The sequence below is a fragment of the Cupressus sempervirens genome, chromosome 10, assembly GCF_028749045.1.
Source record: "Cupressus sempervirens isolate cs-2001-9-10 chromosome 10, ASM2874904v1, whole genome shotgun sequence".
In the NCBI taxonomy this organism is placed as follows: domain Eukaryota; kingdom Viridiplantae; phylum Streptophyta; class Pinopsida; order Cupressales; family Cupressaceae; genus Cupressus; species Cupressus sempervirens.
Window position 1 is genome coordinate 287,402,945 of NC_143127.1, and position 144,179 is coordinate 287,547,123.

General features: G+C 35.9%; 2 protein-coding genes across 6 annotated transcripts; one reads left to right on the forward strand and one right to left on the reverse strand.

The window, feature by feature from the left end:
• Nucleotides 1-28,691: 28,691 nt before the first annotated feature.
• On the reverse strand, nucleotides 28,692-115,714 carry LOC149533775 (Plasma-membrane choline transporter family protein). 5 transcript variants are annotated; one of them, XM_089803636.1, is made up of 8 exons: nucleotides 115,498-115,714; nucleotides 115,071-115,260; nucleotides 80,236-80,711; nucleotides 63,598-63,781; nucleotides 63,192-63,416; nucleotides 62,904-63,020; nucleotides 44,203-44,436; nucleotides 28,692-29,286 (listed from the first exon to the last, which is right to left on the reverse strand). In XM_089803636.1, the coding sequence occupies exons 2-8, from the start codon at nucleotides 115,146-115,148 to the stop codon at nucleotides 29,071-29,073; spliced, it is 1,530 nt and encodes a 509-aa protein (XP_089659762.1). In that variant the 5' UTR covers nucleotides 115,149-115,260; nucleotides 115,498-115,714; the 3' UTR covers nucleotides 28,692-29,070. The 5 variants fall into 5 exon arrangements, with proteins under 5 accessions (XP_089659762.1, XP_089659766.1, XP_089659764.1 ...); XM_089803640.1 differs by having other exon boundaries at nucleotides 28,692-29,353; XM_089803638.1 differs by having other exon boundaries at nucleotides 115,629-115,702.
• Nucleotides 33,108-34,128, forward strand: LOC149533776 (uncharacterized). Its single transcript, XM_089805413.1, has 3 exons — nucleotides 33,108-33,221; nucleotides 33,317-33,593; nucleotides 33,701-34,128. Exons 1-3 carry the CDS (start codon nucleotides 33,178-33,180, stop codon nucleotides 34,085-34,087), a joined length of 708 nt encoding a protein of 235 aa, XP_089661539.1. The 5' UTR covers nucleotides 33,108-33,177; the 3' UTR covers nucleotides 34,088-34,128.
• Nucleotides 115,715-144,179: the final 28,465 nt, after the last annotated feature.

The following is a 144,179-nucleotide window of genomic DNA, read 5'->3' on the forward strand; positions in this document are numbered from 1 at the left end:
CATATACATGTGAGATCCAAAATTTTGGATGAATGTCTCAAAATACATATATACATCAAAATGTGTCTCAAGGACATTATCCTAGACCTATTCCTATACCTAAGACTAACTCCCTCTCTCATAAGTAGGTTGTGAATGAAGGGGAGCCGTCAACATCCTCTCTAGTGGCTGATTAGATCTACTCGCACTCTCTGAGTCAAGAGGCACTCGCTGACCTATTAGAACTACGACTATATAGACACCATGATAGTACATTTCTCTTGCTTTGTGTCTCTCCACCTTACATCAAGCCTCCACTAGATCATCCCACAAGGCTCTCTCTCATCGGTCATCCTTTGCTCTCTTATATACATCAAAATGTGTCTCAAGGACATTATCCTAGACCTAAGATTGACTCCCTCCCTCATGAGTAGGTTTTGAATGAGGGGGAGTCACCAACATCCTTTCTAGTGGCTAATTAGATCTACTTGCACTCTTCGAGTAGAGAAGCACTCACTGACCTTTTGGAACTACAACTATATAGACACCATGATAGTACATTTCTCTTTGTGTCTCTCCACCTCGCATCAAGCCTCCACTAGATCATCCCACAAGGCTCTCTCTCATCAGTCATCCTTTACTCTTGCATCAACCAAATGCTAATCCCTAACTGCGATGGTCATCCTTAGCTCTTGTACCTCTACCTCCAATGCCCAAATCTAAGCATCCCTTAGATCCTCCCCATCTCTCCCCACAAGTTTCTCTTGTTGACATTACAGTCAAATTTTTTTATTAGTGACACACACTTATTTAGATAGCTAGCAATTACTGAGCTTATTATATAGTTAATAGTGATAACCAAGTACTTCAAGCTCTATCGAGCTCTACAATTTCTATTGAGTACCATGAACATCATTCAATTTGTGTCAAGTAGTTTATACCAAGTTGGTAATTATCAATGTAGATCAAGCTTCATAATTCTTACTGAGTCTCTCAATGCAAACCGAGTTCTACGGTGGTTACCGAGTTCATAGTTTTAGTGATGTGAATCCAGTGTTGACCAAGCTATGCAATGTCAACCAAGTGATTCAATTTATATTGAGGTCATAGTAATAGTGTTGACTGAGCTATGTAGTCTGAATCAAGTGATTTAGTTTATATGTTGAGTTTCATAGTGTTCACCAAGTCACTAGTGCAGACCAAGTTTAGGATACTTAGAAGTGATCAATATGAGTTGAGCTTCTACATCTATCGAGTGCATGATGATGTCGAGCATTGACAATGGTTTTTGAGCATCAGAACCTCATCGAGTTTGTCTTTAGAACCCGAGTAACTATAGTTGGGTCAACTTTGTGTATTTTGGTAAAACTTGTATTCTAGCCAACTTCGATGAATTGTAAATTGGATTGGTATATATGTAATGTATTGTATCACATACAAAAAGGTATGTAACAAGAATGTAACAACCAGTAAGAAGCAGAAGTGCAAAGTACAAGGCTACAAGCAATATAAGGAGCAGCAAAGATTTATCCATCATAGCAAGGTGATCATTACACTCAAAGGGTATCTCATTCAGCAAATCATAGTTGTAGATCAGAGATCAACCACTGGTTCATCCTAACAGGTGGAATAGTTAAATCCTTTCACAAGGTAGACTTAAAAATCTTTTGTAAATCTCTTTATCAAGTGCATACTTCATTGTATGTTTGTAAATCCTTTCACAAGGTGGACCTAGTAGTCATTATTGCTCCTAATAGGGTAGATCATCAGAAGTGATCATTGTAAGCCTTAACTCACCAACTTTATACTATAGTACTAAAGCTTGTGGGTATCATCCCCACCCCAGTTTTATTTTCTATTTGGAAGGTTTCTAGGTCACCATATTGTGTCAAAGTGTTATGAATGTTTTAATGCTTTCAGTTTTTCATGCATACAAATAGATCAGAATATTCATAAAGGATTAATTGGTATATAAAGATTAAGTTTTAATGGTTACTGGTTCACCCCTCCCCTCTCAGTAACATAGCCTGTCATGTATTTCCAACAATTAGTTAGAGAGATTTTGTGGTTCTCAGATAAAAAATTAGAGGCTATGGAGCTATTTAGAATTGATAAGGCTATTGACAATGAAAAGCTAGATTTGTATTTGGCTATTGGGAAACTTAAGAAAGCAAAGGAGCAACTCTCTCAATCCTCGAAAAGAAGAAAAGATCTTGCAGTACCTGGATGAATAAAAAACTCTACATTGAAGAAATAATTAAAGACATCCATTCAAAAAGTACTTCAGATGAAACTAATGAAGCAATCAAAAAACTATTAGAAAAGAATGGCACACTTCAAGAAGAAGTAAGGAAACTAAAAAAAGCACCAGGAATTCAGTCAATAAGATTGTGTGAAGTCATGGAAGAAAAAAATAAATAAAAGAAGAGTTAGAAGGAAAGAATAAAGAAATTCAGCATTTATCCCTTCAACTGGTAGACTTCATTGATCAGCTTACTAATGCAAATGAAGAAATCATGAATCTAAGATCAGAGAATGAAAGATTGTAGAATGATCTAAACACTGAAAGGAAAACCAATGAGAGGGTGATGAAATCTCAAGAAGACATGAATAAATTGAATGAGAAAATCCAATATAGATAGAAAGGAAAATCAGGAATTGGATATACAAAAGAAGGTGAATCATCCAAGCAAGGAGCTCAAAAGAATCAAAGACCTACTTGTAATCATTGTGGTAAGCTAGGTCATACATCAAACAAATGTTAGAGCAGTGGTAAAGCTAAATTCAATGGAAAATCCTACAATTGCAATATGCATGGTCATAGAGCTAATGAATCCAAAGAGAAACTTAAATTTGAGGGAAAATGTCCCAAATGCAAGAAGTATGTGCACAAATCTTTTGAGTGCAAAACCAAGAGATTGAATCCAACAGAATGGATTGTAAAAGCTATATTTGGTTGGGACTACAACACATGATGCAGATGTCATTACTATGGAGAATTTGGACACATTGGAATAAATTGTGTAAAACATCACATGAGGACAAGAGACACCACTAGAACTATTTTATTTGTACAGAACTTGATCATCTTGCCAAGAACTGTATGAACACTAGGAGAATTGAAGATGAAAAGAAGGTCGAGGATGATAACATCAAAAAGAAAATGAGATAGGAGTGGATTCCAAAATCTTCTAAGAATGCAAGTTCGAGCAATGAAGCAAATATCACTCAAGAATTGGGTGACTCGAGCATTTCTACTTGATCTCCCACAAGGGTAACTAGAACTAAGATTATGAAGTAGACATCCTACATCAGTTCTAGTCAACAAAAAAAGAAAGATCCATATCAGCATTCAAGATGCAAAGGGATCATTGAGTGTCTAAAGGAATTCTAAATATTACTGAGCAAAGTCGAGTTGTAGGCCCTACTGAGCAAGGTCGGGAATAACTAAGGTTGTTATGTGGATACTGAGTCATGAATGTTCCTACTAAGAAATTAATTCAAGCCAAGTGGAAGAAAGTCTATCATCAACCAAGTGAATGTACCAAGAATGTATGACGATTGGAAGGCAAAGTTTGATAAAAAGAGAGAAATCAAATTCATTTATCACCATGAATTTTCAAGAGCTATTTGTAAAGAGCCATTTATGTGCATGTGAGTGATCTATTTGAATTTTAGTTGAAATTTTTAGCATTTTCTCAAACCCTACTGAGCAATGGAATCCTCCAGTAGCAAGACAAAGAAAGGGTCTGAAATATTGGTTCAAGACATTGAATGGAAGCCACCTAATTTTAATTTGAGTCTGGCTGTTACAGAAACCCTTGATCCCACTGGAGCACAATCTCATATTCCATCAAAGGTACCTCTAATAAATGATATTCACTCACATTTTTTATGTTTTATTCAAGATATAGGAACCCTACAAATGGATGAAACTTTGGAGAAGTTGTGTGTGAATGGTGTGTTGAAACCGGAGCATCAACACCTAGAAGTAAAGGGTTTGACCCACATTCCACACATGCCCCAAGATTTTTTGATTAAGTGGATAAGGTTTATCCTTAGCCGATTGTACAATGGAAAGTTATGGTTGGAATAGCTTATTATGATAACAAAGAAAATACTTCCAATGCTAGCCAAGGCTAAACCCACCAAAACCCTAAGTCGAGTGGAACTAGAGAAGAAAACCCTTGCCGAATGGGATGGAAGAGGTATGAAGATTAGTTGTGTTACTGGTATGGAGCTAAATTTTGGAATACATATAATTGCACACAAGATATACATCTCCAATAGAATTAATAGTGTATCATGTGAAGCAATGGATCTCACTTTCAAAGTGGTCAAGAACAACTTGTCCTTTGACCTTGCCGAGTTGATGTTGAACTAGTTTAACAAAAATATGGAAAGCATTGGGACATCAAAGAATAACCTTTGTAAGTTCAGACCACTCTTAACCTACTTATTTTTCTTTGTGTAAAATTTTTTCCCTGTACATGTTCTTTATCAAATCAATGAGTATATAGCAGAAATGGGAGAAAATTATGTCAGTATCATGGACAACTATTTTGATGCATTCAAGGATAAAATGAATAATAGATTCAAGATACTAAAGAAACTTTTAGAAGACTACAAGGATGATTTTTTTTATGGTAGATTGTGATAAAGTGTATATACAAGTAGTCAAATCGAGAATTGTATGGGTCAAGCCTCTAGGTCATGAGGTCAATATTGATGACACCAGGGATATTATTAAAGCATTATTGAATGAACCTATTGATCCAAAGGCTAAATATTTTGGAACATATGAGGAAGCCAAAGCCAAAAATGAACAAAAAATAAAACTCCCTCAAGCTATCAACAAAGGTAAGAAAAGGATAGCTAAACTGAAACAATCCAGCTCTACTATCCTATTGATAGAAGGTAAAGGAGATGAAATAGAAGAAGATGATGTAGAAGATGAAGAAAAATCAAAAGAAGAAGAGCCAGTCAAGAAAAAAGGTAAGGTTATTATAACCAAACCTACCAAGACATCTACTACAGTGTTTACAAGGAGGGCATCTAGAAAGAAACTTGGTGAAGAAGGAGGAGATGTGATTTTCAAACAACCTCCACCCACATTCCAAGAGAAACTAAAAGAAATTGATATTGGAGTTGGCATGGAAAACTTTAAATTATTGAAATAAGAACTGCAAAAGAGAAAAAGAAAGTTGAAGACATGGTTATGTCTAAGATGGGTAAATGGAAATATTCTCTTGACCACCTTGCATAGTAGATTCCCAATGAATTGATGGAGAAAATCAAGCCAAGATGGGAACATGCCAAGAAAACTGCTAAGGACATATATGAGCAGAATTTGAGGCAACTCATGCCAAGTCTAAGTGATAAAGAAGTGAAAGAATCCATCAAGAAAAATGAACATAAACTTACCTTGAAATTTAACACTTGCTTAATATTGATCAATGACATTGAACATGTAGTGAAGAATGCTACTAACACACAGAAGAATATCTATAATCTTCATAAGAAGAGTGATTTTGTTGTTAATGTTAGTGATAAGGATGATGATGGTGAAGATGACAAGGAAGAAGAAGACAAAGATGATGAAGAAGAAACCAATGATGGGAACAAAGATGATGAGGAAAAAGAACAAGAAGCTTATGAGGAGAATCTTCCTGAGATTCAGAGCATTGAGGAGATTGACCCTGAAAAGATAGTGGCAACAATTATAGCCTCATTTCCTCACTCTCTAAGAAAAGCTTCAAAGCCATCTAGCTCAAAGAAAGCTACTGCTGAGTTGGTTGTGTCAAACACTACAAATCAAAGCACTCAACCAATTTTTGCACCTATTCAGCTCTGTACTTCATTGACTAAAGTGACCAACACTTCTTATACCGAGAAATCAGTGATTCCTCCCTCATCAATTTTGGTTACTCAGTAACAATGTATTTCTTCAATCAATGCAATACCTACTTTTACTGCCAGTCCTTCAATTTCTACTATTGTTTCTATTCCAACCATGCAATATAAGTACAAAGACAGTTGAGAGCAAGCCTCAATCGAGTACAAAATTCTCTAGCAAAAGCAAAGATAAGGAAGAAGACATTGACTGTGATGAGGATATAGTTATCCTAAATTGGGATATCTCTAATCTAAATCTTGATCAAATGCATATAATAGGAGAACTTCTACAGAAGAAAGCTAAGTAGCAGAGGCTTAGAGAAGAAAGAAACAAAGAATTTCAAGTGCTTGAAGATGCAAAGAACATTATTGCAGAGGCACTAAACACTGAGATTGACACTTCTCAACCTATTTTGGTTCAGCTAGTAGAAGTGGTCTAGAAATTCGATGAAGATTTGAATGGACAAGAGAAATTGTCGTAGAGAGTAGAGAAGAAATTTGAAAATAAATTATTGGAGCTAGTAGCACAAAAGATTTCCAAATACCAAGTAGACTTGTCTACTATTCTAAGCTCATTGGAAACCTCTACCAACAATGTGACTTCTCTATTCGGAAAACTCTATGATACATCCATTTTTATGTAGGAAATCAAAGAAAAACTCTCCAAGATAGATGAAGATCTAAAGGCAACTACACATCAGTTGTCACTTGACCCAAGCTATAGTTCTACTCATTGTACAAAGATCAAATTTCTAACTAATATGTAGGTAGAATTGCTAAGGGAAGAAGTCAGGATAAGAGCTACACTTGTAAATATACAAGGCATGATTCTCCCAAACATGGATGCATTGTATAAACATATTGCACATACTAAAACTCTCATCCATGATAACAACTTCTCCATTGTTGATCATGTGATGGAATTATTATTAAAAGTACAGATTGCATTGCATGCAAGAAAGGTGTTGCAAAAAAATTGGGACAAGACATTGTCATTAATTCTAAAGGTACATTCTAACTTCTTGTCACATTTTGGAATAACCATGTAGCATACACTTTTGACATTTATGTCAAAAAGGGGGAGAAGATGTATATAACATGTAAAGAATACTGTAAAAAGGGAAAAGATGTAATATAAAATGATACAATAAAAGGGGAGAAGATGAGAAAATGTATATAATGTATATGTATGGGGGAGCATTATTCAAATAAACATCTCTTACAAAAGAAATTTTGAAAAATCTCAAAAACAGAGTATGTTACCAAGTTGAAGACATAAGATGGAGACTAAAGATTGTTTTTAAAACTTTTTGAGAATTTAGTTTTGATTGATAAGTGTTTTTGTCACTAATGCCAAAGGGGGAGATTGTTGACATTACAGTCAAGTTTGTTTATTAGTGATACACACTTATTTAGACAACTAGCAGTTACTGAGCTTATTATACAGTTAATAGATTTAACTGAGTAATTCAAGCTCTACCGAGTTCTACAGTTACTACTGAGTACCAAGAACATCATTTAGTTTGTGTCGAGCAGTTTGTACCAATTTGGTAATTATCAATGTAGACTAAGCTTCATAATGCTTATTAAGTCTCTCAGTGAAAATTGAGTTCTACAATGGTTATCGAGTTTTTAGTTTCAATGTGAATCCAGTGTTGACCAAGCTAAGCAATGTCAACCAAGTGATTCAGTTTATACCGAGCTCATAGTAATAGTGTTGATCAAGCTATGTAGTGTGAATCAAGTGATTCAGTTTATATGCCAAGTTTCGTAGTGTTTATTAAGTCACCAGTACAAACAGAGTTCAAACTACTTGGAAGTGATCAGTATGATTTGAGCTTCTACGTCTATTGAGTGCATGACGATGCCGAGTGTTGACAATGGTTTCTGAGCATTAGAACCTCACTGAGTTTGTCTTCAGAACCCGATTACCTATTATTGGGCCGACTTTGTGTATTTTGGTGAAACTTGTATTGTAGCTAACTTTGATGAAGTGTAAATTGGATTGGTATATATTTAATGTATTGTATCACATCCAAAAAGGTATGTAACAAGAATGTAACAAGCAGTAAGAAGCAGAAGTGTGAAGTACAAGGCTACAAGCAGTATAAGGAGCAACAAAGATTTATCCATCATAGCAAGGTAATCATTACACTTAAAGGGTATCTCATTCAGTAAATCATAGTTGCAAATCAGAGATCAACCATTGGTTCATCCTAATAGGTGGAATAGTTAAATCCTTTCACAAGGTAGACTTAACACTTTTTTGTAAATCTCTTTACCGAGTGCATACTTCACTGTATGTTTGTAAATCCTTTTACAAGGTGGACCTAGCAGTCCTTATTGTTCCTAACAGAGTAGATCATCAGAAGTGATCATTGTAAGCCTTAATTGGCCAACTTTATATTGTAGTACTAAAGCTTTTGGGTATCATCCCTACCCTAGTTTTACTTTCTATTTGGAAGGTTTTTGGGTCACCATATTGTGTGTCAAAGTGTTATGAATGTTTTAATGCTTCTAGTTTTTCATGCATGCAATTAGATCAGAATATTCATGAAGGATTAATTGGTATATAAAGATTAAGTTTTAATGGTTACTGATTCACCCCTCCCCTCTCATTAACTTAGCCTATCATATATTTCCAATAGCTCCCACCTAGGATTTTCCCTCTCCATCTACCTTCATCTAAAAATTCTCTCATCCTCCTCATCACCCTCCTCCTCCTCAACCTCCTCCCTCTTGCCCTAACTCCAAGATCATGTTTGACTACCTGAAGCCCCCTATAGTTGCTCTCCACCTCCATCTACCTAGTTCCTCTTCCCCTACCTCTTCCACCTCTGCCATCTCTATTGTTCCCTCCATGTCCTATCACTTGAGCTAATGCATCTGATATAGTAAATTGGGGAAATGGGTGTCTTTTCATCTCATGAAGGTATGTTAGCTTTGCCCTTGTATCTTCAACATTAGGATGATAGTCCCATGCGTCCCATTGTACTATTTCGACATCCCTCAAAGCTACTTGATAATATAACATGGGTAGCCACCCCTAAATCTCCTCCTCTGTGAAGCAAGCATATGTCATGGTCTTTGTAGATATGCCCTATCGGCACCCCAACTATCACCATACCTAGTTGATAAAAAACCACTCAATAATCTCTAAGCACCTACCCATGAGTGCTCTTCTATAGAACATGTACTCTAGCTCCCAAGCATCAAACCATCTCGCACACTATCAGTAGGGTCTCCACTCAAAAGAGGACAACTCATCGAATAGTATCCAATAATATGTGAAATTGCCTCTATGAGTCTGTAGGATAAAACTAGTGTATCTATAAATGAATGGATACCTCCACTCTCATGGTTGTACTTTTGGTTGTACCACTTCTACGTGCTCCAATGCCTAGATCTAGGCCAAAACTATGTCGCGGGCCCATGTCCTCCCATCTTGATACATGATTTTGTAGAGCTCATGATACATATCTAAGAGGATCGCAAGTCCCCACGCCATCCTCCTAGGATGGTCTTCCAGATCATCTACCAATCAACCTTAGCCCAAAGGGAAACCCTTTTGGCTCTTACCTGTCACCAAGGCCTAGGATACCAAAGAACACATGAGGAAGGATATGGGATACTAATCCATGTGCTCCTCTACCAATCACTCCCAACTGAGATGTCGGTCCTGGATTGTGACATCCTCAAACAACTCTTGTACTATTATCCTCCCCTCTATTGGGGTTTGATCATAATATACATGTGACACACAAATGCTCATTTAAGTACTCATCATATGGAAACCATAAGAAAGAAACTTGAAATATATCTATTACTCACCAAATCTCCATGGTATGGTACCCGAAGGATGCGACACACATCCTCGAGTGTGGTGGTAGCCTCTCCAATGGGAAAGTGAAATGTGTTATGCTCACTATGCCACCTCTCTACTAAGGTTGTAAATAGGCCATGGTTTTCCAAAATATGGGGCATCCACAACAACCAGCTAAAACCCATGGTCTCTAATACCTCTCTATCCTCATCATTGAGGCAATGTACAACTTGCAACCCCACCACTTTGGGGGCTCTAATGTGCAAAGTAGGAAAGACCATCTGCATAACCAAAACAAGAAGTAAAAGAGCATTAGTACCAATTATGATGGATCAAGTAAAGTGTTGGGTGATGCGACGCGCTCCCCTGCCCACAGGTGGTTAATTATGTGGTGTTCCATGTTCACTAATAGTCATGGCTTTTGGTGCAACGGCAAATGGGCCCTACAATTGGTATCAGAGCCTGGTTTTGGCTTGGTCATGGGTTCAAATCTCCCCGGTGCCTTCCCGACCCGCGTAAGCACCTGGTATGCGCATCAAGGGGGAGAGTGTTGGGTGATGCGACGCGCTCCCCTGCCCACAGGTGGTTAATTATGTGGTGTTCCATGTTCACTAATAGTCATGGCTTTTGGTGCAACGGAAAATGGGCCCTACATAAAGCCATAAGCCTCTAAACAAGTGAGAAATCAAAAGCCACATGATCAAAATTGCTTCTAAACATGTGAAATTGATCAAAAAATTAACTATGTGATACTTTTTACAATAGTCATACGATACTTTTGGTTGATAATGTATTGTGTGACACTTTTCATAACATGGGTGCAATACTTGTTTATCGTGTGATGCTTCGCACAATTTCATGTGACTAATGGGTGGATACAATTTTGTTGTCAAAAGTATCATGTGATAGTTTTCATAATAAGCATGTGATACTTTAAAAGTATCGCACAATATTTTGCACCAAACTAATAAAAATGGGCTAAAAAATGCTATAAATTACCAAAAAGCTCAAAAAATTTGATAACTTATCGGAGCACCAACTATGGAGGTCAGTTGTGCAACCAGTTGCACTCAAATCAATGTCAGTTAGTCGAAATAACTTCTTGAGCCATCACTATCTCTCTTGGATCACTCAAAGATCTCAAAATCATAAAAGAAAAAATGAGTTAAAAATGACCCTTGGACCCCCTTATATAGTCCTTTGACTTATTTTTGACCCATTTTTCAAACTCCTCAAAATTTCATGAAAATTACACCCATGGCTAATTTTGACATCCTAGATCCATCTGCAGAATTGATATCAAAATCTGAGTTCACCTTCATGGTCAAAGTCACATTTTAAAATTACGCCTTCTTCTATGCAGGTAGTTGATCTTTTTGAAGTCTAATGTTTGAATCTTTGATGGGGCATCATCCTTTCTTCATCATTCCCACATTCAATTGATTTCATTTCACTTTTATATCATCCATCTACTTTATTTGACTTAGTTTTTATGCTTTATCCTTTCAAGTCAAAACTAGTCAAACTAGGGCATTATATCACTCCTTAGTGGTCACTCTTTGGTTTTAATCTCTTATTTGTCATTATTGGCCTCACTTTATCTCAATTTGATCAATTCTTGCTCATTTTTGCATCCCTTATACCTCATTTTGATTTTGATCCTGAGGGGGTAGGAATATTATATCATTGCTTGCTTGTTATGGCTATCTATTTCTTAGGAGCATATGTTTGACCTTTCCATTTTCTCTTGATTCTTCCTTGCTTGATATTAGTACTCTTCTTGAGTCCTAATATCATCTCTTTCTCCTAGTGTCTGATATTTTTAGTACTAGGCTATGCATTCAAGACTTGCTATCTCACTTTGCATTTTTGTTCTTCAAAATATGATCTCTCTATCTGTTGATGCCTACTTGACTTCCTCATTCTTTGACATAATGTGTTCTCAGATCAATCACACATTAGTCAAAGAGGGGAAAATGTAATCACCTAAAAATGGTCACTTAGACTATTAGCCCCCTTCTCAACATTTTGGCTAAATTATTTAATCATTTGCCTAGATCAAATAATCAAAATCAATTTATTTTAAAATAACCTATGGTTTAACTATAATATCTTACATCCATAAAATAACATGTCCCCTTTTAAATAAATAAAAAAACCCATTCCCACATTCCTAAGTTGCACACATAATCACTTCTCCTATCTTCAAATTAAAAGAAAATGACTTTGTCTTGTTTGGAAAATTCAATTCATTTTGATTGGAGGAAACAAATTTGCCCATGGATCATGTCAAAATTCAACCCTGACCCTTGATCATTCATCTCTTGATCTTGATCTCAAGCATTCGTACATCTTTAAAAGGGAGAGCTCTCTCATCTAAGGATCTCGATTTTGAGCTATTGTTATGCTACATGTTTATGTATAGGTTTTCTTGGAGCATTTTGTGGAGAAATTCTGTTCTCTCATCTCATTCTTTCATGATCATGTTAGTTTAACTTTATGTGAATTAGCTTATTTTTCTATGCAATAACATAGTTCACTTAGATTAATTAGAATGGCTCTTCTAATACTCACATGTTGTTAGTGTAGTTGCATCTTTGCATTTCAATCTAAAATAGTCACATCTTGCATTGCACATTTTGGAAGATCTTTGACACTAGCACTCTTGCTCTTGTTTAAGAATCTATCATTTCATGGTTGACTAGCAAGGGTTGCATTTCTAAGGTTCAACTAAGAGAAATTTTCATGCTTGTGTATATGCTTTTCACTTCATGACTAGGAAGCTCTAAGCTATAATTCCAAGCTTTCCAATCCATGGGATTCCTTAGATAGAATGGTTTAGAGAAGTTTAGAATTCTAGTGTACAGACATTATTGGAAAAAATGGATTTACGCTTGATCAAGTATTTGAGTCATGTCATCTACATGAATGTTCTTTTTGAGATCTCATTTTTACATGTCATTGATGTGATAGTGGGTTTCCATGTTGAAATGATTAGATCTACAAGTCATGTAGTCATGTGGGGAGGCCACTCATTTAATTGTAGTGGGGTAATTTGGATGTGGATTGTCTATATAGGCCAATTTTGATTTAGTCTTAATATCAACTTATCAGTTGGCCTTGTCTTTGGTCAACATCTGTGTAGTTTCTTTAAGGTGAGAGGATGGATGATAAGTGATTACTTTGATAGTCAGTTATGGTATGCCATAGCATGGAATTTTTTTTTTAAGTTTGGAATTCTTAGTTTGACTTTGGGTAATGTGTGGGCTCGGATGATTTTTCAGGTTTGGGAGAGGGTGTGCTATATGTTTAGAGAGCTCAATATCTCAATTCAATGGGAGCTTTAGTAATGACTATATATTGTGATGGATGATCTTCTTTAGTGTTGAATATTTTGGAGGATTCCTTAGATCCTACCACTACATAAGGGTCTTTTACATTTTTTGGCTCACTCTAGTTGGATGTTATTTAGATCATGTTGTCATGTTTTTGTTCCTATTCCCATGTTTGGAGAGCTTTTACATTGATCTTGGTTTAATTTCTTGGTATTGATTACTTCAAGAATTTGTTTGATACTTTATGATATGTTTTGTTGCATTTAGATTTTGGCATGGATTGATTGATTACATGGATACTTGGAGACTTAAGTGAGGATAGAGTTCTCTCAATATGAAAGACATGTTGTTAAGATGGATACTCTTAATGAAATTTCAAGAAAAAAATTGAGGATCCTACACCTTGGTTGGACATGAGTTCATTAAAGACATATGAGGAGGTTGTTCTTGAATAAGTCATGATGACTTGCATATCTTGGAGGAGCACTTGCATTCCTTTCTCTTGGTCTACTCGGTAGTTTATAACATGAGAGATATTGCCCAATGTTACTTTCAAGTGCTTTATGTTTTCCTTTGTATACATGGATCTTGAGTTCCAATCAAATAGTTATAGAGGATTCATTGTGAGAGATGGATAGCATGGTTATCTCCTTCAGGTTTTATTATCATCTATGATGATATTAGGAGATGGTAGCTAAGGTTGATTTCCTAAAATGGGAAATTGAGTAGTTTGATCCTCTTTGAGAGGATTACATCCATGATGAAGATTTCATGATATTATGTTATGTTTTGATCTCTTGAGGTTGAACAATTCTATATGTGGTTGTGGCTTTTATCTTGGGCCTTTGAATGATATCATAGTTGGCATAGTTGACATTTCAAGGTGTTTGTGGAAGGACATGCTACACACTAATGATTTGAAGGTTCTTTCTTTAGTTTCAAATATCTTCTTTGATGTTTGGATTCACATAATATTATTTTTTGAGATCTTAGGTGGAGTTATGGCGATTATTCTTTTGCGGTCATATGTTATCACTTGTACTCTATTAGTTTTTTGTGATGACATGGTGGTTACATTATCTTTTATTGGTTGTGGAGAACATTGCATAGTTGTGGAGACTGTACAAACATAATCCTTTTTTAAACAATTTTGTTGAAATAATTGCATATCTTTGTGGATGGTCCTTGGTATTACATGTATACACTTTTCTATGTGATGTCATTCGTAGACTATGAATGCCTTTGGTCTTTCAAATTTGACATTATTCATGTAGTGGGAGTTCTTGTATATGTTTAGTCTTCATCAAATGGTTTGCACATGGAGCTTGGGGTTGTAGTTTATCAATTTGTTATGTTGTCAGCATGATTTTTATGATGATGAATACCTTTGAGGTATGGATGATTCAATGGATTAGTATTTTTTGTAGATGTTATTTTCAGCCTCATGAGTTTGTGAGTTGGATTGAAGTAATTAGTTTATTGTTGTTGATGTTTTATCTTCTTTTTTTGGAGGATTATTTCACAACTATGTTAAGCTAAGAAGTTGATGTCATTAATCCTTTAGTGTATCTCATAAGTGCAGTGGAGTGGTGAAAATAGTCTGCAACCTTTTTTTTATCATGTGAATCTTGTGCTTGTGTTGTTTAATCACATGTCTAGGTGGAACATGAAAGCAAGTGTCAATATTTGTGTGGTTTCATGGATGACTATGATGAGATAGTTTCATTGATTTGACTCCAAAAATTGTAGACTCTTGTTAGGTCTTCAAAAAATAGGAGAATTTTGGGATTAAGATGTCTCATCCTTAGAGTCAACATGCTGAACTATTCATTTAATTAATTTATCTTAAATTTTGTTAACTTCTTAAGATATGATTCAGTTTGTGGGACCTCTTGGTGAGGTGACATCCTAAATGTTAGGTGATGATGAGATGAAATTTTTATTATTTTCTAGGAATTTTTCACCCACTTGGAAGGTTCTAAGATTTTCAAAGATATGATTATCATATAGTTTCATTTGGTATTGAAATTGATTTGACAATTTCCAATATACATTAAAGAGTCTTTTGCATTTTCTAGAAAGATGCTTAATGAGATCAAATCTTCCACAAGGTAGGCTTGGAACCAAAATTAGAAAGATTATCTCTTGACATATTCTCTTGGATTTGTATTTTATGCAAGAGTTATGCATAAAAGAAGTTTCTAGAAATAGGTTGTAGATGCATTTAATGTAGACTCTTTACAAACAATTTCCTTTCACATGAAGAATATGTAAACACAATGTGTAGTTGATAAGAATTGTCAATGGGATAAAAGGAGTTCATTACATAGGGTTAAATGTTATTGGACATTCTTTAGGATGGAAAAAGATGTATATCTCCATATGAAGGATCAAAGCCTAAAAATGAATTATAACTTGTTGAGTAATACATTGGATCAATGTTTTGGAGGGTGGAATTTTTTTTTTAATACTTGGAAGGGTTTTGCCCATGTATATTTATCCTTTTTTATGCAGGAATTTGTTAGATTTGTAAATTGAAATCACTTTTATTTTAGGTTTTAATTGTGGAAATCAACTATGTATGTATCCCCTTTTATGGCATAGAATTGTGTACTTGTATTTTCTTATTCAAATCTATTGAAGAAACCATTGGTTACTATATGTACATAATGATCTTAGATAGCTTTTTAGGATGTTCTTATTTCTTTTGAAGTGAAAATCTAGCATCATAGATAAATAAATGTACAAATTGAAACGACGCATTCAACATATACCTTCACATGGTATATGATGATTCGTGGATTTACACAAATTCATTAGTTGATATGATCTTAGAAAGTTTCAACAAAATGTGATCTACAAGCATAGAATACAAAGTTTGTTTCCTTGGTGTACATAGAACATATATGGATGTGGGCATTGATGTTTGAACTTTGTTAGAAAATTTTCTACCACTCATACATATAATGTTTTCCAAATAAGGGAATATAAGCAAAGTAGCTTGAGATTAAAATGAACTTTTACGGTGAAAAGGTTTACAAAAGTGCATATCAAAGATATGGGACTAATGTCATCGTTGTGTTGTGATACACATCATAGTATAAAATAGAGGAAAGTATACTGAAGTTCTAATGAAATAGAGGAAAGTTAGAGGAATATATAGTAATTGAAATGTCACTTCTTTTAACAAGAGGAGGTGCAAATATTATTTTTTTAGTTTGAAACATTTTGTTTACAACCACTAACTAAATTTTGTAGTATGATGAAATACAACTATCAAGTGCATGACTATTACTCCATCTTGATGTTTCTCAAGATGATAGATATATTATTGGAAATTCTAGCTGTCAAGATTTTTGGAATTCAATGTAGAATGAAGGAAAAAATCTTATAGCATCTAAAATCTTGGATAACTTAACACATGTAGAGGTCATCTAGTGTCTGTTTAGTGTCTATAATTTGTGTTAGAGTGCACATTATCATACAGTTATGATCTATGTTACCAAATTCTTCTCTGGAAACCCTAAAGTCATGTCCTTGTCATATTCTTGCAAAATCCTACCCAAACAATGTCAAATGAACTTAATACGAAATTAGTCAATTTTATGAATTTGCAAATCTACGAAGGACCTAGCCTGAATTTGGCCAAAAAATGATTTTTTTAAATTTTAATTTTTAAAAAAAAAAAAAAAAAATTGGTCTATTTTGGTCAACCCAACCCTCCATCCCTATAATAGACCACTAAAAGGGCCAAAAACATAAAACATATGTCATTTGGACTAAAATATTAATATTTATGATGTCATACTTTTCTATGTTTCTTTACTATTAGCATAGTGGTGTATGAACTTATTTGTTGTTGTATATATATACATATACATATACATAGACATAGACACTTTTTTTTTCTTTTTTAAACATGTTTTTGTACAGACAAACCCAACACAAATTCAACCCCCCCACCCCCCTCCAAAAAAATTCAACGAATTTTGAGCTTGAATTTTGAACCCACCTCTAAATCGACAACTTAGATGTGATGGCAATTGACGTTGGAGCCGTAGCAAGGCTTGATCTAGTGTCTATTACAATTGTGTATTGATTGTTGATCAAAGACCAATTCATAGATGCAAATAAGGAATATGCAAAGGAATACTTTGTTAATAATAGAAACCAATGCCTTAACATACCAAAGCTAAAAGTTGGCTCATGGTACTTAAGGAAATCAAAATTATCACATGTAATTCCTAGGTCCTTATTAACATAAGACATTGCTAACATAATAATTAATTTTTAGGATGATAATGGGAATAAAGATTCTCGTGAATTTGAAAGTTGGATGTTCTTTTATCATCATCATTGTAAGTGAAGGGATTTAATTTATCGGCTTGATAGAGATTATTAGTGACAATCTATATAGGAAACTAATGGAACTCGAAACAACTCACTATTTTTTATGACTTTGTACCTCTTCTACGTCACTACCAAAATGAAAGTTGGTCACAAATGAATAAGTAAGGTGTCTATAATGATAAAACATTGATTTATGACTATCACCCATTGTTATAGGTGGTATAAATATTCCATCATTTGAGAAGGGTAAATGATGTCTTCACTTAAATGATCACTACCAAAGACATCCAAGCAAATATAGGGCTCAAAATATTACCAAAGGTGACAATAATAATCCAACAATATAGGATTTATTTCATATAATTATTTAAGTTGGCAAGCTATGATGGATACACTTTCATGCTACCGAGGTTCACAGATGATAAAATGATACTGGTTAAGATTTACAAGCAAGTCAATCAAATGAACAAAATTTGCAGGAACAAACAAGTTTCTGACATTCAGTTCCCAATAGGCATTGGTCACTAGCAGTGTAAGTCTAGTTTCAATGCTAAGAACATTGAGAGATCAATTGTCAAAATTAATTTGTATCCCTACATTATAAGATTCCCATTTGACGGTAAATGATATGCTGCAAAAGTGGTGGGATATAACCTTGGTCTCAATCACTTTCCAATTATCAAGAACTTTTGGGAGGACTACAAAGATGATTTTGAGGTCCAAAGAAGGGTCTAGATGAGGTTTATAGTGAAAGAAGCCATTGATTTCAAATTGAGATTATATGTAACTGACATAGAAGATGATGAATTGACTTTGACTGGTCATATCTAGTGTGAAAAGATACAATTTCTTCCACTCTAACCCGTAGATTGGTCAATTATGGAGCCAAAGAACTTTGATGAAAGAAAAATTTTGGTTACCAAAAGGACCAAGGAGTGGGTAGATAATAGAATGCTTGAAAATGCAACCACTCGACCTCCAAGTAAAGATGGTCATTTAGTAAATAAAAATGATAGTTGTGAAGCTTCCCCCTCTCTTTCTAGTCCTAGAAATGCTCACATTAAGTAAAAATTCACAATGAATGGATTTTAGAAATAATGAAAATGTAAAAGACCCAAATCAAACTAAGTCATGTGAAGGTGACTTCATAGTCAGAAAAATAAGGTAGATAACAAAAGGAGGGTAATAAACATTATTCAAGGAGATGAGGAAGAAAGTATACCTGTTAGGAACCTCCTAGTAACAATGAGGAGCACATTTCTTACATTTCACCATTTTTTGTCATGACATCTCCTCATAATAACTTCACTCAACCAGAGATACCCATGGCAGATATTACTTAAGATGGAAATTAGTTGTCACCCAAAATCTCAGAGTCCTTGAACTCATTATTCATTAACATTCGAGAACCTTTGTACACTTCTCCTTCATCATGGTTACATAAAAAATAGAAAAGAAGAAAAGGGAAATCTAGTTGGTGACTCCTGGATTAGATGTTGCAAACTTTCTTCAGGAAACAACCAAGACAAATAAAACCAAGGTGATGTCAAGATTGGTCCTTAATCTATATTGAGGAAACTTGAGTTTTGAGGAAACTTGAGTTTGAGGTGGTTGGGCCTACTATAAAAATGAGTATTGAAGAAGATAGCAAAGGTGATTTCTACATTAACCGGATAGATTTTGGCCCCGCATCAACTAAGGGAGATGTACATAATTTTGGAATATTCGAAGCCCAACTGGTATACAGAATAAGAAAGGAAAAACAATCAAAAGATCAGTTTAAAGACCAAGTGAAAATCCTTGCGTCCAATATGAAATCTATTGCAGATCCTTCTAATGGACCTTCAACAACAAGTTTTGCATCAACACTCACAAAGGCATAATTGAAAAGGTGTTGAGGATACACACAAGTATCAATCTTATGGTAAAAAGATCGAGCGATGGATATGCAAAATATAGAATGAAGCTTTCGATTTTGTAGTAAAAGCAAATGATATTTAGGAGAAGCTTGATCTTTAAGAACATGAAATAGCTAAGAGCTGAAAATTTATTAAGATACTTTGATTACTGAAAAAAATCCTTGCCATTGCAGAACACAATCAATCAAACGTATAATGCTTGATCATAAATTGGAAATTATAAATAAATATTAGTCAAAACTTGACTAAAGGTGAAGATTTGTTAACAACTTGTAAACAAATAATGAAGATGTTGGAAGAACTCACCACAAGTATTGTAGATACATAAGCGGTGAATGTTTCTTAGTAGATTTATTGCCAAGCTCTTTTAAGAAACTTCACCAATAGAATCAACACTAAGATAGCAAAAAGAGGGTTTGATACAGATGCAGTGAATAGTATCATTACTAAGCTCCGGAGACTGATAGATAATTGACTTGAGATGTCTTCCAAAATTCAAGACAAGATCGAATATACTTCTTCCTAAAAGACAACCTTGAAGAGTGAAATAAACATAGAATTTTGACCAGCAGAAAATAACATGTATAGGTCTTTATCAGATGCGTACTTCCTTGTTCACCGTTGTAGAATTCTTAAATAGTCAGATCTTTCGCTAGCCCAATAGGTCTTCTAAGAGTACGTTATTTAATTGCTTTCTATCACCATACTGCCATAGAGACCTACAAGAGCACATCATGTACATTTTGTAATTTTTTATGATTCCAACTTTTTATACACTTCTTAAGCTTGTTAGAACTTAGAGGAATTGTATTCTTCTAACGTACTCATAAATTATACATCTATTAGAATTATTATTATTACAATAATTTCATAATTATTATTTATATTTATATTTATTATAATTATTATTTATAATTATGTAGTTAAAAAATTTGTTTATAATTATTTTAGTTGATAGAGTATTATAGGTGGGAGTTCTATAAGATAAAATATGTCTCATGATGGTGTTTTTGATTGGTTGTTGGGTAAGGTATAAATTATCTTTAATGAATTCCTGTGATATATAATAGTGAAAAAATAATAGTCAATGGGCCCTTGCTCTATTGGTAAAGTTGAAAGGTTTTTAAAGAGCCCACTAGGGATCAAGTCTCGCTGAGTGCATGGCTTCGACATTGAAAAGGGACAAGGATGGGATCGTGCCCCGAGCGAATTTGGCAGAATAACCCTTAGTCCTTGGCTCTTAGCCGAACAAGAATACACCATCACATCCCTCTCTTCCATGTAAAACTTTGTATGAGACTATTGTGTGAAACCCAAGCCTAGTAAACCCACTTTCTTCATGTCCATTTTGAAAAGTGTGAACCCTAAATGGTTAACTACATGCATATCTCATTATTTTGTTTTTGTCGGGTTTTAAAAGTAACATAACTAGTAAGAACTAGACAAGAGAGATGATTTGCTTTTGTGGTTGGAACAACACTAGGATGATTGCTTCTTCTCTCCGAGCATTTCAGTTTTCTTCAAAATTATTTTTTTAGGCATCTAAAACCAAAGCTACTATGGAGAAATCCCAGGAAAATCAATGAGAAAATGATACAAGTGGCAAATTTCGTTAGATTTTGTATTAGGAAATACTCTGGTAGAAAATAGGCATGCTCACAAAATGTACAAGGATGGGCAAGGCACATGACCTTCTTGACATCAAGCCTCAAAGAAATGTGTTCTCATTGAATGCGATGATCGCACGGTGTGCACAATATAGATATTTTGGAAAGGTGTGTACTGAAAGCTGAATACCACTAATTTTGTCAACATCCTTTGGGGCCATGACAAAATGTAGATTTTAGTTAGGCATGGACATACACCAAAAGCATGAAGGGCGAGGGAATTTTGTCATATGTGATAGTTGCAACTTGCAACTGCATCATCGGTAGACTTGTATGCAAGTAGAAACAAACACATGGCAAGTGAACCATTTCACAGAATTCCTCAAAGAGACGTCATCTCATGGAATGCAATGATTGCACTATATATACAAAAGTATTTGTTGATAAGACTTTTGACACTTTCAAGAAAATGTTTTTGGAAAGAACAAAGCCAAATTCCAAAACATTCACAAGCATTCCCCTGCATGTTAACAAATGTAAAATTGACAACGTGTACTGAAATCCATGGAAGCTTAGTATAGGGGGGATTGTCGTCATATACTATAGTTGGGAATGTTCTAGTAGGTATATATGCAAATGTGGAAGTATGTCAAGGTACACAAGTAGTAACAACTGAAGTTTTGATTAATTATTATTATTTGTTGGAATTAATTATTATTATATATTAAGCAGAGGTGAGAGGTGTAGACACTTAAATTTGATTACATTGCTTTGGTAATTCTATTTAGTTATCTATAAAGGCATCATTAATTAAATTCTTATTTAATTAATCCTTTGCCATCCCCTAGCTAATTAATTTAATTAATCATCTATAGTCCTAATTGATAAATCAAATAACCTATTATTTATCAATTAAATCCTATTCTTCTATCTAATTCCAAAATTCCCATTTATTAAATAAATCTATTTGATAAATAAAACCCTCAAATCTAAAAGCCCTTAACTTATTCCTAAACCCTCTTTTTAGCCTAATCCACCCCATCCACCCATACTAACTAAGCTTAGTCACTGACTCACCCACCCTCATGAATGCCATCCACTTGCAAATCTCTAACAAGCCTAATCTAATCCTAAACCCAAGCCTAATCCACCCCCTAATGTTGTCACATTTCCTAAGCAAGCTTAAGACTTTCTTAAGCCAAGGAAAGTCAACAATCTCAACTCCCTCCAAAATATCCCAACCACCTAACAATGAATGCTCTTACAAAAGCCATAAAGACTCTTACAAGCTCTTACAAGCCATAATGAAGAGTCTTTATGAAGATATTATCCTTTGAGCCTCCTTTGTTGACTCATCCTTCCCCTTTCTTCCATCCACTCACCTTGTGACATGTGTCACTCCCTGATTGGTGCTAAACAAGCACAATCCATGTGCTCCCTTTTGAGTGCATCCTAGCCCTCCTTAAGCTTTCATCTTTCCTTCCGTCTTAGCCCTCCATCTCTCAAGCCCTTAGCCTATAAATTGAATCCCCTCCCAAGCCATTTCATCACAATCTTGGAGCTAAAATTATAATGCCCTTTTGAGAGCCAAAAAGTCATCAACCATACCCTTATGATGCCAAATTGAGAGCTCACAAAGCTACCAATTTGCCATTTTTCATCTCCATTGAAACTAGTTTTTGGGAACCTTGAGCATACATCCCAATCTTTAGACCCATCTACCAAGCAAGGAGTTAAATCCCATTGGGAGAGTCCATTCATTTGGCTCACATTTCCAATTGGGGTTTCCTTTTTAGTCTCTCATTTATGTTATGGTTTATATGCTAGTTAATGCTTTTGTTTTTGAATAGATTAGTATTACTTGCTAACATATTTCTCATAAACAAGAGACTCACAATTTACTGTTGCGTTGTAGGCTTTTGCCTTCAATAATCAAAATTTTACCAAGATATTGTTGTCATTTTTTTTCTCCAAATTCGAATTAGAATACATCAAAATTGTAAAGAAAGAAACTTTGAACATACTTATATTTAGATGAATGTTCTAGAAACATACAAAAATATGTAATCGTGGTACTTATTCTCGGCTAGGTCTAGATAGCGGGTTATTTCTTTCTTCTCTGTGTTGCAACTGTAAGACATTTCTGTGAGCAGTACTCTACCACATCTTCACCTCGGAGGCATACATTCCCCCAACATTTGAAAATGAAAAAAGTTGGAAGAGTTTGTATGTCAATTTTTCTAAATGATTTACTCTCTATAATAAGGTTTTTGGTACTAAGTCTAGCTAAGTTAATAAAAGGGCTTGATGAATAGAGGTGATTGATACTGATGATGTGAATATTTTCATAATAGAATAGAAGAATCTTTATTACAATAATTTGTAGGGTTTTATTCCACTTCAAAATCCTAACTGCAAGAAGTTACATGTTTGTATCCTTTCTTCTGAAGGTTTCCATGTTTCCTTGCTCGCTTCAAATTAATTTGTCTCCGGTATTTAAATCACAACCAACATGAAGGGGAAATTCTTGTTGGCTTGTTCAGTCTCATGATATTGTGTGGACTATGTGAATATATACCGAGCTATAGATACATACACTTCATAGCTATACAAAGTCTGCGAAGAGATATTGTAGCATTATGCCTTGTTTTAATGAGATGGCTTTCATTATTACTGAGATGTTCCCTGTTAGTGGTAATGGAGTTCAAAATATTATTCAAATGTTTGAATATTGTCTTGCAATTTATTTTCAAATGAAATGTGATACAATTAGATGTCAATAATACACCAAAAGTACGTAGCCACTTTGATATTGGCAGATTATATTTGATAGGAACCAAGTCCTCAAACTCTGATATAAGTGACGGCAGGAAATTGGATGAGCCAATAAAACCACTTTGATGTAACAAATTTGGCTTGCTGCGATGTGAACACGATTCATGTTTTCATTACCCCTCATTATCAATAGTAGGAAAACATCATTAAATTTCTTATAATGCAACATCAGCAAAAATTCAATCAGGCTTGTTGAGTCTCGTAATATTGTGTGCTATGTAGAGAGACGTTGAGTTATTGATGCATCCACTTATAGCCATATAGTCTATGAAGAGAGCATCATCATGCCTTGTAATAATGTCAAAATATTACTCAAATGTTTGAATATTGTCTTGCACCTTATTTTCAAACAAAATGGAATACAATTAAATGCCTACAATAACACTACCTATCTACTTTGATATTGGCAGCTTATATTAATAGGAATCAAATTTTCAAACTCTAATATAAGTAAAGGTGGGAAATTATAAGTAAAGGTGGGAAATTGGATGAACAAATCAACCACTTTTATATAATAACTTTCATTTGTTATGAGACATAAACATGATTCTAATTTTCATGGCACCTCATTCCAAGAGGCTTGTTCAATCTCATAATATTGTGTGTTATGTAGAGAAATGTTGAGTTATAGATACATACACTTATAACTATATAGCATAGTAATACTGAGACTTCGTCCCCCCATCCCATGTTAGAGTAATTAGATAACTCTAGTCTACTTAAGCTAAACTTTAGGCATATAATAAATAATTCTTTTATTAATTATTATTATGCAACCTAAGTTAGATCTTTTTAGGGTTTTGATCTCCTTTATAAGGACGATCTCTAATTGTAAACATTCATTTAGTTTTGATTATAGCAATCTCTTTTTTGCTCATCAAGAATGTCTCCTCTATGGATCTAGCAATTCCAACCTCCATAGCTTTTTGCTTCTCTCTTATGTGATAGGTGTTTGCATGCAAGTGATTCTTGGAAGTTGTGGGGTTGATTGTTCATCAACTTCAACATGGTATTAGAGCCCAGATCTTCATGCCCCTATTCTGTTCATGAGAGATTTGGCATCGAATTTGACATTAGTTTTCAAATCTAAGCTTTCAGCATTTTTTATTGGATTTGGGGGGGTCACTGATTTTCAAGGCACTTTGAGCAAAAACAGACATCACCGTTGCGCTTAGAGCACTCAAAAACTCTCATTTCCATATAAAATACGTCCCGTCTGGACGTTACTGAAATCTAAGGCAAATTTTTTTTGCACCCAAGTTGTTTTGATTTGGGCACGCAAATCGAGGCAATAAAAAAATTTTAATTTATTATCAAAAAAATTAAGCAGAGTGCGCTTGTTTGGGGCACTTTATTTGGAGGAGACTGTACCTTGCACAAGTTTGCTATTGTCAACCTGTATCAACACATGGTACCTTGTCCCCATACACAAGGGTACCTGACTTTGAGTTCCACATCGAGCTTGCAAATAGGGAGGCCCATGCTCTTTCTAGCCTCCATCTTGGGCTCCGCATCTTACTACAGGCCGCTACTCACTATTTTGGTGCCCCTTGAGCATTGAGTTTTAGGTTGATCTCGTGAGCCAAACTTTATTGCCCACTTGAAAATCGGGTGGGGACGTGATTTGTCAATTGTCCTCATGGCGGATTTGGCTTTGGACATTGGTTTCAAACTTTTCTCAGTGCATTTGTGGTTTCATGTCATATGTATCTTTGAGTTCAGTTGTTTGCCTTTGTGTGCCTCCTAATTCGATGCAGATTGCAGTCTTCTCTACTTGGTCAGGTTCTATTTTAGTGAAGTTTTTCAAATCAGCAATTACTTTTGACAATGATTTGCAGGTTCTACATGCTTTAGTGGTGTTCTACATGATCATCTTTGTTCCTATCTTCTGAAACATTCCCTAGTTTAGAGACTTCTTCAGTTCTTCATTGTTTTCTTTTAGCATTTTTTCCATCTCTTTTTGGAGTAGAGTTTTTCCCATGCGGTTTTCTCTATTTTCTACTCTTTTCAGAGATTTGGTTGTGCTTGGGTACCTCCTCAGGCCTTGTTTGTCGAAGCCCAAATCTACTTTCAATAGTAGTTTCTAGGTTTTTAGCTACTCCCTAAGTTTATTTTAAGGGTGGGACGTGTTAGAGTAATTAGATATTTCCTAATTAACTCTAGTCTACTTAAGCTAAACTTTAGGCATATAATAATTAATTCTTTTATTAATTATTATTATGCAACCTAGGTTAGACCTTTTTAGGGTTTCGATCTCTTTTATAAGAACGATCTCTCATTGTAAACATTCATTTAATTTTGATTATACCAATCTCTTTTTTGCTCATCAAGAATGTCTCCTCTATGGATCTTGCAATTCCAACCTCCATAGCTTTTTGCTTCTCTCTTCTGTAATAGGTGTTTGCATGCAGGTGATTCTTGGGAGCTGTGGGGTTGATTGTTCATCAACTTCAACATACCCAACGACACCACCAGATTCCACCACCTCCGTTGAAGTTAGAGGGGCATCCTGGTGTTGACTATTTGTCAACTCAACTATTTATGTTCAATGTTTGATGTTCCAATTCAATGCAATGTTCAAATATTTACTCTTTTACATATTTATATCTTATATTGCAATACATATTTTCATAAATAACATTTTTAAGTATCATATATATAGTTTATACGACCCCCACTATCTCCCCACCTCCCCAATTTGACATCCCCAAATTATGGCCCCTCTGTCCCCACCCAATAAACTTTTTCCCCCGTTTCATCATCCCCCCATCCCCTAGGGCGATGTAACTATGCTATTTAGTCTATGAAGAGATATTGCATCATCATGCCTTGCAATAATCTCATGGCTTTCATTATTACCGAGATGTTATATGTTAGTGTCAATGTTGTTCAAAATATTACTCAAATGTTTGAATATTTTCTTGCACCTTATTTTCAAACAAAATGCAATACAATTAGATGCTTACAATACACCAACATCGCCTGCCCACTTTGATATTGGCAAGTTATATTGATAGGAATCAAATCCTCAAACTCTGATAAGTGAAGGTGCGAAATTGGATGAATCAATCAACTTCTTTAATATAACAACTTTCGTTTGTTCTAAGATGTGAACATTATTCTAATTTTCATGGCACCTCGTTATTAGCAGCAAGAAAACATCATTGAATTGCATATAAAGCATCATGCCATCTCTATATTCCAAATTTGGATATTACACCAATATGTTGTTATTTTTTATGAATGATTTTGTTGTACCAGATTATATTGAGTTAAATACCATATAGAATGCATTGCCTAAAGAGACAGACACATTACTTTTTTAGAGTCATTGAAAGTTCCCTTTAGTCAATGTAGGCTTTTTCCCCATAAATGATGTTGATAAGCTTAGTGATGCTGATGTCACTAGCTCTAGAAGCCTTGCTATGGTCTACAAATGGGTCGTGGATGATAATAATGCATTTGTGATCAAGAAAAATCATAATGATGGTTTAAGATCAGATCATTTGTTTCAAAGAAAGCTTGAGATACTAGGAAGTATAAAACATGGAAACCTTGTCAATTCGTTATGCATCTTGCAATAATTATAGGCCATGAGAAAATGTTTCATTCTTTGAGGCATTCAATCAAACAATTCATAGGTTTTCTCTATGCTTTCACATTTTGCATACATGTCTATCAAAGTACTCATCAAACAATTCATAGGTCTTCGCTATGCTTTCACATTTTGCATACATGTCTATCAAAGCATTGGCAACTACAACATCTACCAAACTTCCTCTATCCTAAAATGCTTTGATAAAAGGTCATACCCTATTCTAAAGCTTCTATTTTAGCACACATTGTGACTACACAAGAGAATATGAACTGATAAAAACATATTGTTGAATTTGGACCGTATGTAAGTGTTGTTGCTCCCAACTTAGGTACACGTATTTCCTTTGTACAAAGATTGGATTAACCAATTAAAAATGTATGTGGAGGAAGCTTGTCCATGTCAATGCCTACAAAACATAGGAAATCAAAACTCTTTGACATGCTACAAAGATCATATATGATGTTAATTGCATGCACAATTTAAATGCTAGTCATCTTAGTTTATGTATTATAGTTAGCACTTGAAAGGTCACAACAATAATGAATGTGCTAGTGCTAGATTTAGGGAGAATGGCGTCATAAGTGATAATTTTGAAAATTATTCATAAGTTTCTCCTCCTATTGGCCTAACCATTGCACCTTGTTGAGGTGCAAATGCTAGTGTAGTATTTAATAATAATTTTGTTACAATAACTTTTTAATTTATTAAAAAAAATACACTTTTATTTGTGATTATTAAAGTGCTTAAATTATAGATTGGCAAAATAAACTCAGATTTGTACATATGACACGTAGGTAATTCATAATAATATAATAAATCGCATTATAAGAATTTTGTTAAAAAAAAAATTCAAAATTTCAAATTGTTACGGTAAAAAAATTGTTTACCAGCTCTTCCCTTTAGCCTGGAGAAATCGCAGGAGACTGAATAAGGGCTCTTATGTTGGTCCCTTAGACTTACCGTGTCGCTCGTGGGTCATTAAAAAATCTTCCATTTTGTTTCATTTAGTAGACAATATTTGCCTATACAAGCAATTTTTAAAAAGCATTGCTACCTCATCAAAGTACTTAATAGATATATTACTACTAAACAAATTGTTTGGATCTTATATTAAGGGGCGAACAATAGCTTTAAACAAATTGAAGTCCTCGTCAAACTCAAATGAGATTTTGAAAAGTGATTTTGGTATGTGCCAACACATTCCCATTATAAATGACAAAGATAGATGCAATGTTACCTTCAAAAAATTATCATATAACAATGATATTTCAAAATGACTAATTGGGCATTGGTTGTCCGCCCAGTTCTATGAATAATTTATACGATCAATGATTGTTAACATTCAACAACTCACAAAAAAATGTTCATCAAATGGCATTAAATTACAGCCCGAGAGCAGATGGAGTTCACAAGTTGCAACAAATTATTACCATACTACCTTGATAAAGTATTTCGCCTTTCATTTGGTAGGCATTTGCATCAACCATAGATGCCACAATTTCTTGAGATCATAGTCAGACTGCTTCTTGCCCCAAATACTCTTATTACAAAAAGGAATTGAGACGCACAAACTGAAGCAACCAAAATTTAATTGACAGGAAGCAACACCATGTGCCAAAATAAAGAAACAATAGGAAAGATGAAGACTGTCTGCAATAACAAAATTATTGCCCTAATTAACAATAATTCTACTATGAATCAAAAGTTGCAAGCTTCACTTCCATTCACACTATACAGGAACAGGTAAAGATATTTGTCGATGAATTTCCACCATGGGCAAAACATCAATGTTCCGTGAGCTTCTATGCTGTAGCCTTTGATGTAATGCCTCAGATATCTGAATGTAAAATTCCTCATCCCATCTATTGATTAATGAAGGATCTTCAGCATAACATATATAAATGGATGTCACCGCACTTTCTACCACAACAAGAGTCAAACCAACCTAGATGATAAAAAGAGTAAGTTGCAGTCACCAGAATAACAGCACTTTGCTAGTGAAGAGATGATAACTGAAATCAACAATAAACAAAAAGAAAATGAAATGTCCACGAAGCAAATTTGAATTGCATACAATTTTTTTACCATGCTACTTCAAATATTCAGATAACTTTTTCTAAAAAAAAGTACATGCCCTCTTCTACTGCAATATGTAATGTAAACTTTTTCTAAAATAAGTACATCCCTCTTCTACTGCAATATGGAATGTAAACTTTACCTTTTAATTCAAATGCAGAATAAATACATTTATTCTTCAATCAATGAATTTTTTTAAAGTCTTTGACAACTTCTGCGTCAGAGTATGTTATATTATGCGAAAATGTAAAAGAGATACAAAAAGAACTTTGAGCTCAACTCAGTTTAAAACATCCAAGCCAAGCAATATTGCACATCTATTCTTTGTGGAGAATGGATCAACCTTATACATATGTTATCTTTGTACTTGCTTATCTGAATTAGGCAGTTTACATATTCAAGTGTTATTAACCAATGTTAAACACATCAATTCTAGCCTAACACGGTTCACAATGTGCAGCCCCTTGTTGTCGGTGGGTAAGCATTCGTCATTTTCAATATAAAAGTGTCAAGTGCAAATATGAATGGATACTTATCTTAAAAGAAGATAAGATTCTTAGTTCTGATGTCCAAGCATTTCATGTAAAGAGCAGGACATGAGGCTATCCCATATACTGTTCAAGTTTGGTAGCTGCAGGAGATATCTGTGTACCTGTGATTGCATCAGTAAATTCTTTGAGATGCTGCTGCATTATCTAATCCTTTAAGGAGGCTGTGAAGAATCTTTATTTATGAATGATCTTCCACATGAAGAGCTACGTCTTTTGAGATCATGAAGAGTTATCAGTGTTGACTAATGAAGAGACCATACATAGACATTGAAGAGTCAAGGAAATGAAAGGTCAAGACAAGTATGGGATCTTCACTTTGTAGCAAGATAATGAAGGGTCAACGCAGTTTTATATATTCATCAAGAGGAGTTCATCTTGTGCTTCTGAATTTTACTGCAGTTTGAGCCTTGTGTTTGGGCACATTGTATTTCAGACTTCTGATTATTCAAAAAAAAAAAGTGATTTTATTGTGTGGCTGGGTTTTTCCCCTCAAGTTGGAGGGTTTTCCTAGGATAAATTGTTGTGTCTTAGTGTTCATTATTGCTTCTGTTATGATGTTATTGTTGTTTATCTTTATTTTTGGACAAAACATTAACATGGTATCAGAGCGGTTTTAAGCAACATCAAGATCAAAGTGACAATAGTAGTTATTACTCAAGAGAGTGGTTCTTAGTTTTGCTAATTAGTTTGAGATGCATCTATTGTTGTGTGGATACCTGTGTATTTCCTTTTATAGGATCTTTCTTTTTGCTTATCTGTGTGGTTTCACCAGCATACGTATTGTGATCTTTCTAATGTGCTTGCTATAGCATGTGGTTCCCTGTCCTATGTATTGATGGGGGATTTTTGTCAAAAAATCTGTTGCTACCATAATCACTAGAATTTATCTTAGTTACCGGATTCGCCTGGAAAAGGCCGGATCCGGGCTCGGGTCCGATTCGGACCCGGATCCACGTATGGATCCGGGCAGGATTCGTAATCCTGCCTGTAGATCCGTAAGGATCCACGGCCCGCGGATCCTTACGGATCCATAGGCAGGATTACGAATCCTGCCCGGATCCTCGAGGATCCACGCGCGGATCCGCGTGAATCCGCGGCAATGACAGGAGGAGTATGCAAAAACGTGGGCCCATTATCATTTTTTAATGTTTTTTTTTTGCCCTAAAGGCCCTAAACCCTAAAAACGACCCTCTAAATCACAATGCAAGTTCATTTGCTCTCTATTTTGCTCTCTCATACTTGCTAGTTTGAAGTGAAGTGCTTGGATTCGAAGGAGATCGGTTGTGGAGCTTCAAATACCTTGCAAGAAGTGTTTAAGGTATGCATTTCAACCATATTTTTGAATTCTTTCATAGATTATTGATTTATTTTTAGTTTTCCAAATTTTCAAGTTTTTGTGCAAGTGTGAAGCATGGTTTTCTTTCACTTTTTCTAGATTGCAAGAATAGAACAATGAGTAGTCAAGGCTCAGTGGGTGGGGGTGGGGCTGCATCACCAAGCTTCAAAATTGATAAGGGATCTCCTTTATGGAGACACACAACAAGAGTTGCACAATGTCCTGGGGGTGGGGCATACATATGGAAATGTAATTTTTGCAACATACAACATAGAAGCTCCTATTCCCGAGTGAAACTACATTTTTTGGGCCCTGCGGGTGAAGGAATTCACATGTGTCAAGGTAGTGATAAGAAGGGATTACCAACTGCACAAATAGCAGCATTAGCAAAAGAGCAAGATGATGCTGATAGAGCAGTTGCAAAAGCAAAACGTGGTGCTTCCCAAAAAACAAATATACCAACACCATCATTTGATCAAACAAACACAAGAACACATCCTTTTTTGCCTATGCCAACTACAAATGATGAAGATGAAGACCCATCTCCACTCACCCGCAAGAGAAGCCCACTAGATAGGGCATTCCAAATTGAAAAGAGAGACATTGCTGATCACAAAATTGGACGTTGTTTAATTGCAAATGGTGTTTCATTTAATTTTGCTAGATCACCTTATTTTAGGGAGATGGTGGAAGCAATAAATGATGCACCCCATGGTTACAAACCGCCTGGTTATGAGAAGTTGCGCACTACCATATTACATGATGAGAGGAAAAATGTAGAGGCTCAACTTTAACCAATAAGAGATTTTTGGGTTCAATCGGGTGTGTCTATTATTTCGGATGGTTGGAAAGATTGTAGAAACCGTCCATTGATCAATGTTATTGCTGTATGCCCTAAGGGGGCAATGTTCTTGAAGGCAGTTGATTGTGAAGGGCAAGTGAAAGATGCAGAATTTATTTCACGCATTCTCATTGATGCCATAGAGTCAGTGGGTCCTGATAATGTTGTTCAAGTGGTCACGGACAATGCAAAAGTTTGCAGGGCTGCAGGGATAATTGTAGAGTCTAGATATGATCATATCTTTTGGACACCATGCACCGTCCACTCTCTCAATTTAGTGATGAAAGCAATTGGCACCGAAATAGATTGGGTGAAAAGGATATATGAGGAAGCTGAAGAGATTCAAATGTTTGTGACAAATCACCACATGTCACAAGCAATTTTTAGGAGTTTCTCGGACTTGGAGTTATTGAAGGTAAATTTTTATATTTAATATATAATTGAATATTATTGGATTCCACAATTATTAATTTTTGTTGTTGTTTACATTAACATGTTTTAATTTTTAAATGTTTTACTAACTTGAGTTTAACATGTTCTTAGGTTGCTGAAACCCGCTTTGCCTCTCACACAATCGTCTTGAGACGACTTGTGAAGGTAAAAGAAGCATTGAAGCATATGGTCATTAGCCCCCAATGGGGCATTTGGAAGAATTCCAATACAACAAGGGCTTTAAATGTGAGAAGAATGATACTAGATGAGGATTGGTGGGGTCTTGTGAGTTATGTGTTGGAAATCACCGATCCAATAATGGCAATGCTTCGCTTCGCAGATAGTGATGAGCCATGCCTTGGGGATATTTATGATTCCATGGATAGTATGCTGGAAAAAATTAAAATGGTAAGTTTTAAGCTCTTTTACAACAATTTTTTATTTGAGAGATATCTAGATTCTAAAGTTTAAATTGACATATTCACTAATTATAATTATTATTCATATTTCATATCTTAGGTCATACAAAGGAGGGAGAATGATCCTGAGGACACCCTTTACAAGAAGGTGGAAAAAATTGTTCATCATTGATGGAACAAGATGACCACACCTTTGCACCTCCTTGCATATGCTCTATCCCCGAGGTACTGTAGTTCTTATCAAATGTTTGTGCTTATTTTATCCAATGTTTTGTGCTATTGATATTTGATAGTGTTCAATTGTCTTTTGTTATCCCCAGGTACTATAGTGCAGATGTACTTCACCTTCCAGGTAGAGTGCCACCATTTAGAGATGCAGAGGTTGCAGATGGGTATAAGAGGGCACTAGCTAAGATATTCCAAGATCCAGAGATTGGGGCAATTGTGAGGAGTGAATTTGCTGCTTTCAACTCAAGTGAGGATTTCGACCCTATTGCCATAGCAGACCAAAGCAGGATGGGTGCCATCAAATGGTGGTACCTTCATGGGCAAGCCTTCACGTACCTCCAACCTCTTGCCATAAAGGTCCTATCCCAAGTAAGTTTGTAAAATTAAGCTTAAGGTTAACATTCTCAATTCCTTGAATTTATTATTTAATTTATTTATCTTGATTGTTGTATTGATAATTTTTAATTTCTCTTTAGGTTGCCAGCTCTTCTGCCGCTGAGCGGAATTGGAGTACTTACTCCTTTATCCACTCAATCAAATGCAACCGGTTGGCTCCAAAAAAATCAGAAGACCTTGTGTTCATTCACAACAATTTGCGCTTGTTGTCACGGAAGGATCCTAAGTACAAGAAGGGGCCCGAAAAGCTTTGGGATGTAGCACCCGAGACTCCTGATTTAGATATGACCATCCGAGATCTTGCTAGATCCACTTTGATTGATGTGGATGATGAGGAGGAGGATTATGAGTTAACAATCCCCTCTACTACTAGTGGTTTGGGTTCCTCTACTAATACAGATGCAGCACTTGCAGCTCACCAGTACCCCTCTGATGCGGATTTTCTTGAAAATCCATTTGATGATTAAATTAAAAACTTTAGTGTTGACTCTTGACTCTTTTATGAGTAAATCATGATCTATATTTTGAATGTTACAAGCTTTCACTTTCAGTAATTCAATGTGAATGTGTTGATTTTCTTTATAATCGTGAAAATAGATTAATTATCAATGTCATTGATCAAGTATACTAGATTCATACTATGAAATGATTTAGTTTTAGAATTATGTATATTTCTCTTATTTTTTAGTATATATAATGCATATATATATATATATATGCACGAATCCTCCACGAATCATAATTGGGAAAAAAAAAAAATCCCGAATCCACGGATCCGATTCACGTGCCCGAATCGGATTCGTGTCACGAATTGGCAACTAAGATATATATATATATATGCACGAATCCTCCACGAATCATAATTGGGAAAAAAAAAAATCCCGAATCCACGGATCCGATTCACGTGCCCGAATTGGATTCGTGTCATGAATCGGCAACTAAGGAATTTATGTTTGCGAATTCTATTAACACAGTATACTGACGAGCCTAGTTGCTGCAGTTTGGTCTGATCAGTCTACAATATAATCATTATTTTCTTGATGAGAGCCTTTTTTGAGTATCACGGGTAGTGCTAGAGAGTAATATGATGCTATTGGATATGCATGTGATCTATCATTGAGTAACATCACTACTGTATGTGCTGGTCAAGGATAACGATGACGTGTGGCTTTTCAGTTGCAAGCATCTGTGATTGTATGACTTGTTGGGTGTCTGTGGTTATGTGATTCTCTATGATATTCTTCGATAAGATATGGACATCTTTTGTTGTAGTATTCAGGTCCACTTAACTATAAGGGATATGACATCAAAATCTGAAAGGGTTTTGCTATATTGATCAACAGTAAAGAGATAAAAAAATTATTATTATACCTTTGAATATTGATTATGAATTGTATGTAGTTAATTCATGCAAAAACATAGGAAAGAGTGAATCATGTATGCTTCTAACATTAGTCTGTATAATCTCTTCAAGACATAGGTTGAGTCTATTACTAATCTCTCTAAAATGCTTCTAGGACAGATCGTGAAATAACATGATGATGAGAGATTGCATAAGAAAATCAAGGGAAAGCTTGATGAGATGCAAAGGGAGGATTTTTTAAAGGCTTAATAAGATTCAGAGAGAGCTTGTGTGGCAGACAGAGAGTGTCAAGTCCTCTGCGGAGGATCAACACACTTGTGTAGCAATTGGACTGCGAAAGCTCCTTGTTTGGTCAAATATTGGATTCAATTAATTTATCATAATATCAAAGTCATATATTGTCCCTGTTGAGAGCGAGTCTTGACTGAGAGGGAGTCTCAACATTCAGATGATCTTTTATGTTCTTTAATGAGTTCTTCTCTTTGAGGGAGAGGTTCAAGGTGCAATCCCTTGTTAATGAATTCTTCTCTTTGAGGGAGAAGTTCGAGGTGCAATCTCTTGTTAATGAGTTTTTCTCTATGACGGAGAAGTTTGAGGTGCAATCCATTGTTAATGAGTTCTCTACGAGGGAGAAGTTTGAGGCGCAATCCCTTCTTAATGCATTCTTCTATGTGAAAGAAGTTTACAGTGAAAACCCTTGTTCCACCCTTTGGGAGTGGCCATGGTGGATCCGCCTTCTAGCAATTGCCATGGGGAAGTCATGTGTACGACTCTGTGACTTAACTCATGTGTAATACACCCTCTGGGAGTAGCCACAGTGAACGTCATGTTGAGATGATGATATCACGTGATAAAGTTTTGTTATTGACACACATGGGTTTGTCATGATGACATGAAATCTACAAATGATATTTCCTTTTCTAAGAGGGAGTGTTAAAGTTTGGTTGTTGCAGGAGATATTTGTGTACATGTGACAACATCAGTATTATCTTTGAGATATTTTCTACAGCATTATCTAATCCTTTAATATGATGAGGCTGCAAAGAGTCTTTATTTATGAACTCTTCCATATGAAGAGCTAAATCTTTTGAGGTCATGAAGAGTCTTCAGCATGGGCTAATGAAGAGATCATGCATAGATATTGAATAGTCAAGACAATTAAAGGTCATGACAATGAAGGGGTCTTCACTTTGTAACGGCAAGATGATGAAGGGTCAAAGCAATTTTATATATTCTTCAAGACAAGTTCATATGAACACATATTGACATCTTGCACTTCTGAATATTACTGTAGTTTGAGCCTTGTGTTTGGACATATTGTATTTGACACTTGTGATTATTCGATAAAAAAGTGATTTTATTGCGTGGCCGAGTTTTTCCCCTCAAGTTGGAGGGTTTTCCCAGAATAAATTGTTGTCTTGGTGCTCATTATTGCTTCTGTCCTGATGTTGTTATTGTTTATCTTTATTTCTGGGCAAAACATTGACATTAAGTACTTGCAAAGTAAAGATGTGGGACTCCCTCTAATTGGTAGGTATAAGGAGTGCAACTTGTTTGTGGAGATCATTAGTGGGACGTGATTACAGATCATAACAGATCAGACTTACATTTAGAAGAGGGGATTAACCCTGGCTGAAGGATCAAACAATTAACTGAAGCAGTCAAGCCCTTCAATTCAGTTTGCAGCAGTGATCAGCAATCTATTGAATTCATAACATTTCTGATACAACCAATCAATGACTCAGAAAACTGCCTTAGTTACAAGACTTCGCAATTTTCTAGGAAGTGATATGCATAGCCAATGGAGAAGGCAGTGATTATCATATACAGCAGTGATTAATGAAAAGTAATAAAGGACTAACTTACAATTGCAGTAGTAAATTGACTAAAGGTTATAAATAAAGATTAATATTACAGGACAACAATTTATGAAAGGTGTCCATCACTTGAGGAGAACACCCAAAGTTGTCTCTTCAAGAGACGTGAAGATTTAAGTAAAAGACCATCATGAGTTAAGGCAGGGAAGAATCAATCCAATTAGCATCAATCATCCTCTATATGCATTCATAGGCCTTGTTTTTCAAAATGTTTATTCCTTGAAATATATTTGTTTAAGTAAACAGATCAAATATATAATTAACCTATAATTAATCACATGTAAGTTCGAAGAAAACGTTAGGGAGATGCAGTTTACTGACTCTCCCGAACTAAGTAGACCAATGCAAGGGATGGAACTGATAAGAGTTAGATGGTCCTGCCCCTTGTGGGCCAAGTGGCCAGTAGATTACCCCAAGGAATGGAACTGGTCATAGTTAGGCATTCTTGCCACTTGTTAGGATAAGAAGCAAGTTGCCATGATTGAATGATTGTGCAGTCTCAGGCTTAGTTGGGTTGGCAGTTTTTAAGTGCCCTTTCTGAGTTTCCTACCGAACTAAGCTATGATTGGTTATAGCATAGTTAGTTTATCGATGGTTAAATGAGTTTAGTTTAGTAGGTTATTGTTAAAGAGTAGATTGAATTGGTAGAATGGTTAATTTTGGGCATAAATTTGTTAAGAATCTAACCTAGATAATCCACAGGTCTAATGGTGCAGATCGTACCTGGCTCTTCTCCTTATATATTCTCAATGAATGGCATTCGTAATAATTTATATATGCTCGATAGGTGCCGGCAATCTGGAGGTAAATATTTTAGTTTGTCATTGACTAATCTTAGTTAAACCTAACTAACATTTGCATTATGGTTGCCGGCTTAGGGATAATTAATTATTAGTTATATGCCAAGGGTTATGTCCCTTAAGGGACATACCCTCTAGGAGAAAATATAGGCGGGTTATGAATGTAGTTTGGAGACACACAGAAAACATACAGTCTGATCTTCAAGCATTCGTATTCCCACGGGTTCATAGCAGCATTTTCATCACTCAAGTTTGTGAATACAATCAGGATCTGCAGTTGTCCTATATATCCGCCTATATAGACCTGAACATACTAATTATATCAAGGTTCATTCTAAGCCTAACCAGGTTCTGATCTTGAAGTCTGATTTACGTCTTAGAATCTGCAGAACTATACATGGTATCAGAGCCCTGTTATCAGATCTAGGGCTCTGCAGATTTTCAATTATCAGACCTATTTATATTCAGTAGTTGTCTTCCATTTCCAATGGCATATACAATCAGGCCTGAGGACAGATTTGATGGAAAGGGACACTTTGAAGCATGGAAATTCAAAATCCTGATGATTCTAGAAGAAAACAATGTTAAACAGTTTGTTGATGGAGCATCCAAACAGCCACCATTTGAACCTCACAAATCCATATGGACCAATGGAAATAGAAAAGCCATTCAAATCATCTTGGAATGATATCATACCTATGCTTACGAAACACCAAACTGCCTACGATACGATGAACGCATTACGGAATGCATTTGAAATAAACAATGCAACTAGAGTCCTTGCATTTTAAAGACAACTAAATCACATCCAAATAAAGAAACGAGAATCAATAAACTCTTATTTCCTAAGAGTTGCTGGTATTAGAGATGAATTGTCAAGCATAGGAACCATCATTAATGACACCGAACTAACGCTCATGGCCATAGATGGTTTGCCAGAATCATGGGAAACTTTTGCACAAGGAATAAGTGCTAGAGATCAACTTCCGGACTTTAACAGGCTCAAGAATGATTGTCTTCAAGAAGAGTCAAGAATGCTAAAGAAAGGAGGAAAAGAAAAAGTAGACGATGAAGAACTTAATGTTCTTAATGCAAACTCCTATAAAGGCAAGAAAAAGCACTTCAAGAAGAAAGGGGGAAATCAGAAGAATGGAAAGCCCAAGAAAGATCTATCTAAAATAAAGTGTTTCAAATGTAAAAAATTTGAACACTATAGATCTAATTGTCCAAAAAACTCCAAATAATAGGTAAATTGTAAAAATGTCGTTAGAGAAGAAGAAACTTATGATCTGGAGAATCGTGTTTTGTATTCCTCTTTATCAAATGAAATCTCAAATAAGGCATGGGTAATAGATAGTGGATCTTCCAAGCATATAACTGGATACAAAGAAACTCTAGATTCTTTATCAGAGAAAGTTAACGGTGAAGTTACTATTGGTGATAACTTTAGACACTCAGTTGAAGGAATTGGAAACTGCACTTTGAAACTAAAAACAAGAAATACTCTTCTTCTTAAAGGTGTAATCTATGTACCAGGGATCAAAAGAAACCTAATCTCTATAACAGCACTTGAAGATGATGGACACAATGTAGCGTTCGTAGATGGCAAAGTATTAACTTTGGCTAACAACTCTTCCATCAAGAAAGATAAATTAAATGGTCAAATAAAGGGATATTTGTATGAATTGAATACAAAATCCAGTTGATCCATTCAAGCCCTAGTTCACGAAGCTAAAGATTCAAACGGAATATGGCACAGAAGATTAGGGCACCTAAACTTTAAAACCCTATCTACTATGGAAAAGATGGTTACCGGATTACCAAAATTAATCAAAGATCACCCTAGTATTTGCAAAGGGTGTGCCTTGGGTAAAAGTACTAGAAGTCCTTTTCATGATAGTACTAGAAAAACAAATAATGTACTAGAATTAATTCAGTCAAATTTATGTGGACCCATGTCCGTTCCCTCCCTTGGCGGATTCTGGTATTATGTCTTGTTCATAGATGACTTCTCTAAGAAAACATGGATTTATTTTTTTAAATGCAAAGAATCAGAAGAAATCTTACAAAGATTTAAAGAATTCAAACCATTAACTGAAAAATTTTCAGGACATAAAATTAAAACCCTTAGAACAAATAATGGAGGAGAATATACCTCAGACTTTTTTTAAAAAATTTGTAAAGAATTAGGGATCAAAAGTTAGTATACTGTTCCTTATAACCCTGAACAACACGGGGTAGCTGAAAGGAAAAATAGGACAATTATAGAAGCTGTTAGGGCTATGATTTTTGACCAAAATCTAGACTACTATCTTTGGGCAGAAGCCTCTTGTACTGTTGTATACATTCAAAACAGAAGCCCTCACTCCTATCTTAAAGATAAGACCCTTGAAGAAGTATTTACTAAAATAAAACCTAATATAAGTCATCTCAGAATCTTTGGATGTCCTGTATACATTCATGTTCCAAAAGAAAAGAGAATCAAATTAGAACCATCTGGGAAGAAAGGTATCCTTGTAGGGTATAGTGAAACTTCTAAAGCATATAGAATTTTCATACCTGAATAGAAAACTATTGAACTTAGCAAAGATGTAACCTTTGAAGAAGATCTTGCATTCAAAAGAGCCTTAAGTTCCAATGAACCTTCTCCTTTATCAAATTCTAAAAGAATTAGTGAATCTGAATCCCAGAGGGGGAACCTAGAAGAGGTCAAAAATGAAAATATGAAAATTGAGGAAAATTCAAACAAAAGACCACTTTGGGCCATAAAAATAGTTGAGGCAGCTCAAGATTTTGCTGCACCTTCAGGATCAGTGAGAGAAAGTAAAAGACCTAAAAGATTCTCTGGTTATACAAAAAATATGATTGATTTATCCAAAACAGAACCAACCAATCCTTATGATGCTATTAAACATCCAGCCTGGAAAGAAGCAATCACAAAAGAATATCAATCAATTATGAAAAATGATGTTTGGGAAACAGTTCCAAGACCAAAAGGAAAGTCTGTTGTTTCTTCCAAATGGATATTCAAGATAAAGCATGCAGCTAATGGAAGTATTGAGAAATATAAAGCCAGATGTGTAGCCAGAGGTTTTTCTCATAAAGAAGAGATTGATTATGAAGAAACCTTTGCTCCTATATCCAGATATACTACCGTTCCAGCTATCTTAGCAATTGCCACATCTAGGGATGGAAGGTACATCAAATGGATGTAAAGACAGCATTTCTCAATGGAAAGATTTCAGAAGAAGTCTATCTGGAGCAACCAGAAGGATTCAAAACCCATGATCCTAACGCCTCTATATGCAGACTCAAGAAAGCTCTTTATGGGCTTAAATAGGCTCCCAAGGTCTGGTATGAAAGGATTGATAAATATCTCACCAGTTTAGGATTCTCTAAGAATGAAGTCGATCCAAACTTATATTATAAAAGAGATAAAGATGGTATGGTAATATTGATATTATATGTTGATGATTTATTAATCAAAGGTGATGATCATCTTATAGATCAGTGCAAGAAAGATTTAACCAGAGAATTCGAGATGAAAGACTTGGGTCTTCTTCATTACTTCCTAGGATTGGAAGTACGACAGAATGCTGATAGTATCATACTGAATCAAGGAAAGTACACTTCAGATATTTTGAAGAAATTTGGAATGTGGAATTGCAAGTCTATGTCTTCTCCAATAGAGATCAATTTGCATAAACTTAAAGAAGCAACTGTAGAATCACCTCCAATAGATTCTACTCTTTACAAGCAGATGATTGGGTCCCTGATGTACCTAGTAAATACAAAACCTAATATTTACTATGTTGTTCATGCCTTAAGTCAATTTATGTGTGAACCTAAGGAGATTCACCTAGTTGTTGTTAAACACATTATGAGATACCTACAAGGTACTCTTAATTATGGACTCAAATATGATAAAGTTGTTTTAGACTTGCATGGATTCATTGATTCAAATTGGGGTGGAAGTGTTATAGACGGGAAAAGCACTTCAGGATGCTGTTTCAGTTTAAGATCAGCTATGATTTCATGGATATGCCGAAAGCAGTCTTCAGTAGCTCAGAGCTCCATAGAAGCTGAATACATTGCAGCAGCAATGGCCTCTCGAGAAGTAGTATGGCTGAGGAAGTTACTTGTGGGATTATTTGGGCAAGCCATGAATCCTACGATCATTCATTGTGATAATTAGAGTTCCATCAAGCTCTCAGTGAATCCAATTTTCCATAACAGATCCAAGCATATTGAAATTCCTTACCATTATGTAAGAGATATACCCACCAGATATACATTTGTACTGCAGATCAGACAGCAGATATACTCACCAAACCTCTATCTAGAGTAAAGATAGAACATTTCAGAAAGAGACTTGGTATGGTTGAGTTGTAATTCATTTGTACTCTTTGATTATTAATAAAATATTAAATTTTATTTTGTTAGGCTATTGACTGTTATGGGCTCCACCATATGTAATCATTATTTAAGAGGTGACGATCTCTAAAATAATGAATACTTGTGCAAAGGGCATTATGAGAGGTGACGATCTCTTAGATAATGTCCTAACAGTAGATTTTACTATAAGATCCAGGTGAATTTTAGATCGTCTTGTGACATTGACATTGCTATGTTCATGGGTTACAAATTGAATAAAGGAAGAATTCTAGAAATTCTTTGGGTTTATCCTGTATTCTGGTAGATCTTAAATTCAGGATCTAGTTGTGATTTAGAAATACCAGTTTCTATGAGTCACATGATGTGTCTTATCACTAGTATCAGTGATTTGTCATATCACAGGTTTAGTAATATGACTTTGTATCATGTGTTCTATGATACTACGTACTAAGAAGAGATAGACAGATATTGAGTATTAATTCTTGCTTAACATCTGTATTGATGTTGCTAGATATGATATCTCTCTGTAGCATTATCAAGTTAAGAGGAAGTGTTAAGAATCTAACCTAGATAATCCACAGGTTTAATGGTGCAGATCGTACCTGGCTCTTCTCCTTATATATTCTCAATGAATGGCATTTGTAATAATTTATATATGCTCTATAGGTGCTGGCGATCTGGAGGTAAATATTTTAGTTTGTCCTTGACTAATCTTAGTTAGACCTAACTAACATTTGCATTATGGTTGCCGGCTTAGGGATAATTAATTATTAGTTATATGCCAAGGGTTATGTCCCTTAAGGGACATACTCTCTAGGAGAATATATAGGCGGGTTATGAATGTAGTTTGGAGACACACAGAAAACATACAGTCTGATCTTCAAGCATTTGTATTCCCACCGGTTCATAGCAGCATTTTCATCACTCAAGTTTGTGAATACAATCAGGATCTGCAGTTGCCATATATATCCGCCTATATAGACCTGAACATACGAATTGTATCAAGGTTCATTCTAAGCCTAACCAGGTTCTGATCTTGAAGTCTGATTTAAGTCTCAGAATCTACAGAACTGTACAAAATTGCTTAATTTCAATTTGGGGACATTACATTAGTTCACACATACAAGAGAAAAGGTCTTACTAAGGAACAAAATCCCACCATAGGGAAAAGCTCAATGCAATATCAACATATTACAAGAAAGATATCGAGATGATAATCACCACAAGGTAAAAAGAACACAAAGCAAATTTAGACATCTCCAAATGATGTTGGACATGAAGGAAGAGAAAGTTACCAAATAATTCCTAGGGACTTTCAGTCGAAAGTTTGTGCTGGAATTGAACAAGCATTTAATAAGTAGAATGCTTCACGAACCTTCCTTGATGCATAATCATTACTGTGGAGTGCTAAATGGTAAATATTGTGCAACACAGAGAGGAGCATAGAAGCTATTAACATGAAATGGATCCTAAACTTATGCAGTATACCATATGAAACTCAGCAGTTTGTAATGAGGAAACTATCACAATGATTACTGATGGCCATGAGGCAAAGGCCACAACAACCACCTCTTAATGATGGTAGTCCTAGAGATTAAGTGGTCGCCAATGTGACAACTTGAAAGCTTGCACAGTGATGCTCTTTTTGGATTGACAAAGCTTTTGTTGTGTTGAATATTTCATCAAACTCCCTTGACCATTAGATGCTTGCAAATTGGACTAAAAACATTTCCACAGATCTCTAATAGAATTAAAAATGAAAACAGCAATCAATCACAATGACACTGACACAAATGTTAGTACATACTGACAAATAAAAACCAAAGCAGCTGAAAGATTCCAAAATAACTCCAAAAAAATTAGCAGAATGATGCTTAGTTGTTTTTTAGCAGTATTACAAAAGTTATGTAATTGGTTGAGTTCCTACAGTTTGAAATAAAATATGCATGTGCCTGCATAGGATTGTAATTTGATTAACTAAATTTAATACAACAATTGACTCAGCCTTTTTACATATTCTTCTAGTAAAATCGAGATGTCCTAATTATAGAACAAGCTAAGGACCTACTACTCAAGTTATAAAGGTCCTTTTAGCCTCCTCTCAAACCAAAAAATGCAGAAATAAAAGCTTAATGATATAAACTTACTAGAATCATTCCCATCAGCATAGCTGTAGAACCAACCATAATGATATGATCGCTTGCCTTAAACCAGGTCCATATGCCCACAGAAGTTCCAGTAATAAGTCCTCCAAGAATAGTTCCCATTAGCAGCACAGCTCCAGAACAATCATATGCAATCAGAGACTCAATTCCAGTGGATTGGAATAATTCCCACGCATCCCGCGCAGAATGGTTGAAGGATTTACCATACACAGCTACCTGGAATTTGAAGCAACATAAAGTGCAATAAAATTTAAAACAACACAGCAAAAAATAAATGGCAAAACAAGAGAAATCAAATTCAATGTTGTTTTCAATGTCCATAACAAGGGAATGAAGATTCTCAAACACGGCCTTTCAAAACTAGAAACCCAAAGAAATTAAAGGAAAGATCTGGCTGAAATTTTTAAAATTCATTTGGGTCCATTGGAGAAAACATGTAACCACTGTTGTCAAATGGGATGAGCTCATGTGGTAATCACTAAGTATGTCATAATGGAGACCCATGTTCAAAATTTCAAAACTCCATGGGATGTGTTCCCAACTAATTTGCAAAAATGTTCAATATTCAATAATGTAAATAAATGCATCTAACTGAATGGTGCAGAAGCACCTAAGGGTTGCTTAATCAATTCAAGTTTTGTTTTTGTTGTGTGTGTGTGCCTCTAGGGCATTTTCTCCTGATTTGCACAAAGCTAATAATGATGTTAGCATGAGGTCAGTAGGATCTAGGATGGGTTAGAACCATGTTTCAATCATGGTTAAGGTCTTTGGTAAGGTTGAATGAGCATTGGAACTCATTTAGTTAATTTTGCAAGAAATTGCCAAAAAGATGTAAAAGATGTAAAAGTTACAACTTTGAAATGTTGCTCAGACAACATTGTCCAGATGTTGCAACTCATTGACAAGGAGCCCTAAGGGGTAAGTAACTACCTAACCACCCTACATAAGACACGCCGTGACCTAAGTGCAGGGTTGGACACCCATCGTACGGGGAGAAGTTTGAGAAATGAAGATGTGAAGTGGTTTTGCATGCAATTTTTGTGTAATTCATGACAGTGGATAGTTAGAGGATTGAAGTTGGCACTGTAACTCATGTATGGAGTAGTTTAGATGTTTTCTTGATCCTATGTGGCATGAGTTAGGAGTTTTGTTCATATTTTCTTTCTTTTTGTAAATAATTTTGTTTTGGCACTGTCACTGGTTCTATCCAGGCAGTTTGCAAAGATGGAGTTTTAACTCACTCTCCCATCGTCCATTCTGAACGGCCCCTTGGGAATAGTGAGTAGACTCCATGTACATATATGGTGCAAAAGCTTGGGCTCTAAGATGTAAAGGAGATATTTTTAATGTCTTGCCCTAGGCGAGCCTGTGGTGAGCTCGGCTAGGGAAGGCTAAGTTGTAGTCAGCATAACTTGCAAAGGTGCATAGCTAGAACCAAAATTCCTTTAGGAATTTGAAGATAGGAGTCTTGCCAAGCTTTGGTGAAGAGTGAGCGGTCACACCAATCCATTTGCTAACCTAAAACTTTCCAACTTGCAGAGGAGCCAGTGAGAGCCCAAAAACCCTTAATTTCGCTCAATTTGAGTTAGGATACTATACGGAAGGTGGTGACACCAAGACCCCAAAAATCCTTGAGGGGATGGCATATGATTCAAGAATCCCAAGAAAAGATACAGGGTTTCTTTGAAAGAATTGAGAGAAAATCCCCAGTTTCTCGGAGTAGGAGACCTAATTGGGCTAGTTGCCTTTTAGGCATGTTTTATGAGAATTTGGTGAAATTGACTTATTAGTTGAACTAGGTGGAATTCCTAACACCCCTAGTTGGTTGTATTTAAGTCTTTAAAGACACCTCCACACCTCTGTAAGGTTAATTCAAGAATATGGAGGTTACAAGAATTTAAGGTGGTTTAAGGGCTATGGCTAGTAAAGCAAGAATGCATCAAGTTTTGGCTTGATTGATGAATCTTTCTTGGTAGTTGGGTTGGCAAGAGAGACCAGGGGATTCATAGACAATAAGGATCCTATAGGTGTCAAGTGGTGTGGTGAAGACACCCTAGAAGTCTTTCAAGAAGACAAGTAGCATGAATCTGTGATTGGTTCATCCAACCTCCCTATCACTCCGTATGGCATACACCAACAAGGAAGGCCATGTGCAAATCTACGCAAGTTTGAGAAACATCCCTTGGTCATTACACCTAAGCCAAAGGTCACCTATAAGAAATATTAAACCTATCAAAAAAAGAAACCAAATATCTAGAGTTTGAACTTCTAGAGTTGACATTATTCCCCATCACCTGAACACGATGATGCTATAATGATTAAAGATAATCAACTCCAACAATAGATTTAAATTTTATATGAGTTGTGCTTTTCCAGGTTGACAGATTATTATGGGTCTACCACACTTTTATGTTATTTACAAGGTGAGGGGAAGTAATATTGTGCTACAAACATAAGTTGTCTATATGGCATAGTTACCCACCTGCATGTAAAGTAAAATGGAGTAATGGGAGAGGAGGGAAGCAGCTTAAATATTATCCCACATGCACAAAGGGAAATTAATTGAAAAAACTAGCTTTAATGTCAAATATATCAGGTATTTGGATTGTGTGTTATCATTAACACACAAGTTGTTAATTTTTTTAGCTTAGGCTCGATATCAGCATTAGCATTCAAATTCTACAAAAAAAAATTTATATAGGAGTTTATTGTTCAGTTCATGGCTTCTACAATTAAGCAGCTCAAACCGTAATATTCATAGGATGTTCAACAAATCTTTTATGGAATCAAAGCATGTCCATTAAAGAACTTTGACTGCCTGTGAAAGCAAACTTTGCAAGGTGTTTAAATGTGAGATCCCGATGTATGAGAAGTGTTACATGCCAATGAGTTGCATACTATTGTGTGGACCTGCCAGGAAACTAGCTACATATCCTTTCATCAGAATAAGTGTGACAATAAGACGAAGTGCTACTGAGAAAAGACCAGGAGATGAATGTTGTTGAAGACTTTAAGAAGTGTATAAAGTGTTTCACAAGGCCAAAGTGTTTCCTTCTCTGGAAGGAGGGCATTAGTGTGTGCCAGAAGAAAAGGAACGGAGGTAGCTAAAGGCATAAAAGAGAAGGATTAGATTCTGAGAGCAGAAGTATGAGCTCAGACAATTCTGACTACAAAGAATGGGTTCCCAAAGCATTGAGAAAATCATATCTCCTCCTATAATATTCTTTTTGGGGCTGGCATAAGATCTCATTTTGAGGCAGCTTGTGAGGAGCGGTGTTCAACACATTGTGTCAAAACAACAGAGGTGTGTTTTAGTTTTAATATAAAGTTCCTATAATACACACACACAGATACCTACATGATATGTAGGTGACTTGTTCTGTTCCAGCATTCTTGAATCTCCAAATTTAGTTGTTTCTGTAAATTGCCTAAAAAGATATTACTAAATTTATATCTTTCAAACCGGAAAGAATTTGCTAGTGAAACTCACCACATTGTCATTAGTGAGGTATAAGCCTATGAAACAATTTTATTCCAGCTCTCACAAGTCTCCCAAGTTTTTTCTTCTTTGGTAATTTACTAATTTGTATGAAAAACATAAAGGTAATTGTACATTTAATAATGAAAATAGTACATTATAGACAACTACATTATAATGTTTCTAAACATAACAAATGTAAACACAGGCCAGAATTAGAAACTTAAGATGATTGTTAAAGAAACATTACGTTATCTTCATACCCTCCCTTAATGATCATTGTTTTAAGTTTTTAACCACACTACAGAAGACAATCTGCAGGTCTTTTGGTCACAAATGCAAAGAAGGCTGCCCCCTTCTGGTCATGAATGCATAAAAGGCTGCTCCTTTCTCTTCAGAATGCTTTGCAACATAAGTATATTACTGAGATCCTCCCTGATGCTGCAAAACTTTCGGAAATGAACAAGATAACCAAAGTCCTTCCAACTTGATGTTGGGAAAGAAAAATGTCCCTCCTAGCGACCAAAGATACTGAAAACTTCTCAAACTGAAACCATGATTTTAAGGAGAAAATTGCAAAACCCGAACTACTTCAGAAAAACAGCCACAATTTTGTTCCAAAAATCACCAAAAAATTTTGTAGACGAGCACTACAACCCAAAAAACTGCAAGAAACCTCAATTTTTGTGCAATAAATCGCCAAACCCTTGATTTGATCTTGAGATTTCCCACAGAAAACTGCTTGATTAGGAGAAAAAAAGCCCTGCCAATAAGTTCTTTGAGGAAAAAATGAAAAAACTAACAGTTAAATTTTCTTGCAGAAAAAAATGTAAAACCCCCCAAAAAATGAGACAATGTTTTTAAGGTGAAAATTTGATCAACACCAGACATTGAAACATTAGTCATTTTTTCCTGGGAAAAAATGGAAGATCCTCCTGTAGAGAAAGACCCCACATTTTCTGTGTGAAAAAAAATTGAGCAAAAAACAACAAAACAACCATGATTTTTAGGAAAAAATAAGCGAAACCAAGAAATGATTGTTGAGGATAACATTGAAAAACCAAACATGATTTTTGAGAACAATCGATCAAAACCCAACAGTAATTGTATTTGGAAAAAATTATAAAACCCATGATCCCAATTTTGAAAAAATCAAGCAAAACACCTTTACAAAAAAAATCACCATAATTGGGGGAAAAATGCACAAAACCCATGAAAAAACAAGACATTTTTTGGGGAAAATGTTATAAAACCCATTGCTCCAAACCCTAAGCCATTGTACGCAAGAGCCTACAACACAACAGAAAATTGTTAACCTCTCATATGGGAGGTCTTGGGTTCTAGTCTACTCAAGTTTAACACAACGATAAATCCTATCCATTGTAGAAGAGCATAAACCCAAGATTTTTTGAGGTAAACATCATGTGAAACTCTAGTTGTATGTATGAACAAGCCACATTTTTGACAAAAAATGATAGAAAAAAAATTCAGGGTCAATGTGAAGTGTGGCAAAAAACCCTTAGCTAAATAGGAAAAATGGCACATCAACAAGGAAATACAAAAAACATGTCCATCAAAGTCGTCGTGAGCAATTATAGGAGTTGTCAACAAAAGAACTGGCATGGCTCAAACCCAAAATATAGGTGTAAAACCAGTGTAACACGGAGACTCGCAACCCCCTCCCAAACCTTGAAGTACTTGTCCTCGAGACGTTCCCGCACTGAGTACTTGAGTACGCAAGTACCCCCACCTCTGCCATTTCACAACCATACCACCGTTGGGATGGGTACTTGGGTACTTGATTTTCTGTTTTATTTTTTATTTTTGAATGTTACTATTGGGTATGTAATATGTTACTATGTTCAATGTTCAATGTTTCTAGTTCCTATTGCAATTTTGCTATGTTCAAGTATTTTAGTTTGGTATGTTCTATTGAAACATCATTTCATTTCTAGCATTTCAAGTTCTATATGTATACTATACAACACCCCTCCCAGCATGGTCCTCCCCTTCTGGCTGTCCCCTAGCCATCCCCCCGCCATCCCGAAAATGAGGCCCATTTTCCCCACGTCTTGACATAGCCCAATATTGGTGTTACACTATGTAAAACCCTTCTTTCAACACTTTTTTTCCTTCTACGAAAAAATGTCGCAGAACTTGCACGAATAGTCACAGCCGAAAGAATGACGCTCAAAAGAAACACACATGTCGACTATGGAAATCTGCAAAAAATGCATGGGATTCTATAAAAAGAATAGTGCTCAAATTTTGCACAACAACCCACAAGCATGGGAATAAAATAAAAACCATCGAACTAAAGAAAAATGGCTTCCTTCAAGAAAACCACAAGCGAGGCACAAACAAAAAGCATAAAACCCTCCATTTTTTGTTGTCAAAACTTCCATGAATTTATTTCCACCCAATTTGTTTTAAATGAAATCATGCCAAAAAACTTTTAAAAATTTCTTAAGAAGCATTTAGGATTTCGACAAACAAAAAACTCTAAACAACCCCATTGAGTCGCTCTAATACCATGTAATGGTAATTGTCTATTCAATAACAAAAATGGAGTTACATTATATAGGGCCTGAGCAATTACATTAAGATGTTTTTAAAAAAAACAAACGTGAACAAAAGCCAAAATCAGAAACTAACTAAACTATCTAATATGACAATTAAAGAAAGACTACATTATTTTAACCAAAAAAGTGTTAATTTAGTGTCTTTCAAACTCTGAAGAGTTGATTTTTACTATCTTGCCCTTTTGGGCCTAGTGGGGTTATAGAATCCCTGTAATGTGGTTTTGCTCCAGCTCTAACAAAACTTCTGATTTTGTCTTTTAAATTTAATCCAAACACTGTGTTTGCAAGACTCCAATGAGCTGAATTAAAAGAAATATATCCTATGGAGTAAAGAAACACTCACAATTTGTGAGTATCATGATCTTGATCATACAATGTTGAAGAAGGAAATACATAATGAAGATCTTGATGAGACCTGTTGGAGGAGGAAAGGCGTGTTAAAGTTGCCAGTAGTAAATCCAATAATTCCAGATGTCCTAAGTTTCACTCTTTGAGTGAATCTTATAACTAAATATCGAGCATTAGAACTTGGGAGAGCTTTGTATTCTACAAATATTTTGTTTTTCACAGGTTGCAAATGGGGGATCTATTTCTAATTATCTTATATTTTTGAAGAATCCAAATGATCAATTGGAGGTCATTGAAATAGAGCAAATGATCACAATTTGGTTGCTTTGGTGATGCATATTTTGCCATCGGCAGTTGATTCCTTTATCAGGTCCCTGCACCTAAACGGAGAGACGTAAGAACTTAATTTTGAGTAGTCAACAACACTTTACAATAATCAAAAACAAATTCAAACACCACAAAGAGTTGTGATCGGTACATAGAGCAAGAACCTAAAGGAAACGGAGTAGATTAACTAATTCATCAAATGAATCTTCTAAAGGTGACAAAAGAAAGTGAAAGCATTGTTATTATCAAGAGCCTAGTCATTCAAGAGAAATAGTCTAACCTAGCCAGCAGTTTAAAAGGTGTGGTATGCAAATGTTGCTAAGATAAATACAGAGCACTAAATGATTTTTGCAATTGCTGCCATTTAGAACCAGTCTAATGAGTCAAAGACCTAGCATATTGACTTTGGAGCATCTCGACACTTGGTATGTAAGCTTTGTTCAAACTAAGCATAGTAATAAAATTGTTTTACTTGGTGTTTTGTTGACTTAACATGTAAATGCAACCAAAAAGTGTGTTTTTACTGCATGATATGAGACTATTTTATCAACCACCCAAAGTGGTGATTTTTAGCCCAAAAACACATTTTTGGCTCTCAAAACTTCACTTTCTTGGGCATTTTTCATCGAAAGCGGATTTTGCAGCCTTCAAATGCTCATATCTTGAGCATTTCTTGGTTGTTTTTGATGATCTATAGGTCGTTTTTGCCTAAAATACCCAAAGAACACATTGAGCTACTCACAAAGTGAATTTGTTGAGTGTTTTCTTCATTTCTCAACCCATCTAGGGCATGTTTTTGCTCAAAAACATCCTAATTTTGAGAAATTTACACCATTGAAATAGTAAACCTTTGGATAAAGGTAAGTTTGAAAGCATTTCTCATCCTTCCTAGCTTACGCTCAAGTTTTTTAAATCACTAGATGTGCTTCAGATGTCCTTTTCTAAATTCTTTGCATGTTACACATTGCTTGGTCAAAACGGTTGCTAAAATGATGCAATTTTTTGCTCTAATTTCCTACACTTGGCAAGCTACAAATCTTGACTCGTCTCCTGCAAAGATTGAGTCAAGATTTGAAATCTATTTAACACTTCATCTTGCAATCTTTCTAAATCCAAGAAATTTCTTTGATTACATTTTCAGATTTTTCACAAGTATTTAAAACGACTTCTTCTCTTGCCTTTGTTGTATATATTTTTTATGCAAGTCCCTTCATTTCCATTTTCACATTTGCATGTATATATGTCAAGCTGCTCCTATTCTTCCATCTACTTCTGTAAGTTGCATATGCAAGGTTTCATTTACTTGCATATATAATCGGAGTGAAATCCCATTCTAAGGAAAATGCAAAGTATTCATTTCCCCTCATGCGAATGCAAGTATAAATCCCACCATCATGCAATCCATGAACCTCCATATCGCTGCCCTATGGTTGAAAATATTTCCCACATGCTTGCCGGATAAAATATCATGAATTGCATCTATTTAAGCATGCATGCTTCTAATTTTCTACTCATTCTTCCTTATGTGCATAACTTAAAGCTTGCTGCTCGCACGTTCTTTTGACTACCAAAAACCCTTTTTTGCTTTTTTCGATCATCTAAGCACATATTTTGAGCTTAAACACATTTACCCATTCGCTGTCCCAAAAGTTTCCAGCCATATTCCATATGCAATGCTCACAAAACCACCTCATTTCTAAGTTATTCCCCCATTTAAAGAGCTCATTTTATATATGCAAAGAAGAAAGGAGGACACGAAACAAGCATGATCACATGATGGAGCCTACAAGGAGGTGAAAGAATGATTGCAAGCATAGGATGCTTTCAACCTAAAAAAGGTCAACGGACACTCAACAGAACAATCAAGGTTGCATATTCATATTCCAATTCAAGATGCTTCCACCAAACCTAAGCACAACAATCGTAAAATATCAAGAATCTTGTAGCAACATGAAGACCTATAAAGCTTGATGTAATAGAATTTGGGTCTTGTAAGGCACTTAGAATATTTTCATCATACATTTGTAATTTGTAATTCACATATTACATGTGATGGAGAAATAGGATGTAATTGCATGTGATAGTATCACGTACAAAGTTATAACATGTAATCAAGTTGCAATCGCATTAGGCATGCAACTTTGAATAAGTCAAACTAGTTAGTTAAAAGTTTGTTAGAGAATCAGTCAAGGTGGTTGAGAATTTCCCCTTTTCCCTCCATCTTTCTCTCTTCTATTTTCCTAAGTTACCGATTCGGATGCGGATTCCGAAGCAGATATGGGATGCAGTGATTTTGTTTTTTGGATGCGGATGCAAGAAATGCAAGAAATATACAAAAACAAATCATTTGATAGTATAACTATGAATCTATGATACTTAGCCCTTCATCAAAATCCATATGATATATCAATATGTGCTTGTCCAACATTAGAGTTTAGTCTTAGTCTCTTAGACAATAAGTTCAAATAGGTCATGTTCAAGATTCTAACAAAATAAAAACATAGTTAATGTCAATGATTGAAGATTCAATCAACTTGCATCAGAGTCTAACTCTGAATCATAGGGATTTGCAAGAAAATCCACATTCTCATCATCATCTCCAACTGCTGAGAGATCATTTGAACCAATCATGGTTCCAGTTATGCTAGATGCACCACGTACCACACTATCATCATCACTGTCTCCAACTGTAATAAGATCATGAAGTGTTGCATCCAAATCTGCATACTCAGGGGCTACATCCCAAAGCTTTGTTGCCCCTTCCTTGTAATGATCATTCTTACATGACAAAAGACGCAAATTGGTGTGGACAAAGACCAAGTACTTAGCTTTCTTGGAGCCCAACCGGTTGCGCTTCACTGAATGGATAAAAGAGTATGTACTCCAATTCCTTTCAGCAGCAAAAGAATTAACAACCTAGATAGTTGTCACGAAACATACAAATGAAAAGTAAATTAATTTTAAAGAATGTGTGAAACACTAAATTCTAGAATGCAAGTGTAAACATAAAAGTTTAAAACAAATTTACAAAACAAAATTAAAAACTTACTTATGATAGGACCTTGATTGCAAGAAATTGAAGATGCTTGAAAGGTTGACCATATATGCACCACCATGTGATAGCTCCCATTCTATTTTGGTCCTTTAGTTCAAATGGAGAATGCCTTAACCCCAAAGCAAATAGCCCAAATTCTTTCCTCACTTTTTCATGCATTTCTTCCATTGGAAAGAGTCTTGTAAAGCTTTGTGGCACCCCTCAACAACCTCCTCATTTGCAAATGGTGCAACTCTACCCAGCATACCAACTACCTCCTCACTATAGTACCTACGAGATAAGGCATATGCAAGGAGGTGTAATGGGGTAGTCATCTTATTCTAGCAATGGTGGATAATTGCTTGCACTTGTTTGAATAAGGCTTCGCATTGTGTGGGGTCACTCTCATGTGATTGTATAGAATGTTTTAACTTCTCAACCATGGTGTCTGTTGGTCCTCAAAATTGCATTCTCGTTTTGAGTGTCCATTCCAAGTCTTGAGCCCCTATGAATGTTTTTCGTGCACATGTACCGGCTGTTGTATTAATGCCTAAGTGGTGTTTTATGTTTCTAACACCTTGCATTCAGCCTGGCTAAGTGTTCTATGATGATCAACTGACATTCCGAGCCATTCTGCGAAGTCCCATTTTGAGTAATCCTCAGTTCTGCTTTTCTGCCTTAGGGTCAAACAGCGAAAAAAGGCCCAGTTTGCCTTTGAATATCTTTCACTTGGTTATGTTTTATGACTTGCCACTTTGAGGATGTTTAGTATGCATAACAAAGAACCTATGTTCCAAGTTTCAAGTCGTTTCGACATATTTTGACTAGGTTTTGAATGTCTCAAAGTGGGTCAATTACCTTTGTTATAAATTTGCATATTGTTCATAATTCCGGGTAGCCCTGTTTGACAAGTTATAACTTTTGACCAATTGACCCAAACAAGAAATTTCCTTTTGCATCACATTTTAGGGGTCAGAGACTTGCTATGTTCCTAATTTGAGTTTATGACGAATCCGTTTGGTAAATTTTCAAACACGATTCCGTATGCAATTTATAAAGTTTCACTGGTAATTAGAGATGAAGATTGATCGGGAGCCCTGTTCGGGATGTCATATCTTTGAGTCCGTGATTGGTGGGACCGAATGGTTTGTTCCCTTGCATTCTACTTCGAATATACTACCAAGTGTGCCAGTTTTCAAGTCTTGACAAATCCATCTACACAATTTACCAAGGTCATTCCATTTGTGAAAATCGTTATCTTGTCAATGTTTCTAGTCCTGCAAATCCAGGTAGCCAACTTCAGACGCTCGCCAAATTTGCCCAGTCATTTGTTAGGAGCCCAAATTGGAGATTCATATTCTCTAGTCAACGTCTACCAATGCCCTAATTTTCGGAACCTCAAGTGCCTATTTGCCTAGTTTTCAAAGTTGAATCCGAATCCACTTTTTGGTTTTTTGACACGTTTCATTTGCAGGTAATTATAAGTAAGCAACTTTGAAGGTCGATATCTTTTGACCCCAATGTTGTCATGTGACGAGATTTGGCAGGCCTGTTGAATGTATCAGAGAGATAAGATATCCAAGGTTTCAGAGCCCGACCAAGTGTTCATGTCAGTTTTTAAAGCTAGTTATCAGGCCTTCCTGTCAGCAAATCACAGTTTTAAGAACAATGATAAAATGAGTTTTAAATGATGATCTAGCGGTCAAAATTTGATTTCAGTCAGTTCAAGAGGATCAGTGAATCAGTTTGCATATCAGTTGTTCGAAAACAGAAAAAAAAATTTAGCCGAACCCACTTTGGGTCCGACTGATTCCATCAGACTGATTGAAGATCAAATGTATTGCGAATGACAGTGGAGCCAATATGTGCAAGCAATAATTTGTTTTTCTTTTATAAGTCAAAGGTGTACACTACAACATTTAGTGATATAGAGGATGATTGGATGTTTTAAGAAAATGTGGTAATGAATAAAGTGCATTGGTCCTAGTATCGACGAGTGAGGGGAGATATTTAGCGTGTTTGAAAGTAGCTATAGCTTTAACATCTTTTACAATCTTTTGTTCAAGAAAATATGAGTTACGCATTCCAAATCATGGGTAGATGAAAAGCATAATATCCATATTTGAAAACACATTGAAAAGATTCTTAATAATGAAACAATGGTTTGAGATTTTAAAAGTGAGATGAAGGCGGCATGTAATGGTAGCCTCAAGAGTTCTCAAAGTTGCCACGTCTTCAATATCAAAATGCAGAGAGCTCCTCATGCCTAGAGTAACAAGTCCACGCAAGACTCTCAGGCAACAGGGAAGGCATTTTGAATTGGAGCAGCCCACGCGTAAAAGGAGGTTGGTTGAGAGCTTCAAGGCCTCACGTTTTGAAGTGGAGGAGGCCAGAAGTAACACCCTCACAGCTAGGAGAAATCCGTTGCATACAGGATGCAAATTTTCAAGGCTTTCATTGAATGGGGAGCCGCCCAGGGATTGAAAGTAGAGCCCACAGCTTATGTGGAGGTCAGGCATCATATAACAGGGTCCCCACACCAAGAGGATCTGCAATCCACGTCTTGGCAAGGGGTTGTGAGTGCTCAAATTCGCAACAAGTAAGAGGAGACCACCGTAGCATGAAAGGAATGTCCCACGCAAAGTGAAGCGGATTTCCCACAGAGTCCACGGCATGATAGAAGAACAGACCTACAAGGCATGGCAGAGAGGATGCCATTTCCTTTTATCCCACATGGGGAACGCGATGGTTACTTTTGTTGTTTATAAATCAAGACACACGAATGGTAATGTGTCACAAGACACATGTCTTAAGGCAGTCGTTGCATGCTTGGAGGGGCCTGCCTGCAGCCAACTTTGTGATGAAAAAGCAAAGTTTTGAACAAATAACACGCCCAAACAAATAGTGCCACGTGGCAAATTGTCAGCCCAGTCAGGAGATCGCAGGGGCTCAGTTGGAGAATGTCAATGTTACGATCAGTCGTAGGATCGGGTGGAGGGGAGACAGGGGCCTACAACCTTACGAATTTCATAAGGTCGGGGGTCTAAATTTGGAGGCCCATGATCTTACGAAATTCATAAGGTTGTGGGAGGCAAATTTTTCATGTGAGATGCTGCGAAATGGCCATGATTTGTAAAATCGAAGAAGGTTTAAAGTAATAATAAAATATTAATATGTTATTAGCGTATGATCAAGGAGATCAAAATATGGATTTGCGATGCTACGACGGGAGGTGAAAATCAAGACTTGTCGTATGGTCGGGGAGGATGAGTTCAAGAGCCATGATATTAGGATTTGGTCATAATATCATAGGCTAAAAAATTAAAAAGTACTTCAAATGCATAAAATGATAAGGGGCCCGCTCAAGTACATTTCAACAAATAAAAAAAGGACAAGTGGCAAAGGGAGGAAAGCAAAGTGATCATAAAATCAAAATTCAAAAAATGATTTAAACGCATGATTTTCAAACAAGTAAGATTGGAATAATTTTTAATGTTTTATATAGTTCAACTATATAAATATTTTAAATTTTTCATTTTTATGCTCAATTCATGGCATGGGAGCCAGATTTTCAAATCTATCTCAGGGCACCATTTTTGTCTGAAATAGGCAGTGTATTATACCATTGGAACCAGGAAGAAGTGAATTTTCCATTTTTGCAGTCAGATTTTATGCAGGTATTAACCAGAAATAGCTATAGAAGGATTTGTATTTCCAAGGGCTTCTCAATGAAAAACGTAGATTTAAAGTTGCAAATGAAATTGCAATCAAATATAACCTAAATTTCATCATTTTTTGATTTCATCAGCAATTTTGAGGATGATTTGATTGTTTTTCATGCAGTTGGGAGCAATTATGTTTTTTGGCAACAGTACAATTGAATTGCCTGGCAAAAGCAGATGGGACATGCTAAATCAGATTTCAAGCTTCAGCACAGTTTATGAGGAATTCCTGATATTTTCTCCATGAGATATTTTTGCTGATTACTTTAAAGTGAGATATATCAGATATTTTGTTGCATCATTTATGGTATTTGGTTCCAGGCAGATGAGGAAGCTCAGTTTCAGCAACTTCACATTGAAGACATTTCTAGGGGAACAGATGTCAGTTTCAAAGGGCAATTCCTGAAATATCTTCTTTTCTATATATCTCCCTTCTTTTCTCTTTGTAAGGGTTCCAATTTTCTGGAGATTTTCTGAGGATTGTGTGACCGGATAGGTTCCAGAGTTAGAGAATTTCCTGAGAGTTGTGATACCATTTTCTCAGTGTTCTTCTATTATAAACAGCATATTGTATTTCTTTTGAGGCATTTTAGATATACAGTCATTCATTTTGTATCTACTGAATTTTGGCATACAGATGATGTATTGGTTTTAAGGAAATTAATGCAAGACCTTAACCTTCTTAGTTTCATTCTAATTCTCATCTCCTTCTATTACTTGCAATGTTTTGTGTTTAAGAACGAAGAGCTTAAGCTCATTTGCAGTCCTGTAAGGTCGTATGTCTAGGTAAATTTGCTAGTGGAACAAAGATCCATGTAAATGCTTGTTTATACTAACAGGGTTGTAGGTTACACCAGGAGGATATCACCATAAGTATGAGAGTTTTTATGAAGATTGATGTCTGTTTGCAAGTCAAATAGATAGATCGGATATCTAGAAATATGAGTATATTAGGATTTCCATCTGTATGTGAAGGTTCAGTTGATGCCTAATGGATAAGGGACTGGGCAGCTTCGAGATTGCATGCTCTTTGTTGTTGCATACCTGAATTATATTGAGATCCAAATTATCAATCAAGTATCTTTCCCTTTATGTTTAAGAGTTAAAAGGTTTTCCGTCACTTGGTTTATCAGGTTCATGTGCTCTGTTATTAGCTATTTTATCCATTAATGCTTGCATAAACATAGAAGATTTAGGGATTTTATCTATTATTTAGATTCAGTTGTATGCCTTTACACTGGTACCATATAAAGAATTTGAGGTCCACCCGCCTAGGTTTAACAGAGCTTGAAGAAGAAGAAGGAATTATCCTTATAGTTGGCCCAAGATTGCACTCAAGTGCATCCATTATAGGAATTTGCTAACCTTAGATGTATTGGTCTGGTTTCTTGGTTATTTTCAAAACTGTTAAATCAGGAGCCAACAGTGTCTATGCCATCATACGCATCCCCCAAGCAAGGTGTATCTGTATCAGCAAAACAAAGCATAGTTATTATGGGCTCAGTGAAATCCAATACATATGCAACACAAGCCCACCAACTCTCATTCAAGATCAAATCCCTAATCCTTTGTGCTCTTTCTGAATTTGAGATCTTCCATATGCCCCATTGATTACCAATGACCATTTGGCCCAATGCAGCTTTTACCTTGAGGAGTCATCTCATAACAATTGTATGAGATGCAAAACGGGTCTCAGCAACCTAAGCAAGTTAACAATATGTCAATTGACAATATAATTATAAATTTTAATTTTTAACTAAACTACAAATCCATGAAACTTAGTAATCTAAACAAATCAATTTACCTTCAGCAACTCCAATTTGGAGTATGTTCTAAAAATGGATTGTGACATGTGGTGGTTGATCACAAACATTTGTATGTCCTCCCCCTCTTGGTATATTTTCTTCACCCAATCTATTTGAGTGCCAATCCTCTACATGATCAAGTTAAGGGAGTGAACAGTGCATGGGGTACAAATAATATGCTCATACCAACTCTCAACTAAAGCACCCGCACCCCTGCAATTTTTGGCATTCTCTGTGACCACCTGTACCACATTCTCACTACCCACCATCTTGATGGCCTCAATGAGAATTCTAGAAATGAATTCGGAATCCTTCACTTGCCCCTCACAATCAATAGCATCCAAAAAAATTGCCCCTTTGGGGGAAACTGCAATCACATTAATTAGTGATCAGTTTCTTGTATCCTTCCAAACATCTGACACAATAGTCAGACCCAAAGTTTTCCAAGATTTTTTGATTAGTTGAAGGTGTTTCTCTATATGTGTCTTCTCTAGTTGCAATAGAGTCATAGGCACCTTTTCATACCCCGAGCTTGTGTACTCAGCTGGTGATTCTTTGATTGTTGCCACCATTTCCTTCCAATATGGCAATCTCACCAAGTTGAAAGGAAGCCCATTCGCATTGAGACAACGTGCAATAGCTTCATTAGCGCAGTCTCTTGCCTCCATTTTAAATGCAGTGTGCAATGGGCCTCCCTCACTTCTTCCTCATCCTCTCCTGGCACAAGTACTTGCAAGAATGGATGTTGGGAGGATGCAATTGGTGCAGTGGGTACATGCAACTTGCTCTTTGTGGAAGGACCTTGATAGTAGTTTTTTTTTTATCTATTGATCAATGCATCAGCAGCTTCTTGTTCTCTTACAAATGAAATTATTTCTGCACTAGTCATCCCAGTACCATTTTTACCTTTGCACATTCTAAATCCTTTGCCAACAGGGCCCATAAAATGAAGCTTCACTCAGGAATATGAACTATTGAAAGGTTTTCCTTTGTTACTTCAACAATAATTGCACTTCCAATAGTATGAGCCACCTCCTAAAACCTGTGATATCCGTGTTGTGTGTCTCCACAAAGGAGAACCTATATCAGTTTTGAAATTATCAATGCCTTCCCCTCCTTGGCCCCCCACTGAACTTTGACTAGCACTACCACCGGTATTCATTCTTGCCTAGAGTTTTGCAACCTATTCTAAAAGAAAATAAATAAATTTTAATTAGGTCCTAACAACTATGAACATCATGCATACAAGTGGAAATAAGTGAGGACAAACTAATAAAATAGATACCCAAACTTGCTTCTACATATCTTTCAAAAAAAATTGGAAAAAAACTTTTAAAAAATCTTCAAGAACTTGAAACAATTCATCAAAAACTCTAAAAAATTCATCAAAATACTCAAGAATGGGATTGCTCACTTCCCTTGAATGATTTAAGCTCCTTTGAAAAAGCTATCTCTCCCTCTTCGATCGATCCTCTACTTTAAAAAAATCTTCAAGAACTTGAAACAATTCATCAAAAACTCTAAAAAATTCATCAAAATACTCAAGAATGGGATTGCTCACTAACCTTGAATAATTTAAGCCCCTTTGAGAAAGCTATCTCTCCCTCTTCAATCGATCCTCTTCGAAAATGCTGAACTTGGCTTCACAATGACAATGCAAACTAGAGACCAAATGAGAAGTGGTTGTAGGTGCATACAAGGTTCCAAAATGAGTTGTGAATGCTTCAATATTCACCTTTAGGGTCATTTTAGGGTTTCATAGCAAAAAATAACCTAAAAAAGGCAATTACAACATGTGTTTGAAGGGCAACTTAAATGTATTTAAAAGTTTTTTAATGATTTTTTTGTCATTCAACACGAATCGTATCCTAGCTATTTTCCTATATAAAGAAGGGAGCTCATTGTAAATAACCATATTTTGGTAAGGCAAGAAAATTTTGCGAGTTTATGTGTGCACTCTAAGACTTTGCGCTTGGATGTAAATCTAAATTGCTATCAATAAAAGAGGCAACTTGCTTTCAAACTTTGTGTTGATTCAAGTTGTTATGCGACGACATTTTCTGAATATTGATTGTGAGGTTTAGAGCTTTGATCAAGAGAGATTTGAATTTAATCGTGCAAACTTTGAGTTGCCTATTGCATTAAGAGCCATTTGAACTTTTTTGAAGACTTTGTGCTGCAGGAGAACAAATTGTAATAGATAGTAGTGGTCGTATTCACTTAGAATTGAAGACTTTGGGCTTCAATTATAAGTGTTATTATTGAATTTGACAGTATCTAGTAAGAGACTTTGTGCCTTACTGGTTATTCTTCTTGAGTCTTCATTTGAGACAAATGCAGAAGACTTTGGGTTCCTGTTTTTGTTTCACAAAATATAAAAAGTAAACTGTTGCCTCTGGTATTGTTCTTGCATCAATTCCAAGGTGACCGGTATTATTGTAGCAACGAGGCACTTTTTGATAAGTTGGAAAGTTATAGTTGTATGCAAATTATTCCTTAAAAAAGAGGAATTGATCAAGAGAACCATCCTTTTTTAAATTTCAGTTAAGTTCCTATTGAAGCCACCTACGGTAAGAAGGGAGCCTTCCCTATTGCTGAGACAAGAGAGAAATCTCATGAAATGTTGCCTAAAGTCACAATATTTTAAGTTGTAAGTGATGTACAATTTTTTTAGCCAAAAAGATCAAATATCAGCATTCATAGTTTGAATAAAATACGGATAAATTGGTTCAGTAGAAAAAACACATGTTGAATCTGGCTCATTAGACAGTGAATTTTGACTAGTTTTGTATCACATTAAATCAGATCAAAAGTAAAGCTGCATAACTGTTTGCAGTCACAGTCATACTTACCATGGATTCATGGTAACCTTTACAATATTTTTTAAGGGAATGATAATTAAGGCTTATATTTCTAGTATATAGATCATATTATATCTAGCAGTAAGCATTGCTTCATAATTATGCTATAGTAAATTGCACTTGGTAGCAGTGGAGCAACTTCAACAATGGGCATTTGCCACCCAACTTTTGTTATGCTTTAAATTTTGTAATCATATCAGTTCTTGAATAATTGTTCCAAATGATGAAAAAAATAACTTTTGAGACATAAGGCACATTAATAAACTAATTTTCAAACAATCAGCACAATTTATCATGCAAGCAGCAAAACCCTTCATTGTAGCCGTTTGATTTATATTTTTTAGTGCATAGGAAGTGTCAAGAAATAACTATCACTTATTGGAGATTACTATCCTCATGTATATTACAGCAGAAAATTAGTTTGCAGAAACTCACATATATCCATAAAGCCAAATGTCTGATATTTTTTAATATAGCTAATAAGTTCAAGGTTCAAAGCCAAAAGAAATTGAAATTAGAATATTACCTGTACATAAGCATATTTGTTAAAAAACCTCACGAGTGTCTCAACCAGGTTGAACAAAAAATCAACACAACATAGCAGGCACTCATTATTGCCAATCTGGGAACGAATACCCCTGATCTTTACATCATTGTAAGACATCAATAGAATTGTGTTAAAATTTGAGTACCAAAAAAATTGCAATAGAATGTCAGAAGTATAGTAGCATTACATTTTTATAAAATGGAGCACTACTGTAATTAAACATAAAGAAAAGGTATACAAGACAGTATAAACAGGTTTAATGCAAACCTCCCAGCGCAATGTTCGAATAGCAGCTGTAAAGAGGGATCCATAGCAGATGCTGCCCAAGGAAGTGGTCACAGCATGACGAAGAGACCTCCGCAAAGGTTTCGGGGGCATTGATGAAGCACCCCGGCCTCCATGCATGAGGACGAGAACAACCATACCAGACACGATAACATGAACTGTGTTGCATAGTACAGCACCAATCCAAAACAGGCTGATTGAAAGTACCTACAAGTTCAGGAAATCACCAAACTAATACATAATCATGTAGCTGAATTTTATTTTATTTTTTTAATCCGTAGCTGTGGAGATCTCTCATTTCAAAGTTTCAACACACTGCGCAGTCTAAATCATATATTTATCTCAATATGAAATGGATCACATTAAAAGAGTATACTCGCCAGCTCACCACAAGAAGCCACCAGCGCATACCATCATCCATGTTTGAAGCAATCACACCGGCTACTCCAAAAGACCATATTGCCATCCACAAAAGCATAATTGCTAGAAATGCATAAGACACCCTCATGACTTCTGGAAGACTCCAGACCATTTTCACAGCCTTTTGTAGCATCAACATTGTGAACGGAAACCTGCAAAACCAAGAAAGGGAAGATCATCTATAACAAATATTACTTGCTCTAGATGAAAATCAATAAAACCTATTCATGAAAGAAATTGTTATTTCTTCCAATTCTACATAATAAAACAGATAACTTAATACTCGAATATATAATTTATTTGATAGCACCAATTGCTACGATGAGAATGGTCTGAGAATCAAAATGATGAAACCCAAAAGCCACCATCTAGAGATATGGATGGCGTTAACTTATCTCAGACTAATCACAAAATTTTCCATTATTCATATTTTTTGTAGTATCCTGCTTCTGCCCAGAGCCAGTTTAAGAAAAACGCGATTGTTTTCTACAATGTTAAAACCATCACAGTTTCTCCATACATCTTGATCTTTTTCAGTGTTCCTTTAAGAAGTCTTGTTAGGGACCCTTCTAATTAATTTATGTTCATCATTTCTGTTACAATGTCAGTGCCAATGCCTACCACTAATGATAAGTTCCATTAAAAATGTATTGCCCCAATATGAAATGACACTAGAGTAAGAGTGAAGGGGCTCATTTGGTGGAGCTAGTTATGACGTGTGATCAAGCTTAATTTAGACAGAACTTGAGATAATCTGCATTCTGCTTGCACAGACAGCACTCCTCAAATTTTTTTATGAATGATCTCAGATTCTTCTATTAAATAAATAGAATTTGGACATCACTATAATTCTTTCTGTGGTTGCAATAAATGAAAAATATAATTTGTAATCACTGTTTGACTTAAATCTGCATAAACAAGCAAATGAATCTACTGAGTTTTTGTGCAAATATGTATGAATGAGTAATATGCAGCCCTGATTTTTTTTGAAAAGTTTGCTAGTGTTTGGAAACCAAGTGCACTGCTTGCTGATTGTTTATTTTTAGATTTCATTTACCAAATGATAATATACATTGAACTCATTTGCAAGAAGTGATGAATATCAAAAAGCTTGGACAAACAAATTCTTTTAATCAATAAATATAATCTGAAAATTAAAGCATAACAATAACCATGAAATGTCCCCACCTTTGCTTGCATCATACTTTGAGGGATTAGCCTTTTATTGCAATCCTCCTAAGACAATTATTGGATAGAGGGTCTTCTCAAGCAGAGACTCAGTTAAGGAAGGGTTTAGTCTTCTCCATAATTCAGTATGTTCCAGTTTGGTTTTTGTTTGGCTCAGATTGAACTTCATTCGGGCTTAGTTTCGTGTTCTCACTATTTATGGTAAGTCTAATGATGATTGAGAAGGATACTTTCTATCCTTGGAGAGTGCATTTGGTCACGTGGGGAAATAATGGGTGTGACTCATGTTTCAGATGACATATTTAAAAGATAAGTGTTTTAAGGGTTATTATTATTTTAGTGACAAATTATTATTAAAACATTAAATGGCTTATTATAAAGTTATAATTTCACTTAAGTTGAGGGTTGTGTCATCACTTGAAGGGACTATTCATTCAATTTTTTCATGGAAGCTTAAGCCAAGGTATTAATTAAAGTATACATTATATTTTAATGTGTGCATCAAAACAAGGGGAATATAATTAGAAGTTATATTTCAATTGCAACAAAAGCAAAAATTAGAAAAAGCTAAATTATGATTTAAGTTATGCAAGGTGCAAGTTTGAAGCTACTAGGCCAATTCTCAATTGAGAATTATAAAAGGCTTCTTTGGTGAAAATGAACTCATTCATTACTTGAGCATTTTCTTTGTTTGTGTGGAGAAGAAATTGAAACAAGTGTTTCAGATTTCAAGCTTGAGGAATTGTCAATTCTTCCAAGTGTTTTTGCACTTTGAACTGGTGAAACTATCTAGTGAATTATGATTAAGGATGGTATAAATCAGGACCATCATTGTGCTTCATTTGTGATCAGATTGTGAGAAGTATTCCAAGGTAGGCTTTCAGATTTGATAGCAAGGGCAGAAAACTTTAATTGATGCAGATCACAACTCATGTATGGTTTAGCATTTGAGTTGGAGAGTGGCCGCAGGTTATATAGGTGAAGGGACGGTCTTCTACAAGCTGTGATTTAAATATTAGAGGCAGTGTTGGCAGATTTAGGGAACGTTCTTTAACGATTGGTGTCTCAAATCAATGTTTCCAACCTTGGCATCAGATTGGAGGACATTTACAGAGAGTTGCAACATATATATTGGAGATTTTTTCGGCATTAACACACGGGCTACATTTCATTACCAAGTTCTCTCTAATGATTTTCTAATAATAATTCAGAATATCAAAGTTGATATTTGTATAAATTGTGAATTCTTTGATTTAATAAAGGTTTGCACGCCAATAGTTTGGTCTAATGCCTATGAATCCTATTCAACAATTCAAACTTTATATATGTTGTCAGTATGTTTCTTTGTATGACAGCATAATGAAGTAATGTCATTTATTTAGAATGACAAGTGTTCAACAAAGTTACTTTGCAAAGGGTTCATGTTTTATAACAAGATTTGGCACAAGAAAGGTCATGAAATTCAGTTTAGACTTTGCAGGCCAATTGTTTGTGATGGCTAAAAACTTTGTACGTCACTAACTACAAATTACAAAATTGTGGCTTTAGGCAACATTTCATGCGATTTTTCTCTCCCCTTAGCAATAGGGGAGGCTCCCTTCTTACAGTAGATGGCTTCAATAGGAACTTAAAATTACAAAAAGGATGGTTCTCTTAATCAATTCTTCTTTTTTCAGAAATGATTTGCAAGCAACTACAACTTTCCAACTTAATAAAAAATGTCTTATTGCTATGATAATACTGATGTCCCTAGAATTGACGTAATAACAACACTAGGGGGCAGCGATTTACTTCTTTATATTTTGTCAAACAAAAACAAAAACCCAAAGTCTCTTGCACTTGTCTCGAATGAGGATTCAAGTAGAACAACTAGTAAGGCACAAAGTCTCTTACTCGATACTCTCAAATTCAATAAAATACTTACAACTGAAGCCCAAAGTCTTCAACTCTAAGTGATTATAGCCACCTACTATATTACAATTTTTTCTCCTGCAACACACAGTCTCAAAAAGTTCAAATTGGCTCTGAATGCAATAGGCAGCTCAAAGCCTACACAATTAAATTCAAATCCCTCTTGAGCAAATATCCAAAACTCACAATCAATATCAAGAACATGTCATCACACAACACCTTGAATCAACACAAAGTTTGAAAGAAAGTTGTCTCTTTTATTGAAAGCAACCTGATTTACATCCAAGCATAATTAGAGTGCACGATACAAATTGGCAAAAATTTCTTGCCTTACCAAAATATGATTTTTACAATGAATTCCCTCTTCTATATAGGAAAATAGGAGAGAGAAAGATGGAGGAAAAAGAGAAAATTTTCAACCACCTTGACTTATTCACTAACAAACTTCTAACTAACTAATTTGACTTATTCAAAGTTGCATGGCTAATGCGATTGCAAATTGATTACATGTTACAACTTTGCACGTGATACTATCACATGCAACTACATCTTGTTATTTCATCACATGTAATGTGTCAATTACAAATAATATTCTAAGTAGCTTATGTTGGATGGATATTTTGCAACCAACAATTAGGATAAAACTCAATCACAAAATAGGTAGACCAGCCACAGTATGTGAGACAGAGTCTCTTCTATCTTTAAGGGAAGGCTCCCCCTTCTCACCGTTCCTTGGATCAACTCAAGGTAAGCAAGATATTGAGAGATTTTGAAAGGGTATTACCAATATTCTTTCTCCTTAACTTTCAGAAAAGAATCCACTTACCCGCAGAGCGAGTAATAGGCAAGATGAAATGTCTAACTACACTTCTATCTAAAGTTGTAAATGGTGATATTGATAAACCAATACTAACTCAAAGGCCAGCTGAAGGTGTACCAGTTTGGTTGTAAGTTCGGTCTTAATCTATGCTATAAGACTAACTTTCACTAATGGGGCGCAAAGACTTCCAAAAGTAAAGAATTCCAACTATTTATGTAAATGAAGAAGGTGATACAAACTACAATCAAAGCTCCATATATCACCACAAAGCTTCTTTAATTGATGCAAATCCGACTCTTTATGCTCAATTACTAAAAACACAAAAACACATGAATCAAAGATAAATGCAAATCACAGTGAAAGCTTCCAACTTGCACTAATCACAATTGCACTCAAGCAAAGTTCAACTCTAATCCAGGTGGATCTAGAGAACTTGAAAAATTTACTGTCTCAAAATCTCTCAAATTTAGCATGCGTACAAAGAGCTCTAAAAATTGAACCTGGTGCAATTTGAATGGGTGAAAAAGGAGCTCCTGTGCAAAAGTTATGTTTGGTCAAAGTTCAGGTCAAACAAGCAAAACATGGGTTGACCAAAAAGGCAAAATTTGACCATCTCAAAAGTGGTCAACAATGGGTTTCAAATTAAAGTGCTCATCCAGAGCTTTTCAATGGCATTTGTTTTGTCAGAAAAAGTGTTTGTATGTGGAAGTTATGACAGTTTGAATTTTGACATAAAAGCATAGTAATGATGACATCAGCATGACACCAGCATTCGGGTCAGCTTGATGGCATGGCATTAACATGGACCAGTAGCAGGTTGACATGTGTCAACTAGGCAAGTAGAATAGTGTCACATGGCACTAGATGGCAATCTGGTCGTGTTTGTTAAAAGAGTTTGTTTCAAGGGGTTCGAACCCTCATCCTCTCTCTTCCAAGAAAGCATGGATATTGCTAGGCCAAAAGTGGCATTTGGAATATAATTTGGCCATTATTTATTTGAATGCATAAATACTGCTCACAACTTATTCAAAAAACAAACGAATGTGCAAGGCTCGAGCCATCCCACATTCTACAAGGCAAATAACATTGAGAGCCTAATTAATGGCATTCATAACAAACTTTTTCAAAGTTTGTTTAACCTATAACAAACTCTCCATCGCTAAGCCCGAATGCTATGGTGATGAGTGGTTTTAAATGCCAAGCATTACTTGGGGGATTACCAAGTATGGTATTTGATATTATTAGGTTTGCTGGTTGTATTTGCATGGTTTATAACTATGCAAGTTAGAAAGGAGGGTTTATAATTGTTAATTTGTTATGGTAAAATGGGAAAATGGTTATTATGTGGTTATCTGGTTTTACACCAAATAGGAATAAGTTTTATGTGTAAAAGGGGAGTTGTTCTTCTTTAGAAGACAATTAGTCCTTGTGAGGGTTAGTCTTGGAGAATTTCTTGAGAGAGATTTTTTGTAAAGGAATAAATTTTCCTTGTGAGAGTATTTGTAAGCATGAAGGCATTGTGTATTGTGTTCAAGTGCATAGGAGAGACTGTGAATGCTCGAAGCTTGGATTCTGTAACAAAGTGTTCTGCTTGGTATAATTAATAGAGCAGTCCCCCGATTGAGAAGCGGACCCAGAGACGTAGTCCTACCCAGACGAACTCCATATCAAATTGCTTGTGTCTCTTTATGCTCTTTCTTATTCTCTCATCCATTTAAGCTTCTTTTATTATTATTCTCTTCCATGTACATTAAACACATTATTTAATTAAGTGTTTAAGCATGATTCTTCTTGTAATTTCAACAGCTTAAAATACATACCACACAATTACTGCCTGGATTACGGATTAAATCTGTATTTGGATTAAAGTTATAGAACTTGTAAATCCTAGTTTATAGATCAAGCTCCAATTGTTTCTTTGTATTCAGAGTTCACTTTTTTTTCAAAATAGTACTACACAATCAAAATTATGTTTGCATGATTTCTCTAGAGCTTTCTTGCATACAATAAAAGATGATCTTTAAAATGAGAGAATACAATTTTATATAGGCAAAGAAGTTGAGAGAAAAGTGGAGGATGTGGGAGCAACTCAACCAACTTTTACCTTTTCTAACTAAACGAGAGAAATTATTGGATGACTTGTCATAAGGACATGTAAATCGAATTACATGTAATTACACAATTTCATGCAATACATCCTCTCCAATCTACAAACATGAAAAAGGAAAGAAAGCAAAAAACGGAAAAGGTTGAAACAACCCTAAGAATTGTTCTCAAGTGCCTTGAACTTGATGATGACATCACATGTTGTAGGAAGATCTGAGATTTCCATTATCTTTACTATAACGTCTATTCGGATTGTATCGGCATATGCTGATTTTACAACTTTACAATTTGCCGCAAGAGAATCCTGTAGGTGCTTTGCTAATGATTTGTACAAAGTGAACCTATTCATTGTGCGTGATCCAAACTCTTCAGAATCTAGATCAGCATTAACTCTAAATGTATATTCAGAAGTTATCTCCTCCATTGTAACCAAGTTGTCATGTTCAGTGAGAACTTGACATCCCATTTGTTCCAGATTACACATGATCTTCGTTTCAATAGATTGACAAACTTCTAAGGATTCTTGCAACTTTGCTATAAGTTTCCTTAGTGTCTCTTGTAACCCATGAATTGTTGGCATCTGTAGAACATTTCGCAAGATGGAACAACTTCACATGCAACCATGGCATCCAAATCACAACTGGCGATTACATCAAAATCACGCAACTTCTTTCAAGTTGACAACTTCTTGATTCAAAGATGCAATTAGGTCATGCAACATCTCTTCAATATCTCTGATACGTTCAAGAACTTTGACCGCATCTTTGATAGCCTGAACTCCTTTAGAGAGAACTTTCCCAAACCAAGTCTTTTTCGCTTCAATCCTTTGTTTCTCCTGAGGTGTTTGAGATGTAGTGAGTGCATGTTGTGAAGATTGTTGTTGAATGACCTCATTTAGGCGAGCAACCTCTTCCTTGAGTTGATTCTTCTTCTCTCATACCTCATGATTGCTCTTCAATACATTAGCAAGTGCATCTTGAGCATCATGTAGACAACCCAGACGTGATTGCTTACCAAGTTCAATTTTGGTGAACTTGAAATCCGAATGGTTAAGTTCTTTGATTGGCTTGTCCACCAATAAATCAACAACCTCTACAAACATAGTCTTTTCAGAATCCACTACGATCCTTGAAACAATCTTGTCTTTCAAAGATTTAGATTTAGTTTTCTTGATAGGAAGATTATCTAGGGGTAGCACAACCTTCCTTCTCTTCATAGTAATCTTGCCCAACAATGCAAGCAAACTAAAACCTTCATTTGATGAAACAAGGACAGTGGCAACCATAGACATTGATCCTGATTGTATTTCCGTTATGATCGAACACACTTCAATTTGCACAATTGAATTCATGGGTGCCTGGTGAGAAGATTCTATCATGAACAATTCGAAACCACTCATTGAAGACCTTTTATGAGAGTTGGGGAACCTTCAAACACAGTTCCCAATTTCTCACAATGTTCAACTATGAGAATAGGAGTTGTTGAAGAGATAGGAAGTGCCAATGTGTCTTCTTCCAAGGCAGGGATGGTAAGTGTAAAAAAAAGTGGAGAATGAATCCACATCGTTGTTTATAACACCCAAAAAAAGTGTTTCCTGAATGGATGGACCTTGACTGTTTGTCGGTCACGAAGGGGAAATGGTCATAAACTCCCCTTCCTCTTAGTCCTCCTCATCAAGTTCTTCCCTAGATTCCTCCTCAAATTCTTGAGCTTGCACAAGTGCTTGAGAAGGTTCTTGAGATGATTTAGACCCCTTTCCGCCTTTCAACTTGAACTTGAGAGGTTTAGAGGAAGACGCACCATCTTTATTTAAAATTCCCACCCGAGATGTTCTTCCAACTAGTCCAAAACTACCACAATCTACCCCGAGCTTAGGATGCACCCTCTTGAGACCTTTGATCTTTAACCATTTGTTGGTATTTTCCAAGATAGAAACACCTTCTTTATGTTGCCAATGTATGGGAAAAGGGCACCACTTGTCGAAACCAGCCTGATGATATTTTGGATCAAGAATGTTGCCATTATCTTCAATTTGAAGATTGGGCCGAATTTCAAGCATGTAAAGATCAATGATCTGCTGCAATGTGAGCCTGTTGTAATCCATCTTCATTATATCCAGCTTTGTGTATAAATCAATCCGTATTCTTCTATATGATGACCATGGGTGAATGCTCTTTTGATCATTGAGTGCATTCCTTGGTAATCAAAATCATACCTAGCTTTGAACTTCTTGAATGTCATAAGCTGAAGTTTTGCCTCCATATTTTTCACCTTGTAGACTGAATTGATCATATACTAACCAATCACCAAGGGCTTAGTTGTAACGATACAAAATCCTGGCCTATGTTGAGTATTATGATATGACTGTACTTTCATGAGTAGTTTGTCCAACTCCATCATTATGATTCTGTCAATAGCATACCTTGGTAAGGTATATGGATCCCCTTTGAAATACCCAACTCTCACATATGTGAAAGTTGGAATTTGTAGAACAATGCAACCATATTGATTTACCTTATCTCAAGCTTCATCTGACACTCTTCTGATTACCAATTCTTTATCAAATAAACATTGGAAATGTCAAAAAAATGCATCTTGAACTCTCCTATAGTGATATTTGCTATGTGTCGAGGCAATTTGATCATAGTAGTCCAAATAGGAACTTGAAGCCGACCTCCTTTGATTGAAAGCCCTAAGAAAGATCAATGTAAACCAAATATGAGTTCATGTGAAATGGTGTTGACTTTCCCACATTGAGCAATTGTTCACATAGTGCAGTACTAATAAGATGTCCCCAGAAGATAGGTTCTTCATTATCAAAGATTTGAAATGTAAACTTGTACATCCATGGCTCAAAATCACCAGATTCCTTGAGGCCACATACTCTACAAGGAGAGTAATCAAATCCTTACATTCAGGTTTGAAGTTAATCTATGAATGGTTTTGGGCCATCTTGTAAAGTTGTTTCTTCTGACTTCCAACCAATATGCATTCACGTACCTTTGATAATCTGGTTTATTATTGTTCCATATCTCCAGAGACATTTCTTTTAACAGATCCACAAACTTTGCACTTTGAGGAACTTGAAAGATCTGTTCAATAACCTCTAGGTTTAGGCTAATAATGACCTTACCATCTTCATCCTTGATTGTTTTAGTCTTTGGACTGAAATGTCATGCACATCCTAAGAAAAATTCTAGTTCCAATGCAGCCATAGGGAAAGTTGACATCAAATGAAAGTAACTTTTCTTGATGCATCTCATTTCTTGGTTTGAAGGAGCTTTGACCCTTTGTAGGAAATCAACCCTATCAACATGCCCAATCTCTGTGTCAGAAACATGATCTAGAGGAGCCAAGACGTGAGATGGAGATGCATGAGCTAACTCTTTGTCATATAGATACTTCATCTTTCCTTTGGTCTTTGTGGATGAGGGTGTGTCTTGTGCTACAACATAAAACTTCCAAAATGTGAACACATCATCAAAGGATATTGATTCCATAAAGATGTTGATTCTTGACTAGCAACAATGGATCTATAAGGGACAAAATGCTTGGATTATTGATTAGATACTCAAAGATCTTATGCAATGGCTTAGAATGGAAATGATAGGCATATGTAAAGGGCTTAAATGAGATGGAATGCATGCGGGTAAAGATGGGCTTTTATGTAAATGCTTTGGGAGGTGTAGGCTAGGCACATGGGAATGCGTGCAAATGATAGCTTTTAGCTTTTAAAGAGTGACCTTTAACCAAAATCGAGTTCTCCGAATGTAATTACATGTAAAGTGATTTATGTGTAATAGTTGTTTTTTATGCGAACATGCAATCAAGTTCGGAGGATGGAAATGTATGTAAGTGGGAATGAAAGATGAAATTACATGTAAATGAGATGGAGAATGAGAAGACATGTAAACACATGGAGAATGAGATGTAACGTGTTTGGCATGCGTTGATGAATATGGAGCACTTGCATGAAAAGATGAAAATTGTGATGAAGTGAAATGATCTCACGTTCTTGGGAAAGAACTTGTAACTTGTTCGAAAAGAAGGAAAACAAAACAGCAAGCAAACAACCAATGAAAATAAACACAGAGCAAAAACATACCATTGGCCTTTGACTCAAACATGTCAAAATCAAGTTGCTCTCTTATGCAAATTCGAATTTGGAATTTGGGGAAATTCCAAACACTCAAAAATGGAAGTTCTCATCTTATTTAAAGAAAATTTGCACTTTTGATCGCACATCTTTGGACAAATGTTTAAAGATGAACGAAAAGATGCAAAGAAATAGCAAGGGATTGAAAACTTCAACTTACTTGGTGATCAAAGAGCCAAATGTGGAGGACTGATAGTTTAGAAGAATGTTTCACCTCCAATTTTGAATCTACAACCAGCTATCTTGACCTCTTCAACACTTGCAAATGGTGGCTTCTCATGGGCAATAAATGAGGCGTTTTTGGATATGGATGCCAAAAACATGCTTTTTGATTACCAATATGCAAGAAGTTTTCCGCAGATACCATGTATTTGGGCATTTTTTACCAAAAACATGATCTCAATATGCAATGACATGAATCATTTTTGGCGTTGGATGGAAAAAACGTGATCACCAAATGTAAGATCATGCATCCAAAGGTCAAAATGACTCCTCTCCATACTCCAAATCTGGGTGTTTCTTGGGTAAAACGTGGTCTCAATAACAATGAAAAGTAACATTTTTTGCAAGAAATAATATCACCAAATGCATGAAGACATATTGAAATGCAAAAACACCTTCATGTGGATTATTTTCATGAATTAAAATGAAGAAATCTAGAGTTTATCACCAAAAATGTGCCCTTGATATGCATGAAGATGGACGTCTTTGCCCTCTTTTGCAAAATCGTGGACTTAAGATGCATTTGCATATGATGGAAAGTCCAAATGCACTCTTAGAAAACTTAAGAATTTTGGATACTAGATTTACATCTCCCTGTTTCTTTTGACAAGTATATTCTTTCTCATTGCTTGGAGAACCGTTTTCAGAAGTTACTAAGACCAAATTGTCTCCTTTATCTAACATTGCTTCACACTCCCCTAGTCCTTTTGATGTGACAGTTTTCACATCTTCCTCTGTTTCAATTTCTGGACCCTTCTTATAGCTTTTTCATCTCTGATAGGCGTGTCCACATCTATCTCCAAAATTCCCAAAAGAGAGCAGAATATTCTTGTAAACCAGAAGTAATATCTACTACTTTAATATGCAGAGCATTCTCAATAGTGTAAGAATTCTGGTACTTATGTGCAACTATAGAACATCACGCAATATCACTTCTTTGTCAGCAGAGATACAATGTCACTGAATATTTCAAAAGTTCTTCTACAATCGTAACTTTATGGTCAACAACTTATCAACCTGAATGAAACATGCATGTATCTGGACAAATGGAGCCTCACTAAAGCCTTTGATCATGTAATAGCTTTTGCATACTATATACTGATGAAATTCTATGGCTGCAATTTCCCAAGGTACAAAATAACTGTCTGAGAATTCAGACCATTGAGATTTTCCTGTTCTTACAGAGCCACCAAAGCTTAGGAAACTCGTACTTTATGCAAGCAATTGTTGGACTCCATACCAGAACAATTTCTCAAAAATGTGAAATCAAATGGAAGTAACAAAAATTTCATCATGAATTTTCTATAGAGCATCTAGGACTTTCCTTGATGCAATTTTCCCAAGTGGCATCAAGTTTCAATTTATCTGCATGTGCTGAGAGGAGTGTATCCTCGCTGTTGAAGGCAATGATTCTTATATTGATGCCGTGTAAGGAACCCCGTGAATCCACCTACCTCTGCAATCACTTGTCGGTCCACTTCATAGTCGAATTCCAAACTAAAAACACGTCAGATAAAATTAATATTTTGTATGAGCTAGCAACCTACTACCGTTGAGAATTTATTCCAACGTTTCTCTCCTCCGACCAAAACTCAGACGATGGATATAGCTATCAAGGAATTTTTTTTCCTTGTAACAGTTGTTGATATCCCGGGCGTCAGGTGTCGCTCTATAAACTGAGTCTCCTACAACAATGAGATACGACTGGTTATGAGTCTTGAACCCAAACCGTCAATGGAGTTTTACGATAAAACCATGGTAATCTCTTTTGCTATATGTATTGAGATGTAATTGGCATAATCATCAGCTCACGGTGATGCTCACAAACTATCGCTTCTCTATGCTTGACTGTCATGGCAGTACCCACATAGTACGGGTCACAAACCTATTAAATAACATGCTCTAATGAATCAACACTACTGCCCATCAAACACCACCAGGACTTATCATTACTCAGAATCACCCAATTGCTACCACAAGTTCAAATTTTATTTTTTTTTGGAACCATCCACTACACCTAGCTTTTGCGTAGAATGAGGTATTTGCAGGTATCCGGAAGGTGTTGGTTTTAATCCTCAAAAGCTCTTGATTAAGAGGAACGCTTAGTCGTTACTGACAGACGCTTAATGGCTCTTGCCCAACCTCTTTACTTCCTAGCCCCACGGTAGACTTCAATGATTTTGTGAGAAGACTACATTCCAAACAATATTTATACAATGGGCTTCGTACTACTTGAGAATTAGGTTGTCCATCTACGTTTTGCCATTGCCCCACAAGTTGTTTCTTTCTAAGCTAGTTCTGATAGCACTCGTGGATTTTTTTCAAGAGATCACAAAATTCCTACAAGTCTCAATCCCATTATCAAGCACACATATGGCCCAAGCGGGCCTCTGCTACAACCTGTTAAGATTTACTCCCTTAATGGTGAATCCGTCTATAGTTTGTTCACTTCCGTCTAAAGTCTATAGATGCTAATTACCCACCATTTCAATTATGAACCAATGTTGCAATTGACAACAGCGTCACTAGAATGACAACAGGAAATGGTCATTCCTCGACTACACTTTGTCTGCCAAAAGATTTAGTGGTCATACTTGTAGTCCTCCCAAAATGAATCCTCCACTCCCGAATATGTCTTCGAGACAAGGAAGATCTCTCTCATCAAATAGATCTCTCTTGAACCTTAGGAGCCATTTTACCAAATTCCAGCAACGATCGACCTATACCTCTAGAATAGGATCAAGTTTCGAGTTTTGGAAACTAGACCAACATCCTCTAAGTGCTCGAATATTTGAAAATCGACCCAAAAAACATATATTTATTAAATCTCTACATTATTTGAAAATCTTTATTTAGGAACCTTCGCTTTGCACAAAAAATCCGTTACGAAAACCACTCTACTTGAAGATATTGATGAAAGCTTCTCCTCCTGTGCGGCACAACTACCACATCTAAAATTTATTCCAATTGTAATTTTTCTGCGGTAACTTCAAGGCAAAATCAGAGGTGTGATATAGGTACTATAATATGCGGACAAGTATTGACCAAAGTGTGCTCAATCACTCTAACTAAATAGATTATAAATAGTCGAGCCGATGGATTTTGAATCACTCTAAATAAATTATCAATGGTCGAGCCCAATGGATTTTGAAATTGATGTTTCTATACACTTTTGCTTCTGATATACCCCTGAGAGCTGTAAATACATATTAATTCCTTTGAAATTTGTAACTTTATTACTAATAAAGCCTAACTATACCCAACAGGAGGGCAGGTTCATGGCTTTGATACCAATGAAATATCCCAAATCGGATATTTACTCAATTTCCCTTTTTTGCAGTATATTCAGGACTGACCTTGCAGATGTATTACAAAAACAATCATAACCAATAGAACCTCCAACAGATATTTATCCAGCTTCTTCTTGAATATAATATTCAAACTCAAACATAGACAAATGTAATACAATACAACAATAAAACTAGAAGATTCTTCACAAGAAAATATCCTGTTCTTTCCAAAATAACATTCAAGATTCGAGCATATAACAATGCGTTACAAATCAGTAATATAAAAAAAACCAGCAAACTCTTATAACTCCTTAAAATATGTTATTGCATGATACAACAGCAATACAATAACCAGCACTAACAAATCCAATCTTAAATATAGTTTAATTGTCAGATTGGAATACTAGAATAAGAACTTGTAAGCGCATATGAAACACCTGAATTGATGTTTCGCAGGACAATGTGTTTGCGTCCACTGTCTGTCAGCACGAGGGGCTACGTCCTCATACTAGCTGAAAGCTAAAGCATTCTAAATAAATCTCACAAGAGAGAAAATTGAAACTAAATCATAAATCAAGCATGCCCAAATGAATGAGTCTCATCTCCTTCTATCTTCACAACTGTGACTCTTCGACTCCCTTCCTGGCCTTTCGTCTTATCTCTCTTTGTCCTTTTTGCCCACTTCGTAATATTAAATTGACCTTTTATATTTTGAGACCACGCTCTCCAAGTCAATTTTAATATTATATATAATATGCCCTTAATATTTCTAATGTCCCAAAAAGGGGACATTACACCTTGATCTTGGTCAAGTAATTCAAGGTGTAGGTCGGGCTAGTAAATTCACCAATGCTTAAAAGCAACAAAGCATTGAGAAGGGAAGCAACAAAGGAAGATAAACATATTTAAGTATTTAAATGTATAAATGAGGGTAATCCTCTGAATGTATTTGTAATTTTACCAAATCTGAAGGAATACCCTCAAGATCTAAACTCTGTAATAAACTGGGGAACACCCCTATTAATATTTTGTAAACTTTTTTGAGTGGACATTCGTCCTTGAGCAACACTAGATATTTTCTTTTCCGTTCTTTCCTACCAGTGCCCATTTTGAACGGAGGTAATGTATTAAATTCCAAAAATTAATAAAATTATTATGGCCTTGGCCTTTTACCAATCAAAAAATAAAATAAAAAATAAACTCATATTCAGCAGTGAGTTCACTTCTCATTTTCAAGCATTAAAAATTAGAATGTATCAATTGACCACCTTCATAACATTCAAATTTATAATGATACATGTGATTTTCAAAAAGCGATTTTGATTTCGCGTATCTAGGGTATAATAGCTTGATAGTTTATTGTCTTAAAATTGCATCACTATGTAATTTTCCATTTAGCCTAGCCCCATTTTAGCAAGTTTGGGCTCCTGCATTGATTTTTGATACTCCTGCCCCTATTTTGCTTTTCATTCCAGTATCCCCTCTTCAATTGAGACCCCGGGGCCAAATTTCTTCAATTTTGGGGGTAATAGGCCTACCTAGTCAGCCCATCCCCTGGAATAGGTCAACCTGGTTGGTTAATTCCGTGATGTTCCCTCCAGAATTTGAACTGGAGGCTTGTCTCAAAAATTGAGCAGGAAATTCAGTCAGCGATCAACATTCAAGATCCAAGTCAACGGCAAGCATCCAAGGCATTTCCAAGATTATCTTCTCCATTGTAGCAAGCTTCTCTCCCAAGAAGGCCGAGTACAGATCACAATGAAGAAAGAAGATAATCTCCATCCATTCAAGCACTCAAGTCTTCAAGACTCATTTCACCCTACTTATATTAAGAATTGTGGTAAACTACAACAATCACTATGCAAGGCACATCTCTGATCTTTCATGTTTTCCTTTTAGGTTTTTGGTGTAAAGTCAAGATATTGCATCAATATTCATGATCACATTCAAAGAAGCATTTGCGTTGCTAAGTTATAAGACACTTTCATATTTCAGATCTAGCATGTGCTCTATGTGCACGCTTGTCCTTATTTCATTTCAATTTCAAGGAGGATTCCAAACCGGGCTTTGACTGAGACAAACCCCTCTCTACACAACAATTTCCATCTTTTTTTTTTGTGCAGGAACAGGTGACGCCAGTTTTGTGATTTGGGATGCATGAGAGTCTGAGTATAGTCTACAACTGAAATCGTCAAAAATTACAAGGAACAGACCAACCCAATCAACCTAGTCCCTCCAAAACAACTTCAAATTGAATCCACAGGTTAGTTGCAATTTCTGGTTTTGTTTCTGACATCAAAATCTGTCTATCAGGCTTCTGCTAGTCTGTGTGCACAAAAAGTCAATTCATTTCCTTCATTTAATCATAGACCTTACATCTTCCTATCAATTATCCTCTTTTTCACTTTCCATTTAGTGAATGATCATGATACCCATTCAGCGCTTGAGCCCTTCCAAGCCTGGTGGGTCATCTTCCTTCCGAATGTGAGATAGGAAATAAAATCCCAATCAACCATCATCCACATTTTCTTGTGTTACAGATAGATAATCAAAAACTTCAATACAAACTACTTTTGCCTTCATCTCATAAAAAGAGTAATGAATATGAAGATAAAACAATTACAGAGCTACAAAATACTAGATAATATTTGTTAATTTCATATCTCGTACAAAAGGCTCAGGCCAATATCCTAGGGATGGCAATTTGGAAGCAAACATAGAGGACATTCTTGTAAGCTAATGCTGTTTTCAAGATATAAAGGACAAAAGTCACTTTTTCCATTTTAACTTCTATTGGAAGTCTAGATTAATTATGAAGGCTCGAATAATCTTTGGATATTATGTCGTGTAATCTTATGAGAGCAAATGGTAAATAGTTCAAACAATGCAGAGAGCTAGTTTGTAAAAAATCACCTGTCCATAACTGACATTACATACAGAAAATGTAGAGCTGCTGCTATGGCAAATGCAACTCCCCAGAATATCCCACTGTCCCAAAAACAGAACACACTTATAACCGCAAGATATGTGGTTAAACTATACACAGAAATTTTTGTTATCTGGTTTGCTCGGGTGCAAAGAAGTGACAGCCACGCCCATGCAAACACAGTACCAATTCCCCCTGCCAAACCATACAAAGGCCAATATTTTTCTGTTCGACCTTCTTCATTCTGATTGAAATACTTATGAGTGAACCTGTTAAACTCGATCCTCCCATTCTTCTGAAATCTATTGTCTCCAAGCACAAAAAGAACAAAACCCAAGGCAGCCAAGTGTACAATAAATACAAATAACCAGAATACATCTCTCCAACATCTTGTGGGTTCAGGAACCCTTGCAAGAGGGGGAGGAGTTATGCTTCCCTCAACACTGTCACTATGCTGGCCCTCCTGTACAAGGCAGAAAAAGACAGTAAAAAGTTAATGAATGGAAAAACATTGTCTTATACATATTTTGACACTAAAACTAAAAAAAACTGAATTAAAACCATTTGAAATTCAAAAATTATTAGACTGATGTTCTAAGCAGTGTTCTGGCAGTCAGTTGAAAACTTATCATTGCACTGAACCAAATTCAACACCCATTAGACCCCACAATTAAATAGTGATTTAAAGTTTAATTTATAAAATGGAATTAAGTATCCTCTCTGCACAATTCAAAATTATGATTTTCAATCAAACAAAAAAAATTATAATCGAAGACGCTAAAGCTCGAGAATAATAAATATTAATCAACTTTTTATAGCTGTAAAACTCCCTTGTTTGGAACTCAGAAACTCCAACATTTCATGAATCTCTTTGAAATCATATTTCCAATAAAGGAACCTAACCTCCATTATTAAGTGATGGTACTGAAAAGATTAACCTAGTTTAAAATTCAGGCAATAAATAGGAAAAGAAAGACTGTACACTTCAACAATGATTTAGGAAAAAGTGAAGAGAATTCAATATACCTGTGAAACCGAACAGTCTAGGGAATCAAGAATACTATTACAAATGCGACTCAGATGGTATAAAAGAATACCATCAAATCCATAAGTAGATACAAGACAACCAGAAAGACAGGTGAGAATGAAAATAAAGAAAGGAAAAGAGACCAAGCAATCAGAAACTATAACATCATGGGTGCTGATTACAACAGAATGCATATCAATAGAGCATTATTAAAACAGAGCAAAAACTAACTATTACAGAAAGTTGAGTTCATCTTAAGATATGCCCCTAAAACAAGTTTTAAGAATATATAGGATTCCTTGACAGGGAAGTCAATTCATGTACTATGAAGGAAATTGCCCTCAACAATTTCATAACTACAACTTATGATCATGTTAATGCTGTCTAGTCACCAAGTAGTGGGAATAACATGGTGGACAAATCTGGCTAATCTGTACATTTTATTTTTGTCTCACATTGATCCTTTTCATGACAATGAAAGGCCAGTAGGGTATGCTATTTTTCTTAAATTATTAGATGTTACTACAATACATATTGTCCAGAATCATAACACCCACCGCTAGCTGAAACAAGGATTAAAAGGTTGAATTCAACAAGAGTTTTTCAATGCTTCAGAATTAATATTATGATTCGAAGGACTACGATAGACTTTATTCTACTAAACTCTTGCTAAGAAGCTTAACATGGCATGTACTCTCTCAGTCACAACTTTATTTAGATGTATTGTGATGGAAACAGAAATATAGATGATTGTTGAGAAATGTTCTTTAAAAGTAGTTTGGCACTCCTCAGAAAAATTATGTTTGATGTCAATCTCAAGAGCAAGAGATGCACAAGTAACTTTAGTTTGAACCCACTCAAATGTTGAACCTTCTTCACATTGAGTTTTGATCGTCATTATTAGTTAAAGTAGTAAGTACTAAGACCATTAGTTTCTCTTTACATGTTCTGACTTCTCTTGTGTTAACTATATTTATATTGCAGATGGACATTTGAATAATTATGCTTTGGTTCCTGCTGAACTCTACTTTGCTCAGTTACTGAAAGTAACTGCATATCTCTGCTCAGTTCTCCATGGCGAGGACTCTGGCATTGTGAAATCTTTAAAGCTGGTCAAGGATTTTTAATAGCTGAAAGGAAACTAGTTATTTATGTAAGAAATGCTTAACAACCAGCACTTGAAAACCCTAAAACCAGCTAAAGGAAAAAGGGAAAAATTGCGAGGCAGAAGATAATGACATAGAAGACAGATGAAAGAGTCCAATGCCAAACCTCAAATTAATGGAGGGCATAATGGAGTATTTCAGAAAGGTAGGTACAGTGGTACAAATTGCTGCCAAAAAAGGTCTTGGAAAGAATCACACTATCTTAAGAAAAAATTTCAACCACCATAAAGTGATGATAAGAAATTTATAAGCTGATCTTAAACAGTATGAGCAGCTGTAACAAATTGTGCAATTGCTTGTTGTCGGGTATAGTGCTATGTGTTGTCTGAAATGTTGTTAATGTTAATCATGTCGTTGGTCGTTAGCGTGGCCGAGGGGCACATAGTTATGGCCGCGATGGTTCACGTCACACCCACTCGGAGGTTATATGTACACTCCCTCGGATGGAAGATGGCATCATTAGCATTATCATTTTCATTGGTATCATTGTTGTTCACTTGATGTAAACTTTGATTGATATTAATGAAATACACGGTGGTTCTCTAATGTTGCCTTCCATTTACTTATATATGTTATAACTCTTATTCAATAGCGTGCATTAAACTATCTTTACCATAGGAAGTAAACATCTGGTGTCATTGCCAAGGATCGAACCTAGGTCACCTACATGATAGATAGGGATACTCACCACTATACTACAACAATCACCTTCAATGGGTATACTCGACTCCAATGGTGTTGAACTCCACAACGATTTCGTCCTTTGACCTAATCCACACACCAGTGAGCATGACACCCATGATAGTCACACCTTTGGCAATAGAGATACTTTCAGCACCTTCCGTGAAGTTATTTCTGCACCCCCGCCAAGTGTGTTAGCATTAATGTTGATGATACTACATTTTGGGAGTATCCTAAGCATTGGAGAGTATTGATATGTTGCATTCATGACTGTGTTTGTCAATGATGTCAACATAGCATTGTTTCTGTGAAGACTGGCAGAGTAGCAGACAAAGATCTTGATGGTATGGACAATGGTTTGATTGTCTGGTCATGCGCAGTTATGGACATGTACAGCACAGTGTCGTGGTGACATGGTTAAGTGCGCAAAGCCTGAGTCGAAAACGTACGGAAGTTGTACCTTATTTATAGAGAGCAGTTCAAACACTGAGTATTGGGAAAGCAATTCCTAATGTTTGTTGGCTATCTTTCATCTGAGATGTAATGAAGAGATGCGTAGTCAGGAAGTGACAAAGGACAGTCAGATGATGACATCAGAAAGTGCGCAAGCCTTAGTATCGCACGTGTGAAGTTTTGTATAGACTGTGAGCCGACAGTGATATTGTAATTGTAATTAATTAGTTATTTTATTTTAATTAATTGGGAAAGCCTCAAGGCCAACTCAAGGAATTATTATGAAGATGTGGTATAAAGGAAAGATGCTTTCCTTGATTGTAAAAGTGTATTCGTGTATCTATTGTTATAAGAAGTGCAAAGTGTGAAAAGGAGCAGAGTGCTTACTGAATACGTGTAAGCAATCCAAGGGATTATCGGATGCGCAGTTCATGATCTGGTTACTAGATCTGAAGGAGCAGAGGTTCGGTTGACAGGACAGAAACAAAGTAAGTACAATTCAATTCTATTATTTTGCAAGGAATAATACAGAGATCATTTGAATAGTGGGTTCATTGGTCTTGCCCTTGAAGTTGTTTGGGCAGTGGGTCCAACTGTCTTCCACAACTCCTAACAAGGTTGGAATCTCCTAACAGGGATCCAAAGTCTCCTAACAGGGACTCATATGTACTAAATGTTGTAGCAGCCTCCTAACAGGGTCTATCCTCTAACAAGGAAAATTTATATTAGTACATCATCTTGTGGGTACCATTCCCACTGGGGTTTTCCCTCTGATCAAGGGTTTCCCTAGTTAACATATCTGGTGTTATTGTGTATGAGTATCTTGTTGTGGCTTCAGTTTATATTACTCATATGGTTAACATTGTTTAAAGTTGTTATTTGTGATATTAGTTGGATAACTGATTCACCCCCCCCCCCCCAGTTTTATCAATGAACTATATATTCTAACAATTGGTATCAGAGCATCAAGTCCTTGAAGGATAAGCTTAACAACTTTGGGAGATCAATGGCGAGTCTTTTTAGAAAGCATAGTCCTAGATTTGAAGGGGCCAACTATGACAGTTGGAAGGAGAAGATGAAGACTCGTCTGTTATGCATGGGTTCAGGATATTGGATCTTGACGAAGAGTGAGAAGACAATCTTTGGAGAAGACAAGCTTGAAGGTTGCAGTGAAGAAGAAAGAGATCTATTCATGTGTAACATGAGAGCAAGAGAAGCTCTATTAACAGCTCTTCCTGAGAATGAATACAGTCAGGTAAAGTCACTTGCAACATCTCATGAAATTTGGAAAGCATTAGAATTTAATTTTGAAGGTGATGATCATGCAAAGAGAATGAGATTACAAAATTGGATGTGTATTTCAAGATGCTAGAATGATGGAAGATGAATCTGTAAGAAGTTATATTGGCAGAATATCAAAAATGGTTGCAGGAATTCAGTCTCATGGTGGAACCAAAGAAGATGATGAAGTCGTATGGAAGATCTTGAAAAGTTTGACACCACCATTCAAGCTCAGAGCTTGGATGATTCAGCTAGTAATGCCTTGCACTAAGGATTTCACAAGGGAAACATTACTCGGAAGATTAGAATCAGCAGAAGCAAATCTGAGACAGTTTGGAGAACTTGCAAGAGTCGAAATAGCTTTCAGTGCCCTAAACATTTGACCTAATTTGACAAGAAGTGCAAAGCACCTGTGGAGATTTTGCTGGCAGCAGCAGAACTGATGAAGACAAGAAAATTGAGGAAGGAATAGCCCTTTTGGTGAGAAAAGAAAAAGATGGTAAGAAAATCTGTAAATGTTGGACTTGTAATGAATTTGGTCATTATGCATCTAAATGTCCTAAAAGAGAGAAAAAGTATAAGAGAAGGTTTAACCCTAGAAGAGATAGAGATAGAAATTGTTTGTATGCAAATGAAGATGAAGAATCTAATGAGAAAGGTCAAAGTGAAGTGATGATGAACTAGAATCTGTGGCTATCAAGGAAGATGATCTTGATAGAGAAATTAGAGAAGAAAGAGCTCTAGTTACCCAAGTAAAAAAGAAGTCTGATTGGATAATTGGCAGTGGTTGTTCACATCACATGACTCGTGATATGAATAAGTTTATTAAGTTCAAGAATCATGATGGAGGAAATGTTAGAGTTGGTGGCAATGCAGCCTGTCATATAATAGGAATTGGATCCATTACTCTTGATGGTAAAACTAACACTGATGATGTCTATTTTGTTGATGGATTGAAGAATAACCTGTTGAGTGTTGGACAGTTGGTGGACAAAGGTTATCAGTTGCAATTTACTGAAAAGACCTGCATTATCAAAGACAGAGATGGTAAGATGATAGGAACTAGCACTAGATCCAGAGGTAATGTATTTCAATTGAATCCTTCTGAGATGGCATGTTTGGTAGCTAAAGTGAATAACAATTGGTTATGGCATAGAAGATTCTATCACATAAACTTTGATAATATTGTGAAGGTTAGTAGCACTTTTGCAATCAGAGACTTGCCTAAGATTATTAAGCCTACTAATGTTGTGTGTAAGGAATAAATTTTGGCTAAGCAAAAGAAAGTATCATTCCCTAGCAAAAAGTTCACTACCACACAGAAGCTGGAGATCATTGACACATATCTGAGTGGTCCTTCTAGAACAAGAGGATTCTATGGTGAAAGGTATTTTATAATTTTTGTTGATGATTTCACTAGAATGGTGTGGGTAGCATTTCTTAAAGAGAAATCTGAAGCTTTTGAGAAGTTTAAGATATTTAAGAATAGAATTGAGAACGAATCTAGTGTGAAGATTAAGTGTTTGAGATCTGATAGAAGAGGAGAATTCACCTCTAGAGAATGTAACATATTTTGTGAAGAAAAAGGAATCAAAAGACAGCTATCTACACCTAGAACACCTGAGCAAAATGGGATCACTAAGAGAAGAAATAAGTCTATAGCAAAAGCAGGTAGAATGATGTTTCTAAGACATTCTGGAGAGAAGCAGTTAATACAGCAATATATACTCTTAATAGAGTACAGACCAGAAAAGGTATGGACAAGACATCTTATGAACTATGGTTTGGACATTCACCGTCAGTCAAATATTTCAAAATATTTGGGCGCAAATGTTATATTAAGAAAGATGATGACATTGGTAAGTTTGATCCAAGAAGTGATGAAGGTATGTTTCTTGGCTATTCATTGAAAAGTAAGGCTTATAGATGTTTCAACTATAGAACTAAGACAACAGTTGAATGCGCAAATGTAAGGATTGATGAGAAGCTTAGACCCAAAGAAAAGATGGTAGATTATAATTCAGATGAAGAAGAGGATAACTCTGGAATTGTTGGACAAAATGCTGAAGTTTTGTTTAAGACTAACAATGACTTGCAGAATGATGTGCTAACTTTTGAGCATAGAGGAGAACAGAGTTCTGAACCTAGAGAAGCTATGAGAGTCGAGATGTCAACTCCTACCCCTAACAGGAATTTGACAAAGAATCACCCTCCTGAGCAATAATTGGAAGTAAAGACAAAGGTGTAATGACAAGGAACAGAGTAAATGAGGAGATATGTTTGATATCTCAAGTTGAACCCAAGTGCGTAGATGAAGCAGTCAAAGATAATCATTGGATCAAAGCAATAAAGGAAGAATTGGATCAGATAGTAAAGAATGATACATGGGAGTTAGTTCCTAGACCAAAAAACAAGAATGTGATAGGAACAAAATGGGTTTTCAAGAATAAGATGAATGAGCAAGGAGAAGTTGTGAGAAACAAGGCCAGACTTGTTTGTAAAGGTTATTCACAACAAGAAGGCAGTGATTATGAGGAAACATATGCACCAATAGCAAGAATGGAAGCAGTAAGGATGTTCCTGGCTTATGCAGTGAACAAGAAATTTGAAGTTTATCAAATAGATGTTAAATCAGCCTTTCTAAATGGAGAACTAGAAGAAGAGGTTTATATTGAACAGCATGAAGGTTTTCCTTTATCAAAAGACAAAGACATGGCATGCAGATTGAAGAAAGCTCTTTATGGTCTGAAGCAAGCACCAAGAACCTGATATGCGAGGTTAGACAATTACTTGGCAAAGCTTGGATTTGCTAAAGGTACGGCAGACAGTAACTTTTATCTGAAAGAAATTGAAGATGGGTTGTCGATTATTGTAATTTTGTTGATGACATCATTTTTCGAGGTAATGATGAAGCTAGTGGTAAATTTGTTGAGGAGATGAAGAATGCATTTGAAATGAGCATGATAGGAGAAATGAAATTTTTCCCAAGATTGCAGATTGTGCAAAATAATGATGGTATATTCATTTCACAAGCTAAGTACCTAAAAGATTTGTTGAAAAGGTTTGGTTTGGAAGGTTGCAAACTTGTTGGTAAACCCATGATAACTGGTCATAAGTTTCCAGCAAAGATGAGACACTTGCAGTAGAACAGAAGAAGTATAGATCAATGATTGGAGGTTTGCAGTATCTGACTCACACCAGACCAAATACAATAAATGCAGTTGGAATTGTAGCTAGATTTCAAGATGATCCTAATGAATATCATTTTGCAGCAGTAAAGAGAATATTCAGATATCTGAAAGGGACATATGATATGGAATTTGGTATGTGAGATCAAATGATTTCACACTTTGTGCATTTACTGATGTTGATTAGGCAGGCAATATGGATGACAGAAAGAGCACCAGTGGTGGAGCATTTTTTCTTGGAGGCAAATTGGTTTCTTGGTTAAGCAAGAAGCAAGATTGCATTTCATAGAGCACTATTGAGGCAAAGCATGTTGTAGCAACAAACAACTGTAATCAAGTTATGTGGATGAAGCATATGTTGAAGGATATCAAAATTGAGATTGAAGAACATGATATCATTTACTGTGATAGCACAAGTACACTGAGTATGTCTAAGAATCTTGTATTGCATTCTAAGACAAAGCATATATCTATTAAGTATCATCTATTGAGAGAAAAAGTAGTAGAAAAGTAGATTAGATTGGAGCATGCAAGTACTAAGGATCAGATTACAGATATCTTTACGAAGCCTTTGCCTAAAGATACTTTTGAGTAGTTAAGAGGTATGCTTGGGGTTATGCCCCTACCTACTTCTGAGTAGATGATGCAGAAAGTGCATCAGTCCAGTGGTACACAGCACTATTATTTGACTGGACTGAACGATGATGCTTCCAGTATGGGGGAGTATCTAGTATGCACTAAGTCGTTGAGGACTCTTGGTATTTGGTATTTGGTATTGAACAATGTCTTTCGACACTCAAGCTAGTTGATGATTTGGAGCAGCTGATTAACAATTGGTATTGAGATTGACACCTTTGACATTGATGTCAATGGGGGAGAATATGCATGAAAAACATCTCCTAAGGCATGGGGGAGAGTATGTATGAGAAGAACTCCTAAGTAATGGGGGAGTGATATTTCTTTAGAGAGATTTAGGAAGATTCATGTAATGTGCATCTGATGTATTGTGAATTGTTTAGTGTGAAGTAAACAATTGATGTCTAAGAAGAAGGAATATGCACCTGTTGTTTTGAGAGTATTTTTAGCGTGTGAACAACTGATGTTGGTCAGCAGCAGCAACAAAACATTGTTTGGTATTCTTGGAACTTAGATGTTTTTCATCTATGTCACCATCAATACCAAAGGGGGAGATTGTTAGCATGAATGTTGATGATACTACATTGTGAGAGTATCCGGAGTATTGGAGAGTATTGATATGTTGCATTCATGACTGTGTTTGTCATTGATGTCAACATAGCATTGTTTCTATGAAGGCTGGGAGAATAGCAAACAAAGATCTTGATTGTACGGACAATGGTTTGATTGTTTGGTAATGCGTAGTTATGGACATGTACAGCACAATGTCCTGATGATGTGGCTAAGTGTGCAAAGCCTAAGTCGAAGACATACGGGAGCTGTACCTGATTTACAGAGAGCAGTTCAGAGACAGAGTATCGGGAAAGCAATTCTTGATGTTTGTTGGCTATCTTTCATTTGAGATGTAATGAAGAGATGCACAATCAGGCAATGATAAAGGACAATCAAATGATGACGTCAACGAGTGCGCAAGCCTTAGTATCGCACATATGAAGTTTTGTATAGACTATGAGCCGACAATGCTATTGCAATTGTAAATAATTATCTTATTTTAATTAATTGGGAAAGCCTCGAGGCCAACTCAAGGAATTATTATGAAGATGTGATATAAAGGAAAGATGTTTTCCTTGATTGTAAAAGTGTGTTTGTGTATCTATTGTTGTAAGAAGTGCGAAGTGCGAAAAGGAGCAGAGTGCTTACTCAATGCATGTAAGCGATCAGTTCGTGATCTGGTTACAAGATCTGAAGGAGTAGAGGTCTAGTTGACAGGACAGAGACAAAGGAAGGAAGTACAATTCAATTCTATTATTCTGCAAGGAATAATACAGAGATCATTTGGACAATGGGTTCATTGGTCTTGCCCTTAAAGTTGTTTGGGCAATGGGTCCAGTTGTCTTCCACAACTCCTAACAGGGATTCAAAGTCTCCTAACAGGGACTCATATGTACTGAATGTTGTCACAGACTCCCAACAGGGTCAATCCTCTAACAAAGAATATTTATATTAGTACATCATCTTGTGGTAACCATCCCCGCCGCGGTTTTCCCTCTGATCAAGAGTTTTCCTAGTTAACATATCTAGTGCTATTGTGTATGAGTATCTTGTTGTGGTTTCAGATTATATTACTCATATGGTTAAGATTGTTTAAAGTTGTTATTTGTGATATTAGTTGGATAACTAATTCACCCCCCCCCCCTCCCAAATATATCAGTGGACCATTTATTCTAACAAAGTGCGTTTCAATGGCACCACCACCTTTAGTGTAATTGGCTATACCTATAGTGCCACAAGAGGTTGGCGAGAGTGAACAGGTATCCTTTCTTGTATTCTAAAATTTTCATCAACTCTCACATTTGCACTCTTAACAATAGTTTTTGGTCTTTGATTAAAACATCTATATGCTTTGCTTTTCAATGAATATCCAAGAAACATTCCTTCATCACTTCTAGAATCAAACTTTCCAATATCATCATCTCTCTTTATATAGCATTTACTTCCAAAGATTCTAAAGTACTTCACAGTAGGTGCATGTCCAAACCAAAGTTCATCGGGGGTCTTACTAATGCCTTATCTGATCTGCACTCTATTCATAGTATAAACTATTGCATTTACTGCTTCTCTCCAAAAGATATGTGATACATTGTTTTCCAATATCATTGCTTTTGATGCTTCAGTCACTGATTTGTTTCTCCTTTCTGCTTTCCCATTCTGCTCAGGTATCTTAGGGGCTCAAAAGTTGTCTCTTTATACCATTGTCTTCACAAAAATTGTTGAACTCATTTGAAATAAATTATACTCCTCTATCATTTTTCAATCATTTTATCTTCAAACCAGATTCATTCTCAACTCTACTCTTAAATATCACATTTCTGAAGTCTCATTCTGAGAAGAATTTGCAAAAGAAAGTTTTCAGATAGAATGATGCCATCAGACAGAATTTCACAAACTAGAAACCGATGAACAACCACGACCACGACCTCCGTGACCATAACCATGACCTCCGTGACCACGACCTCCGCGACATCTGATACCACGACCTCCACAATCAACCATGGACGTTGATTCTACCGGCTTTTGGTGTGTGTTGCAGGTTTGCTTTGAAGGTTTTTGCGACTGTTGTTGTTTGGCGGGTGTTGTTATTTTGTTTTGCGACTATCGTTATTTATACTGGTTCGATGGCATGAGGGTGCTCATTCTCTGCTTCCTTCTCTTTGTCGACTATGTACCCTTGTTGTGTGTGGGTTTCTCTCTTTGCAGGGTGTTGTGCCTATTATTGACCCTTGTCGCGTCTGATTACCGGGACAGATTTGGTTGTTTCAACATGTGTATCCAGGGTTGTTTGAAGTGCATGTTTGTGTGGCCTTAACGATTGGGGTCTTTGTGCCTAACACATTTGCTGTGGTGAACACATTTTCTGCTACCATGTTCTCTTTCCTAGACTGTGATCTACAGGTTTTTAAGGCTTTCATTCTTGACTGGTCTTCTGCTCTTCCGAATGGCAAACAGTGACGATTCCTATTCTACTCAAGGCCAACAACTCCTCACATATCAAAGGTTGTGTGATAGAATCTCCAAACTGGAAATGGACAATATGCAACTGAGGGAGCAAGGTGTTTCCTTAACAGACACCATTTACGAACTTAAGAGTGCCACAACCTCCAATTCGACTTTGTTACAAAGTTTCTCAAATACTTTCACCACTGAAATAGCAAGCCTGCAAACCAGTATCCATTCCATTATCACACAACTGGAGGAATTTGATGCCATCAGGGAACAACAATCCATTATTATAGCTAAGCACTCTTCTCTTATTTCAGAAATAGAACAAAAAGTTAAGTCACGAGCCTCCCTTTGTAGTAACACGGACACTGCACCTCTTGCTAGTATTGATAAAATGGTGCAAGGTAAGATCGAAGATGAGAGGGTGAGACGGGTTTGTGAGCTCAACCTGCGAGTTCATGGACTCCCTCTCGCTCTTGATCCTCTCGTAGTTGGACACACTTTCCTCTGTGATCATCTTGGTCTTACTGATATCACGTTGGATAGATGTTGGGTTGGACATGGTGACATCCTATTTATCAGATTTTATTCACTTGCAAACAAGCTCCAGGCTCTCCGGGCTAAGAGGAAGCTTTTTTCTCTACCTTCCAAGATTTTCTTAGATGAGCATCTCACGAAGGCTCAAGTTACAGATTTGAAACACGCTTGTGGGATAGTCGTGGTTGCAAGGAAAGCTAGTAAATGGGCAATTATCAAGAATCTAAAAGCAATTATTAGAGATTCCGCTCCCAATGGGTGGGAAGAGAGGCAGGCCCCCAAGGCCAAATGATGGTCCCACCAGCAGTCGGACAAGAGGGAGACCACCACTTGCTCCCTTCTTGTAAACCGCTGGAATGGCAATGGGTCTCTTTGGTCATTGCCAGGCCTTTTATGTGATGTTGTGGGATCAGCAGATATTCTTGTCATTACAAAGACTCATGAGAGTCATGTACATCCTCTTCTGGGTGTTACTGGCTATCAGTGGTTATCTACATGTAGAGAAGAGGTTTGTGCATCTAGTGGTCTATGTGGCTCGGGTGGCGTGGCTTGTTTGATTGAGGATATTTTCAGCGGCACTTCTATTGTACACTTGGATATGTTTGCCAGATTTATGTGGGTCCGCATTGACCGTAAGTATCACTGTCAAAGAGATCTTTTTTTGGCTGCTTGCTATTTACCACCAGCTTCCTCCCACTATGCTATTCATGGTACTGAGGATGGAGACCCGTTTGTCAATCTTCACAAGACTATTTCTCAGTTTGTTGCTCTTGGTGACATTATTATTCTCGAGGATTTTAATGCAAGAACCAGGGAACTCCAAACTCAGCTTTTTGATCATAGCTCGGACCCCATCTACTCCACTGAGATTGATCTGACTTCTCTTAGACTTCAGCGACACTCTAAGGATGCTCTTGGACCATTATCTATGTATGGTAGACATCTGCTGCAGTTTTGTGAGTCTTCTGGTCTAGTAATCTTGAATGGCCTTTCCTACTTCCCTGGTCCAAAGTTCTTCACTTGTTGGCCTCATAGTGGGGGTACTAGTGTCATTGACTATGTCCTCGCCTATCCCTCTTTCATTTCTTGCATTCACAGTGCCACCATTTTGCGCCTTCCTCTTGCGCATGCTCTCCTCAGTATTCACCTTCGCCTCTCCCCTCATTTCTCGCCCACTCTCTCGGTCTCTCATCTTTCCTCTGCCACTTCCTGCTCACCCATTTGCTTTCGTTTTATCGAAGGTGATTGTGAGCTCTTTTCTGCTCATCTTTCGAGGCTCCTCAACCCTTCATGGTTTTTGACTCGTGCGAGGCCGCTTCCATGTTTGACCTACTTGCGACAGCTATTCAAAAGTCTGTCATTCTTTCCATTCCTCATTGCCCTCCTTTGCCCCTTCGTAGCAAACGTCGTAATACTTGACCTATGAACCAGTGGTTTGATACAAATTGCAAATCATTCCATCGTTATATGCGTTCTCCTTTTGTGGCTTGCTCCACTGACTTTGCCCGCATTCGCTCTTCTTATCTTCGCTTTCTTCGCGATAAGAAGCATTCCTTTGCCGTTTCCAAGTTCAAATCCCTCTGCTCCATGCTGATCCGCAATCCCCAGCTTTTCTGGTGCACTCTCTTCCCTTGTAGTTCTCCTCCTTCCTCTGCCCTCAACTTTCACTCCCTTACCTTGGACACCACGGCTCTTTATGACATTCCGAGGCAGCCTTCTATTCATCCCATTTCGCCCCCTTTCAACCACTTGTTCACCCCTTCCCACATTTTTGAGGCCATCAAATCCATGAAGTGTAATAGAGCTGCTGATGAGGAAGGCTTTCAGGCTGAGCTTTTTAAGTTCAGTGCCTTAGTTCTAGGCCCCTATCTCTCTATTCTTTTTAATAGAGTGATTCACACTGGTTTTCTGACTTGTTGGTCCAAGCATCTGATTTATCCTATTCATAAGACCGGTCAGGTCTTTGATCCAGGGAAATACAGAACCATCATGATTGGGCACACGTTTGCCAAACTGTATGCGACAGCCCTTAATACTATGTTATTAGGTGAGTTGGACAAGATTGGTTGCAGGGCCAGAGGGCAAGCTTGTTTCCGAGCTGATTATCAGACTATGGACCACATCTTCACTCTACGAGCTATTATTGAGGAGGCTAGACACAAATCAGAGAAGGTTTATTGTTGCTTTGTTGATTTTTGCAAAGCTTTTGATTCTGTTCCCAGGGTGACTTTGTTTGAGAGGCTTAGGGAGATTGGCATCTCTGTGATGTTACGTACCGCTATTATGAGACTGTCTGAGACAATGGTTGGCAGATTCAGGACTCCCGAGGGTTTCTCGGATCCGATCAATAGCACCATTGGGGTTAAGCAGGGTGGTCCTCTCTCTCCTATGTTGTTTGGATTATATATTGATGAGCTCAAGGACTTCCTTCGGAGGTCCTCGCTCCCTGGAGATGGTTGTTTTCTTCACAAAGTTCTGATCTCCATCCTTCTTTTTGCCTATGATGTGGTTCTCCTTGACAATTTACAGAGGCTTCTTAATGGCTTGGCTTCCTTCTGTGATTAGCGACAGCTTGTGGTTAACTTGAGTAAGACTTGGGTCACGATCTTCAATTGTTTAAAGACTTCACATCTCCACTTCTTCTTTCAAGGTCAGAAGATCGAGATCACTACATCCTATACTTATCTGGGGGTTAAGTTTTCAGGACCACGATTCAATATGAGGCCAGCTATTCAACCTAGAGTTAATAAGGGTATGGGTTCTCTTGCTTTGCTTGAGAAATAGTGTTTCAAGCACCATTTCCAGGATACCTCGTCCAAGTTATCTCTCTTAGACTCTCTTGTGAGGCCTATTATTCTCTATGGGTTTATGGTTTGGAGTCCATCTCTTCTTGGTTATGACTGGGCCTTGATCGAGCGGGTTCAGACTTGATTTTTGAGGTGCATCATTAGATGTCACAAGTTCATTCCTCATAGTATCACTCTTGCGGAGTTCGGCGCTCATCCATTCAATCTTGTGGCCATTTTTTATTTGGTTCAGTTCCTCCATCGTCTTCGTGGCTTTGCGGATCATGCTAGCAATTGTGATCAATACTCCTATTTAGCATTTTGTTCGTCTGTGTCTACTACGAGCGCTAAGTCTAGTTCTCGTGTACGTTGTTGGTATGCACAGGCCTCTTCTTCGCTCAGTTCGATTGAGATTGATATTGACCACCTCCCCCCTCTTAAGTTCTTGCTAGATGCCCCAATTCATCTCCTCCCCTCTCGGCAGGAGTTGAATGAGCATGTCAGGCTTGACATCTATAGACAGTACATTGCCACTACCTGGGTTAACCCTCCTAGTGGGTTAAGCCCATGGATGTCCTTTTATGTGAAGCACTTTTGGAGATGTCAATGGTATTATTGTTTGTCCTAGCTACCTTTCTCGGAGGTGGTCTCATGCCTTGCGTATCTTTTTGGGATCTTTCAGAGTTAGGTCTCACCATCTTCGAGTCCAGACTGACCATCATATTGACAATGGAGAGCAGATCTGTAGACTTTGTACTTCGGGTGAGGTGTAGACTGAGACACTTCATTTTCCGTTGCCCCATTTATTATGAGATCAAAGGGAGATTTTTTTGTTTGTTTCAAGATTGCTTCTCTCTTTATGATTTTTTCAGCTACTATGATCAGCACTGTCTTGCACTTTATCTTCGAGAGACCACTATGCTTTGTGATAGCACAATCCAGTCACTGCTTCCGCATCAACACTTATCTACTTAGCTCATTACTACCTTTTTCACACCATTATCTCCTTTGCCTGGGGTGAAAAGGCCTTCTAGCTCCACTAGATCTACCAAGCATTCCAAATGCGTCAGGTCCCGAACCGGCTATTTGTACCAGCGGCACTCCTCTATGAGTGGTCACAGACAGGGCAAGGCCTTTTCTCATCGGCATATATATCATTCAGTGACTAACTTCTTTTCGCCTAGAAAGGACTCCTAGTCTCTCTCTTGGCCTCCTCTCTGGTTCTTTATTTGCTTTCTCTTGTTGTTTGTATTTATTTTCGAACACCTTTGTGTGCTCCTGCTACAATCAACCTCATTGATGTAATCCTCCAGTCCCATAGACCTTTTGTTGGTCTTTTGTTGGACATTAATATCATTATCTTATCTTATCTAAGAATGCAACTCACATCATTCTAGTGAAATCATCAAGAACAATCATACAATAACTTTTACCATAGAATGCTCTAGTCTTTGTAGGACCACTCAAATCTATCTGCACAATCTCCAATTTCACTAAAGTAGTAAACGTTTTGCTCGGAAAAGAACTTTTCTTTTGTTTTGCCATCACACATTCTTTACACATCATGTTATTATGTTTCACAATCTTAGGCAAATCTCTAACTGCGAATGTAGTACTAACCTTCACAATGCTATCAAAGTTGATATGGCAAAATTGTTAGAGTGGGGTTGCCAATGCACCAAAAGACTGATCTGTTAATGCTCGATACAGCCACTCAACTTATAGTACACAAGAGGCGGTTAAGCCCTTGTCACGAATCCCGAGGGGAGTGCTGAACAAATTTCCAACAATTTCCCCCTCAGTGTTACCCGAGGATGTGAGGATTTGAACCTATGACCAAGCTCTGATACCACTTGTTAGAGTGAGGTTGTCATTGCACCAAAAGACCGATATGTTAATGCTCGATACAAGCACTTAACTTATAGTACACGAGAGGCGGTTAAGCCCTTGTCATGAATCCTAAGGGGAGCGCTGAAAAAATTCCCAACAAAAATCTCTTATGCCATAGCCAACTGTCATCCACTTTACCAACAAAACATGTCATTTCAATAGGATTCAACTGAAATACATTACTTCTTGTTCTCGTACCAGTACCAATCAATGTGTCATTCTTATCTTTGATAATACAAGTCTTCTCAGTGAACTGCAATTGATGTCCCTTATCAACAAGTTTTCCAACACTCAAAAAATTTGTTTCAAACCATCCACAAAGTAAACATCTTCAGTGTTAGTCTTTCCATCAAGTGTAATTTATCCTTTCCCTTTTATGTGACATGCTGCGTTATTTCTAACTCTAACTATTCCACCATCATAGCTATTGAATTCAACAAATTTGTTTATATCTCCTGTCATGTAAATGGGACAACCACTATCTATGATCCAATCAAACGTTTTCTTTTCAACTTGTGATACTAATGCTCTTTCCTCTTTTATTTCTTCTTTTTCAGGGCTCTCTTCTTCTTTAATAGCAACAAATCCAATTTCATCATCATCCTCATTATCACTAACATTCAAGAAATCTACTAGTTTGAAATCAAATTCACCATCCTCATTGACATGAATACAATTGTAATGTTCCTCCAAGTCTATCTTTATAAAGATAGAAAAATAAGAATAAATTATTAAGTATTCTATATTAGTTCCCCAACTTCAAAACTAATACAAAATAATTAGTTATTCTAAGTTAAATAATACCATTCTCATTTTGTGGTCTAGTTGTTAAATTTTGGCTATTGTTGACTTATAGGGATCGCATAATAGATATGACCCATATCATTACATTACATCCAAGGAAAACATATTTCCTTTATACCAAGTCCTAAAACAAGTTATTGAGTCAAGCTTAAGGCTTTCCCAATTTACAATAATAATATACAACCATCTTAAAATATTACAATACACATTACATTTCAATTTTACAATTTATCCAAGACTACACACAAACTGTCGACTCACAGTCTTCATAACTTTTCACTCGATGATCATCAGATTATGCCCTTTAAACCAAAGCATCTCTAACATGTCTTTAACCTTTGTCAGAGTCTACTTAAGCCAATTCCATCTCAATGAGATGAGATAAGATAATGTAATGATATTAATCTCCAACAAGAGACTAACAAGGGTCTATGGGACTGCAAGATTACAATAGCACAGAAAAGAGCAATCTAGCAGGAGCACCAAACGGTGTCTAAGAAAGAACAAATAAGAAAGCAAATAAAGGGAATAACAAAAAAGGAGAATGATTAGGTATCCTTTCTCGATAAAATGAAATCTAGCGCTGAAGGATAAGGCCCAAGACGAACAAAGGGTTCAAGCCCGTCTCTGAGAAACACAAAAGATAGGGTGTCGATGTCTGAGGAATCCACGACAAGGTCTAACTGATCTGGCATGCCCAATGATGGGTGTAGTAAGCAACCGCTTCATGCCCCTACAAGGGGACATAGACAAAAAAAGGGTGGTGATAAGCTGATCTTAGGCCTAGATATGAGGAAACATGAGTTGTAAAGTGTGTTCCTAGAGTTGGGAGGTCTCCCAAAGGTAAAGAGCTAAACACCGCTGGTCGAAATAACTGAAAAAGGTTGAAAGAGATCTGCAGTCTTTGAATAAGCAGTGGAACCTGCCTCTGATCTCGTAGTTGATGGGGGCACCTGAAGATGAAATAGGTCTCAGTCTTCGTCTCGGATAAAGTGCAAAGGCAGCAAATCCGGTCCTCTTTGGTTAGGTGGTGACCTATCTGGCACCGAAGCCGATGGGAACCGACTATGAACGACCCCATAGAGATGCGTTGGGCGTGACTCCAACGTCGGCTCAAGTAGAAGGGATGCACAATAATCTTGTAACAGGTCTCCAAAAAGCACTCAGAGTAGAAGGCCATCCGCAGGCACAAGACCCTAGAGGGTCAATCCAAGTCATGGTGATGTACTGCCTATATATGTCAAATCTGACGTGCCCATTCAACTCCTGTTGTGAGGGAAGGAGATGGGAGGGAGCATACAATGAGAACTAGTAAGGTGGAAGACAATCAATGTCGATTCCAATCGAGCTCAATAAGGTAGTGGCTTGGGTATGCCAGCAACAAGCCCTGGTCACCCCCACGGAGCTGGCAATATCAACTGAGGAGCAATAAGCTAGGTAGGAGTATCTGTGGCGATCGTCCACGGAGTCTACAAAGTCTTTGAGGCGGTGAAAGAACCAAATCAAATCAAAAACGGCGCTAAGCTAGAAAGGATGAGCCCCGAACTCACCCAAAACAATACTATGTAGAGTATATCAATGACATCGGATAATCCAACATAGGAGAAGGATCTAAACCCGCTCAATCGGACCCAATCCAGATCAAGAAGAGAAAGCCCCCAAATCATAGAGCCGTATAAAACTGTCAGTCTAACCAAAGATTCCAAGAGAGATAACTTGGACTAAGTGTCCTGAAAGTGATGACGGAAGCACTGTCTCTCCAGAAGGGCAAGGGAGCCCATCCCCTTGGAAACCCCGAGCAAATGGGCAAGTTTCATGCTGAAGCGGGAACCAAAGAAATTGACCCATAGATAAGTGTACAAGGAGACAATCTCAATCAACTAACCCTGGAAGCTAAAGTGAAGATGCGAAGTCTTCAGACAATTGAAGACCATAACCCAAGTCTTGCTCAGTTCACACCAACTGACACCAATCACAGAAAGAGGCATGCCCATCAATAAGCCTCTAAAACCCCTCCAAAGAGGAGGCTAAAAGAACCACATCAGCGACAAACAGGAGAATGGAGATCAAAACCTGGTGTAAGTAACAGCCATGCCCGAGGAGTAAAGCCTCGCAGAGAAAGGCCATGAGCTCATCAATATAGATACCAAATAAAGTGGGGAAGAGATGGTAGCCCTACTTCACCCCGATGATGCTCTGAATTGAATCGAAGAAACCCTCAAGAGTTCTAAAATCTGCCACCCCCTGTCTCATAGAGTCTCATAATCGTTACTAGAATATCAGAAAGACAAATGTCTCTGAGCCTCTGGAAAAGGACCCCCCGAGGAACAAAGTCAAAAGCCTTATGAAAGTCTACGAAACAAAAGTAGACTTTCGCAGCATGATGTCAAGCCTCCTCAATAATAGACCGCAAAGTCAATATGTGATCCATAATCTGGAAGTCGGTACAGAACCCCACCTGTCCTCTAGCACAACACTGCCTCCTATCAAGTTATCTATAAAGAGTAGTGTTCAAAACTGTAGCATAAAGCTTGGCAAAGGTATGCCCAATCATGATGGTCCTATAATTTTCGGGCTCTGACACCAACTCGGACTTGTAAATCAGGTAAATCACATGTCTCGACCATTAATTAGGGAACGCAGTGCACACCACTCTGTTAAAGAGCACTAGGAGAAAGTAACAAAGAATCAGAATACCGAGCTTAAAAAGCTCCACCTGAAAACTGTCCTCATCGGCGAATCTACCACATCTCATGAATCTGACAGCCTCGCTAACAGTGGAGGAAGTGAAAAGATGGCAATGGGTTGGGGGGTAGGATGAAGGGGCCATTAGCCAAGGATATCATAAAGAGTCAAGGCATGGGACACCAGAGAGTGCTAGTTGAGGGTGGAGGGCAGGGGAACAAGGTATACCAGAAGGCTTTTGGGTCACGGGCGCGGTTATCACAGAGGGATCTATATTGTGATGCCACGAACAGTCACTTCTTGTGACGAAGAAGGCGGTAGCACGAGGAACACAACTAAGTATAGGAGGGGGAACAAGCAGCAAAGAAAGCATGCAAGGAGCGATGGAAAAACTTACAGTCATCATCATACCATAGGTCTATGGGACATGGAGGGTGAACTCCCAAATACCAGTGCCCACAAGGTCAAATAAGGATGAATCCTAAGAGGAATTTGTGAAGCGGTCAAGGGGGAGAAGTTGCCTGAGGTGGAGGGCAAAGAGATAGCAGTCACACTCTAAGAACCGGAAAGTGGTACGAGGGCTCGAGGGTAAGGGCAGGGGGTGGGGTAGGAAGGGTGAAACAAACAACAAGGTTGAGGATGAGTGGTCAACCAAAGTGGGGCGGATGATGGTGAAATGGTTGATGGAGGGGATAATCAAGGCAGGCACAAGAACATAGTCAACCACACTCGTACCCCACAGTGGGGCCAACAAGTGAAGAGCTCAAAGCCCGAAAAGAAAAGGAGGCCATTCAGGATCAACAAGTCGGAAGACTCACAAAACTAGAGGAGACGGCAATCGTAGCACGAAAGAGACCCAAGGCAATCCAGATAATGGCACTGAAAACCCATATTTACCAGATCTATCTCCCTAATACAAATCAAGTCTGAAGAAACAACAATGCCCGCTTTCCAAAAATGTTGTCTGAAAGCTGTTGTTACTAAAATCTTCATAACTCTGTTCAGTCTTCATATTTCCATCTGCGCTCTTAGTTGTAGCATCTAGACATACTGTAGAACATAACCTCAAGTGCGCACAAGCTGATCTTCAATCCACGTACCACGCCAAACACTTGTTCCTCTGTAACTCTACCAATCTCTATAGAATAACCAGCATGTCAACATCAATGACAAACACAATCATGAATGCAACAAAAAAGCTCTGAATCATGTCTCCAACAATGCTAATATACTCCCCAATAGGAATATCACCAGCATTCATGCTAGCAATGGTCTCTTGTATACGTCATTGGTGAAAACGTCACCACCTTTCATAAGACTTGAGCCACCGCCCTCCATTGTTGCGCTTTCACAGTAATAAATTATTTTCCATATTAATATCTCTCCAATTTCCTCCTCAAAACCTTCTCTCATATATATCTTCCAAAGTGAGGGAGAGTCACATCTCCATTATGTCTACCTTTGCAAGGGTGACAACTTTTCACAATTACCATAATTTGAAAGAGTACAAGTCTTCATTCTTTCTACCCTTCTAAAGAGTCTCAATCTTTCGCGATTACCACCCTCTACAAGAGAACAACCCTTCATCATCTCTGCCCTTTGAAAGAGACACAACCTTTCACAATTACTACCCTTTAAAAGAGTTACAAACCTTCATCATTCTTCCCTTTGAAATAGACAATTTTCCACAATTACCACCTTTAAAAGAGTTACAATCCTTCATCATTTCTACCCTTTAAAATAGTCAATTACTTGTTTCTTCCCGATCCTTTCTTCTTCCATTAATCCTTTTTTAATTCCCCTGCTGCATCCTTTCTTCATTCCTCCATATCCCCTTTCAAATGAATTCTTTTTATATCTCATGTTTGAGAGAGTTGCAACTCCTCATTTCATACCAATTTACCCTTAATTAAACTTAATTAATATTTTTATCGATAAAATGGATCTTATATTGATTTGAAAAAAAATCGCATTAGTATAGGTTTTTTCACTGATTTATAGAATCTTTTCCATTTGCCAAAAACTCCTTTATACAAAATTTTTATTGCTTTACCAAGTCCCATATAAACATCAAAATTTACATTTTACACTAGTCCAACAACCTATTTTCAGCTAAATATAGTACTTTCTATATAGCAAAATTTACAAAAAAAAAAAGGAAAAGGAAACGACAGATTTTACTCTTTCTTAATTCTTTTCATCTATTGTAGCTCCCAGTGATCATCCTTTTTGAATCTCCATTTTCTTTTCTTCATTACCTTTTCCTTGCTCTTCGCTACATCCATCTCTCCTTCAAGCTACTTCAAGTAGTCCTTAATGTGCAGCCAACCAACTTGAGCATGTGCCCTTCAACTCTCCTTATGGGGGTCGTACTCCATATCAGAAGTGGACCCAATGTTGGCTCAAATTCCACCACATGGAGCCTTTCTCCACCCCTAGCCTTAAATCCTTGACCAAGGATGAAGACAGCAATAAAAGCTCCCAACCCATAAAACCATTCACCTCTCACACATGCATTCACCATCCACCATTCAGCCTCTTTTCCACCCAATTCCAAGCATCGTGCCAAAAACAAAGATGCAATGGCTGCATTCATTTTGTACCTATGCTCTACTTGCATAAATTAGTCCGCAAATAGCATTTGCACCATTTTGCAAGAACACTGGGTCATCCATAGTCATACTAAAGAAATTATTCTGTCTTTCATCTGAAATTTTCCCCCAAAATGTCAATTGTTATTTCCTTATTCAGACTAAGATAAGATAAGATAAAATTATTAATGTCCAACAAAAGACCACAAAGAGGGTCCAAGGGACTGCCAACAAACTACATAGGGCCAACCTACAACTGTTTTTATAATTTGTGTGCCAATGAATTTTTGTCACCCTTGCCCCTTCAACCGTCCCCTCTCTCCACTAGCATTGGCTTCCAACCTTAGAGCCTTTACTTTGCCAATGGCCCTGGCTGCATATCTTTTTACCTCTCCCTATCTGTTGTCCACCTTCAATACGGGCTTAGCTCCCCCACTAAACAAGAAAGACAACATTGTTCTTTTCTTGTCACCACCAAGAATGAATGCCTACAACTCCTACAAACTTGCCTTTAACAAGCGTTGCACACTAATATTAAAAACCCCATTTTGATTGTCATCAATGTGATTACATTGTAAGGCTTACCACCTCACTTTGTACCTCTTAACCATCCCATCAAATGCCTTGAAAGTCTTCCCATTCCAAACAATGATTTCTCTTGATTAATTTCACTATCCAATTTGCTATTTCATCTGCCTCTTTATTCCCTACTCTATAGGTATAAGTTAACTTGAACTGTTTAAATGTGAAGGGTTCAGATCTAATTAAGTTTATGTATTTGTTGATCTTTCATACTTGTGATTCACCATTTGTGATTAAGTACCCTCCCATCTCAATCCCTACAATCAAGCAGTTTTTAAATCATCCATAAAAAACTTTGTACCAGAGAGTTCTAGCAAGTTTATGGCAGCAAGGCAGCTTGTGCCTCTACTTCAGTATTGTCTTGTCCTCCAAATTTTGAGCTCCAAAAGCCAAGGTATCGTCTTGCCAATCTTCTACTAAGCATTGCACCCCTGAAGGACCCAAACTTCCTTTTGAAGCCCCATTAAAATTTATCTTGATCCAACCTTCCTCTGAGGCACACCACTCTACATTCTTGTCTCGAAACAAAGATAACTTAATCCACTGCATCCCGTCAATAGGAGAAAATTAAATTTTAATTATATTTACTATTTATGATTAAATTTTATCATTATTATCTATTATTAAATCCAATTCATAAAAAAGACATTACAATCCACCCCACCCAAGATTGCTTGTCCTTTAGCAATGTTAGTTTGAATGTTTGAATCTTGTCAACGTACTCATTGCCAATACAAAGGTTCCAAACCAACCCATTTATAATCCTCATTTCCTCCTTGATTACCTTCTGATGTGTTACTTTGATATAACTAATGTTTCTTTCTTGACCATGCTTATAAATTGATTATAAAATATATATAAAATAATCTATTAATATCATTTTCAAACAAATGTTAGGTAAAACTGTAATACTTATACCTAATGAGGTACTTCTTATTGAGACATTTGTGAAATTGAAAACTAAATCATAATGTGACATAATTGGATTCATCAAATATATTTCATGTGTGTGCTTTATGTCATGGTGTTTTGTATGGGTGGAAATTTTCCATTTGGGTAGAGTGTTGGCCTAGGTGGATTTTGTCTTTAAGATTTCAATTATTTATGGTTTTATACCTTTTTCTCTTTGGGGTTGGTTTGTGGAAAATTCATAACCATTTTGAAGTCAAAATTTGTTCATGTGTGGTTTTAGTTGCATTTGTGGGTTATATTATGTTTCCATTGAGTCTCGAACATTATGTTATTTGACCCCATGAGGTAACGGTCATTATTGTGTTGAGGTTTAATTTACGTGCTCACCTTCATTCTTCTATTGTAAGTTATTCTTGATCTAATTGATGGTCTTAGGATTATGTTTTACTCCTTGTTTGCAAATTGATGTCATTTATGACTTTGACATTGAGAATTTGATCATTGATCTTAGATATGAGAAAATGAAAATTTGTGATTGTCTTATTAAGATATCCATGATGGGATAGATGATTTATTGAGATGTCCATTATGGGGTGGATGGTTTAGATCCTTGCACAAGATGTGATATTTATTATTATGCTCCATCACTTTGGTGATTTTCATGACTTGATTATTTATCATAAGTATTTTATGGTTTTGTTTTTGCCTTCTCTTTATTTATTTTGGTTGGAGCAGTAGGGTAGGTTATCTAGGAGCATAAGGGAAGTGAGTTGCAATTAGGGTTGGGGCCCTAAAGTGGTTGTCAGGGTAACTCATTGTAAGTTGAGCAATATGTGATAACTTAATAAATCTATTGGGATAAGAATATTAATAAGATAATTGTGTTCCTCTCTTATGCCTTGGGAGCTAGTACAGGCTAGGATGGTTTTGAAAGAAGATGCTATTAGGATGTAATTGGTAAAATATTTGCTTGATATTAATAGAGACCGAGAGGTAAATATATACAAAAGAATAAAATGATGTTTCCTTTAGAAACACGATCATAACGAATAGAAATATTCTATGCTAGCTAAAAGAAAGCTAAAGAAAGCTAATAGATAACTATAGACTAACTAATATTAAAAACATTCTAATATTTACAATAGATTACAAATTGATAATCATTAACTAATAATAGAAGCTTATCTATTATCGTAATACCCTCCCTTAATGGTTAATCTATCCACAACACCAAGTTGTCCTTTGAATTTGACAAACTTATTAGGACCAAGAGGCTTGGTGAGAATGTTTGCAGTCTTATTTGTGGTAGGAACATAATGCAGGTCTATTTTCTCGTCTTCAACTAGTTGTCGTATGTAGTGACAGTGAACATCCACATGCTCAATTTGTTCAAGGAAGACTAAATTCTGTATCAACAAACAAAGTGGTCGGTCTTGTTGGTGGCATCTGCATATCCCCAAGCATCTAACAAAGCCAAACAGCTTCACAATGTGCCTAGACAGTCCCTTTGTATTCAACCTCTATAGAGGAGAGAGAAACTGTCTGCTGCTTCTTACCAGTCCATGTAATGGCACTTGATCCCAAACTGAACATGTATTCAGAAGTGGACTTTATATTGTCAACAAAGCCTGCCCAATCTGAATCTATGAACCCTCTGAATCGAGGATTGGAAATTCGAGAGTAAAGAAGACCCTAATTTGAAGTGCCCTTCACATAACGAAGCATGCGCTTTTCTGCCATCCAATGGTCAACCTTGGGAGTTGTCATAAAACATGAGATATAGCTAACTGCGAAGCTAATATCAAGCCCAGTAGGAGAGAGGTCGATGAGGCTACCTACCAGTTGCATGTATGTAGTATCATCAACGGGAAGAGAATCAAACTTTGCTGATAACTTAAGACCTTTCTCCATGGGTGTAGATGCAAGCTTGCAATCTTGCATACAAAATTTGTCTAACAAAGCCCTAGTATATTTGGACTGGGAGATGAATATACCAAAAGATTATTGCCAAACCTCAACATCGAGGCAATAATGCATGACCCCAAGGTCAGTCATATCAAAAGACTAGCATAAATCATGTTTGATTCCCTGAATCAAAGATTTTGAACTGCTAGTGATGATCAAATCATCCACATAAATAACCAGAAGGATGATGTCACTGTTAGTAGTCTTGATGTACAAATTTGAGTATGAAGAACTCCTCTGGAAGCCTTGATCACTAAGGTACTTATCAATTTTCATGTACCATGCCCGAGGGTCCTACTTCAAGCCATAGAGAGCTTTCACTAATCTAAGAACCTAATGTTCTTTATCGACAACCTTGAAACCAGGAGGTTGCGTCATATAGACCTCTTCATGGAGATCACCATTCAGGAAAGCACTCTTGACGTCCATCTGATGGACCTTCCAGCCAAATTGTGTCGCCATGGCTAGGACTAATCTCTAGTGCTCATCTTTGCAATAGGAGCAAAGGTCTCCTCAGAATCAATGCCCTGACGCTGAGAAAAGCCCTTTGGAACTAAACGACCTTTGTACTTATCCAAAGTATCATCAGATTTGTATTTGATTTTATAAACCCATTTCCAGTCAATGGGTTTCTTCCCTGGTGGAAGATTAGAAAGGACCCAGGTGTTATTCTTTAAGAGGCTCTAGTGTTCATATGTCATAGCCTGTTCCCACTCTGGAATTCCTTTAGCCTCAAAATATGTTTGAATGTTGGCCATGAGAGAAAAGTTAACAGACTCTATAGGTTTTCTCTTTTTCCGAGCAGTTCTCCCATCAATGAGCTCATCATTATGAAGATCAGCAAGTGTCTTAGCCCATCACTTAGGCTGGAAAGGAGAACGACCAACATTAGTGTCAGGAGATGCTTGGTGATCAAGTTCCTTGTCAGAAGAATCGGGATCAAACTCAGGTGAAGTATCTACAAATTTAGGTCATCCTGCAAGCGAAGTTAGAGGTGTCTATACAAGGATTACTGGTATAACTGGAGCTACATGAACTATTGGAGCCCTCCCATCAAGTGGACCTAATGGAAGCCTAACTCCCAAATCATGAGCCTTCATAGGTTGGTCTACTATATCAAGAACAAGAGAACCAAGCATGAATAGTCCTCATTGTTCATCAAAGACCACATCGCAACTATACAAGAGACGAGATGTCTCACTGTCGATCAAGCATTATGCTTTGTGTAGACTATTGTATCCAGCGAGCATGAGTTTCTGACTCTTGTCATCCAACTTGGTGTGTGACGCATCAAGTATCCAAATAAAAGAAAGGGAACCAAAAACCTTCAGGTGATTGATTCTAGGCTTGCGACCTGACCAAACCTCTTCCGGAGTTTTACCTTTGACTGCCACTGTGGGTGACCGATTCAAAAGATAAACTGCAGTGTTCACTGCTTTTGCCCATAACTTCTTCGGAACATCTCTATGTTCGAGCATGGATCGAGCCATCTCGGTGATTGTTCTATTCAGACGTACAACTACACTATTATGTTGTGGTGCGTGAGGTGTGGTTAATTGTCATTTGATGCCATGAGTATCCAAGAAGCTAGAGAATTCATTAGAACAAAATTTACCCCCATTGTCTAACCTAAGAGTAATAATAGATTTCCCAAACTCTTTTTCAACTAAAGGTTTAAATTTCTGAAATAAAGGAAATGCATATGATTTCTTTTTAAGAAAATACACCCACATTTTTCTACTAAAATCATCAACAAACAATAGAGAATACCTGGACCCAAGAACAGAAGTGGCCATAGGGCCGCAAATATCGACATGAACAAGCTAAAGTGCCTGAGAAGCGCACCGTGAATCGCCACTGGGGAAAGGTGTGTGACATTGCTTCCCAGCCTGGCATGCATCACAAACTCCAAGCTGCCAAGTCTGAATCTCTGGACAACCAAGGACAAGCTCTTCCCAAGCAAGCTAAGAGAGATAATGCACATTTAAGTGCCCATACCGTTAATGCCAAAGTGTGCTAACAGAAGACCATTGAGCAGCCATAGCTAAGGCCCGAAAATCACTAAAATCAGTAAGGCGGAAAAGACCATGATCCTCAAGACCACCTACAACAATTGATTAAGTCACCCTATCAGTGATGGTACACTGATGTAAACTGAAGGTGACATCCAACTATGGAGAATGTCGCAGTATCTAACTGACTGAGAGTAGATTTAGTTCCATCCCTAGAACGTAGATTACATCAAGGAAAATGAGATTCCTCCAAGCAGACTGAATCTGAATGTTGTCTTTACCGACAACGATGTACTCTTCTCTGCCACCAAAAATAACAGAATTTGAAAAAGGTTGGTAGTCAATAAACTAGTCTCTACAGTGGATGAAATGACGAGGCACCTGAATCAATGTACTAGGCAGATGACTTCACATGATTTGCAAATCTTTTAGTCATGAAGGCATAAAAGGCATTTCATCTGCTCAGTTCGCTCTGGGCTGCGAACCTGATTGCTTAGATTGGGCAGCTAAGCATTTCCAACATTCAACCTTAATGTGACCAAACTTGTGGCAAAAGTTGCAATGAATGTTTTTCTTTCGGGAGCCTTCTGAAACTGGAGCAGAGGACTTCTACTAAGAACACTGTTGAGACTTACCTTTATGCTTCTAAAAGGATTTAGCAACAAAGACTTGCTGTGGAGATGGAGCTAGAACTGCTACCGAACTATTGTTTTCACCGATCTTGTTGAAGCAGAAGTGTGCATCTGTGGAGATGGAGCTGGAACTACTACCAAACTGTTGTTTCCACCGATCTTGCTGAAGCAGAAGTGTGCAGAGATCGATGAATTTCAAATCAACACCAGAAGACATGATGTTGAGAGTCTCGATAAAATGCTCGTAGGACTTGGGTAAACTCCGGAGAGTGATAAACACAATGTCCTCTTCCTCCATATTGCGACCAATGGCAAACAACTGATCACAAATTTCCTAAATCCTATTCAGATGAGCCTAGAGCAATGTTTGCTCATCCATGATAATAGAAAATAGAGTGTTTTTCAAGAAGAGAGCTTTGCTTTTGTCAGAGGTCTCATGAAGATTTTTGAGATGTGCCCATATCTCAACAGTTGTCTTGCCTGGAATCTGAGAGAATTGATCATAACCTACGAATAATTTGAGAAGCATCACCGCCTCCCGATTATTTAGATCCCATGTATCCTAATCAGTGTCAGGGGTAGTCGGATGCTATGTAACCACAACAATCTGATCAGTATTCCGATATTCAAAAATTGCTATTATCCGCTACTTCTAAGTGTCATTATTCCGACCATTGAATTTTGAATTGCTCTCGAGCACAATAATAGTCATAGATGCAATAGCACACTTTTCAATGAAAAAGCATGAAAATCTGTGAAGGCAACTTCTTCTGGGCAAAAAAACGGAAGACCCAGAAAATTTGAAGGGGTGCCCAAAAGAGAGCTCGAAAAACCCAGAAAGAATATGTTGTCGATTTTCAAATCCAATAGCTCAAAAATTGAGGCACAAAAATCGAGGCACCCATAAAAATCTGACAACTTAGTTGAGCTCTCAAAAACCCACCAAGACTCTGAAATCGCAAAAAAAATTCACGCTCAAAATTTAGGGTTTCAAGCAAAACCCTAGCCGATGGCCAATGAAGGTATTGTTGCAGAAAAATGATGATTTCTTGTAGAAAACTGGCTGATTTGTTTCCTAGATCATGACTATAGGCATAGACAACAGATTTAATGCCACAAATGGCAGATTTTGCAAATTATAGATGCATGAAAGTGGCAAAAATATTTGCCAAAAAAAGTCACAAAAAATGACCCTTGTTGTGGTTTCGGATGCAAGCTGATTTGCAGACAAAAAGCTACGTTTTATAAAGTCGAGTTTGCAAAGGTTGCAGATCGATTCTTGAGACAAGAGAAGTCAAGTTTTCCAGACAAAGAAATCGCTAATTTGCAAATCGCAATTTTTAGAAGAAAAAATGCCCAAAAAACATGATTTTTTTTTTAAAAATTGCAGATATTCGTCTCTAAAACCCTAGCCAATAATAGGTATTAGGAAGCAGGGAAAACCAGGAAAAGATTAATTTCAAAAATAAAAAGTCGAACATTTCAATAAGAAATTATTATTTTCGTAAAAAATCAACTATGCTCTGATACCATATTAGGATGTAATTGGTAAAATATTTGCTTGATATTAACAGAGACTGAGAGGTCAATATATACAAAAGAATAAAACGATGTTTCCTTATGAAATGATCGTAAAGAATAGAAATATTCTATTAAAAGAAAGCTAACAGATAACTACATACTAACTAATATTAGAAACATTCTAATATTTGCAGTAGATTACAAATAGATAACCATTCACTAATAATAGAAGCTTATCTATTATCGTAATAGATGCTTGATTGAGGCCTAGCATAGTAGGTTTTCCTTGTCTATATGAGAGGATTACAAATACTACATCGAGTCACTTGGGGGTTGGGTCCACAAGGACTACCTAGGTAGCTCAAGAGTTGGCTTATGTGATGATACTTCCCTATATGTTTCTAGGCTCCTACATGAGCACTTGGTAAAATTGATCTGTGTCTGGATCACTTATGCTTGATAACTTTATAACCATTTATTACCATTTTATATGTGTACCATTGTATTAGTCTTGCTTGTTTAGTTGTTCCTTTGAGTGAGGCCTAGTGTTATCTCCTCAACGCAATGGGGTGGATCTTTGGTTCCACGTGGTTGAGTGGTAGTGATCCCTTTTACCATTGAGATCCGGCATCATGTTCTTGAGCTTGGACAATCCTTATTGATGTTGCTATGTTCATTGCTTGGAGATATATTATTATCATTATGAGATGTTATCTTGTATTGATTTGTGACATTCATTTAGGAGATGTTATGTAATGTACCATGACTTGATTCATGATTGTGATCCCTGCAACATGTGTAGTGGAAGATGTACATGTGTGTCATGATGCATCAATTGTATTTTATTGATTATAGCTTTGTTTATATTAATATGGTGAATGCATCTCGGTTCCATCTAATTCAATGTGTATGTTAGTTTCCTTATTAATATGTGTTCATTTCATTATGGCTAATCAAAGAATTAGGAATGTTTCACTTGGGTTTTAAAATGAACTTATGATATATCATGTAGTTATGCTATGGTTGATCTTAGTAGTTAGAACCCTTCGGATAGTTATCTATGTTTATAAATATTAGTATCATATTGTAATCATGTTCAATATTGATATTTAAACTTATGTTTGTACTTGCTTCCACATTTGTGCTGTTGAATGTTCATTCTTATTTTTTATGTATGTTTAACATTTAAGAAAAGAAATATTGCATCACCTTAGAATTAGGTTAATTTCTCATAGGTTCCCTAGTGGAGCATTACAACCATGCTTTCGTTTGTGGACAATCTTCATAGATGCATGAATACTCACTAAAGGCATAAGTTGAAAAGTGGCTAACACTTCCTTGCTCTCCACTTGATGCAAGTTGGTAATAATTCAATTATCGGCAACTTTAATTTGTTTACCTTGGATTTGTATGTTTTTCTTATAGCTGTAACTTCAGCTTGTGCAAAAGGATCCATATGCGTCAAAAATATTACTACAATTTGCAACAATTTGGACTACACAACAGTCTCTTCCATGCATTATATGGCCTTGACCTTTCATGATTTAGAACATGACTGTCTTCATACCCATTCAGGCTGCTATATTTCCCCATCATCTCTGTCACACACAATAATGAACTTGACCTTCAACATGTGTATGGCAGGGACATCTACCCAACTTTCCTCTTGTTCATTTAACCTTTGTTGATTGTATACTTTTCTTTGCAATGCTTTGCCATACTTATCACAATCTTTTGTCTTCATGACTGTTTTAGTTTGCATTGGAGTTTTAAAAACCTTCCTCCGTATGCTCTCTAATGTCTTTTGCAGGTTCCTGAATTTGTTTCTCATCCACTGTCAGGTTTGTAGAGCACTTTCAACAATCCCATGACCAATTTGAACTTTTTTTATTGACCATCATTTAAATCTTGTTATATGTGTAACAAAGTCTGCAGTTATAAGATTAAATTTAAATCAAAGATTGTCATTGCCATGGTGTGTATGTATAGTGGGAGTAACTGTGTAGGTTCTGAAAATGAAGAACTCTATATTATTTCTCAAAGTGAAAAACTCACTAATTTATTCCCTAAGATATAGCCCAAGAAAGATGGGACTTGGTGAACAAGTGTTGATAATAAGGCATTGAACAAAATTATAGTAGAATATATGTACCTGTTGTTCTGTGTTGCTGATTTATCGGATCAGCTATACCATGACAAGAATCTTATAAAGCTGGATTTTAGACCATGGCACTACTGAATTGAAAACCAATGTTATTACTAAGCAAGGATTGTTGAAGTGGCTTGTTCTATCATTTGGATAGAGCAATGTTTCAACTAGCATTACGAGGATAACAATCGATTGCCGATTAGTAGAATGTACAAAGAACATGTTTCTCATCTTAGGCAAGTGCTCAAAATGCAAAAGGTAAACATATTCCCTTTTGATTGGTAAGAAATATGAATTTGGAAAATATCACTTGTCTATCTTGGGCATGCTGTGACAATAGTTTGAATTGCATTTACCTATTTTTTTATTTCTATTTTCTTTTTGACCCTTCGGCTGGTAGGATCAAAGCTCTGATACAAATTGTAATGTCCCCTTTGGGACATACCTGATTTTTGCCCAAAAATAACAAATCCACCAACGATGCAACTTATTTACAGAAAGTATTCTATACATAAATAGCAAAATGGAAAGTAACATATAGAAAACCATAATTAGTATTCCACAGCCTATCGGGGAGAGGGGGTAGGGGGGCATCAGGATGGGTTTTCAAGACAGAGGGACAAAGGGGACAAAGGGCCTATGTTAAGGAATGCCAAGGGGATGGCGGTAGGGGGCAGTGTTTTATAAACTATATACTATAGCCCACACAGCCTGTCAAACACTGTTATGAAGGTCAAAAGTGGGGCAGGAAAACATGTTTTTATTACAGAAGACCTTGCATCAATTATATTGATAGAGGATGAAAAACAAATAAATAAATATGTGGCAGTAGAACTGAAAGTCGGGAAGAATAATGATAGCATTCAGTTAATTTTCAAATAGACAACCAGCTAATGTACAACTGGTTCTATCCAGTCTTGGTCTGTCTATGATGGTGATTTAGAAATTAGTGAAAGAACTTTTCACACTCATAGACTAGCCTGACAAAGCTGGACAGACTTGAAGCTTACAAGCTGTATAGACTTATGGTCTTTTATCATTTAGCCTTCCAAATCAAACCACAAAACACAAAAGTTGAGTATCTATTACTTTGAGAATTTCACTGCTAGTTAGACAGTCAAATATTTGTGGCAATATGTTCCGAATGAAGGTTAGAGTCTAATCTGCATGTTTGAGGCTTCTTCGTGCTTGGGAGTATATTAGACTACTGTTGACATTCGAATCTCCTTAAGCTAAAAAAAATAATATTAAAAAGAATAATAATAATAGTAGAGTGCAAAACTTTAACGCAAAGAAGCAATTTTTTAGATAAAGTTTTAAAAACAGACGTGAGCTTGTAAGGTTGATACATTAGTGTTTCCCTAGACAGAAATGATGTCACATGCCAATAATGAAGAGGAGCTTATGCATGAAATCTGTATCTTTAAATCGTATACAAGCATTTAGGTTTCTTTTGTTGTGTGTGCCCTTGCAGGCTGCTGTGAGAAATTCCTGTAAAAATTCTACTATGGACTGTGTCATAGTTTCACCAAGTCAAACCTAAAACTCCAGACTATGGATGATAAGCGACAAAGAACACGTCAAATTAATGAATTTGGCTAGAACCCGCAAGCTCTATGAGGGTGTAGTTTTCCGAGCATGAAACTTGGCTTACTGAAAAACCGATATATGTTTCATATCACGCCACTTTCGAACAACCGAGTTATACTCAAGTTTTGACAAGACAGATTACCTGAGTGCAGATGACTTGGCAAGTCAATTGTCAAGTTTGATCAGTGTCATGTAGACAAACCAAAACGGGGAATCAAGAATTATCGAGGCAGGAAATTTGTAAGACAAGCAACAAAGTGTTCATCATAACAGATCGACGTTGTGTCTCGTCCAGTCAGGCTCCAGGAAGAATCATATGGCCTAAAGCTCGTAACCAATTATCATTTTTTTCACTTAAATGTTGAACACAAACTTTTCTAGTCGGGTAAATCTTTTTCTGTGTTTAACTAAAATGTTTACAAACACTGATTACTAGTGTTATTACACTGATATTCATCAGAAATTGCATGAACTACCTATCAAACACACAATTTTTAAACATACAGAGCCTCTGGGTAGACACTCTGCAACAATTTTCAAAACTCAAAGCTTCGTATTACACCCCATGACCCAGTGACACTGTACCAACTTCCTAATCATCCTAATCTAAAATGCAATATTCTACCTAAATTGCTTTGAAAATGAAAAGCGCTTATAAACCCTAAAACAATTGTATGATAAGCTTCTGGATTAAGCTGCGTGATACGGAAAAAGGCCATAGAAAGGGCACTTGCCTCCTCTGTACTGGAATTGAAGCCAAGCCCAGCTTCCTCCTCGGTTGCAGACCGGTCCAGCGAAGGATGACTCTGCATATCCCCTTCCCCAATTCATCAACACAAGCTCCCCTCACCTTCCCTTGCCCTCAATTCATGCATCAAACGAACCATCACAACTCCTAACACTACACGCACTCTTCGACACTACCTGCGCCATTTTATATTTTTCAAACCATAAATTTCTCTCAATTTTCCAACTACAAGCTTTCTACCCAAACATTATAAAATTCAAAAACTAAACAGCAAATTCTCTGCACTACGTCAATGGCAAAATGCTATTAAAAACAATTCCGGGAGAAAATACTGCACAAATATCCATATTTTAAAATTTTTAATGCGAACTAAAGCCTAATTAAAGCTCTTAGGCAGTTTCCCCGGTAATTACAGTATACTTCGACGAAAGCGATCATTATCCGTCAATCACGTTTGTCTGCGAGCCAACGACTATAAGCCCTAGGGTAAACTCGCCAAATTTTCAGTAGGTTTCTGTTGGAAGTATACACATTGAAAACTAACCAAAAGGGATTAAAAAAGTCGCATTCATTTACGTGACAACGAGGAGCCTTCCAACGCCAGTTATGCGTATGTCCCATGTAAATAATAAATATATTCATATACACACAGAATATATGCTTCGCATATTTGACCTGAAACGCGGGCGGGAACAGAAGAATTTATTGCCTTGTGTTTTAGGCCCAAGAAATACCAGTTGTCTGAAGTAGAGCAGATTTAAATGCCCTCCAAGGTCTATGGAATTCTCTCCAGGCTCCCTGGAGTGAATGTGAAACTTACACGTAAGCACCTACAAAACGCCGTTTTCTATGACCTACCGTTCACAGACCTACTGTTCCCAGACAGGTCTGACACGTCACCATTGAGGACTTCTTGTAAGTCTATCATTGTCGTGCGTCACTTGCATTGCCGGCCATGGGACCCAAAGTGCTTGTAATGAAATATGACGGGCATATCTGACTTTTAAGCAATTTTTCTTTTTTTTAAATATTTAATAAAAAATAATTATATATAAAAGTATACTAAAATACACCCTTTGCACGTGACTAGTAGTTAAATTATCAATGTATTCTATAAGAAGAATACGGCCGTATGACCATCAAATTTATCCCACCAGTTCGTTCACCTGTGTCACGTCATCGGCGTATTAGTTGGGATAAGGAGCCTGTCGCTACCCGACAATTAGTTTATTCTCTTTTTCATGTTTCCCATAAATCCCGACTTTACCGCGCATTTGACCAAATAGAATAAATATTTTCGCTGGCAACTATATTTATATTTTCAATTTTTTGAACATTTAAATGTATTATAAAGTCAAGAATAGATTTAATCAACTCGTGTATACTGATATAAGCTTTCTAGAGTCCATAATTGAAGCTGTAAATTTCTCCATAGAAGTATGAGAGAGAGTGATTAGAATGTCGAATAATAAAGCATGTCAAGACTGTTTGCCTTCATTGCATTATAATAATAAAATAATGATAATAATAATAATATTTCATTGCTTTAGGATAGATGAGTCTAACATAATAATCTAAATATAGAATTGATAATAGTTTAAATAAAATAGAGTAGTGAAAGATTATAGTTTTCTTTATTATTATTGGTAATGTTGCCTTCAAGTTTGATTTGTAAAGATGTAATTGCAATTAAATTTCTTCATTATAATCAATATTAGTTAAATATTAATAAATTAATAATATGTTAAAGTGTCATCACAATTAATTGGTATAAATTAATATTAGAAACAAGACTTTAATTTTTTATTTAAAATAAATGAAATATGAGAATTTTAGAATCTAAGATAGTGTTATATGAAGTAAATATATTTCAACAATGTTTATAAACAAATTATATTTAATTTTTAAAATTTCTAAGTACATTTCTTATCTTATTCCTTATCATAGTCATAATGAATTATAATGCTTTAAATTCTAATAAATAAAAACTAAGCTTATTTATAATTCAATTAGTAGTTAAATAATTTTGGTATTTTTTTAACAAAAGAGGTAGATCAATGAAAACCATTTAGTCTAGACAAAATAAATTGGCACTAGGAGCAATGGTGCGAGGAACATGGGAGCGAAGGATGGATCGCAAGGAATTGCAATATGCAAGAAGCCTAGAAAGAAAAGTAAGTTGTTGAAAAATGGGATACAAAATTGAAAGTGAAATGTCACTTGATGACTTTCCTACAAAATCTAACAATGGATGGAAAGCTTACAAAGATATCTCAAATTTTGAACAAAGAACATATATCAACTACATACTAGAGTCAGTGTTTGAAAATGGGAATTGGGTAGACAAATACAAACCACCGGCACTAATAATAAAGTGGATATACAATTCATGGCAACCACAAAGGATAGAAGGTCCAAGGCAAAAAGGCAAAGCATGGAAAAAATATGATTTCAACCAAGGAGGGAGAAGTAGAACAACCTCACAAGGAAGTTATGAGGAACTGCAACAGACAAACCATAATTCCCAAATAGATCAACATGGGCAATTTTGGCAAGAAATTTGACTTAATGTAAACACATTTGAGAATTGATAAGAAAAAGCATTAGCAATTCAAGCAGTATTCATTTTTATGGTGTAGTATTGGTGAATAGAACAAGTTTTCATTGGTGACATGGGACAAAATTTGCTCCCCCGAGGAGGCTAATGGAGTTAATCTAAGAAAGTTGACAAATAATGAATTTGTCATGGGTGCTAAACTAGTATGGAATATATAAAATTGTGTACAACAAAAGTGAGTACAAATACTATGCAAAAAAATATTTAGATTCAAATGAAGATAATCATATAGTAATAGTTACAAAACCATCTAGAACTACATTTTAGAATGTAGAGACGTTATATCCCACCATGTCACCTAGGAAGTAAGGAATAGACACAAAGCTTCATTTTGGGTGGACTCTTGGGTTGGTGAATTATTGAAGTTGATGAAAGATCAACCCCACAACTCCCAAGAACACCTGCATGCAAACACCTATCACAGAATAGAGAAGCAAAAAGCTATGGAGGCCGAAATTCCCAGATCCACAAATGAGACATTCTTGATGAGAAAAAAGAGATGCCTATAAACAAAAGTGAATTAATCTCAATTATTGTTTACAATGAGAGATCATCCTTATAAAGGAGATCGAAACCCTAAAAAAGGTCTAACCTAGGTTGCATAATAATAATTAATAAAAGAATTAATTATTATATGCCTAAAGTTTAGCTTAAGCAACTATAGTTAATTAGGAAATATCTAATTACTCTAACATGAACAACCTAGTATAAAGCAACTATATTTGCAAAGCGTAAGGGAAGAAATGCAAAGAGCATCAGGCATGAAGCTCTATAATTGTGGAAGACCCATTAAACACAATGGAAGGATGATATGGGAATGGTGGTATCTAGGTGAAATCAATGCTCTAGAAAATCAAAAGAGGCAATAAGCCAAATTATAGGGGAAAGACAAATATTACCAAGCAATGGAGAGGACATAATTATGTGGTGTAGAACCAACATGGGGAACTACAAAGTCAATGTGGGATATAAGATTAAGGAATCCATAGTGGCAAGAAGAAATTGACCATTCAAACTTATATGGAGCAAAGAAGTTCTACCCAAGGTCAAAGTATTCACTTTGATTTCTCTACAAAAAAGAATTTTGATTGGAAGGAAGATTCTAGAAAATGAGGATTCATGCTTGTGGGAGGTGTTTACTATGTCGGGCAAAAGAATAAATCGTAAATCATATCTTGAGTAATTTTCAGTATGTGAATGATTATTGGAAGTATTTCATGGAAATTTTGGGGTTTTAGTGCCTGCTTGATGCAATAAAGGTTAAGAGTTTCCCTAAAGGAGATAGTCCAACCTTGCAACCAATGTCAACACATTGGAAAAATAATCTTAGAAGCACAACAACACAATAAATAAGCTAAACAAATATTTCGATTAACATGGAACCAATAATTTACATCTAATTGGCCCACAAATATGCAATCTTGCATTCTATGCATACAGACTTGATTATTTACAATAATTAGCTTCTAGCCTTCAAGCTATCATCTTCTACTCAACTACCTCCTAGACAAGAACAACTACCACACTTATATACAAGATTTTTAGTCACAACTTGGCTCATCTAATCATAAATTCCAACAATGAATAAAATATATTACAAATTATAGTTTAGGACCTAAATACATAAGAACTCTCTCAAATAAGGTTGATAAGTCATGTGATTGTATAGAGAGTTCATTGCAAACATATTACAATCAATGAATGTGCCATCAATCATCATGGATCATGAAAAGGCATTACAAGATCAAATCATTTTATCTTGGTAGCTAGAACAAAAAGAACAATATAGGACCAAACTAAACTTAAGATATCCTTACAAGGAAGAACATGTCGAGTTAAAAAGCTAGACATAGACTCACCATTATTTCTAAAACACAACATAAAGATTGCATGGGATAATGAGCCAACTAGAACAATTGCCACCCAAATCACAAAAACTAGATGCTCCTACATCATCACTTCCAAACAATATTGTTGGTTCAATATGTGGCCCGTAATGAAAACATAAAATGCATTTGGTTTTATATGAAAGATCTTACCCTCCACAATCATATGAGAGCCATGGAAAGAAGGAATAAACAAATACTCAAATAAAAGGGCATAGATGTCAAAATCCCATGTCTAAAAATTATATGAGAAATTATTAAAGTAGTAAGAAATACAAGGAAAACAAGAAAAATATGTTCATAAACTAGGATGACAAGACGAGCAAGACATTAAAAAGTTTGTAGATTCTAAAGATTAGCAACATGTGATTGAAGATGAAAGGAATGAACCCAAGAGAGGACATCAAATGGAAACTACATGGAATAAATTGGATTAAAATCACTTCTAATGGTGCATCCAGGGGTAACCCTAGCCCAAAAGAATTAGATGTGTTGCCAAAGATTGAGAAGGAAGCACAATTACAAAAGAATCAAGTTTTGTCAAAGAAACAACAAATAATGGTGTGAGTTAAAGTGACACTTACATGATCATAAATGGGCTTCAACATCAAAGAAAAGAAGATATGTTTGTAGTGGGACTCATTGAATGTGATAAATGCAATCAGGCATGAATCTACCCCAAATATGAAATTGACATAATGGCTAGGACCAATTTGAGAGATAATCTCTAAGTTGGAGGATTTCAAAATTATATGTATTTATAAAGAAGGAAATGACGTTGCTAAAAAACTGTGAAAAATGATGGATGAAAAAATAGAAGATACAACCCACATACAATAATAAAATTAAGAATGGATTTGTAATGTGAGGAATATGAAGTTCAAAATATCTGGATAACTAGAATGATATGAATGATGTCCTGCACCAATACAAATACCCAAATAGAAATAAAAAGAAAGTGATATTTTGAGATTTGGTACAGATAAATGAGTTTAAAGAGGGTGACATCATTGTGTGGCTAGGAAAGAGTAGGATAATTGGTGATCAACATCGTAATGCAAGTGGAAAGGACTCACACTTGAGTAATTGTAAATAGAACATACCATTATATGTAAAATGTGTAAATAGATATTGTTGGTTCCTAGAATAGGATTTACTCATAAAATAACACCAAGTGACCCATTTATTTACCTAAATGGATGTCACTCCTATGATTAGCAAACAATTGGACTTGAACCAATTAATAAGGAAAACTCTACCCCTTCTACACTTTAGGCTTTGTAACACCTAGGAGGGGTTTCCTTTTATTCCTATATAATATTTGTGCAAAAATTATATCCATAATCATTTTAGTAGATTATCATATACTAGACTCAACATAATTAAGGAGATATTAAACAATGGCTAGTTATTTATTGATCTACAACTTAAAGTGAAGCATGAGATGGACATTATATGCTTTTTCAACGTAAACTCTATAAGTTTATGCAAACTTTGTTATTAACTCAATTTTGGTGTGAAATTCTATGAAATTGAACAAATTAACAACTAATAAACATCACAACTTAGACTAGTGCCCAATTCATTATGTTTATCACAAAATTGAAATACATCTATATCCTATAACAAGAAAATGCTTATTAACTTGGAGATCTAAAATGATATTGCATTACAATGCATGTTAAATGAAATCTTGACCTACACTACTTATTAGAATCCTTAAGAAAATCTTATGAATTTGTGGTTAATACTCAAGCATTTTAATTGATTATTTAAATTAAAGAACAAATTCAACCACATACATCACAACAATGCACTGAATTAGGCAAGAGCCTATAACACAATGCTAATTTGCGAGGCTCTCATCGAGGAGGTCCTGGGTTCGAATCCACGTGAGATTAACACATACTAATAATTAATCTAGGCTTCAACCAATTACCTATTAGAAAAAATGCATTGAATTAATAAGATCATTAATCAAATTATTATAGCGCACTAAATTAATAAGATTGTTGATCAAATAAATGCAAAATGCACAAGATTTATACAAGGAGAGAAATAGACCAGAAATACTTACGATTGCATTAATATTGAGTTACTTTTGATATATAATAAAATATATACTTAGAATGACTCGATACTTACAAAAAACTAATATTGGTTCTTCACAATTCCTCTATAAAATATTTAGAATATATTCTTAGAATAACATAAGACTTCACAAGATCAACAAATCTAAAAATGACTTCTTTGGAAAGAGTTTTTATCTCTATCTCACAACCTTGGTTATGCTTTTGTAGAATCAAGGGAAAAAACAAGCTACATACCAAAAGAGACACTTGTCAAATATGCATATGATAACCAATGTTATGAAACTAATTACAGATATTATGAATGAGACAAAATTTAAACTACTTGTAATTGAAAACCTCACTTCTACCTTTGTACCACATACTTGCATAGAATATTTGATTTGCCAGACTTGTGATTACAAACAATTGGGAAAAAATAATTGTAATATAAAATATTGAAAGTAAAAAGAACTAGTGTGCACCCTAATAGTTAAAAGCTAAATGTCTTCTCTTCTAGACTTTTGTTGGTTGGATTCAAAGCACCTAAAAATACCTATTTCCATATATAATAAGTTAAGTTTGGACACAATTGCAATCTATGGCAAAACAAATTCGACTTGGGATCATACGAGCTCAGGCACAAAAATTGAAAGGACAATATTTTTTTAATTTATTAAAACTATATATATGGCATAGGGTTTTCTTTTTTAAATAAAAGCACTTGTGCATGCTTTTGAAAACAAAAATGCACTTTTTTCTAATAGTGTTGGGGCATGTACATGAAAGTTTTTATAAAAATATTTGGGGGCACTTTTATTGGTGTTTGGCTCTACCTAGTGGCCCACCCTGACTATTGTACACTAGCCCTTGGACATGCTACCATCTGCCAAGCGGTCACTCCTTTAGTGACACTTTTCTAGGACCTACATTGTATGCTCTATTTTCATCACCCGAAAAAGTCCCATCAGCACTGAAAGGAGGTACATGCACTTCTATGCATGGTGAGGGTGTGATACATACACGCTTTATGTGAGGTACTTTCTCCAAGTCTGCCATGAAAGACCACATGTTTCACATGCGACACATGATGTCTCACTACCTACCTCAACCTATGTGCACCACGTAATGCCATATATGAGCCCTGTCAGCATCTACAGGCCCCACGTTAGACTTTGCATGCATTTTTCAAGCAACAAACTTTTTTTCTAAATGCAGCAACACAACTATTAAGACTACCTCCACAACCAAGGTGATTTTGTGTCATCCTTTGGCGGTTTCAGCTTTCTATTAGCAAATTTTGCTAGAGTAAAAAGTATTTTCTTATTAATTAAATCATTTTGATTTAATTATTAAGTCACTTATTATCTCTATTTTACTTAAGCTAAATAGTAGGCATATAATAATTAATACTTTTATTAATTATTATAATACAACCTAGGTTAGTTACCTTTTAGGGTTTTGATCTCCTTTCATAAGTGTTGATCTCTTTTTGTAATTACAATAATCAATACACTTTTTGATTCAATTGCAATTTCTCTTTTGCACATCAATAATGTCTCCTCTATCATGGATCTCTGATTTCAATCCTCCATAGCTTTTCTTCTCTCTTTCTGTGATAGGTTTTTGCATGCAAGTTCTTCTTGGGAGCTATGGGTTGAAATTTCCTCAACTTAAACATGGTATTAAAGCTCTAAACTTTCATACCCCTATTCTTTTCATGAGAGGTTTGGCCTTGGTTTTCAAATCTATGTTTTTTTTTTTTTCAAACGATATTTATTGAATCTGGGGGGACTTTTATTTATGGTCGCTTTGAGCCCAAACGAACATCATCATTAAGCTTAGAACATCCAAAACCCCTTCTTTCCATACAAAATATATCTAGTTTGGACATAGATGTAGTTTGTGGCAAAAAAAAAAGTCCACATTCGTACGACCTTGGGCACAAAAATAGAGGTGACAATTATTTTTAATTTTTTTATCAAAACAAATTTAAACAAAACTTTTTTTTGCAAAGTGCTTTATTAAAGCACATGCCTTTTGAGGGGGGCATTTTAAACAAAAAATGTGCAAGGCTTATAAATAAGGTGCATAGAGGAGTTTTTTTTTGGAAGGGGGCAAGTACCTATCAATGGCCCCCACCATGCTTTGTACTCATCATGTGCAAGCACCAGCATCATTTTTGGGAAAGGAGGGCATGTTTTTCTAGGTCTCCATGCTCTGACTTCCACGACCACAAAATGACCATTTTTTTACTTGTGTCACTTCTCCTTGGACCTGCCCATTGCCTTAGGCCCCATCGGTTGTACCTACATCTTGTGCCTATCACTACTGACATATATAGACTCCCTATTAACTTCTAAAAGCTCCTTGTTTAATGCTTTGACCTTTTGGGTCCTCTATCCACTCACCCTTGTTAGCAATGTTGGTGACATACTCCCACATAGTTATTTGTGTTAGGGACCCATGTCCTCTGCCCTTTTTTGAAAGGAAATTTCTAATCATTCCACAAGTTTTTTTGGCTTGTTTAGCAATTTTAATTCTAACATGGGAAATATTTGTGACCACTGATGATTTTGGGCCTTTTAAGGTGCTTTCAACCTTATCTTGGCAATTTTTTAATTTCATGTTGTGGTCTCACAACACACGCCCCATTTGAGTCACAAAATTGGGTCCCCCTTCTTTTCAAAAGATCCCTCTTAAAATGTTAGAGTAAAAAATTAATTTAATTTCATTTATTAAATTACCTTTACTCTCTTCTTAAGATTTCACTTTATGCACTTTGCATTAGCATTTAATAATTAATTAGTAATTATTAAATGCCATTTACCTCTTAGGGTTTCCCTTTTAGGTTTTTTGATCTCCTTCTATAAGGATTGATCTTTTGTAAATATCTCTCATTCTTTCAATATGATAATATAATTTGCATATTCTTAGAGAAAAACCCTTGCCTCTTCTTTGTTTCTTCTTCTTTGTGGCAGGTTCTTGCATGCAAGTATTCTTCAAGCTTTGTGGATTTGCATTTCTCAAATCCTTCATGGTATCAGATTTGGATCTATTGTAGCTTGTTTAGTATTTAAACAAAAAGAAGAATGAGGGTTTGACAGAAAAGATCTGGCATTTTTTGAGTTCTTTCTATGAAAATAGGGGGTCTTTGATTTTTGGAGCACTTTGAGTCCAAACGCCCATTTTCATATAATGTTTGTCAATTTTGGACAACGTTACTATGTTCATATGACCTATGGCACACATTTTGATGTGATTTTGCAAAAAAAATAAAAAATATTTGAAAAATAATGCTTGCAGTTATAAAAAAGCCTCACCACCATCGAGGGTGTAGCGAGTGTTAAAAGGAGATTGTTGAAGTGAAGAAGATTGACGAAATTTATCGTGGAACAATCATTATTTTGTCGCTATTGTCAAACCTACTACTTGTTGGTAAGACAATTTTTTACTTTGGTCTAAATGCTATCATTTAATTAATTGATGAAGAGGATCTGAAAAGAAAAGATAACAAGAGAACCTAGAGAAAGGTTGAGTTATATGGTGTATAAATGGAGCACTAAGACCAAGAAAGACATTGATGATATAGTGTATTTTTTATCTGATTAAGGCTATAATGAAAGGATACTTGAGCAAAGACTAGAAGAAGGCAAACAAAGAAATGTGTCTGCCAAGCCTGATCGAGCAAATAGTGGAAGTTGAGCAAAGGTAGTGCAGGTTGAGTAGAAAATTAGTCGAAGCTGAGTAGTAAGTTTAGTATGAGCCAAGCAAGAGAAATATAGTTGGTGCAGAGTGAAGAAAGTCAGTATGTGTCAAGCACTAGTAAAGACTTAGTGGATGTCGAGCAACCTAGTATTGGTTAAGCATCAGAAGATAGTGTTTGCTGAGAAAATAGAGTGCTATTGTCGAGTGCCAGTAAAATGAGTTAGATCAAAGATTTAACGAATCTGAAGCAACAAAGTTGATTTCTTGAATTGTGTGAAGCCTGTCAAAGATTATTATGATGAGCTAGTGGCACACAACTCAAGATAAACTATTTTGAGGTGAATTCAAAGAGGATTGTAGAGGAAGTTTCTAGAAAGGGATAAAATAGAAAAGTGGGTAGATCCAATGAATCTAACCTAACCCTAGAATGGATGATTATGGTTAAGAAACACAATATCTAAGTTCTCTATATATAGAGAGAAGCAATTATTGTCATGTGCGAGAACCTAAGGAAGACAAGAAGTCTAAGGTTTTGCTTCATATGGTGGCTGAATAGAAGAGTCTATAGTGGCATACAAAGAAAGAAGGATTAAGGTGATGAAGGCTTTAAGGGTGAACAAGTTGTCAGAGACAAAAAGGATGAATGCCAAGTAGAATGGAGGATTGAGTGTGAGATTTGCAATCTACAAGTGAGTTGTTATTGTTATCAAATCAAGTCCTATTGTTACTCTCTACCAATTGTATCAGTCTGGATAAATCCTTTGGACTAAGGTTGACTTAACAATCATTAGTAAATCCTTTAATAGGGTGAAATTCTAATGGAATGTTATAAAGTCCTCTAACAAGGGTCACTCCTAATAGGGTGATCAAAATCCTTTAACCATGTCACATTTAATAGTGTGCATTGTGACCTTTAACAAGGTTGGATCCTCACAAGGCTCACTTCAGTGAAAATTGGTAGCATGTTACTAGTGGTTTTTTCCAAATTGGGTTTCCATGTAAAATCCTTATGTCAAAATGGGTGATTGATTTTGTGGTATTTCATGTTTACATTTATGCAAAGTTATTTTGACATAGGACAACAAGATGCATATGTTTAAGATATTAAATGATCAATGCATGCATAAGAATAAGTTGCAGTACTGAAAAGCTTTATTTTTACATTTGGACCTTAGATAACTGATTCACCTCCCCCCTCCCTAGTTATTCTAAAGTATTCTAACAATGACCGCTACTCAAAGATAATGGTACAGGTATTTTTTGGTTTTTTTTTTTTCCTAGTTTGGTACCTGTTTATGTGCTTGAAGTTTGATGATGTCTTCAATCTTCCCGGGGACATAACTTGTTCATTATAGCTCTATTTTTTGATTTGAAAAAAGCATCAGAAAGATCTTCTTGAGCATTTTCAAAATTCTCTATCATTTTACTAGTATTTTATGCTAGGTATTTATGATGCACATCTGAAACTTTTTTCGCCTTTTCTTATATATGTATTCCTTTTGCAAGTTGGGGTTCAATTTTTTGCATTGTGGGGGTTGTTTTTTATTACTATTTTTTATAATATTAGCATATCAAAAAACTTCAAAATCCCTTCTTAAAAAAATGGCTAAGATATCTTCTTGTTTAGTACTTATAAACCCACACAACTATCATACATAGAAATCCCATATGCAATGACTTCTTTGTTCAAAGGGTTTGTAGTCTTGTCTAGATACAGTGCAACCAATATTTTAGAGTCAATACCAAACTTTGCAACACAGGAATAAGATGGAAGAAGCCATGGGTTTGATTTCTTTGAGTGTTTTACACAACTTATAGTTTTATCTTGATGAGTGTTCCACTCCTCAAGAAATGTGGGCCAAGTTTAATGACTTGTTTGGCACCATCAATGAGTACAGAGCACTTCAGATTGAGGCAGAGCTTACTTTTCTTATACTAGATGCTTTCCCCTTTATTGAGGACTTTCTTATGAGGTACAAATAGTAGAGAAATTTGTTATAGGGACATGGAAAAGAGAAGACATATAAGGAGTACATCCATCTGATTTTATCAAAGCTTCGAGGAAACTTTCATATTTCTCTTCTACCTTCCATTCTACTATGGATGCCTTGGGTCCCAAAATTTTCATGCCCACTTTTGAGGTATTTTGTGATCACTTCACTAGAGAGATGTCCAAGATTAAGTAGTTGGATACTATCACCAAGTCAAAGACATAGACATTGGTTGCTCAGACATCTACATGGAAGCCGAAGCAAAAACTGAAGCACAAGACAGATTCAACAGGTAGTGAGGTTTCCTCTAAGCCTATTCCAAAATTAGATGCTCAAAAACCCTCTCAAAAGGGTAAATCTTCTAAGTTTGGTGAGTCTTCCTCCAAGACTAAGAAGTACACAGATAATCCTTGTAGTTTTTGTGGCAAGGACATCTAGTTTCCAGGTGTTGGAAATACATTGAGGCTTTAGAGGAGGCCATGCAACAACACAATATTGCTTCTCTGAAGCCACCACCTCTTCCTTCAAGGGAAGGACATGCTCTTTCTGCTTAAGGTCTTCTATAGCTACTTGGATTCTTGATTCAAGGGCTTCACACCATATGACACACTCACATAATTTGGTTACCTCACTTGATCAGAGTGTTACTACACAAATTGCAGTTGGTGATTCTACACAACTTTCAGTCACAGGTTCATGAACTATCTCTTTCGAAGGTGGTTCACTATAAGATGTTCTCTTGGTTCCTACCATTTCTATGGACCTCTTATCTATCTTTTAGATTTTTCATTCTGGCTTTGGAAAGATAGTTGAGTTCTCCTTACATGATGTGGTTATTCGAGACCTCGATGATCCTGACTTGGTTGTTGCTACTAGGAGTGTTGATATTCAGTCTCACTTATATCACTTTGATGGCTTTGAGAGCCCTAATTCTATAAGTGTTTATCTTATTGGCCCTGTCAACTACAAATATCTACAACAAATGAGTACATGACAGCTAGTGATTGGGCTACCTTAGATCTCTTGTACTGATGATATTTGTCGAGGTTGTGCACTTGGTAAACATCATAGAGATCCATTTCCATCAGGTAGATACACACGTGCTAAGGCACAATTGGAGTTGGTACACAATGATCTTATGTCATTCCCCACTCCATCCTTTTAAGGTTCTTAATATGTGCTTACCTTCATAGATGATTTCTCTAGACACACATGGGTGTACTTTTTGAAGTACAAGTTTGATGTCTTTGATTCATTTTGAATATTTTAGATATCTATGGAGAAATAATCTGGTCTTTCTATTAGATGTATACGCATTGACAATGGGGGGAATATGTGAATTAGTCTTTCAGAGATTTTTGCATTGAGCATGGTTTGTAGCATCAGTTTACAGTTCCCCATACCCCTTAGCAAAATGGGGTTGTAGAGATAAAGAACATGACATTACGAGAGATGGCCAATTGTATGATATAGTCTTGAGCTATGAATTCTTCATTTTGGGCTAAGGCTATCAATTGTGCCAATTATATTCAAAATTTGGATGCCTCACAAGGCATTACGAGAAATGACTACTGACCAGGCTTGGACTCATGTCAAGCCATATATTTCTACTTTTCACATTTTTGGTAGTGAGGCTTGGGCATTTACTCCAGATGCTCAATGAAACACCATGGAGAAGAGTCAATTACTCATCTTTGTAGGCTACTATGAGGATGTAAACGCATACAAGTTGTTTGATCTTGATTCTAGAGATGTCTTGTTTTGACAAGATGTTCTGTTTGATGAGCATTATCCTCAAATGGATCCACCATCACTAACGTCTCCCTTACTATCCAGTGCTTCCTCTACTTCTCTACAAGATTATACATCCTCTGAGGAAGATCTTGATATTGATCCCCCTTTGCCACCTCCACCTATTTCTCTATGAGTGCCCAAGTGGGCTTGTGATATTGTTGATACAACAGGACCTATGGCAAGTGATCCTACAGATTCTTGTCGCACTCATGCTTAGACTTTTGGTACTAGCCTCCTCAATCATGCCATTTTAGATGATCCACTGAGTTTTTTATAGGAAAAAGGAAACTTAGAGTGGGATTGGGCTATGGATGAGGAGTACTCTTCTTTGATGAGGAACCACACATGGGATCTTTGTCCTCTTCCAAAAGGAAGAAAGTTGGTTTGGTGTCAGTGGGTGTATTGTACCAAGTATGTTGTAGATGGTTCTATTGAAAAGTACAAGGCATGTCTTGTTGCAAAGGAATTTTCATAGGTTGAAGGTATTGATTACTTTGAGACTTTTTCTCTTGTTTCCAAGATAAATTCTATTCACCTTGTACTCTCTCTTGTAGCTTCACAGGGATGGACAATTTTTTAGATGGACGTAAAGAGTGTCTTTTTGCATGGAGACGTTCATGAGAAGATCCATATGGAGTAACCTCATGGTTTTGCGAAGGACTTTTCATTGGTGTGCAGGCTTGAAGATCTTTATATGGTCTCAAACAGGCTCCCCAGGCTTGGTATGAGAAGATGGATTCCTTCTTGCTTGCTTCATAGTTCACTCGGTGTCATTTTGATCCTACAGTTTACATTCAATGTCATGTGGTTGACTTATTGATACTTGTTCTTTATGGATATGATCTCATTATTACATGTAGCTCACCTTCCATGATATAGAGTATTCAAAAATCCTTGAGAGAGTAGTTTAATATGACAAACCTTGGACTTTTGCACTATTTTTTGGGCCTATAGGTTATTCAATCTTCGAATGGGATAACCATACTCTAGTAGAAGTATGCTCTTGATATGCTTTAGAGATTCAACATGCTTGATTGCAAGCCTGCTCCTTCACCTTTTCAATCAGGTGTTATTTTATCTACCACTTGCATTACTCCTATAGTGGATTCCACTTTATACAAATAGCTTGTGGGTAGTTTGTTGTACCTAACACACACACACACACACACACACACACACACACACACACACACACACACACACACACACACACACACACACACACCTCCTGGTATTTCCTTTACGGTTGAACTTGTCTCTCAATTCTCACATGATCCACATGAGAGTCATTGGCAAGGTTCCAAATGTATCTTGAGGTACATTTGGGGCACTACATGTAATGGCATTCACTATGCATTAGGGGATCCTCACATTGTTGGTTACATAGACTCAAATTAGGCTGGTGATATTGATGATCACAGGTCTACTTCTGGATTTATCTTCTATCTTGGTTCTTGTCCTATCACATGGTCTTGCAAGAAGTAGCATGCTCACACATTATCATCTATAGAGGCAGAGTACAAGGTAGTTGTGCTAGCTAGTTAGGAGGTTTTGTGGCTTCAACAATTGATGACAAAGTTTGGATTTCCTTATGGTAGTCCCACCTTTCTATGGTGTGACAATCAGAGTGCTATACACATTTCTTGTAACTCATTTGAACATCAATGGGCCAAGCACATTGAGCTTCACATGCACTTCATTAGGCATCTAATTCAGAATTGCTCTTTGAGCTTGGAATACATTACCATTACTGAGCACGTTGTAGACATCTTCACTAAACCTTTTACATCCCCACAGTATGTTCAGCTATGTTCTATGCTTAGGGTGATGGAAGTTTTTTTTGGGGGGTCTCAGTGATGAGTCCTTCCTTCCTTCTTTTCTTGCTAACTCTTTTTGGAGTAGGGTTTTTACAAATGGGTTTTCTCTATTTCTCCATTTCATAGAGATTTGGTTGTGATTGGGTACCTCTTTAGGCCTTGTTGTTGGGACCCGTGTTTGCTTTCAACATTGCATTGTAGTTTGCTTACTCTTTTTGCATTGTTTATTGTTGCATTTTTGCTCATCTTAAGGGTGGTGTTAGGGTAAAACATAAATTTCATTTCATTTATTAAATTACCTTTACTCCCTTCTTAAGATTTCACTTTATCCACTTTGCATTTCTATTTAATAATTAATTAGTAATTATTAAATGTCATTTACCTACTAAGGTTTCCCTTTTAGGTTTTTCAATCTCTTTCTATTTAAGAATTGATCTTTTGTAAATATCTCTCATTCTTTCAATTTGATAATATAATTTGCATATTCTCAGAGCAAAACCCTTGCCTCTTCTTTTCTTTTTCTTCTTTGTGATAGGTTCTTCAATGCAAATATTCTTCAAGCTTTGAACATTTGTATTGTTCAAATCCTTCATAAAACACCCAGTCAAGTGCCTTGATCGATTAAGAGCTTCCTTTGAGTATAGGTTAGTCCTCAGTACATGCTTGGGAAATCACAAGTAATATCAGAAGATCAAAAAGACTCATTTTTTTTTGTTTATAGAGTAAAAAGTGCACTTGTGCACCGTGTGCACAATGAAGGGGGGCAACCTATAAATAAACCACCCTACCCTTTCTTTATCCTCACTTGATCACTTCGCACATCTCCAACCATCTCACTTTCGCACCCATCTGAGCTTCGGTACTTCACACCTCTGCTAGTGCACACCTACCCTTTTAAGGTAAACCATAATAGTAGAGAATGTGCACATGCACATGTGCACACCCTCATATGGTGCACAAAATGTGCACAGACAAAAGGAAACCACATACACACAAGTAAAAGTGTGCATATTGTGCACATGCACATGTAGGAACGATGCACAACATGCACACTTTATATATTTTCTGATTTTGGTAAACCTTCCAAGGTGTGCATGTGTGCATTTTAGGCATAATTAGGGGATTTTAGTCAATTTCATCTATTTCGGTCAAGTTTCTATTAGTCTAAGTCACATTTAGGGTCATCTTTGTTTTCCACCATTAACGATACTAATATTTCTCTTTTGTGCAAATATAATGGCATCCTCTTCATCCTCTGTAAGCAGGCTTTTGGAACTCGAGTTTCAAACATTGAAAATCAACCCCATAGAAAGAAACCCTAAATTTTTCCTACTATTTTGGTTGGTTTTATTGCTAATGATGGTTTTGTAGACTATGTCTTGTGAAGAAGGCATAGTCCTGAAGTTATGTTGAACTTGAATTTGAACCTTAGAGTTCAAAGTTCAAGTTTAGGTTCAAGGTTAATAGTTGAGATCTACAAGTCTAAAAGTACAAGTTCAACTTCAAGATTCTATTTAGGAGTTTGACAATTCCTTAGCTCAAAATATTGATTAAGGTTTCAAAGTTGTGCTCATTGGGCTAGATTGTAGATCTAAGTTTAAAGTTCATATGTTTTCAATACAGATGTACTAACTCAAGTTCAAAACTAGACACATAAAATCAAATTATATGCCCAAGCTCAAAATACAATTTTTAAAGTTCACCAATTCAAGATTCAGTTATCTAGTTTAAACTCAGGATAGAATTCTAGTGGATTTTATCTCAATTAGTGATCACAATGGTTATGAAGAGGGAATCCACAAGTAGGATCAACATCTCAAAGACAATTGAAGTTTAGCCCAATTGCAAAAAAAATGTGGAGACAAGGACCCCATCCTCACGTTGGTGGAGTAGATTATCGTTTTTAGGTTAGAAAACCAATCACAATGAAGTAGTAATTAGAGTACCTAATAGCTAATGTGTAGATTTTCCCAACTTCATGAGAAATCGGGTCCAAAATGGGTTAATAGGTAAACCCTTAAAGAAGAATAGAGATACCTCAATTACTAATTAATTGAGAGTGTTGGACCATTGTTGTCATCATACATTGAATGGATAAGTGGAAAATTTTGTGGAAATGGAAGGAGCATCAAAACATAAACTTATTTCTTGTAGTCTAAGAGTAATTATCTTCATGAAAGCTGATTCCTCACTCCCAATGAGGAATGAATGACAAAGTGAGCCATTTGTCGAATTCAATACAAGTGCCCACATATGGATACCAACGGGACAAAAATTTATCATCATCAATAGGGATTGGGTGACTATGTATCCTTATGATGAAATAGTGCCCCTTCTTGCAAAGTCAATAAGTCTATGTATGTGGAGTTTTTAGTTGAATTGGTGAGTATAATTGAATGCGAAGGTCATCACGTACACATTTCCATTAGTGGATTTGAATGTTAGATATAGAAAGAGGCATTATCATTTAAAAATATCAAGGCTAAGAAAGGGATGTCTTGAGTTCATATAAGGTTTGATGAGGAGGTGTCTCATAATGAGTGGTTTTTGAGTATGATAGTGTTATGGTTGCATCATGTTCATACCCAAATGACAAAACAAATGTTGGATACTAGTCATGCTAGGTATGTCAAGAGGATAGAGAAAGAATTCTCGTTTGAAAGATCTAGTGTTTGGGATTTTGCCACTGTAAATGGGGTATAATGATCTCTATATGTAACCAAAAGCTTGAAGAGGAACATGTCATACTAGTCACCACCTTGAATCACATCAAGAATCTTAAAGAGGATTAAAATTATAATGTATTGGCTAGCACCAAGTAAACAACAAGGTACAACAAGATATATCCAACATTATTACGAATGGTGGCAATTGGCACTAACAATGTCTAGCCGGAGTGGTCTTCAATATTGATCACATGTGAACCTGATGCCTATTGATAGTATAGCTGACGAGGTTGTTAAAGTACAAGACATGGAATAGTTTTGATTTTCCTAAAAAATGCTTGGGCTCGATAAATATGGAGAAGGGGTTTTTGACCCATAGTGAATAGCATGGCCGGTTAGACGAACATTGGGCCATCACTCTACATATTGATGGAGCACTAATAATCAAGACCTTAATATCTATGCGATGGTGGAAAACTTGATCAAAGGGAAAGAATGATGATTGAATTGTCATGACCTCACACTCAAAAAATTTCAATGAAAAAAGATGATCAAATTACTAGTATCAGGCCCCGACAGACCCAAAGATGGGAATGCATAAAGAAACTTCATTAAAAGGGATAAGCCTTGTGATCTCACTGACCATTAGGGCTTGTGGCCATGTTCAATGACTCTTGATGTTAAGATGATTTGGATGTATTCCATTCCATGTCATGCTTTCGTCACTATGGACATTGAGCATCATAATATGAAATGTCTGACATAGTTTCATAGTATAGCACAAATGAATCCTCCATCAATGAGAAGACATTGAAGCATTGTAAAAAGCTATCAACAATGGGTAAAGTGCATAAAGAAACATCAAATATTTTGTATTCCTTGCTGATTAATACTTGATATGATTGTTTATTGAACTTGACATCTATATATTGGGAGTACACAAGGAACACAATTAGGTAAAAGTATACATGAATTAGTCAAATGTACTTCTTAGTCATCAAACTGGGGGGACAAACTGTGGTTGTCGATAGTTGACATTTGCCAATTACTTATATATATCTATCTAAAGTGGACATAACAAAGTATGACTATAGGGATGCTCGGTAGAAGATCATTTACATATCAAAATACTCTAATATTTTATCTTGAAGATGTAAAATGAAGATTTTTCTTAAAAGGGATAAGTTATATTCTTGAGAGTATCCATAAATAAAATGCAATGACTCCTCATTATGCGAAAGATAAAGGAGAATTTTGATATATGCTAAATCAGAGAAATTTGAGAAGTTTGTTTTCAAGAATTAGTTATGTGGGTAACTAAAATGTTATAGGAATCAACATGTGTTAAAGTTGTAAAAGAGTAGTGGAAAAATGGTTCTTCTTTTTACTCTCAGAAGTCCTGAGGTTTCCAAGGGAGGAAGGATACATTATGATTGTAACATGGGATAGGGAATTACTTTGATATTTTTGTATTTCAATTGTAGTTGTAGGGATAGGTTAATCCTATGGTTTTTCTAGTTATGTGTTTATAATAAAGACATATTGTGTTTATTAGATCTTGTAGTTTGAAGATGTAATTCTTGGATTGGAATAAATCATGTGATAATTCCTTTCATGTTTTAGATGTAGTCTTGCATTGTTATCCATGGCTTACGAGATAGAATATTATTTTTTCTCATTCTCCCTTATGATATTGAAGGATTAAATAGGCAAGTCTTGTGGCTTCCTGCCTACTTTCAATTTTGTTTAAGTTGTCAAGTTTTATAAACATATACATTTCACGTTTATGAATGAATTTCAAAAAGCCTTTTGTATCTTCAGGTTAAAGATACACTTTAATATTTAATTCATTGCAAATATTTCTATGAGGGAGTTGTACCTCATAATTCAGAGGAAAGTTATCAACCAATGATAGCTCATCCAACTGTTGGTGGAATTTGTGCCTTCATTTGTGCAAATTGAATCATTATTTACATTTATTCTTGAAGGACAAATCTGTTTACTAACACATTTTTGGCGACTCTACTGGGGAACCAAAAACAAAGATTCATTTCCTAACATTTAGTTTCTTATTTTTCATTTTGTCTCTATGTACTAAGATTGGCAACTCTATGCAATGACCATGCCGACTAGAGGGATTGCATGAAGACATCCAAGGAATAAAGAATAAAGCTCAAGGGAAATTTTTGGAAGCACACAAATATTATAATGTTGCTAGCCTAGAGGTTTTTGAGGATGAGTCTAGGACTCAACTTTCTTCGGTATAGGAAATAGTTCAGTATTTCAAAGCATTATTTGAGGTTGCTTCATCTAAAGATGATGACAAATAAATTTTCAAAATAAAAGAAGAATTATTAGAGTTGGATTCCGAACTGGAAGATTTTGCAAACATGAGGATAGAAATAAGAAATTATTGCCATGTGGTGCACAATAAGTATGAGTCATTAGACTTGTTAGAAGCTAAGAAAATCATGGAGATAATTGAAAAGTTCAAGAGAAAATATCTAGACATCATTTTGGCCTAAAGGGGAAGAAAATCCAGATGTTGAAAATTTTAGTTTTGACACTTAGCACAATTTTGATATTTTTTAATCATGTTAGAAGGTGCACTTTAGAGGTGTGTTTTATCAAAGGTGCACTTTTCACAAGGTCCATCAAATCAAGAGTTGCGCTGACAATTTTGAAGATGAAGCATTACACTGATAGTTAATTGCTAGTTGCTATTCTTGATCATTCCATCTATCAAAAGTGTGTTTTGATGATAGTTCAACTCTTAGAAACACCTAGAGAAGGCCAAGATTCCATTTTTAGAAGTCTTAGTGACTCTTATATCATCTCATGTCTTCTCTCTCTTATCTTTTTCTTCTTCTATATCTTTAAGTCATATAAAGGCTCATGCACCCATTAATTGATATAAACAAGGGTGGAGACCTACTTAACACCATTTGGAGAGTTAGTTTGTATATAATTAGCTTTATTTTTATTAGTTTTTAGCATAGTATTTGCATTAGAAGAGCTCTCACTTTTATAAAAAGAGGAGAGGATTTCTTTTAAATACATAGATGAAATGTGTACTCTAGACCGAATTTTTGATGCAATAATAAATACTATTGGTGTTCTCATTTTGAGTGTATTGAATCTTGCTAGATTGTGTTACTTTTTTGTGAATTCATGTTCATGAATGAAAATGGAGCTAATGGTTTTAATGTGTTGTTATTGTATCACCTAATCTAGTTAGTGTAAAAGGAATACTAATACTGACAAGAGCATTCACACCACTAAACAAGTTAACACTTAAGATAGGACCAAGGTTATCACCAAAAAAGGAAGCAAACCAAGAATGGTAGGCTCCTTATGGTATAACCCATGATGAAGTGGATAGGTCCCTTATGGGAGTTGATGTATGCTCACGTGCTCAAGCTTCCAAAGGATGGGGGCTTTTACCAAGTGTGTGTATGGATGAGGGTTTCAAATAATTGAGGTATGGAGGGATTTCAGTATTATGATGGTATTTTGATAGTTTTTAGACTCTCAAAATAGCATTATAACTTTTCATGAAAGGTGAATGACATTTGTGAAGGGAGAGGGTTTCATTTATAGGCCAAGGGGTAGAAAGATGGATGGTCAAGATGCAAGGATGACAAGATAGTGAGGGAGGGTCACGATGCACTCAAAGGCGAGCACATGGATTGTGCTTGTTTAGAGCCAATAGGAAAGTGACACTTGTCACAAGGAGGATGAGTGTGAGAGGATAGGATAAGGGTTGGTCAAGAGAGTAAGAGGGAGGTTGAGTATGTAAGAGTGATGTAAGAGTCATAAAGGGGGATGTAAGAGCCATAAACATTGGAGGGTGAGGGTGAGGATGAGTTTGTTGACTTTAGCTTGGGTTAGCAAGTCTTAACCCTTGCTTAAATTTGTGCACATGTTTAGGAGGGGGATTAGGATTAGCTTAGAAAGGAGGTTAGGATTTAAGTGGTTTAGCTTTGATGGGATGGGTTAGTTAGGTGGCTAAGTGAGGTTAGTATGGGTGAATGGGTTGGATTAGGAGCAAAGTTTGGTCTTAGGGATGTTTTAGGGGTTTAGATATTTTATTAAATGATTTATTTAATAAAATGGGGATATGGGATTAAATTAAATAGATTTTGAGAATTTATTTAATTTAATAGAGGAATGGGGATTTAATTGATAATTTGATTTTGGGTTATCATTTGATTTTATCAATTGGACTATAGTTAATTAAATAAATAAATAAACTAGGGGGTGATGATTAATTAATTAAATAATAAATATTTAATTATTAATGTCCTAGGAGATGACTAAATATGATTACTTATTGATGTAATTAGATTTAGGTGTCTATAGTTATAATTGTGCAGTATTTTAATTCTAGTGTTTTCCTTATATTAACAAATTTCGATGTTGTGAAAAATTAGAGAAAGGATAACTATTGTTCTTACATAGCATTTTGTCTCATGTGAGCACACTTTCTATGGCCTCGTGATTTGATGAAACATGAAACATCTTTCATTTTTTATTGAAGTTCTTATTGACGATTGCATCAACATAGTTGAGGATGTGCTACTCCTAATTTTATTGGTTTTCTACCATATCCTTTTGATTATTTAATTCATAGATGTGTTGTTACTTTGGCTTATGTCTATTAGGAATTTCCCTTTTAGTAATTTACTTTAAATATCTTGTTGCTCTATCTTTATTATTTATTTTTCAAACACTTGGTAAAAATAGGAATTCATATAGTTATCTTGATTAGAAATTGAATTCATCATAAAATATAAAACATAAAAATATATTGTTTTTTTGTGGTTACATTTCAACAAAGTTGTGTAGAATTGGTAGATACCAACAAATGTCTACTTGTGAACACTTACATTTATCTTCAATTGAGCTACTCAATAGGTTGAAACTTAGTCATCTGGAACCTTGTTGGTTATTGCTTAAATTTTCAAGAAAGAGGCTCAAAATAATTTTTTCCATTAGCATCATGCAAAACAACTGCTCAACACTTCCCACAAAGGTTTTACGGGTTTCAAGTTTCTTTTACCATTTTGGTTTTTTAGTATTTCAAAGGTGGTTTTTATTCAACTTTTAAGGTAGTTTCAACACATGCAATTTTTAGGGCCATCAAATTCCTTTTTTGGTCACCCAATTTTTTTTTAGCATTGACCTGTTGTTTTCAACAATCTAGTATTTTTTCTGACAAGTGAGGATTTTTTTGGCATTTTTTGCCTCGATGACCATTTTATCATCAAATTTAGGCTCATCATATTCTAATGTCAGCACTACATCAACATACTTGTTAGCCCTTTTGGTCTATTTGGACCTACCTTTAGTTTTTGCTCATATCTTGGTCATACAATCTCTATTTTTTTCAAACAAGACATCGACAAAAAATTGGTTCTAGGCCCATTAGAATGGTGCAATTTTTTTATAGTTTTGATTCTTTTTATATGACATTTTTTGTTGTTAAAGTCAAGGGTTATTTTTTGAACTCTAGGAAACATATCCTAAGCATCAGATGTTTGTTTTGGAAAAATATGTATATCATTGGAAAGCTTGTTTTGTTCTCTTTCTAGTGATGCTATTTGTTTTTCTACATTCTACTCCAAGTACATTATATTCATGGTTTTTGTTTTTTCATCTTGGTGGATATGTTGGTTATTTCAAGGCTAGGGATCATTTTTGTTACTTGGGATGACTCATCTTGGGTTGTACTTTCTATTATATTAGCCTTATGTTTGTAATGTCCCCACTAATAGGGTTAGTTAGGGACAAGTAATACCTGCAAAATGAATGTTAGAATAATAATAATATTAAAAATAACTATATTATTCTATCCTCTAAGTTAACCCCAATCATAAGGACATCTCCAAATCGAGCTTCTTAGTTCATAGCTACCTCGTTGTCATCTTGGGAGCACACCCTTTAAGATTCTTCTTGGACAAGCATTCTCTATCCAAGGCCAACAACATATGCATATGTTTGACAACATCAAAATATTCTGGCACATTGATTATTGACCATGACAGACAATGGAGATCTTAATATCTCCATGCTCCATGCTTTGATATCAATTCTCGGTCATGGCGGACAATGTAGACATTAATATCTCACATGCTCCATGCTTCAAGTTCACATTGATTCTTGGCCATAGTGAACAATGGAGATCTCAATATCTCACATGTTCCATGCTTCGAGTCTCATTAATATCCATGGTGTTAATCCCATGAGCTAACACAATATTATCCACAAGTATGATTCATTAATATAAATAAATTCATAAACATAATAAAAAATATATAATTAATAAACATACCTTTCCTACCTTCTTCTTTTCCAAGAGTCACACCCTTTCATAATACAAATCATTTGAAAAGCCACAACACTTCATAGTTATAATAATATAAAAAAGTCACAACACTCCATAACTAAAATCCTTTGGAAAAGTACCACTACTTTACAATCACAATATTTTTGAAGAGTCACAACTATTTACAGTTATGACCCTTTCGAAGGTTCACATCCTTTCAATATCATTGGCACCTTTTCAAAAAGTCACTTCCTTATTTTCTTCATATTACTTTCCTCTTCCATTTTTCCTTTTTGAACTTCTCTCCTCTCCTTTTTTTGTCCTCTCTAAAATAAACTCTCCTCCCTTTAATATCTTAATTTTAAGGAGTCATGTCTATTTGTTAAACATCTCTTGACTTTTCATTAGATTTAGTTAATTTATATTATTCTATGTTATATTATTTATTTACTTACTCTTTTGCATTTATTATTAAATTCTATTTAGAAAATTAACATACTTTCTACAATATTGTGTCTTGTATCTAATTTTATTTCTTTATTTACTCATTGAAATTTTATTATTTTTTAATTATTTAAAATACCATACTAGATATTGTTTCATTAATAATATATAGATATTGTTTCATTAATAATATAGATTAAATAATAATTATTTCCTAGTTTTATATTTTAGTATTAGTTTTAATATAACTTTATTATCATTATTTATTTAATAACATTTTATTATCTAATTATTATTAAAATTCTATGTTAAAATGGGGATATGACAATGTCTCTTCTAATCTTTGCTGACATCTTTTGTAGCATATTTATACAAATACACTAAGATAAAGTGCCATATTCTATCTATATTTTTGCTTCAATTTTTTGCCTTATTTTTCTTTCTGATTCATGCAATTTCATCTAAGAACATTCATATAGAATACTATATTCTTGGGATCTACCATTTCTTGTGCCTTATTATACATGCACTACTCTGATTAAGTGTCATGGGGGGTTTATTTTTTCCTTCATTTGTCATCTACCTTTGTCTAGTAAGTGTCCCTTCCATGACATTAGGCTCATGAGGTGTCTAAGATTGATCACCACATGACACTTTAATGTATTTTTCAGTGCATCTTGATTGTGAATCCTTGACATGCAGTTCTCATTAGTCCACTTTTTTAGTTGTTTGTTACCTTACCCTTGTATTCATTGGGGAAAGGGAGTTCTTTTGTTGGTTCTTATGTTTCCTTAGTTTGATGGAGTGAGCTATGTGTTCAATATTTGTTCCTATGCACTACGCAAATGTAGTGGATGGGCACCTATGCATTTCAATGAGATGGTATTGACACTTTTCTTTTCATTCCTATTTTGGCTTCATCATTCCATATTTGATTGATTATCTGTTCTTGATTTTGTGTTTTATGCCATTTGTATCTTCGAGTTCAATTGTTTTCCTTTATTTGCCTCTTGATTTGAGTAGTGTTTTCTAAGGGAACTCGTGTAGATTATAGACTTCTCTACCTGGTCGAGTTCTATTTTAGTGGAAGTTCTACAGATTATCAGTTACTTTTCGACAAAGCTTTGTGACTTCTTCATACTCTAGTGGTGTTCTTCATGATCATTCTTTTTGTTCTTATCTTCTAGAGCATTCTTTAGTTTTGAGGCTCCTGCACCCTTCACTACTTCTTTCAGCATTTGTTCCATCTTTTCTTGGATTAAAGTCTTTCCCATGTGGTTATCTATATTTCTCCTCTTTAAAAAGATTTGGTTTTGACTGGGTACCTCATCAAACTTTGTTGTCGGGACCCAAATTTTCTTTCAATAGTAGTTTATAGGTTTTTAACTACTCTCTAAGTTTATCTTAACAGGGATGTTAGAGTAATAAGGTATTTACTTATTAATTAAATCATTTTGATTTAATTATTAAGTCACCTATTATCTCTATTTTACTTAAACTACACATTAGGCATATAATAACTAATTATTTTATTAATTATTATTGTGCAACCTAGGTTAGTTACCTTTTAGGGTCTTGATCTCCTTTTATAAGGGTTGATCTCTCTTGGTAATTACAATAATCAATACACTTTTTGATTCAATTACAATTTCTCTTTTGCACATAAAAAATGTCTTGCCCATCACATATCTCTAAATTCAATCTTTCATAGATTTTCTTCTCTTGTTCTATGGTAAGTGTTTGCATGCAAGTGATTTTTGGGAGTTGTGGGTTGAACTTTTTTCAACTTAAACAATTTTATGCTTTTAAGGTTGTTTTTTCCTTTAAATGGTGGTTTTTCTGGTGATAAAGGGTGGTTTCATTGTGTATGTGGAATATTTTTTTGTTTCTGTGATCACATAATTTTTTTGGTCACTTGGGATTTTTTTGGCACCAGTTCCTTTATGACATCTAAGGATTTTTTTTGGCATTTGTTTGTCTTGATGACCTTTTGGACGTCAAATTTAGGCCAACCAAATGATGATGTCATGACTAAATCATCCTCATTAGCCCTTTTGGCTTTGTTTGGACCTACTTAAGGTTTTTTGGTTGTATCTTGCTTATACAAACTTTATTTTTTTGCAAATTAGATATCACCAAAAAGATGGTTTTGAGCTTGTTGTATTAGTGCAAATTTGATTTACTGATTTTTTTTTTATGATGTTTTTTTCTATCAAAATTAGGGGTTCTATTTTGCACTCCAAGAGACATATCTTGAGCATCCAAGATCTATTTTTTAAAACTTTATATCATTGGAAAGCTTATTTTGTGCTCTTTCTAGTGATGATAGTTTTCCTTCTAGATTTTGCTCCACATATATTATATTCATTTTTTTTGCATTTTTGCACTTTGGTGAATATCTTAGTTGTTTTAGGTCCAGAGATCATTTTCATCACATGGGATGACTTGTCTTGGGTTTTAATTTCTATTGGAGCAGCCTTATGTCTCTTATGATCTTTTTTGACATCTATTATAAGCATTTATGCAAACACACTAAGATAAATCGTCATATTTCTATCTATAATTTTTATTTCAATTGTTTGCCTTGTTTTTCCTTCTAATTCAAGTTGTGTCCTCTAAATGAACTTATACATATTTGTGTTCTTGGTATCTACCATATCTGGTGCCTTATTATACATGCACTACTCTAATTAAGTGTCATAGGGGGTTGATGTTTTCCTTTTTTTCTATCTACCTTTGTCATGTGAGTATTCCTTCCATGAAAATAGCCTCGTGATGTGTTCAAGATTGATCACCTCATGACACTATCATGTATTTTATGTGCATCTTGATCGTGGTTCCTAGACATACAATTCTTATTGGTCACTTTTCAATTGCTTGCCACCTCACCCTTGTCTACATTAGGGGGATTTCTCTTGTTAGTTCTTATACTTCCTTGGTTTCATGAAGTAAGCTATGTATATAGTATTTTTTCCTATGTACTAGGCATATGCAGTGGTTGGGTGCCTATGCATTTCAATGAGATGGATCATTTACCATATGGACACTTTTCTTTTTATTCCTATTTTGGAGGCAACATTCTGTGTTCTATTGATAAACTCTTCAAGCTTTGGTATTTTAAATTATTTGTATCTTTGAGTTTAGTTTTTTTTCCTTTATTTTCCTCCTAGTTTTAGTAGCGACATTTGACATGAGTCATATAGATTATAGTCTTCTCTACCTAATCAGGTTCTATGTTAGTGGAGGTTCTTCATCTCAGTAGTTACTTTTTGATAGATTTTGGAACTTCTTCATGCTTAAATGATGTTAATAATGATCATTGTTTTATTCCTTTTTTCTAGAGCATTCTCTAGTTTGGAGGCTTATGTAGTCCTTTACTAATTTTTTTAAGCATTCTTTCCATCTTTTTTGGGGGTAGAGTTTTTCTTGTGTGGTTTACTCTATTTCTGTTCTTTATAGAGATTTGGTTGTTATTAGGTACCTCATTAGGCCTTGTTGGTAGGACCCATGTCTTCTTTTTGCATTTTAGTTTGCTTTGCTTTTCATGCATTGTTTGTAGCTGCATTGTCACTCATCTTAAGGAGGGTGTTAGAGTAAAAGGTTTAACTAAATTATTTTTTTAAGTTACCTTTTATGCCTTCTTAATATTTCACTTTATGCATTGTCACATTTAATAATTATATTAATTATTAAATGTTTACCTTCTAGGTTTTGATCTCCTATTATATGGATTTATCCTTTGTGTTAGATTTGTAGGAATTGTTGTAAATATAAT

Bases quoted from the DNA above. Each gene is read 5' to 3' on its own strand.
- LOC149533776 (XM_089805413.1), top strand. From the start codon at position 33,178: ATGACCACACCTTTGCACCTCCTTGCATATGCTCTATCCCCGAG. The intron at 33,222-33,316 runs GTACTGTAGTTC...TGTTATCCCCAG, and splicing joins GCATATGCTCTATCCCCGAG to GTACTATAGTGCAGATGTAC. The intron at 33,594-33,700 runs GTAAGTTTGTAA...ATTTCTCTTTAG, and splicing joins CCATAAAGGTCCTATCCCAA to GTTGCCAGCTCTTCTGCCGC.
- LOC149533775 (XM_089803636.1), bottom strand. From the start codon at position 115,148: ATGCAGAGTCATCCTTCGCTGGACCGGTCTGCAACCGAGGAGGAAGCT. The intron at 63,417-63,597 runs GTGAGCTGGCGA...CTGAACTTGTAG, and splicing joins TGCGCTGGTGGCTTCTTGTG to GTACTTTCAATCAGCCTGTT. The intron at 63,021-63,191 runs GTTTGCATTAAA...AATGATGTAAAG, and splicing joins TTCGAACATTGCGCTGGGAG to ATCAGGGGTATTCGTTCCCA.